Source organism: Cupressus sempervirens, chromosome 4 (assembly GCF_028749045.1).
Source record: "Cupressus sempervirens isolate cs-2001-9-10 chromosome 4, ASM2874904v1, whole genome shotgun sequence".
Lineage (NCBI taxonomy): Eukaryota > Viridiplantae > Streptophyta > Pinopsida > Cupressales > Cupressaceae > Cupressus > Cupressus sempervirens.
Window position 1 is genome coordinate 903,691,280 of NC_143121.1, and position 144,179 is coordinate 903,835,458.

Below are 144,179 nucleotides of genomic sequence, written 5' to 3' on the forward strand. Positions count from 1 at the left end.
GATAGGTTGGGTGACTTTCTCTTTGGATGGCTTCTATGTATGTTTGGTGGCTATGGCATAATAGGAGGTGAGATAAATCATGTTTGAGATGCTGGATACTTTGATTTTGTTGTGGGTACCAGGATGGATCACTTCGTGTACTTTGATTCAGGATGGTGGATGTGCTAGGAAGGATTGTTCCCTTGTTCATTTATGTGGCTGCAAATTGACCCTATGTAATGCATACAACAAGTGAGAGATTGTTGAGATAATGGGCATTGCACACATTGCATAATATTGTTATATTATATTATCATATCATATTATGTAATATTTTATCTAAGAACACCTAGATGGACGTGCAACATGTAAAGATTCCCATGGAATATATTTGATGAGTTGTATTGTAACATTGTGATAATATTTCATGTAATTATTTAATATTGGAGAAAAGAATTAAAATTTCAATATTAAATGTGGGGGGGTAAAAGCACAAACCTGTGTCACCCTTTGTGATATCCTTAGGCATTTCGGCTGGAAGGCTTTCAGTCATAACAGTTTCGGTCAGAACGGTTATGATCAAACATACATGGCAGTTTTGCGTGCCTACGTGGCTCGTACAGTTCCGGTCGAAACCCTTTCGGCTAAAAAAGTTACGGCCAAAACCCTTTCGACTGAAACTGTTACGGCCGAAACCCCAAGCCGCAATAAAACTATCGTAAACCTCTTGTGACTATCATTTTCACTGTTGTGGTTCCTGAATTTCTGGAGAGCGGGTCAAGTGTTTCAGCTGTAACTGGTTAGTGGCTTTTTCCTCCCCACTTTTTAATAGTTTTTAAACATTTTTTTTATTAATAGATGTTAATTGTACTTAAAGTAGTTGTTTTGTACCTATTTTGTGAGTGAAATACTTAAAATTGTTTATTTTTTAATATGTTTAAATTATTTTAATTATTTTAGATTGTTGTAGAATGGTATTTAAATTAATTTGTTAGCAAAAATATAGTTAAACATGAGATAAAAACGTAGAAAAACATTAGTTAAAAGTGTAGAAAAATATTAGGTTAAAATATAGAAAACATTAGGTTAAAATATAGAAAAACATTAAGTTAAAATGTCAAAAAAATTAGTTAAAAAATATAGAAAAACATGAGGTAAAAATGTAGAAAAACATTAGTAAAAAATGTAGCAAACCTTTAGGGGACATTGTTCAATTTCTAACATAACCTAATGGATCTAGAGGTGAAACAATAATATCTTATGGTGAAATTAATTTTGACATTAAATACACCTTCTAACATAACCCTATATTAACTACAATCATAACCCATACCACATTCTAACCATAACATAGGCCCTCTACTAACCGAATGAACCACACTTAGATATTGATGATGTTCATTTTCAACTAGTTATTGTTAGGTAATAATGAGTCTTACATTACCAAACAACACATTAAGATCAATTAAATGATATGTTTTTAGGTAAGTTATCCATGCATCTATGTCTTAAGGGGACAGAGGAGTCGTAATAGGTCATACTATTTTTTATAGGTTCTAATAAGTCTTAATATGTATTATTAGGATATAATAGGTCTTATTAGGTAATGATGATTCTTGCATTACCAAATGACACATAACGACCTCATGATACATTTCTAGGTATTTTTATCCATATATATGTTAAGGGGACCTAGGGACTCCTACTAGGTCATTACATCTGTTATAGGTTCTAATAGGTATTCATATGTTTACCAGCACATAATATGTATTGTTAGATAATAATGAGTCTTACATTACCAAACAACACATTAAGATCACTTATACATTAAATTTTTCGGTATATTATCCATACATGTGTGTCTTAAGGGGACATAGGAGTCGTAATAGGTCATACTATTTTTTATAGGTTCTAATAAGTCTTAATTTGTATTATTAGGATATAATAGGTTTTATTAGGTAATGATGATTCTTACATTACCAAATGACACATAACGACCTCTTATGATACATATCTAGGTATTTTTATCCATATATATGTTAAGGGGACCTAGGGACTCCTACTAGGTCATTACGTCTGTTATAGGTTCTAATAGGTATTCATATGTTTACTAGCACATAATAGGTATTGTCAGGTAATAATGAGTCTTACATTACCAAACAACACATTAAGATCACTTATGTCAACTATGTTTTTCAGTACGTTATCCATACATGTGTGTCTTAAGGGGACATAGGAGTTGTAATAGGTCATACTATTTTTTATAGGTTCTAATAAGTCTTAATATGTATTATTAGGATATAATAGGTCTTATTAGGTAATGATGATTCTTACATTACCAAATGACACATAATGACCTCTTATGATACATTTCTAGGTATTTTTATCCATATTTATGTTAAGGGGACCTAGGGACTCCTACTAGGTCATTATGTCTGTTATAGGTTCTAATAGGTATTCATATGTTTACTAGCACATAATAGGTATTGTCAAGTAATAATGAGGCTTACATTACCAAACAACACATTAAGATCACTTATGTCAACTGTGTTTTTCAGTACATTATCCATACATGTGTGTCTTAAAGGGACATAGGAGTCGTAATAGGTCATACTATTTTTTATAGGTTCTAATAAGTCTTAATATGTATTATTAAGATATAATAGGTCTTATTAGGTAATGATGATTCTTACATTACCAAATGACACATAACGACCTCTTATGATACATTTCTAGGTATTTTTATCCATATATATGTTAAAGGGACCTAGGGACTCATACTAGGTCATTACATCTGTTATAGGTTGTAATAGGTATTCATATGTTTACTAGCACATAATAGACTGACCTTACTATCAACCTTAATAAAACTATATCCCATTTACTTTATTAACATTCTTAACTCTAATTCAAACTACTAAATTAAGTCATGAGTTCTAAATTGTAAACTAACATTTGCTAACTAAACTCATTTACTTATCTAGTAACTAATTTTTCTATCCCTATGTCCTAACTCTCATCTACACTCCCCATAATCATCAAAGCATTTACATCAAAATCTAGAATTTAGTCAAGAATTATATTTTTTTATTGCATGTATACATGTGAACACTTATTTATCATTTAATCAAGAAATTTTATTTTATTTTTATTGCATATACACGTACATGTACGAATATTTATTTTTCACATTTGCACGAGCACGTTACAATGTACATTAGATATGGTCTCTAAGATAATTTGTTTTAAAATACATATGTATGTTACATGATTGAATTTAGGACCATACTTTTAATGTTGTGTATTTATATGTACATGTGTTTCAAATTAAATTTAACTTTTAATTATTTTAATTTAAATACACTTGTATGTTTATATTTGTATGTATATGCATGTGCAGATCTCTAGATATTTATCACTCTTGTAGCTTCACATTCATATCCTCATAATTATTTTCATATATACATTATGGCATCTGGTTCTGGGGATCGTGCTCCTGCATCCTCAGGGGATGCCAGTGTTCACGGTGGGGGTCAGAGTGCTGAGTCTGGTACAGCATGTAGATTGACCTCCTCCACTCATGATAGACAGTAGTTATTTAGAGATACAATTGCGAGATTATCTCATGCTATGCAGGTTTTGGATACCTCACTTTCCTCTACCACCCTCCCTAATAGGGAGAATTTCACAACGATGCGAGAGGAGTTATTTCATATGATTCAGACAGTTGAATCATACAACCCTTTTGATGATATGAGCATTGAGACATTTTATTCTTCTTTATCTCACAGTGTCATTGGCACTGTGAAGTACACACAGATTGACACTGAGGTTTCCACCGGCATGGTGAAATCCATGTTTCCATCTTATATAGATCATCGTAGAGTCAGAGGCTACTCTACGATGAAGTGTACTAATCCACTCATCGCACCATTGATTTATCCTTGTTGTTTGGCTACTCATCATAGATGGCCACAGAAGGATGAGTTCCCTCTATATTTTTGCAAACAATTGTTTGCAGAATTTCATTTACACTACGATGTTGACTATACAGATTATCTAGGGCATGATGGGCAGGGTCAGGGGAGACTTTTGATAGATTTAGAACTGCGGACACTCCTACGCCCATTAACAAACGGGTAATGGTGGGTCCAAACCTTTTGGTTATGCCGAGAGGTCCACAGATGGCTGTTGCAGGTGAGAGTGTTCTTGATGACACAATTAGGACACAAATTTTTTTGAGCATCGCCACCGTCGCCACACAGTTACATGAGATTTCTTTTGATTGATGTGGTAGATATATGCTACGGTCTCAAGGTACCACTCCCATAGCTGCATCATCTAGCACACCTATTGATGATGATTATGGAGTTGCAAACATACCTTCTCCTGTAGACATTTCTGCAGTCTTAGAAGTGGATGCATTGCATCGTTTGGCATCATATTTAGCATCTGATCTTTTAGATGCATATCGAGCATTATCTACACTCTTAGGGATTCCACTTCATGACATGACCTCTCAGATTAGTCATATTTTTTCACGTACAGCAGTCCCAGAGGATTCACAGAGGTAGGAGGACATTCCTGCACCTTCTACTGCTCCTAGTGCTACACAGGCCCAAGCTACAGCACCAGCCCCAGCTACTCAGGACCCTACAACACCCCCCCCCCCCCACTCAGGATCTCAGTGCCAGACAACCTGGTCTATTTACTTCCATGCTTTCAGATCAAGGCCGCACTATTGACTTGGATGTTGATACTATTTTTTCATTACATGATTCAGATATCAGTCAGATTGGCAGAGCATTACATAATGCTATGGTAAATATCTCTATACGTTTAGATTTATTTTTATAATTATAGTAAATAATATGTCTATATGTTTAAATTTATGTATATGTGTGTGTTTGTGTATGTTTTATAGGGTTTGAGTGATAGTATGTTACGTTTTGCTGATCTGCAGACACCAACAGATCCTACACGTCGTGAGTCCTAGGTATGTTACAATTTAAATATATATATTTGATTTATATACATGTAGATCTTGATATAATTTGTTTGTACACATAATTAAATGGTTCAAGTTATCATTTGACACAGGGTTCAGATGCAGCTGATAGACCCTTTTGGGGACAAGGCCCATGATCAGGAGGGGGGATGTAGCTGATTAGATCATAAGTGGCCTTTTATTTTATTACACACATGTTATTTCTAGATACATATTTATATGGACAATTTGATGTTTTATATGTTATTTCCATATGCATACATTTTATATCCAGACACTTTGATGTCTTAAATGTTATTTTCAGATACATGGTTTATATGGACACTTTGATTTTTTGTATGTTATTTCTAGATACGTGTTTATATCATGGACATTAAATGATGTTTTATATGTTATTTCCAGATACATGTTTATATGGAGATTTTGATGTTTTATATATTTTATTTCTAAACATTTGATACATGAGTTATTTTTATACATTTGATATGGGTACATTATATTCTCCAGATATATGCACATGTATGTTATTGATCTTTTAATGTACACATCTATTTTATTGATCTTTTGATGTCTTCATCTTTTATGTAACTTATGTATGTGTTATGCACATGTTTCTATATGTTATTCATCTTAATGCCTTATATTCATGTTTTCAATATTCAAGTTTACATGTATATGTATAGTTATTCATCTTAATGCCTTAATCTAAGTGTAATGGTCAATGTACATAAGAATATAACATATACATGTACATAAGAACATATAAAGACTATGATCACCTAGAAAGAATGCATGAACTATAACATTTAATTAATAAAAGTTAATATACATATGTATATGTTTTCAATATTCATGTTTATACATACATGTTACTATTTTTAATGCCTTAATTTAAGTTTAATTAACTATACTTAATGACATGTCTTAATATAAGTATAATTAAGTTCTATATATTTAATCTAAGTATAATTAACTATATTTAATGGCATGTCTTAATTAACTGTATAATTAACTATATTTAGTCTAATTATATTTAATGTAGATCATGTATTAACTATATTTAATGACATGCCTTAATTAACTATAATTAACTATATTTAATCTAATTATATTTAATGTCTTAATAATTAACTCTATTTAATGACTTAATTAACTCTATTTAATGACGTGTCTTAATTAACTCTATTTAATCTAACTATAATTAACTATATTTAATGACATACATTCTTAATTAACTATAATTAACAACATTTAATTAATAAAATATAATGTATGTAATATGTAACATAGTTCATATAACATATACATGTAAGAACATATAAAGAGTATGACCTAAAGAATGCATGTTACAACATTTAATTAGTAAAAGTTATATACAAACGATTATAAACAAACATAAAGAATGTATCATATAAGAACATATAAAGATTATATGTACATAAATACATAACAACATTAACAATTATATGTAAGAAAACATAAACAATGTACATATAAATACATACAAATACTAAAGGGGTTGTCTTAAGGGGAGGTCCTAAGAGACCTGGTCTTAAATGAGATATCCATGTCGAATTTAAATAAAAATAACAATACATGTCTAATTTTGCATATCCAAGATAAATGATCCAATGTACAAAAATTTATAAAACAAATATCCTGTCAATATTAAATATGAAAGTATAAGAGCTATACAGGCATAACTCAACTAGAGCTCCATAATAAGTACATAGGTAAACTAGAGCTCCACAAACAATGTATTGTTAGGATCCTCTCTACTTTTTATTATCTCTAGAAGTTTTTCATGTTCTTCAATAGGCAATTTTCACTTTTGATTTCCACGACGTCCTTTTCTTTGTACTGCTTCAAATTGTAATTTGGTTGCTATAACATGGTCACTGTAGTGTAAAACCTTTTCTCCAGGCTTGTATTCAATAAATTTAATACCACTATCAATTACCCTTGTTTGTTGATAATATGTTCCTTCAATAACAACTGATCCAATTGGATATGATTGTTGATCAGCATCTATAGTTCCTTCTAGCAACTTGTGTTTTGCCTTTGTGCATCTTAAAAGATAATAGTCCACATTTTTTGCATTATCTGGTAAGGCTTGAACTGCAAAAATATCTCCTGCATGTATATAAAAATATAGATAAATATAAATTAATTTTAAAACAAATAGACATGTATATTAATTTATATATATGTATATATGCACACAAACCTGCCATAACTAAATCAAAAATGCGCTCATGATCAGCTGAATATACAGGATCATGAATGTCAATGTCAATGTCAACATCTTCAAAAGGAGGCTTTCTAACTGTCTCCTTCAAATCCCAATGTGAAACATATCCATTCCCAATATTTTCACATGCACTCACTAGATTGTCCTTAATGCAATCATCACAAAAACATGTTTTCTCTCTTACTTTAATTACTGGAGGTTTATGGTTTCCTGTAGTCATCACTTGATGTAAACTTCTAATTCCAAGAATCATTTGACAATTGTAAGGATTAGATCGATCTATATCTGTTACAAATACAAAAAATAATTGTCATATTTCAAAATAAATATTTAATTAAAAACTCAACTTGATTTGAAAAATACATTAAAAATAAATATAACTTAGTTCACCTTTCACCTCCCAAAAGTAACACTTATTGTATTCAGTATCTCGGGTAGCAAAATGAACTTTGCACCATTCAACAATTTTATTTGCGCTCTCTATCCTATTCCCTGTATGTACATACAATATGCATGTATATATAAAATTTAAAATATATGCTACTAGAGTATTAAACATGCACTTTTTAAAAATGCATATATTTACCTGCAAGTTCATGTTGTCGAAGCGCACGTTTTATACATGCTCCTGCTCCATCATGCTCCCCTTTTCCATGTCCACTTTCAAAGAAATTCCATAAAAACCTAACATTGGTTCTAGCATGTTGTATTGCTAACCAATTAAATGCTTTTGTAGATTTGAATTGTCCTGTGAACATGAAACATGATAAGTATCTAAAATTATCCATGTACATATATCAAATAGAAATAGACATGTCCAAATAAATATAAGTTAAAATAAAGTTAAATAAATGTGTAACTATTTCGTGTATACTAACCTGCACATCGATCAGACCAAATCCAGTGCTCTGAAACATTTATTCCACGATTTCTGAGATCTTCAGAGAACATTGCAAAACAATGAGCCACATAACTCCTATCATGAACTCTATCATCACTAATATAGAAATGAACCTATTTGATGATGATGCGTTCATTTTCATCCAATCTTTCTATCTGATCCACCTCAAATTGTGCATGTTTATAGGTCACTTGCACAAATATTGCAACTTGTTCATAATGATAATATTGGCTTTGGAGCTCTATATGAGGTGAAAATGTATAATTCTCAGAAAAATCTACAACTGAAAGTATACAACCAGGTGGAAAACAATTTTTGGAATCACGAAACTGTTTAGCTTGCCATTGTGCACCATGACAATGTTGGATACATGGATATATCAATGGACGAAACTTGGCCATGAACTCATCATAATGCAATTCACTCTCCTTCAATACAATTTTTCTGGATTCATCTCCTCTATTATTTTGGTATGTCTCATATTCATATCTCATCCATGAAACTAGTGTGGATTCATTAATATTCTCAATTTGCATAATTTCAGAAAATTTGTGTAAATCTGCACAATCTTCACATTAATTTTTGATGCATTGCACTTTGAATTCATCTGAATCTTCTAATTTATCACATAATATGGACCTCAAAAATTGTGTTGTACTGCTAGGGATGACCAAATGCCATAACTTTTTTAAATGATTGCAAGTGTAGACCAAATTCAACATGATTTCTACAACAACAAGTTTCACGTAACTTATTTATGCGTACAAAGGAGGGACGTAAACTCTCAAACATTCTCTGACATATTTGGACATTTGAAAATTCTTGTTTGAATGCTTCAAATAATTCACTTTGAGTTATATCTATGAAATGTTTTGGATGTTCAATTTTGGCCCCTGTTTCTTGATCTTTTATTTGTATAGTATCACGCCTGTTGGAAGAAACATGAGAATGTGTGGTCCAAAATTCAATAACTTGTCTTTTTACTTCTTCAAAAATCCTATCTTTTCGAGGAACTCTACAAATATTCACCCAGTTATTCTCAATGTTATCATCTAGCATATTTCTCCTCTTGATGTATCTCTGGACAATTCTTCTAGATATATGTAGTACATCAAAAATTGCACGTACCTATTTTCTATGTGTCAATTTTCTACTAGATATAGTAGTCATCAATGCTCTGCGTGCATTACTCAAATCACCTCCTTCAGTTGTGTTGTCAATTTTGTTATAAGCATTTTGCAAGTTTTCAACTATTGTTTTATTAATATTACGGGCATGGCTTTTCCTGTTATCAACACCCAACAACTCTAAAACAAGTCTCATATCTTTTCTCCTAAATAACTTGACAAATAATTGTGCCTGTCCAAATATACTTTTATCCTTGAAATATTCATCCCACATGTTCTGACAATGCTTTTTGATAGTGTTATCATTTATCATATCTTTAGATGGAATTTGGTTAAAAAGTAGTTCTTCATCCAAATCCATCAAATTTTTAATGCTTTCTAATTTGTCTCTATCAATAGAACTGCCAATTTCTTCCTCTTCATTACTTTCAATTTCTTCATGAATCTCATCCTGTTCAAGAATTTCAGTAGGTTGATTTTTATTATGTTTTGCATGGCCTTTCATTTTGTCATCTCTTTTTCTATCATATTTCCTTGATCTTTTCCTTTTACTACCCATTGAATATTTCAATCTATAGAAACAAAAATAAATAAATTTAGATTTCACTAAATATCAGCTAATGTTCAATATATAATACATAAAAATAAAAATAATTAGACGAGAAAAAAAACACCTTCAAAATATTTGATCCTTTGCAATATTGATTAAATCCGCAGAACAGTTGTTGAAAATTGCTTCAAAATTAATTGTCTTTTGAAAACCCTCTTCCAATTTTCGATGTCCCTGTATATTTAATTTTTTTTTAAAGAAAAAATAATTTTTTTTTATATCAAACAGTGACATTAACCGCTGGCGGTTTATTCTGCCGACAGGGGTTTCGGCCGGAACTCTTTCGGCCGTAACTGTTCTGGCCGAAATAGTCTATGTGGCATCCTATGTGGCAGCCAAACAAGCAAAAATCAGAACTTCTGTAAACATCTCACTTTGAAGGCCAATTTGACCTATTAAATTAAAGTTTTTTTAAAACTAAAAATATACTTTTGTAGTTCTCAGAGTCACGATTATGATCATATAAATATTTTTAAATTTTGATTATGAATAATATGTTATAATTTGAAAATATTACAATTAGGTATCTTAAGATTTAGGAAGATGTCTATTCAAAAATAAGAAAAAAATAGTAAATCATGTTAAAAAATTAAAAAAAATTTACGTTGCACTAGAGGAGAGAGTCTTCTTCAAGAATATGTCATTTGTTTTAAACAATATGTAGATTTAATGGAAAAAGTTTGACGGGAGAAAAAAATTGTCAATTTCTGATAACTTTGACTTTGACCAGTTATAACTTCAAAAATATTAGCCGAATTTCAATTTTTCTTTTTCGGTGCACTAGGTATACATGTTAACTCTAACATATTCCAAAATCAAACCAAAATATGAATATTTGTTTGACGGAAAATAAAACTCTATATTTTTAGTATTTTTAAAAAATAAAAAATACACTTTAAAAATTCAAAAATAAATAATTTTTTCACTCAATTTTTTTCAAAAAAATTATAGACATAAACTTTATCCAATTTTACACATTTCATTAGTTTACATCATCTTCAAATTCTAAGCACAAATGCCACTTTTATTTCGTTAAAGTTGAAGACTTTAAAATCTGATATCAATTCTCCTTTATAAAAGGTGACACAGGTTTGTGCTTTTACCCGATCAATGGGTTAGGTAGCACATGGTTTATGTAATACCACTTAGTGGTTTTGTGGGACTTGCTACTATATAAGTAGCCACAAGGGTAGTTGTTGGTGTGAGAAGATAGAAGAGAAAGAGGGAAAGAGTCGAGTGGGACAAGGCTTGACAGGTTAGCCAAGGGAGCATTTGTGAAGGTTGGAAGCATGGCATGGGATGTGTGGATTCATGCTTATTCACATGGATTTCTTGGTTGTGGCTATGGCTTTGAAGGCTTCTATGGTAGCATTGCATTGCTTTTTTGCTAAATAATACATGGTGATATATATTTTTGGAGGCTAGGTTTTTCCCTCGATGAGGGTTTCCCAGGGTATATCTTGTGTCACAATTTTTGTGGGTATGTTGTCTATTCTCTTGGGTGTGGATTTTAATTGCTTATTTATTTTAGATATATTATGGGTTATGTGGAAATGGTTATATTCTTTGTTGTAAATTTCCTTACAATATTAGAAAAATAAAATTGTGTGTATGCATGTGTACGCATATGTGAGTGTGTGAAAGAGAGAGAGAGATTGCAAGTTATATATAGAGAGAGCTTAGGAGTTAGTAAGATAATGAGAGGTTAGGAGTTATTAAGATAGAGATTATGAGTTAGTAAGAGAGATATTTTAAGAGTTTGTGTGTGTGTTTGTGTGTGCGTGCGTGCGTGCATGTGTGTGTGTGTGTGTGTGTGTGTGTGTGTGTGTGTGTGTGTGTGTGTGTGAGAGAGAGAGAGAGAGAGAGAGAGAGAGAGAGAGAGAGAGAGAGAGAGTTGTTTGAGGATTACGAGTTAGATAGAGGTTAGGAGTTACTAGTAGAATCAGAGAGGTTAGGAGTTGGTAAGAGAGAGGGAGAGGGGGTAGGTGTTAGAGAGAGAGATTTAGGATTATGAATTAATAGAGAGGTTACGAGTTAGTGTGAGAATGAGAGAGGTTAAGAGTTAGTAAGAGAGAGATATTAGGAACTCGTGAGTGAATGAGAGTGATTTTGTGTGTATGAAAGAGAGAAAGAGGGGTGAGAGATAGAGAAAAATTATAATAACAGTCTTACCTACCTATTCGCTCCATGTTTGGAAAATAATGACAACCTATTTTAGACCATGATTGATTCAAATGGATGGAAAATAAAATATTGATTTCCTAGTATTATTTGAGTTGAATTATGTTGTATATCTTTCCAATTCATTTTAATTGAGTCAATTGGACTCTAGATGTGAAAGTTATGGCTTCCAAAGTAGAGCCTAATTTTATTTCTTCAAAACTCGATCAAGTTTTGAACAGATTTTTTGTCTTTGAAACCTAATCAGGTTTCAAAACCCAGTTGGGTTTTGTTTTTTTTATGTATTTTTTCCAAAATTGGTAAACAAGCCTAGCCACATTTTGAAATTTCAAAGAACCCGATCAGGTTATTGACATTTTTTTTTGTGGTGTCCACTAAATTGTACACCATCTTGGTGCACACACCCTCATAGTCCTACATTTTAAATCTTTGCAAAATGGTGTCAATAGACGTAATATAAGTTAATCAAATTTTTATGTGAACTAGATCATTATTGAGATTTTTCCTAAGAATATATTTAGAAACCCCAATGTACTTATATCACATGTGTAAGACATTTGAGTTTTGAGATTTGTGATTATAGCCTTGCTTTTAACAATAAACAACATCTCATCAACATCCAAGACAAATTTTTTTAACTAGTCATAAATAAACTTAATGTAAAAAAATGATCCTTTTACTTTTCACACAACCCAACATTATTGTAAATGCATTAAAGAATTGGTACCAATTCCTTGGTGATTATTTCAAACCATACAATAATGGATTTAACCTTCTAACTAATTTTTATCTTCCTTTTTATTGTAACATATAAATCTATTCTTCAAGATCCTCCTGCATGGAAGTGGTTTTAGTACACAAAGATGGGGGACCAAAATATTTACATTCAATTTTTTATGTCCCCAATAATGATGTGGTTTCTCATATGCTATAAAGTACATGCCTTACAATTTGGAGTGCTTGAGTCTAAGGATAGGGTACATTGAGCCAATACAATTAATGCCCTATAGGGTGTACACCATATGTTGTACATACGACATACGCAATACATAAGACATTACATATTTTGAATTTGTGTCTTCAACATATCTAGTGTACTAGCATGGTGTATTCCCTATAGGGTGTATGCCATGTGTTTTACATATGACACACACCCTATGTAAAACATTGCATATTCATATGTCTAATGCACTAGAATGTTGTGCACCCTATGAATAATGTACCATATGTTATGGATGTAAGAAACATATATTTTGTTGGAATTTCAAGTGGGAAAGGTAAACTTTTGAGAGGATGGGGGGAATCAAGAGTTTAAACTTCATTCAATATATAAAGTGAAATAACATGTAAAGTAAATGTATCTAAAACATGTAAGTAATCAAACACATAATACTAGATATGATTACCCAGAAACCCTCCAAGTGAGAAGGTAAAATTGGGGTGGGGATGACACCCACAAATCTTTAATCCTATAGCAATAAAGTGTAGCCAATTAAGGCTACAATGGTTTGACCATTAATCACAGTCTGCCCTGTGAAAGGCCTACCCTGTTAAAGACATAAAAAGATTGTCAAGTCCAACCTTGTTAGAGGATTTCAACATCCTATTAGAAGTGTGCATGGTTAAAGGACTTTAGGTCATTCACTTGGAATTCCATCCTATTAAAGGATTTGGTATAGCTTGTTAGGACTACTCCGCCTAGGAGATTTAACTGAAATCACCTGTTAAAATGTCTCAACATAGATCTTGTGATTGGCACTTGCTTGCTTGATAACAGATCAAATTTTCACAATGTCCTTCTTGATCCTTCATGATCATATATAATAATGTTGTATCCTTCTCCATCCATTATTTTTTTCTAATTGAATCTACAATGCACTCTTACTACTAAGTCACCTTGAAAACTCTGCAAACTACCTTTGTTCGCTTCTTCAATTCTTTCATTCACCCCTTGTACACTTACTTCCTTAAAAAAATTTAGGCTTCTTCTTAAAAATACTTTGGTGGCTTAGGGTTAGGTATGAATCTACGACTTTGATTCATCCATTTTGTCGCTTAAACCTTCCTATTTTCTGATTGGTTGCATGCAATTGCATAGGGAATCTGCATATAGATTCATCCTTATCTTCAAAAGATCGTAATCTATCCTCAGGTTGGCTGAAAAATGTTTTACATAGTTGGTTGTGCCATTACAAACAAATATGTCCAATCTGTGTTACTCAACATGTGAGGTTACTGATGCTCCGCATACACTGTAATTCTACTTTTGAATCGACACCTGAATTACTCGGCATCTATTGTTCACTTGACACTTGAATCACTCGGCATGGTCTATCTACTCAACACTTGAGTGACTCGGCACATGGGTGACTTAGAACTTATTGCAACTTGACATGGTCTAATATTTACATGTTGTACTCAACATGCATTACTAGTTCGACATAAACTAAGTAAATGACTTAAGTATATTGATACTCAATTATCAAAACCAATCTAAGATCAACAATCTCCCCCTTTGACATGAATGTCAAAAACACTTGAATGTACATAATTAATCTAATCTTCTCAAGTATAACATATCCATGACTCGACTTATATACAAAACTTCAAAATTTTCAAAATTTTGTAACAATCTATATACCTTAAAATGTATAACTCCCCCTGAGTTAATATGTCTATTCTGTATCCAAAATCTATTCTCCATTCTAAGTAGGTTTGTCTTTGTTGATACTCTTTGACTTGAATGCACTTATACTCTTTATGCTACTCTACTTCTATTCCTTCATTTTGTTGCTCTCACTTTTTCTTTTTCTTTTTTGTCTCCCTTTTTCTGTATCTTTGCATTTTCTTGCTGTCCCTTTTTCTATCTCCCCCATAGGATATTCTCCCCCTTATATTCCATCTCCCCCTTTTGACACTTATGTCAAATGGGCTATACATGGATAGTGTGTTTGTCCAAAAATGATTTGTGGACCTGCATTATGATTTTTAGAGCTGCATCCCAATTGTCACGTCCAACATCCAGTGACTTGATTTGGATAGCAAGCTCGAAAGCAAGGTGTACTAGGCCATCTAGAGTTGAAATATTGGGGTATTTCTTCAGTAGAGTTTATGCATAGCCTAATTCCTTTTGCAGTATTTCCATGTGAGGGGTGAGAGATGCCTGCATATTTGTTAATTTGGCTCTTATGTTAGCCTTTTCTTTCGCTAACACAGCTAATTGAATTTGTGTTTGAAGCAATGTATGAAATTGCTTTTCACTCTGAGCTGGGTTTAGAGGTAGCCTGGTACCTGATATGTTGAGATTTCTCTCCAGGCTTAGAATATGATGTCTGGTCTCTTGGGTGAAGACTATAGGATCACATAATTTGGTGTACAATAAGAATATATTCTCAAATACCTTCTTCACATCCTCAACCTTTGTTGCCAGTGCAACTTGAGTCAATGCTATCTCACTAGATATCTTCTCATTGACCTTACTCTACAATTTCTTTTCTGACCACTCTAAAAGTTTTGCACTTGTATCAATGTCTTCATTTTTGACCTTTTCCACTATGTCTGACATTTTTTGTAATAATGGCTTTATTTCTTCAGGAGTAGGCAAGCTAAATGCATCAAAAAAGATGTCTTTGATTTCTTACAGTGCTTGCTTTTGCCTACATTCTTTCCTAAGCATTTCTTGATGCTTCTTCTTCTCTAAAGCTTGTTGTAAAATGCTTATTTGATCTATTATCATTGTATCATAGTCAAATTTAGGAATTATTATCTCTTCATCTAAAGTGATATCACCATAGTGAGTTACCTTATCAACTTTTAAAGAGCTTGAGCATGGCATTGAGATCTGCAATGTTATAGCTTTCATGCTCGGCTTTTGAAGAATTTTTCTAGGAGAAGTGCCAGATGTTGGTAGTATTACCAGCGCCTAAATGGCTTCTTTCTCCTTTACCTTAGGTGTTTTTTCACCTTCTTTAGATTGGCTCTTGTCTAATTCAATGACTTCAATAGCATTTTTTCCTTGTGCTTCAAGTAAAAATGAATCTATCCTATTTGCTCTGTTGTTGTCCCTTTTTCTTCTTCTACAATCTATTTATGTTCACCTATATCAACTTTAATATTGGTATCAACCTTAGTAGAAGTGTCTAATGTTGTTTGAGTTAAAGGTTGTACTTGAGTAACTGAAGGGATGGCAGAAGGCGGTTCTTGTGGATTCACCTTATCCCTTGTGACCTCAGTTATTGCCTTTTGAAGTTCTTCTACACTAACCAAAATTGGATTATCACATAATTGTGCTTGTAGTGTAGATTGGTCTGGAACCTTCGGTCTGGAACCTTCTTGAAATCATTTCCAATTAATGGATTCATGTTCTGAGAGGATGCATCACAGACATCTTTGACAATAATGGTTTCTATAGTTACACTTGTGTTATGAGGGGGACTGGCACTCGACATTTATGTGTCTTGCACACTCTGTTCCTCTTGCTATTGTTCAATTGTGGTCATGTTAGTATCTATCTTTTCAGTATCCTCCTCAACTGTATTTCTCTCTTCCTTACTATCTTCTTTGTCATCATTCTTACCCTCAAAGGGGTCCTCTTCTCCTTGTTTCACAGTAGTTAATCCATAGATCAATTTCCACATTTGTGTGGATTTCTTTACAACATCTTCAATGTTATTTTGAAGAATGATGAAGGCTCTATACTTTGGTGTAAACCTTCCTCCATATTTCTTGTTTGCCTTGGCAATCTTCCCTTTTGTTAATTTTGGCATTACCTAGGCCAATGTTGATTCTCTAATCTATTTTTCCAAATTTAAACAATAATGCCACTTTTGTTCAACAATGTCATATAGGCCCTTTGGTATAGTCTTATCAAATTCAAATGGAGTGTTCTTAAATTTAGACATTATTACATACACTGCCTCTTCTACTATATTCTTCTCCTGTCTTCCAAGTTTTTCAAAATCAATATTCTTTAATATAGATTAATATGCATTATTTCTCACATTTTCACACATATTTTAATATCAGAGAGTGGTTTGTGACTTACCACTTTGAATTGACTCAAATCATCTGATTTGGTCTTTTCTTTATCTAAGTCAAGTTGTGCAACATATTTTCTTCTCTATTTCTTTTGCACTTGGCTACCTTGTTTTGCATGTTTGGACTTCTCCTTTGCCTTCTGTGTTATGGCACATGTGTTGGCTTCAGTGATAGGTTCACTTGGCTTGGTTGGGCTTGGCTTTGCAATTTTCTTTACCTTAGCCATAGGTTGTGCCTTAGCCTTTCTCTTCTTTGGCTCGGCATGTGTCGGTGCTTCCTCGGCTTCTTCTTCCTTGACACCTTTTGTTTCTTCTTCTTCCTTGTCTTCTCCCATGCCTTAGGTTAATGTAAGAGTTCCTTGTGTTTGTTCTTGATATTCTTCTTCATCCTTTTCATCTTCTCCCTCTTCTTCCTCACTTGCACCTTCACCAAATTTGGCCTTTAGCTTCTTTACTAGTTTATCTTTCTTTTTAAGTGTGGAGGTAGTTTTCAACTCCATTTCAATCTTTGATTTCATCACATCATAATTTCCAAAAAAATTTGCAGTCTTGTCCACTTCCTCTGCTAGAAGTGCAGTTATTGATGTTGATGCTTCATCAACATTGATCTCATATCCAAGTGGTCTTAACCATCTAACCCTTGGTGTAGCAGCCTGTATAAAGGTATAATTAGCATCAACAAGAAAGCATATATCGTTGTAGTGTTGCTCAACTAGTGAAATAGGTGTCCTCATCCTTTGCTTCATTGACTTCTTAAAGTCCTCAAAGTAGCTAGTTATTAATGTCTCAAAATTTTCTCCCATCTGTTCAATATACTCATTTATCTGAACTGTAATTGACCTATTGGTCTTCCATCCAACTATGCCAAAGAGGGGAACATATTTTGTACATAGAAGAATATGCAGATAAGTATTGAACCAAATTTACATTATGCACTTTTGGTTTTCCTTAAGTTCTAAGGTTGTCCATCAGTTGTTGTAACTAAATTTCTGCCAGATCATATGTACGATCTTTCTTTACAAAATTTTAGCCAACATCCACTGCAATATAGGGTACACTATTCAATATGCTAGATTGATAGAATTTGTGTGAGATTAACCTAACAACAAAGTTTATTAGAGGATCAGTTATAGTGTCTATTGTCATTCCTCTTTTATTCCATTTTACTCTTATATTCTTCTCTACTACCTCTTTGGAGTCACTCTGCAGAGCCTTGGGCCAATCTAGGGTTGGAAAACCAATAACCCTATGGATTATTCGTTTGGTAATCTTTATTGGTCCTTCTTCTAGCCACAAGGATCCATTGTGTATTTGGCTCAATACAATCCTAATACATTCAATCTTGAAAATAGTAGGAAAGTCTAAGGCACAGGTCAAACCCTTCCTTTCAACAATTTTGAATTCTTCTTTCAGAGTACCATTTTCACATAGTTTGTCATAGGCTTCTCTAATTTCCATGTCTCCTATTCCTCCTATTTTGCAATTGTAACATTTCCTAATATCTTGTACCATAATAACTTTTTGCAGGATCATGGATAGTGCGCCAGAGGGATCTTGTTTATACGCTATGTCATGGATGACCTTGAATATTGGTTGTTTTACTTCATTACTAACTAGTTGGACATTCAAAACCTCCTTCCCTTCTACATTCTTTGAGCTAGATGCCATTCCATAAAACTAGGTTTTGTGTAAATGAAAACTGCGTAGCTCGCCTTGTGATAAATACCTTGAAAATCTTGTAGAACTGGTGTAAAATTGTCATTGAGATCTTTGCTAATGCTTTGAGTGAGTTTTTGAATCACCTTTCACTCTGCTTTCTTTTACTCAAATTCCAAATGACGAATAATGAGTGAAAAATGACCATATAGCCTTCAAAACCCTTGCATTTAATGTTTGGTGCTTGTACAACTATAAACTCAGCATCAACATGATTTAAGATTCACTCGGCATCTATTAATATTACCATCACTCAACAACTACTACAAACTCAACATCAACTAGATAGTCTGGCAGCTCGGCACTAACTAGCATTCCACTTAGCATATATAGAGAACATTTCATGCTCGACAACAACATGAAAAACTCAAGGTTTTGACTTACATCTTGCATCTTTATTCATGCTAATGTATTCTTTTCAATATTATTTCCTTTGGAACTAATGTGTGATATTACATTTGAGTATCAGTCCCACTTATTTGCTTAGTTTGATGAGGTGTGATCACTTGACCCATTGGGTGAAGTGATCCCTTCTCCATTTGATGTACTGTAACCATCTTTCTTCTTCCACGTCTTGTTCATCTCATTCCTGATGTGTTCAACATTTGCCTTGCCTTTGCCTTTATCAAATTTGCAACTTGGTGCCTTTGACCTAGTTGGACAATGCTTACTGATGTGGCCAGTCTTCAAATAGATAAAGCATGTGATTTGACTCAACCATCTTTTGTAGTTACCACTGAAGTGAGTCCTAATGTAGTTCTCAGGTATATGTCCATATTCTTGACAATAATGATAGCTATATCTTGTGTTGTAATCCCAATTATAAAAGTTTCTATTGTTTCTTACCTTTGCTGACCTGTTTGATGTCCACATGGATTTGGATTTGCACTCAAAAGCTCTATGTCCACACTTCTGACAATTATAGTAGTACCCTTCAAATATTGGTGCATGCATGGTTCTGGTTTTGCATTCATGTGCCTGATGACCTTGTTTGTTGCACTTATGACAATGAGTCATGTTCTTAGGCTTAGCATTCTAATTTGTATTCTTGCTCCTGCACACATTAGCAGCATGTCCTTTCTTACCACAAAAGTAACAAGTAGGTTTGGAGTTCTTGCCTTTAGTGTTCCTTTCTTTAGCAACTTTTGATGATTCTCCTTCTTCAGTGCTTGTGTAGCCTGATCCTATTGCATCATTGTTGGATCTTGGGGATTTTAGTAATTGTTCAAAGTGCTTGATGGCTTCATTTGGCTTGTTGAAACTTTTAGCAATTTCTTTTTCTCTTTTTAGATCATTCTACAGTTGTTCATTTAGCAACTTCAATGTGGTTATCTCAATGTCTTTGACATTCAATTCATGATGAGCGTTCATCATTTGGCTTAAGATATCCAATTGCATGTTTGAGATCCTAGTTAGCTCTGCTGACTTCTCTTCTAGTCTATTGTTCAAAATTCTTTTGTTCTCTTCAATCATGGCCTTATCTTCCATGGCTTTCTTCTTCTATTCTATTACCTCACATAGCATCATCGCTTGAGATTCTTGTTCCAGCTTAAGATTTTTGATTTCCTCAGCTTGTGCTCTATTAGTTTCCATTAGATCTACAATTGTTGCATCAAATTCGTTGGAGTTTCCATCTGCAAATAGCTTGGTGGTGTCTATGTCTTTGTATTGTGTGTCATTTTCTGCTATAGCAATCTCTTTCCTTCTCTTCAAAGAATCTCTAGCTTCATTTAGTTGATGTAGTATAAGATGTATTTAAATCTCATGGTTCTCAATAGTCTTTCCCAACTTGTAGACTTCAATTTCAAGATCTTTCCTCTAAGCTACAAAGCTTCTCCTTTTGAGAACTTAGCTCTGATACCAATTGTTGGAATTTTAAGTAGGAAATGTAAACTTCTAAGAGGGGGGTGAATCAAGAGTTTAAACTTTGATCCATAAAACTTTCACCATTTATTAGATGCATTCAATATATAAACTAAAATAACATGTAAAGTAAATATATCTAAAACATGTAAGTAATCAAGCACGCATAACACCAAATATGATTACCAAAAAACCCTCCAAGTGAGAAGGAAAAATTGGGGTGGGGATGACACCCACAAATCTTTACTCATGTAGAAATAAAGTGTAGCCAATTAAGGTTACAATGGTTTGACCATGAATCATGGTCTACCTTGTGAAAGGCCTGCCCTGTTAAAGGCTTACAAAGATTGTTAAGTCCCAATTTGTTAGAGGATTTCAACACCCTTTTAGAAGTGTGCCTGGTTAAAGGACTTTAGGTCATTCACTTGGAATACCACCCTGTTAAAGGATTTGGTATAGCCTATTAGGACTACTCCACCTAGGAGATTTAACTAAAATGACCTGTTAAAATGTCTCAGCATAGATCTTGTGATTGGCACTTACCTAATAATAGATCAACTCTGCACAATGTCCTTCTTGATCCTCCACGATCATATATAACAATGTTGTATCCTTCTCTATCCTCTATTCTTTTCTAACTAATTCTACAATGCACTCTTACTACTACGTCGCCTTGAAAACTCTGCAAACTGCCTTTGTTCACTTCTTCAATTCTTTCATTCACCCCTTCTACACTTACTTTAAAAAATTTTAGGGCTTCGTCTTTCTTAAAAAGAATTTGGTGGCTTAGGGTTAGGTATGAATCTATGGCTGTGATTCATCCATTTTGTTGCTTAAACCTTCTTATTTTATGATTGGTTGCATGCAATTGCATAGGGAATCCACATATAGATATGTCCTTATCTTCAAAAGATCATAATCTATCCTTAGGTCAGCTGAAAAATGTTTTACATAGTTGTTTGTGTCATTACAAACAAATATGTCCAATCTATGTTACTTGGCATATGAGGTTATTGATGCTCAACATACACTGTAATTCTACTTTTGACTTGACACCTAGACTGCTCAGTATCTACTGTTCACTCAGCACTTGAATCACTTGTCATGGTCTATTTGCTCGACACTTGAGTGATTCGGCACATGGTTGACTCGGCACTTATTGCAACTTGGGATGGTCTAATATTTACATGTTGTACTTGGCATGAATTACTAGTTCAACATGAACTAAGTAAATGACTTAAGTGTGTTGATATTCAATTGTCAAAACCAATCTGAGATCAACATATTTTTCTTCATCTCTCTCTCTACTTTGCCCCTAAACCTTCAATTTTATAATAATTTTCCCTAAATCCTCACCCCCATATATCTCTCTCTCAAGCCTTATTCTTCTCTCTTCTATCACTCAATCCATAACTAAGCTCAAATCTCTAAGACCTCAACCCTGAGCTCTAAATAGTAAAGTATCCCCTAAATTATAAGCTTTACACCCTTTCTCCATCTCTCTCTAAACCCTAAATTCCTAAGTCATAAACTCTCTCTCTCTCTCTCTCTCTCTCTCTCTCTCTCTCTCTCTCTCTCTCTCTAACACACACGTGCACTTACACTCTCTAAAATATAAACTCTAATCCCTAACCCTTATATTATAGTCCTTAAATCCTAAATTATAAGCCTTAAGACCTTAACCCTCTACCTCACCTCTGTCCCTCTCTATTATGAAAGACCTTAACCATCAACCCTAAAGCCTTGTATCATCTGAAATTTGAAGCACCCATTATTTAGGACCTTTTAGCTATAACCCTTTAGTGACCTTATGGACCATTGATGGATTTGTGCTCAATTAGTTCTTGCTCCTATTTCGTATCACTTGCATTTTAATTTGTCTAGTTTTTAAGATCTCAAGGTTAGTTTCTTTTGGGCCAACCCTAGAATAGGTTGACCCAAGACCACTAATCCCTAGGGACTTTAGGTCTTTGGGCTATTTTAGTCTTAGGGTTCAAATTTGGAAATCAGGTGACCTTGTCGACTTGTTTTGTTTTTGCACTTAAAAACTAGAATAAAAGGAAGCATAAGAATCTAAATTTTACATCCATTATACATCCAATAATATCGATGCATTCACAACATTTTAATCACTCAAGTAATTAGATTTCCAAAGGCATCTCAAGCATTCAATATTTCAAGGATCCTTTATGAGTATTTCCTCTTCAAGATATAACATTTCTTGTCATCAAAGGAGGAATTCTAAATTTTGGGATTCATCCTCTTATTTATTGATATAAATTTACTCCATTTCTCCATAATGTGCTTTTGGTAGATCCATTGCATTTGTAGAGATTTCATGCATCCTTCATTATGAATTCAACATCTACAACACACACGCATTGCAAAAATCCTTATTGACAATGGTTTCATCAAGCAAGCTATATATTTACATTTGTCTTGCATCCTTTCATGTTTTACATTAAATTTCAAGGTTGGTTCTTAAATCTAGGGCTTGACCAAGGCAAGCCCTCACCCAATAAACAAAACCATTTTTTCTTGTGTGCAAAAAATAGGATATTTGAATTGTGGTTATAGCTCTGAAAGATACTCATTGAGACCTTTCCAAAGAATTTTGTAAAAACTTTGTTATAGTTTCGTAGAAACATATCCATCTTCTTGTTAAGTGTTTGAATACGTAACCACTAAGTTGACCTATTTCTAGAAATTTGAGAAAAATAGGACTTTCTAGCTTTTATATTCTAATCATAGATTTGTACTAAAAAAAATTACTCATAATTTCATATCCATAATTTTTGGAGTGAAAATACATTGTCTCACACACATCTCAAGGTGATTCCTTCATCATTTATTTTAGCTTTTACCATAGACATATCTCCATTATCTAATTGGGTTGATTGCATATATTTAGCACCTAGATCTATCTTACACTTGTTTATAAATTATTCATATTTCGTATCTTAAATCAATTAACATTGCATGAAAGACAATTTGCATGCATACTTACTTGATATAATTTGGGTGTAGTATTATCATTATATTATCCCTTTTGGTTTTTCTACTCTAGCTTGGGTTATATTGAGAGTTATGTTTGGAAGCCTCTCTTTCTCTTGTATTTAATGTTTAATATATTGAAAGTAGTTTGCTAATGAGTTTACCTCACATAGCTTATATTGAAACCATATTAACATACATCCCTCCACTTCTCTCTCTCTCTCTCTCTCTCTCTCTCTCTCTCTCTCTCTCTCTCTCTCTCTATCTCTCTCTCTCTCTCTCTCTCTCTCTCTCTCTCTCTCTCAAACACACACACACACACACACACACCTTCTCCCTCCCTCTCTCCCTCTCATCCCACCTCTCTGTCCCTCACTCTCTCCCCCCCTCTCTCTCCTGCTCATCCTCCTTCACTCCTCCTTTTTCTTAACCCTAAACCCAATTTTCCCTCTCTTATCTTCTCACTCTATCACTCTTTATGCTTAAAGCTCTAATTCCTCAACCAAAACCCTAATCCATAAACCTTGCACTAGTATCTAAATAATTTATCATAAACATTGAGACCTTAATCCTTTCCCTAACTCTCTAAGAGGAAACACCTAATCCATAATCCCTAAACATCAAATCTCTCTCTCTCTCTCTCTCTCTCTCTCTCTCTCTCTCTCTCTCTCTCTCTCTCTCTCTCTCTCTCTCTCTCTCTCTCTCTCTCTCTCTTTAAAAAAACCCTTTCCCTCTCCCATCCTCTCACTTTATCCCTCTCTACGCTCAAATCCTTAAGCCTTTAACCCCAAACCCTAATCCCTAAATCCTATACTATTCTCCCCAATATCTCTCTCTCAAACCTACTCCCCATTTCATAATCTCATCCTCTCACACTACCCTTTTTATTATCTATTCCATGTAAGAGAGAATGAGAGTGATGTAGGATAAGTTTGGGGCTTATGGATTAGAATTTAGAGTCTAGGGACTTGTGTATAGAGAGTAGGAGAGAAAGGAGGTTTAGGGTTTGGGCTTGATAGTTAAGGTATTTGAGATTAGAGAGGAGTGATAGAGAGGCTTAAGGGAATAGGGCTTAATGACTAGTATATATAGTTTAGGTTTTAGGATTTGGAGAGACAAATAAGGGAGATGGTTAAGGAACTAGTACTTAGGAGAGATTAAATAGTGGTTACACTATGAACTATCAAAATCTAGGCTACTTTTAGAGCAAGGTTCAAGTCTTCTTAATATTTGCATGCCCATGTTGGCCTAAATCACCTAATTAATGTAGTAATATCATGTACTTATGCGTGAATCCATTACCCAATTCAACAAGTTGACATAAATAATTCAACTGCATCTAAAATTTCAACTATAAATTTACAATATTTCTTCAACAATGCTCAAATACCTATAATATGTTTTTGTTAAGAAGAGTATCCCCAAATACTCTAAGAGTTGCACAAACCATAATAGAGGATGATCTCAATAATGTTGGACAAAAAAATTTGACCCAAATGTGTCTAATGAAATCTCTTGTTTGGATCCATAGTCTATGCTCAAAAGGATAGATCTTATGGTGTGGAGCATGGAAAATGACTTGCTTGCCCCTAAAAATTAGATAGCTCAAGGTGTCTTCTTTTTTCCTCTCAAGGATGTACCAAGGAGGTCAATTTTAGATGTTACTTAGAATTTTTCCGTTGGAAATCATCATGAGTTATCATTTTCATCAAATGCTTGCTCTTGGGGCACCATCAAAAGAGGCATAGTTGAAAACTCTCAATTTTGGTTTGTGAAATCTTAGAAAGTTGTTAATAAGAATCAAAATGATGAAATTCATTCTATCAAAATTCAAGTCAATGAAGAAAATGATGTTATTAGACATAGGAAGAGAGACATGCATGAAAGTCACAACCAACTTAAAAATAATGCATTTACGCTTCAAGGTGATGAACTTGAATAATTTTTGCATGACATAAGTACCCAATGCTTAAAGGAAATATTCACATAAATAATTTACATGAAACTCATACAAATATATGTAATGTAGTTGTGTTTTCATCTTAGTCTCATGATGGAGCTCATTACAATCAACGTGAGGTTATTCCAGTTGAAGGTTGCAAGAAAATTTCAATATTTTTATGATCAAGGGGATATCCAATTAGATATCTTGATTAGTTGGAGTTCAATGTGAGGACAGAGGTTCCACTTGTACTAGAGAAAGAAGCCAAAGAAGCGTGTTCAACTCAACATGAGAAAAATGGTTTTTGAGATCCACTTTGGAGAAGTAGTGCATATGATTCATTTTAAGAGGAAGGTGAATTTTTTATCTCTTAAAAGGAGTGGTACAAGAAGTGTCTTAGAAGTGTTCAGCTTTGAAGACTTCAAAATTGTAATTACGAAGAAAAATATATTTTTTTCTAGGTGAAGTGGTTGGGTAACTTGCAATCTGTACTTTATAGCCTAAAAAGAAAGCTACAAATAACTTATATGTCCTTTATTAAAACTTATAATATGTCTTATGTAATCTAAAATACATTTTCAAGTTTCTTTTCAAGCTAATAACTTGTATTTTGGATGGTCATGCCATATGGCCTTAGCAAAAAACCTAGTGCCTTCATGTGCTTGATGAATGAGGTATTGGTTGCCTTTATTAAAAGATTTATGTTTGTTTACCTTGATAAAATGCTTGTTTTTATCAAGAAAAAGAGGATCACTTGAAGTATTTGGATTAGGTAGTGTAGAGACTCCATGAAGAAAGTTGATGATCAATCTACATAAATGTGAATTTGTGAATGAAGAATTTGTATATTGAGGTTTTGTCATCTCTAAGACAAACCTAAAGATGGATCCTTCAAAGATTGACGAAATTTTGGATTGGACAACACCAAGGAATTGAGTGACATCAGAAGCTTTCATGGTTTGGCAACCTTCTATAGGAAGTTCATCAAGAACTTTAGTCAGATATTTGCTCCTATTCTTGACACAATTAAGGGGAACAACAAAGGTAGGTTCTTGTGGATTGATAGTGACAATAAAGGTTTTGAATATTTGAAGGGTAGGGTGGCCCAATTTCCCATTTTGATGCTTCTAAATATTGATAAACCTTCTACTATGGAGTGTGATTTTAGTAATGTAGCAATAGGTGTAGTATTAAGTCAGTGTTGGTTTACAAATTTATCCTTGAACATTAATTTCTAACACTTGGACAAGATGATAAATGTAACCAAGTTGAACTAATCAAGAAACAACTATTGTAAACTAGTTCTCTACTTATTTTAAAAGGTGGCAGCTACCTTCTTATGATGAATGCTAAAAGAAGCAACTTTAGGGGTTTCTTTTAATCTAAAAGAAATAAGGTGGAATTTTAACTTGAAATCTTACAAAGGTATTTAATGCATTCAAAGAAAAGAGTAAAAAATAAAGATTGCAGAATATCTAATCAATCTAACAGGAATTCATTCACAAATGAGTCTCCCACATTTCACATATAAAGATTAGGATGACTTAAATGCATTCATCTACTGCTATCTTTTCACATGAAAATAATTCTCACAATTTGATTCACAGATCAAACATATAGAATTTCAATATGATTGCTCTACTCAATTTTTCCATTCACCATCAAAACATGAAAGAAAGATATAATTTTGAATAGTTCTAATGAGTGAGTCAATCACAGTCCACCAGAAGGTCCTAAAAAATTCAACAATCCAATATTTAAACAGTACCAGGTAAAAGTTCCAAGAACCGTTATGAATAACTAGTCCCTTTAATTGAAAAGAAAATAAAGTATTTTCAAATAAAAATCATGAAACTCCCGCAGAGTTTTCAGCTCCTGCATCCTCTAAGCTTTGGGCATTTGTCACGTTGACCGTTGCAGCCCCTTCATCACTTCAACTTCCCTAACTTTCTGACAATACTCCATGTATCTTTTGACATAGAATATGATTGTCTTGTAGTCGGGGATGATAGTAACTTGTAATTTGGTTCTCCACCTATCCAATTCTTTCTCTACATCCCAAAATTCTTCATGAACAACTTCTGCAGACTTGAGGACTCTAAGGATGGAATATAAGTTGTCAAGCCTGTCTAGCACCTCTATGTCAACTTCCTATACTATTTCAATCTTTTCAGACAAAATTGTATTGTTTCTTCACCTCTTCCATATCAATGACCTTTTGTTTCAAACTCATCGGTTAAATCTACGTCCAAAGAATTGAAGTCAATCTTAATGTAAATGAGACGATGAGAATATTTATCAAGGGTCTGACTGAGTCAATCTATAAAATCATTGTAAAGAGAAAGGTTCCACTCAGTAGAGTATAGACATGAGGACTTGATTTCAGCGGGGTTATCTGTTATTTTCTTAGTTGCTAACACTCAAGGATTCAATTCTAATATGCTCTTAAGATTCGCAGCCAGAACGTACCAACTGCTATGGTCGTCTCTTATTTTTTGCAATTCCAGGATTAGAGCTTACCTCTTACTTATACTGCTTATGTATAGATTCATGAGAAAAGTTAGGCATCTCCTGCATCTGTTCTATCCACTGTGATAAGGATTGTATTTTACAAACAAGGAGTTTATTTGTCATGGATAACTTGAAAGGAGGTGAAGGTTTCTCCTTTGAGAGAGTTTATGACAAAAGCTGCCAATTTTTTATAAGGTTGGGCCTTTTCTAGACACTTCTACAACTCACTAATCTTCTTCTTCGATTCCTGAGGTTTCTCGGTTAGAAATTTAACATAAAAATTAGCATGATATGTCTCACTATCTAGGTTTACAGATCCCATATCAACACGTAAAACATTATAGTCGGCCACTGTAAAAACATCCATATTTGCACCTCCAATGGGGTTAGTTATTTCTAGGACATGGTGTCCTATGTTAGCATATGCAACAATCCTAGACATACTTTTAGGCTTCTTTGAAATATAGAAGAGTAGGGTGATGGTGTCTACTTTGCGAGTACTTGGGGTGACCTTCTTCCTTTTCTTCTCTAGCTCTTGAATTAACTAGACAAGAAAGGTGAGATAGGTCCTGGCACTACCTTCTCCTAATGATGATGGAAGGGTCATGAGAGTAATAGGTGTAGGAGAAGGTAAGATGTTATGGTGATATCTTGCATAATCTGTCAATATATTGTGTTGGGGTCTTCATCACTTTCCTTCTATTTTGCAGGAGTGCTACCTTCATCTAGTTCACAAGTACTCTTAATCCCAACATTTTTTTCATATGTCTATTCTTCATCTTCTCCAATTTGTGTGTGGTTCAATGGTTGTATTCTCATCAACCACCATAGGATGAGTAGAAGTCTTGCCTTGGGTTGAAGGACTAGCAGGCGCCTCAACAGCATGTGCAACATTTTTTCTCTATTTTCCCTCTAGCCAATCAATTGTTCTTTTGAGTAAAACATTTGTTTGTGCTTCTAAATAGAAAGCCTCTAGTTTAGTCTAGTTTGTCTTGGGAATACCTTTATCCTTCAACTCTTGGAATTCAGGATTAATGACAATATCCTCCACTTGTGCTCTGATTGGGATGTTCAGATTAACCTAGCAAGATTGAATTTGATGCAGAGCAGGCCTAGCAAAATTCCACATAAACATTTCCACTTCATCAACACAATCCGCCCAAAAGTCCTCCAATATGGGCCTGTGGATATAAGTTCTAGAACTATACAAGTTCATTTTGGCAAAACCCTTACTATCAAGTTGAATTCTTTGAGGTAGAGTCGAAAAATTATAGCTTTCCAAGATTTTCTCAATACTTTTAGCACCTACATCAGTTTTACATGAATAAAAGGACATAGAAACATGGAAAGTATAACCCTTTGTCATACTAGAATATTTTATGTTCACTACAACCATTTGGTGGAAGACTTCCATAAACACAAGAAGATTGGACGGATACCTAGGTAGTAGCAAAGGCTCTTTCTCGAAGCTCCCTATTTTCAAGTAGTTAAATATCTTGAATTGAGTGAAGACACTGCCAAACCCTAAGACAAAATCTATGGCTTCCTAAAATAATCTCATGTAGGGTTTCCCCTCTGATTCTCTGACCAACTTTATAAGAAATACATCATTCACCAAGACAAAGTTTGAGTTACCTTTGCATATAGTGAGTTGGGGGAACAATTTATAAATGGGGGCTTGAATGGACAATATAGGACTTGGAGCCCAACCTTCCCAAACACTTCTATTATTGGTGATCAATATAGTTCTTCTTCCCACAAATCCATAGGATGTACTTACACATCCAAAGCTCAAAACTCTTAAAATTAGGGCTATTGACTACTCAGTGTAACAATGTAATCACATCAACAATAATGTCCTTAATTAAAAAAAATCTTCATTTCTCTAGGCGGATAGGATTTACTTGGCCTTTCTATCTTAAGCCAATTCATAGCAATGTTGTTGAGACTGAAATCCTTGTGATCTTTCATATATTCATGTCCAACTTCGACGCTAAGTCTCTCCATTAGATGATCACAAGGAATTTCCAAAGCCTATACAATGCTCTCCGAATTGATTTTTACCAACACCTTTATGTCGAACATTCAAATTTCCTGTTCAACTGGGTGATAATGTTTCGTATGGATAGCTACCAGTTTGGGACATTGCATGGTTGAAGGAAAATCTCATGTGCGTACTAGGAAACTCTAGAAAAGAAATTATTCCCAAGAGCTCTTGTCTTTATTGCCTTGGATAGCTTGCTCTAAATCGTAGACTAGATGTTGAGAACAAAGCTAGAGCAAATAGCATACAAAAGGTGCTAAAGATTGATTCTTGAAAATCTACCACCCGAGCCAATGTCTATGCCAGCATCAAAACGACAATTTGTTGTTTTTAATAATTAAATTAAAAATTAATTTAGAACTGTATGTTAAATTTAAGTTAATTTTAAAATACCATTTTGATGTCGGCATAGACATCGCCCCACCTAGAACATATATTAACTTTGGATGAGATGTGCACTTAATGAACAATCATTCTAATTTGAAAAATATTCAACTTTTTGTGCCAAGTTGCAAATACAAGGCGAGGGGACTGGCGTGGCAATAGGAAAAACACCAATAATAGAGTTACAACCACGGCTTGGACCCAGCCATCGCTTTGGTCGCCTAATATCCTGAGGTGATAACTAGCAATCTGGGCTTTTAAGTGTGCAGGAACCTCTGACTGAGCAACTGGTAACATGTTCCGTCAGACTGAACAACCGGTAACATGTTTCATCAAGGTATCGATAGCTTAAAGAAGGTTGTGACTCTGTAACTTCTTCTAAAAGACTTCAGCAAACCGAGAGTTAGAAACTAAGGTGAGGTCGCAATGGATTGGGTAGGCTTTCCTCATGAACAAACATGCCCAAGGGGAGGTGAACAAGAACACTACTAACATTCAAGAAGGAGTGGTAGTAGCCTTCTCCTAAAAAAGGTTGAATGATGCAAAGTGAAAGTACTCAACCTATGATTTGATACTATTTGTAGTGGTTTGGTCCCTTAAGAAAAGGAGACAATACATTTTTCCAAAGGAAGTTATTGTTTTCATTGATTCCCCTTGTTTTCTCAATAGATAGAAGAAATTGAATTATAAACACATGAAGTGGGTGGACCAATTTTAAGCTTATACCTTTACAATCAAGCATAAGATGTGGCAAGATAATAAAGTAGCAGATGCACTAAGTAGAAGGGTGCTCACTATTCAAGAGGTTCGATTGCAATGTTCAAGGGTGAAATCCCTCAAGGTGTTCTACAAAGGTGATCCTAATTTTTTAGGAGGCATATAAGGTTTGTTCTAATTTTGTGAACACTTGTCATTTGTATTTTTCAAGGTTTTTGTTGTAGGATGGGTTGTTATTAAAATGAAATCAACGTTTTGTCCTAAAATAGTCTATAATAGAGAATATCATTAAGGAGAAGCATAATGGAAGTCTAGGTGGACATTTTGGCTTGGACAAGACCTTGGAACATGTTAGAAGGTTTTGTTTGTGGCCCAAATTGCAAAAAAAAATTAGGAAGTTTCCAAAGGGCTAAAGGCACTTCATCTAATGTGATTCTATATCAACCTTTACCTATTCCTAACAAACCTTCGGAGAGCATAAATGTGGACTTTGTTTTAGGCCTCCCTAGGACCCCTAGAAAACATGACAACAAATTTGTGGTTTTGGACGAGTCTAGTAAGATGGTCCACTTTATCCCTTGCAAAGCCACTCATGATGCATCTCATATTGCAAGTCCCTTTTTTAAGTAAGTTGTTAGAATTCATGGCTTACCACTTAACATTGTCACTAATAGAGATTCAAGGATTTTAGGACATTATTGTTGTACCTTGTGGAAGAAGTTGGATACACAATTGTCTTTCACATCTGCATATTACCCTCAGATTAATGGCTAAACTGGGGTGGTGAATAGGGCAATGGGAAACTTGTTGAGATGTCTGAACTAAACAACATGGGTAGAGTTGGGGCATGGTCATATAGTCAAGCAAATTATTATTATAATGGGCTCCATGAATATTAGTAGTGTGAGAAGCCATTTTGAGGTTGTGTATGGCATTCATCTAAGGGGCATGTTGGATTTGAGGGAACTAAATGGTATGGAAAAGAGAAGTGCACATGGAGAAGACTTTGTAGTTGTAGTAAAGGACATTCATGACAGGGTCAAGGATGTATTTGCAAAGAGTATTGACAAGTATAAGTCAAGGGTTGATGAGAGGAAGAGAGATGTCTAGTATAAGGTGAGAGTGATGACTTACTTGAAAGAGATACTCCCTAAAGGCCAACCTACCAAGATTTTTTATGAAGCAGATCAGTCCTTGCAAAATCTTGTATAAATTTCGTTCAAATGTATATGAAATTGATTGTTCCCCAGGCTTAGCCATCTCACCTATGTTCAATGTATGTGATTTGTCTCCCTATAAAGGATATCTGGATGCAAGTACTAATGAAGAAGATGAAGTTAAATGGATCAAGGATCTTCCACCCATTGAACCATTGAAACTTGAGAAGATTTTGAATTCCAAGGTGATTAAGAGGACTAGGAACATGAACTACAAGGAGTTTCTTGTGAAGTGTGTAATATCCCTTGCCCAAACTGACTGATTTTAGCTCAAGAAATATTGTCAAACACTTTTATGTTGCCTTTTAATGCTAAGAAATTTGTAAATGATATTACAATGCCTCTTACAATGAACTAATATGCAAGTGCAATTCTTTTGGTACTTTCAATGCATATACATGGAAACTAGATATGGAATGCATACCTACACCCAACTGACATTTTGACAAACAATTGACAGAAAACTATTATGCTAATCATATATGCTATTAGATGGACATTTTGTCAAACAAATGGTATGCAACATGTATCTCCTTTATTGAATTCATTCTCATGTACAATGTTGCTATGAGTTTGCCAAGACAAATGGGCTTACAATAATGACTACAGTAATGCCAAAATCTTATTTTGAATTATCACAACAAAATCATATGCCTAAAAATTACAATGCTAACTACTAATAGTTGCAAGAGGGACCTGATAATAGTGATGCCCAAGGATGGAGATGAATCAAGTATAAGTACTATAGTGCAGCATCATTCTTGCGTACTGTAGCAGCCAATAATAAATGTATGCTCCAATTTAAGCACAAATAGAACCCCTGAATTGAAGCTCTTCTGAATACCAAATTCAATGGATATTTCACCACCTCAAATGGTTGCAACACTGAAGAGTTGACATTCTCCAATGGCTAACTGAAATTGAAAACCTTAGTTTCTTCTCCCAACTTTATATCAAATGCAATTCACAATAATCTAATGATTAACAATGAAACTCTCACTTCTATTTATTCTTTTCCTTCACACTTCTAGAAAGAAATAAAATATTATTTAATTGCATTCTCTAGAAGCTTCCTCCTTTCCAATACAATAATTAATTGTATTTCTAGAAAATGCACTCTCTAGAAGCTTCTCCCTTGCAATACAATAATTAATTGTGCTTCTAAAAAATTAAATTAATTAAATATAAAGTCACCTTTTAATTTTAATTTTTTTTAATGACTTTATAAGAAATTATTTTAATCAATTTCTCTTTATTTCTTCACTTAGCCTTCGAAGAATGTAAAGGCTAAGAACTCCACTGAGATGCTAAAAAGATGGGGACATTATAGTCCGCCCTTTCTGAAATTGCTTGTCCTCAAGTAACTTCAAGTTTGAATGCTGCAAAATCTCCTCATTCTCCCATGTCGCATCCTCTACTAGCAAGTCCTTCCATTTCACTGAATACTCCCTTATAGTATGTCACCTCAAGTTTCTTTCCCTCAAATCAATGATAGCCTTTGGCACCAATACCAATTTTCCCTCATCATCCAAGGGTGAAAGCACTGTAAAAGGAACAATATGATGTCCTAGCACCTTCTTGAGGTGTAACACATGAAAAACATTGTGCACCTTGCTCTTCGCTGATAAATCTAACTCATAAGCAACCTCTCCCACTTTCCTGATAATCTTGAATGGATCATAGTAACGTGGCTTAAGTTTCTTGGCACCACTCTTCTTGAGAGTGGATCGATGGTAAGGCTACAACATAAGATACACCATATCTCCAACCTCAAAAATCTGCTCAGTCCTCTTCTGGTCTACATACTACTTCTATTGATTTTGTGCCTTGGTTATATTATCCTTGAGAGTCTTAACAATGTCTTGACTCTCCTGTAACAAATCACCTACACTGGGCACTCTACTGTCACTCAAAAGCAGATCCATAAAACTGGGTGCCTCATACCCATACTGGGCCATAAAGGGTGACATCTGAATAGACATGTGATAAGTGGTATTGTAGCAATACTCACAGAGATAAATCCACATTACCCATGCCTTCTTTTTCCCTACTATATAATTTTTGAGATATCCCTGCCCCAAAAAGTGTTTTAGACTATTATGGTCGGTTTTGATACAAAATTTGCTACCTACCAAATATTGCCTGAATTTAGCCAAAGCATGCATAATGGCTAACATCTCCTTATCCTATATGTTGAAGCTCCGCTCTAGCCCTCTTAATTTCCTACTCTCATAAGCAATAGGGTGCTTCTCCAGCATAAGCATTGCTCCAATGCCCTCTCCTAAAGCATCACAGTGTAGCTGAAAAGGTTTTCTAAAATCTGGTAATGCTAAAACTAGACAGGAAGTCATCAACTCCTTAAATTTCTCAAGACACTCTTGTGTCTCAGGAATCCACAAGAAAACTCCCTTTCTCATCAAATGTGTCAAGGGTGTTGCATACCTGGAATATCCATCCACAAACCTCCTGTAGAAACCACATAATCCCAGAAAGCCCCTCAACTGTGTAAGGTTCACCAGTGAAGGTCTGTCATGTCCCCTTTTCAAATAATTAAAAATAATAATCTTTGCTAAGGCAGGCAGGCCCAAAAAGGCGAAGTTTCAACAAAAGGGGATAATCTTTGGAAGCTAATGGACTAATAAATGAAGATTATTATTAAAATATGTTTTATTAACCCCTCTTGGACGTGAGTTAGGGTTATGCCCTCTTTTAAGGGGTTTGGAGGCATTCTGGGCTCATTCCAGAACTTGATTTTTGCTCATTCTTTGTTATTCTTCAGAGGCTGCCAAACCTGTAGAGAAGGAGACCCAAGAACGGGAGTTTGCAGGTTTCCAGGGAGACCCAAGAACGGGAGTTTGCAGATTTCCAAGAAGGCTAAGGATGGGAGTTTGAAGCCATTCCATGTGCATGCTCATACAGAGTTTGCCTTTGTGCTAAACAATGCAGATTTGTGGGTTTTTGGGTGTGTTTTTTGTATGAGTTTAGTGTTTTCAGTTGAGTATTTCATATCAGTTTGGGTTGCTGCTATATTTTAGACTTTAAGGTGTTAAAATAGAGCTGAATATATGTATTGGGACATGATTAAACTTTTGAGATAGATTATTAGTGTTTTTGTGGTGTTTCTGGGCATTTTTGTGTTAATTTCGGGAGCTCGATGAGCATAGTTTTTGTCCTACATTTGTGAACTGTTGTGTAAAGGCTATACGAATCTGAAAATGTCATTTTGTACACTTTTATGCTGCTGAAATTTCTGTAAAAATGTCCATTTTCAGATTTATTAATAATTTGTGAAGTTGTGAAGCTTTTGGCACTATTTTCGATCATACCCGATTTGGGTTTTATTGAGAAATTTGGTGGATCTTTGTGATATTTTTTGTTTGATCTTGAAAATCTGATTAGAGGTTGGAAATATCATACAAAATCAGAAAAGGGACATTTCAATGGTATCAGAGCCATGATCTTGCCAGCCTGAGGGTTTGTAGAAGTTTTCATGTCAGTTTTGACAACTACCCAAATCTTGCATGTCAGTTTTGACAACTACCCAGATCTTGCATGTCATAATTTATGATTGCATGTTGATTCTAATCAGCTGCATGTCAAAATTTATGGTTGCATGATACTTCTAAACATTTTCATGTTAGTTCTTAGTGAATTTGGTGGTTGTAGAAGTTTGCATGTCAGTTTTGACAACTACGCAGATCTTGCATGTCAGTTTTGACAACTACCCAGATCTTGCATGTCATAATTTATGATTGCATGTTGCTTCTAATCAACTGCATGTCAAAATTTATGGTTGCATGCTACTTCTAATCATTTTCATGTTAGTTCTTGGTGAATTTGGTGGTTGTAGAAGTTTGCATGTCAGTTTTGACAACTACCCAGATCATGCATGTCAGTTTTGACAACTACCCAGATCTTGCATGTCATAATTTATGATTGCATGTTGCTTCTAATCAGCTGCATGTCAAAATTTAAGGTTGCATGTTAGTTCTTGGTGTTTGAAGAAGTTATATCCTATTGGGGTTACACTCTACTTTATCCATAATGGACAGGTATAGTACAGAGTCTCAGAGGAAACGATCTTGGACAATTGATATCCAGAGTCAAAATAGTAGAAAGGATGGTTATTTAGACATTCGAGATAAACTTATAAAAATAAGCCATGACATGTTTGAACAGTTGGTTGAGCACCACCGTATAATGAATGACATGTTGTCCGACCCAGCTAAGGTGGATAAGTTGATTGGATTTCTATTTGGCAGATTTTCTCACAGGGCAAATGACACAATTACCAAGAACTTGCACGAGGAGTTTGAGAAACTAGCTTATAGCCAGGCAGAGGTCTCAGATTCTACTCTGCCACAGGAGGTGGTGGGAAAGGATATTACACAGATTGATAGTAACGGTCAACTTGATACTCAAATTGAGACAATTGTTTATAGGTCATCAAAGGGTGATGCCACAGGTATTCAGGATGGTATAGTTACAATAGGAAGTGACTACAATGTAGTGGGTTCAGATGATGATTATGAGGATGTTGTTGTGCAGGATGGTGAGATACCTGGTAGAGATGAGCAAACATTGAGCATTCATGACTTTGCTGAGAAAGAGTACCAAGCACAGTTAGATGCTTCATCACATGAGGTTGAGGCTGGTAGTACTTCACATGATTTGTCCAGCCAGCTGAAGGTGAACAAAGATAGTATTGTGACTTCATTATCTCATCATGACAGGTATGTGGAGTTAGTTGGTATTGGTCATATTACTCAGGTGAGGAGTTTTCTTGAGTTACCATTTGATTCTAGTTTACGGATATGGACTCGAGATTGTTATATTGGTGTTCGGGATTCAGTTGACTGGAGATCTTTAACACTTTTTGGTAGCAGTGTTTGTTTGGGTGCTATCATGGATTTGATTAGCAGATTACACGTTGTTGTCTTTTCTTGTGCCAATATCTTGTCCGATGTTGGTATTAGTTTTTATACACCGATGTTGGGCTTTGTTCATATATCAAGTCGACCATACTTGCTGGAATGTGTTGATGATATTTCATATTTAGCAGTGTGTATAGATGAGTCCCAGGATCATATTGGTATTGATGACATCCAGGAGGATGCAGTGGGCAGTTTTGAAGACTTGGTTTCCTTGGGTATAGAGGAGTTGGACAGCAATGCTAATGTTTTTGATACTCTGTATGTTGATATGAGCTTTAGATTTGATTCACAGGATATGGATGGTAATACTCTAGAGACTAGTAACTTTGAGGATACTCCTTTAGACAGTGCATCAGAGGAGGTTTGTAGGAGACAGTCAAGCCAGTGCCATCATGTGTCTAATCAGTTGAGAGTTAGTGACTGAGACATTGCTATCGCTTGCCAGCATTTCGATGCTGCTCGTCAGTTGTTAGCAGTTTATGGATGGGGTTCTCCTACTAGTGATGAGCAGGAAGGCAGTTATCTTTCCTTGACAGAGATCCACTCTTTATGGGAGGCTATTCAGATTTTGAGACAGAATTATATGTAGTTGGTAGCTGACAGAGATTATCTTATGGAGTGGGGCAGTACAGCATATGATGCATTGTTGGCCAAGGAAGATGAGGTGAGTGAGCTTACTGAGCAGCTTGAGGTGACTTCTGAGATTCTTGAGAGTACACAGTTGGCTTTCAAGGAGTCACAGTTTCATTTGGCTAAGGTGACCATGGAGTTAGAGTGACTACAGTCTTTACCTAATTCTATACAGTTACAAGATGTGGTGTTTGGTGATCAGAGGGTGACCATGGCCGAGATTGTCAGAGACAGTGGAGATGGGGATGCATCCATCCTTGATACTAACATTGGCATATCAGGTTCATTCCCACTAGAGTCAGGTTCAGTTGAGTTGGGTGTTGTAGCAAATTTTTGTGGTATGCCTAACATGGTGGTGACCTCTAGCACTAATGGCACGAAGACTAGAGATGCTGTATCAAAGACCATGTGTGATGTTGGTGAGCCGATAGTTGGCATGGTTCCTACTAGTAATACTACTCCCTTGGTGATGACTTCAGAGGTAGTAGTCAGTTCCAACTTGGTTAGTGATCGATTGCAGTTAGTTACATCTGGATTGCAGTCTGAGCCACTGACTGAGATTGGCGCATTCTATCAGCATTACATTGTGAGGTATGCTCATCAATTTACCTTTGATGACCATGTTGATGAGATGATGATACAAAGATGTACTTTGGTTCCAGGTGCTTATCATCAATTATGGGATAGTTTGACACCTCGGGATGAGAGTCATGATGGGCACGACATGGTGATAGGTTCTACAGTTTACAGCTTGATAATACATGACTTAGAGCAAGAGTTTTGGAGTGATGCTTCAGCGGGTGTTGTTATTGATTCTACTCCTCTGACTATGACATCTCTTGACTTAGCTGGTGATCAGTCAGAGTGGGTTGTATCACTTGTTCATGGCGATCTGTTGACTGAGGTTGATTTTCTTTATCAACATTATATTGCAGGGTATGTACATCAGTTAGCATTTGATCATTGTGTTGAGAAGTTGATGGCAGGCAAATTTGGTTTGGGTTCCAATTCTTTTTTTTTATCTTGTGATGGCTTTTCACCATTAGGGGTGCATGGTAGTTATGGTCATGAGACAGTGGTCGGTGATCTACAGAGTTGTGTTGACTGCAGGCATTGTATAGTGTGTGGATTCTCCATACTTGGTACAGTTTCATTCGGGAGCATTCACCATTGTTGCAGAGTTGGATTGTACATTCTATGTAGGCCAGTGGAATGCATTGATGGTATTTACTATGTTGGTAGTCCACTTTACTTGGGTTTTGATGTTCTAAGAGTTTGTGTCTCATGGGTTTCTAACTGTGGAAGTTGTGATTTTGGAGTTTGGTTGAGCTGTAATTGTCAGTTTGATTATGGATTCCTCTTGGTCATATTGCAGAGGATATTGCAGGAGCCTGTGTTAATTGGTAGTAGTATAGTTCATGACTACATTTGGGATCCAGGTGGATTGATTGGCTTATTGTTCAGCCATTGCTTGAGGACAAGAAATGTTTGGGAGGGGAGGACTTGTCATGTCCCCTTTTCAAATAATTAAAAATAATAATCTTTGCTAAGGCAGGCAGGCTCAAAAAGGCGAAGTTTCAACAAAAGGGGATAATCTTTGGAAGCTAATGGACTAATAAATGAAGATTATTATTAAAATATGTTTTATTAACCCCTCTTGGACGTGAGTTAGGATTATGCCCTCTTTTAAGGGGTTTGGAGGCATTCTGGGCTCATTCCAGAACTTGATTTTTGCTCATTCTTTGTTATTCTTCAGAGGCTGCCAAACCTGTGGAGGAGACCCAAGAACGGGAGTTTGCAAGTTTCTAGGGAGACCCAAGAACGGGAGTTTGCAGGTTTCCAAGAAGGCTAAGGACGGAAGTTTGAAGCCATTCCATGTGCATGCTCATACAGAGTTTTCCTTTGTGTTGAACAGTGCAGATTTGTGGGTTTTCGGGTGTGTTTTTTGTATGAGTTTGGTGTTTTCAGTTGAGTATTTCATATCAGTTTGGGTTGCTACTGTATTTCAAACTTTAAGGTGTTAAAATAGAGCTGAATATATGTATTGGGACGTGATTAAACTTCTGAGATAGATTATTAGTGTTTTTGTGGTGTTTTCGGGCATTTTTGTGTTAATTTCGGGAGCTCGATGAGCATAGTTTTTGTCTTACATTTGTGAACTGTTGTGTAAAGGCTATACAGATCTGGAAATGTCATTTTGTACATTATTATGCTGCTGAAATTTCTGTAAAAATGTCCATTTTCAGATTTATTAATAATTTGTGAAGTTGTGAAGCTTTTGGCACTATTTTCGGTCATACCCGATTTGGGTTTTATTGAGAAATTTGGTGGATCTTTGTGATATTTGTTGTTTGATCTTGAAAATCTGATTAGAGGTTGGAAATATCATACAAAATCAGAAAAGGGACATTTCAAGGTCACTCCGCAATGGCACAAATCTTTTTAGGATCCATGCGTACACCTTCTTCACTGATGATGTGACCCAAATACAACAACTTTGTCATACCCAAATCACATTTCAACTCCTTTGCATACAAGGACTCTCTGCCCAATATATCCAACATTGTGTCAAGGTGAACCAAGTGCTCCTCCCAAGATCTATTGTACACCAAGATATCATCGAAGAAGACAGGTACAAATTTCCTCTACTGAGGATGGAAAACCCTATTTATTGTTGCTTGAATAACTACAAACTCAAAATGTCCACAATGACATCTAAAAGTTGTCTTCTCAATGTCATGCTCTCTAACTCTGATCTGAGGATATCCTGATCTCAAATCTATCTTTGAGAAGAAGCATGCTCCATGAAGCTCATCTATCAACTCATCGATCCTGGGAATGGGATACCTATTTTTAATTGTCTTCCTATTAAGCACTATGTAATCAATGCACATCCTCAATTTCCCATCCTTCTTTTTCACCAACACCACTGAAGAAGCAAAAGGAGACTTTCTTGGTCTAATGTGGCCCATAGCAAGTAACTCCTTTATGGTTTTTTCAATTTCATCCTTCAACCTCTTCGGATGCCTGTAAGGTGTAATCATGATGGACTTAGCCCCCTCCTCTAACTCAATGATGTGCTCAATACCCCCGTCTGGTAGTTTGCCTGGTGGAATGTCACTGAACACCTTAGAGTGTTTAACTCTAAGCTCATGAATATCAAGAGGATATTCAATCTTCTGTTGTCCCTCCTGTGATGTCATTAACATGCACTTTGTTGCCCACTCTACCTGATCATGTTGAATCAATCTAGCCATCCTCCGAAAAGAGACCATTCTGAAATCATTGTCCCCGATTGCCTTAAGAATCTGTGTCTTCCCATTCACTTTAAACCTCATCTCCATCTCCTTGAGATTAAGAGTGAACTCACCAATATCGTGCAACCAACTCATCCCAAAGACTATATCTCTCATAGGCACAACATAGAAATCTACCTTAAAGGCATAATTATTAACTTCCAATGGGAGTCTAGTGATCTTACAATCACAATTGAGGACATAGTCATTAGCTACCCTCACTCTAATTCCCCAAAACTCCTCTCTTTGTATGCCACGGTTCTCCACCAACCTAGCATCAATGAAATTATGAGTGGCATTGGTATCAACCAAAGTTATAACTCTCAATCCAACAAGTACCCCTCTCATTCGAAATGATCCTTCCTGCTTAATACTAATGAGACGAGTTTCCCTAAGTTGCCTATCTCCTTCCCCACCCGTGGACTCCATTTAAGACAAGTTTTCAGCCTTCTCTTCCTTTTTTTCACCATCTATTTCCTCTATATCAGACTGTTGGCTTGAATTATCTGATTCTGATTCCTCATAGTATGCCCACATAATTCTGTTAGCTTTGCCCTTTGGTCTAAGAGGACAGTCATGGTTTACATCATAGAGTCCCGTATAGTAGAAACATTAAAAAATTTCTTCAAATCATTTAATGTTTCCCTGTCAAAAGGTGCTAGAGTTTTATCTTTAGAATCATTGTTTAAAATCAATCCTCTCTAATTTTTTATAAAATGGTTTGTTATCCTTACTAGAAGATGCTCATTTGGACTAAAATTTGTTTGTTGGGACTACATGTTCCATACTTCTTGCCTTTTTCATAGCTTCCTGTAAAGAAATGGGATCAAATGCCTTTATCCAACCTCTTACTGGTTCGGATAGGCCCTCAATGAAAAGAACTATCAATCTATGCTCTGAAATGTTTAGCACCATGACTGCCAACCGCTGAAATTCACCAATGAAATACTCCAAGTTGCCTGTTTGTTCTAGTTGCACTAATTCTCGAAAGTAAATCTCTGGATCTTTCTTGTCAAATATTTCAACCAACCTATCCACAAAGTCATGGTACTTTGTAACCTAATTATGTTGAAGTGTTACCATACCATGGTACCACCAATCATGTGCTACTCCCTCCAAATGCAAAGTGGCATATTTGATAGCTTCAATCTCTGTCATTGGCCTCAATGCCAAGAATGTATCAAGCTTATGAATCCAAGCTTGAGCTGTCATCTGACCACTCCCATCAAATGTAGGCATAGTAAGCTTGTCTGTAGCCCTCTTCAGCTCACTATTTTGACCCCTAGGCCTTCTCTCATGTCTGAGTGACATATAATGTTCTCTCCTCCGCTTTACAAAGCATTCAAAGGTCATCCTCTCCCGAATTGAGGAACTAATAATTCCCATTCATCATTTGCAGCCATAAGGATATATGCAAATGTCTCATCCTCAACTTCCTCTATTGGTCCATGTATTGGTTCCTCTCTAACAAAGGTATGACGTGTGGACCTGTTTGCTATTCTAGAAAGAGTTCTACGAGCTCTAGGCGATTCCACTGCACTCTTGTTATCCCCTTGTTCCAAATTTTGTCTATCTTGTGGGTTCATGCACTCAGCTATGGTGGTGAATGCCTGCAAAGCTTAAGCCATTCTCTCTTGTCCTGTAACCATTGCTTTAAAAAATTCCCTTATTTCCTGATCCTCATTCCTATTGTCTCTTGGTGGCTACGCTCTTGCCTGTCACCCATGGTGTCTGGTTGTTTGATAAAATCTTCTTCCCTATCAAACAAAGCTCGCCTAATAGTGAAAAATATGTGAGAGCCAACCCCAAGTGGTTTGTGATTGCTAAACCCTCAGGATGGTAGGATTTAGCTCTAATACCAATGTACTATCCCTTGCCCAAACTGATTGATTTTAGCTCAAGTAATATTGGCAAACACTTGTATGATGTCTTTTAATGCTAAAATTTTTACAAATGATATTACAATGCCTATTACAATGAACTAATATGCAAGTGCAATTCTTTTGGTACTTTCAATGCGTATACATGGAAACTAAATATGGAATGCAAACCTACAGCCAACTAACATTTTGACAAACAATTGACATACAACTATTATATTGATTATATATGTTATTAGATGGACATTTCATCAAAAAAATGGTATGCAACATGTATCTCCTTTATTGAATTCATTCTCATGTACAATGTTGCTATGAGTTTACCAAGACAAATGAGCTTACAGTAATGCCAAAATTTGATTATGAATTATCACAACAAAATCATATGCCTAAAAATTACAATGCTAACTACTAATAGTTGTAAGAGGAACCTGATAATAGTGATGCCCAAGGATGGAGATGAATCAAGCATAAGTATTGTAGCATGGCATCGTTCTTGCGTACTGTAGCATCCAATAATAAATGTATTCTCCAATTTAAGCACAAGTAGAACTCCTGAATTGAAGCTCTCCTGAATACCAAATTTAATGGATATTTCACCACCTCAAATGGTTGCAACACTGAAGAGTTGACATTCTTGAATGGCTGATTGAAATCAAAAACCTTAGTTTCTTCTCCCAACTTTATATCAAATGCAATTCACAATAATCAAATAATTAGCAATGAAGCTCTCACCTATATTTATTCTTTTCTTTCACCCTTCTAGAAAGAAATAAAATATTATTTAATTGCATTCTCTAGAAGCTACCCCCTTTCCACTACAATAATTGTATTTCTAGAAAAGGCATTCTCTAGAAACTTCTCCCTTGCAATACAATAATTAATTGTGCTTCTAGAAAATTAAATTAATTAAATATAAAGTCACGTTTTAATGAATTTATAAGAAATTAATTTAATCAATTTCTCCTTATTTCTTCACTTAGCCTTCAAAGAATGTAAAGGCTAAGAAATCCACTGAGATGCTAAAAAGATGGGGACATTGCAAAGTGGAGTGGGTTACGGATTGAAGATGCCACATGGATGACAGAGGAAGACATCATCAGATATGAACAAGTATTGCAACTTTTCTTCCTCAAGGGACTTGATTTCTTTTCTACCGAGGGAATGTGGTGTGGATCACCCAAGGCTTTGATTGATTCTTGAAGGAAATTTGAGCATTGTGTGATGTCCTATGATGTCATAAGGTCTCGTATGGACCATTTCAGATATTGATGTAATGTAATAAGGCTATTAAAGCTAATAAGTTGTTTGTAACGTATTTGGGGCATGTTGGTCAAACGTTGTTAGTGGCACCATATGTTGGTAGGAAGGAGCTTAATTTTGTTCTATGGTCATTTGGGTCATTTGTGACCTATTTTTCATGTTCCTAACCTCATTGTAATGGGAGAAGCATGTTTGAAGTAAAAAAATAATGTTTTTAAGTTGACAATGTTGTCAACATTGATAAATTGTTGTCATTGGGTATTCCAACAACCAAGTAATTTGAGAACTAGTTGAAAACAATTGGTATAGGTGTAATATGCAAGTATGAGGCCTATGTGGTTAACATAAGTAACTTGGAGTTTTGATGAATTGGGAGGATTTTTGGATTATTTCAAACAAGTTTCTTTGATTGTAAACTTTATATGGACAAATCTTGACTGGCCAACTCGATCAATTATCATGGATGTGTGGAATTTTCAATAACCTTTCTATTTCAAGTGATTTTTTGTGATTGGTGCACATTCAAGGAAGATTCATCTCATTCAGTGAAGGTGTGTCATTAAACCTTACAAACCCTGGGTTTTTGGATTCAAATGGCCATAGCCTAACATTTCACAATTGGATCTGACTAATTCTTTGGGGAGTATTAGGTCTTTGTGTATATTACAAGATGCAATTGGTTTTGGGCCATTCCAAACAAACTCTATTTTTTGATGTGATGCCCTAGGCTTGGTATTTGGATGCGATGAGCCAAGAAGAGCAATTGGAGTTGCAAATATAGAAAATGGTGGTGTTGTTGTGAAATGAAATTTGTTCTAGTTTTCTTGAGCATCAATCAAGATGCATCGATTGGTGAAGAGTTCCAATAGACCCTATGCAAACTAGTCATATAGGCCTAATTTTGGCACTTTCTAGTTGACTAGGTCAATGATAGAGCCTAGTTCCAATTTAAGGATATTGTATAAAGGACCCAAATGGGTATTCCTTAAATGCATTTAGTTTGGGCTCTTGTTAAGATAGTTTGGGAGTTCAGGGTTGAAAATTGAGTTTGAATGGCTAATTGCTACTAGGTCATCCAATAGGCCTAATTGTGCAAGTTGGTGTTCTAGGTAGTCCGTGTTGGATCAATAACTCTATAGCAGGTACCCGAGAACCTGCTTTGTCTGAAACATTTTCTACTAACCCCCAAATATTTTCAGCTTTTATTTTCCAATACAATATATATTTATGTATTTTCAAAGCCTTGGTATCGTTGTTTGGTTACTATTCTCACAATATAATTGTTGTTTAACCATGATTTGTTAGTTTTACAAACCAACATTTTTGAAAGAGGGCAATTAAGATTAGAAGAGAGGACAAATTTGTGGCAAAATTGTGGGTCAAAACACTCTTCCTAGTGAATTGAATAGGGCTCACGAAGCTGAAAAAATAAATTATTTATTTGCTCTCACTCATAACCCCTAGCACATGGACCCAAATGGAGCATGTCTGGCATAACTCTTGGGCCCTCATATGCCCCAGCACAACTCCTTAGTCGAGTATCAAACACCGAACACACAATTCATCCTCACAAAGAGCTTTACCAACTGTTGTTTAGAGTGCTTCATCGATTATAAATATCCAATCATGTTGCGGCTTGTCAAATTCATGCAAGTGAACAGACCCTCCACTACAACTAATTACAAGCGACTCTTAGAATTTTTTTGCCAACTTAGCACTATATATTCCCAATGGAATAGCTCATCTTTGGGTGTTAAAGATTTTTCTACTTGACCATTTAAAGAAAATATTAATGTCCATGAGACTAAACGTAGTCTATGGGACAGTCAATCACTTTCAACAGATCAAGCCTTTTCTTGTGCAAAATGGTAACTAAAGCCCAAAATTTCTAAATGTTATCCTCATTGAATACATTATGCCAAGTGTGAGCTCTTAGAAACTTCGTGAATCTGCCCATACTATCCTTAAAGGCAACACAGTCAATAACAAAATGGCATCCAGTTCCATGTTTCTAGAGTTGCAAAAGGTACAAACTCTCTCTTCTTGTGTCTCTTTAGGCCTTTTCCAATGCCCAATCTCATTGCAAAGTTGATGCGAGTTAGTCCTTAACAAAGCAATAAGAAGTTTAGCTTTCCAAGTAACATTGGCCGCAATGTAAGACTTTTGAAGTTTTTCATCTATGGGAGTAAACTCGCTTATATAGTATTGTGTATCTCTTTAACCTACATCCTCTTCAAAAAATTGTCCAAAAAAAATGCCTTAATTTCCTTGCTACTAGCATAACAATTGTTGAAATGGATGTTCCAGCTAATCAACCACTTGATGTTTTGCAGCATCATGTCTTCTTTCTCTTCCACACAACGTCATTAAAGCTAATGGTGCAAAAAAGTATAAATGATGGTCCGAAGATTGCAACAAATAGAGATTGTAGTAAGTTTGGCACCTTCAACCCATTGGAAAGAAACGTTGAATCTGATGGAAGACTTCGAAATTTGGTTCTTTAGAGCTTATCGTAACAATGTATGTAGACTTGTAAGGGTTGCACGTACACTACAAAGTATGCTTGGAGGTTGTCGGCGACTAAATGTTAAAGTAACTAAGATCGTTTCTGCAAATGTACTTTCATTGCCATTGTAATTGATGATTTTCAAATGCAGATTTGGATCTCATATATGTATAATATGAGAGGAGGAGACATGTCTCTTCAAGAGACATGAAGAGACATGTCTCTATAGTTAATCATCATATTATAAATAACTATATGTATAACTCATCTTTAACATATATATAATATATTAACCATATATGTAATATTATATTATTATATTATATTACATATATAATATATATTATATATAAGAATCACCAATAACAATTTATCTGATAAACACAAATTAGTATATCAAATAAACAATGTTTTACTTCTACTGATGCTAAAACATTAACACTCCCTCTTTAGCAAGGGAGAAGTAAAACATTAATTAAGTCAGAATCATCATATAATCAACATAGCAAATGATCTCTACTTGCACTTAAGCAATGTCTAGAGATATCCATAGTGATAAAGTTTCCATGATCTCTACTTGCACTTAAGCAATGTCTAGAGAAGTCCATGATACATTCATAATCTCTACTTGCACTTAAGCAATGTCTAGAGGTGCACATATAATCTCTACTTGCACTTAAGCAATGTCTAGAGATGCCCATATAATCTCTACTTGCACTTAAGCAATGTCTAGAGATGCTCACATAATAATAGGCCTATCATTTGTAAGATCGTCACCTTTCATTACATATCTGAAACAACAATTATATAACCAGATATAAATTGAAATCAACATATCAAGTTTTACCTTTAAACTATTTTGATTTAACATTCCCTTTATAACTTCTTCTCATAGAAAAGATATCGTCCATAAGGGATTGTACCTCAAAATTTCTCCCTCTAAATATTGATCCTGGGATGTCAGGTCTTCTTGTTACTTTCTCATAAACTCTCTTTTCCCAAGGATGCTTGACAAACTCATCATTCCCTCATGATATATGTAGGAGTAGGCCCATCAACATCATTTAGTCACCCACATGGATTTCTAGACTCCCTCTAAGTATCAATCTTCTAAGCTCCAGCATTGCCTTTGGAGAAGTGTCATACTCCCTCTTAATGTAGAAGGATCTCATAATCTCAATCATCAAAGATACTTGCATCAAGATCCATCTTGATCATTAGGGTCTTGGAACTACTATCATTAGATTTAGTCTGCACAATATTTGGTAGCATATTTGAAGTACCAACCTTCTTTTCCTGTAAGAATATCCTCAAGCATAAAGTAAAAGATCAAAGCAAATGACCCTTATAGTATGTATAGAATTACAAATGAATAGATAAATGTAAAAGATATAAGTACTTATCTGCCCATGAGGGTCATGGAATATCTCCTTTTCTAAGGTTGGTTCAAGTGGGAATGAAACATTGTCTATTATTCCCCCCACAATGTAAAATTTTCACTCTTATATCATTGAACACTTTTGTATCACATCAAATTTGACGACTTCTTTCTAAGTTCCAACATGCTCTTTTCATCCCTGAAGGTCCAACCATTCATTAATAGTAGAAGCTAACATAAGCTCGCCCACAATACACCAATATCTTGGTTGAGTATGATTGTGTCACTTGAATGACTGTACAATTCATACGTCAAGTATCATTTATCATTTATTGTAGATGATTAAGATCACATAGTTGCATGAATTAAAGTCCTCTTGACTATTACAATAATTAAAGTCATCTTGATTGTTACAATTGTTAAAGTCTTCTTGACTGTTACAATTTATCGATCATTGAAGATTCTATCACAACATGGTTTACTCCCTCTGAATCAATATGATCGAGATCACCGAAGATTAACTGAGTCATATTATCTATTTGCTCCCTCTCTTTCAAAGTTGCCTGAAATGAAATGTTAGGCTCCTTCTAAATCTCAATCTCCATCTTCCTGCAGCAACATTCTCAAAGGAAAAGATCAAGGCACATAGCTTGTATAGAAATAGGAGATAATACTCAAGGATAATAAATAATTCTACAAAATTATATAAGATCATCCCAATATAATATAGATAAATGTGTATACTTTGAACATAAAGTATATCTTCCATTTTCTATATATATATATATCATGATGATGATCTATGTTTTAACATATAGAAAAACCAAAAAATATTGATTAGGATGTAAGTACATTTATCTCATATCTATTACTAACAACACAACTCTTTATTTTATATTTTTAATAATAAAATCAAGATAACAAAATACTTAATTTTTTATTCATAACATAATACTCAATAATAATTAATTCATAACATCTATGAGATATTTACATAATATGAATTAATTGATTTATAACATTGGAATAAAACACAAAATGTATCATACCTTAACTTTACCATTAAATTCCATGATGGATCACCTCAGATTTAGGCTTGCTACACTTAATCACTTGACTTTATGCTCTTTACCCTACTAACAATTTTTTTACTTATTTTGTCATTGATCCTTAAGACAAGTTTACCTTTGCCCAATGGTTACATGGACCCTGTCTGATTGCAAGTGATACCTTTTTTAAATTTGCTCTATTTGTATTTTGGCCTCATGTGGATGCTATGTTTCTGTAAGTGCTTCTATACTCAGTGATTTGAGAGATTGAAGTTGGCACAAGCTCTTAGATATAACACCATGAAAGAAACTTTTCTGGTCATATAGTTCCATAGAAACAACATGATTAGTGTGATTGTCGTAGGATATGCCCTCCCACGTGCAACAATTTGCTCCATTTACCCATGAACTGAGTGAGCCGTGAGAGTAATTGAAACCTTCTTTGAAGCGAAGAAGAGCATCAGAATCATGAGAAAGACATCGATGGAAAAGAGAAAGAGGGAGGCATAATTCTCTTGGATCTCCATTACTTCAATCATTGACAATTTGGCTATTGCTTTAAGAATGTAATTAATGCACAGTTCGGTCGCTACGTCAGGTGTACAGTCTTGGAAGTCGGATGCAAAAATAATGTGGGAGGGAGATGATAAGTGTTTGCACTGGCTCCAAAAACAACACTCCCGCTCCATGGAACTAAATATTTAAACTCCATCAAGAATGTGATTTCGTAGCCTATAATTATTCAGTTTCTCACAATAGGGGTTCCGACTTAATATTTGATATGTGCTCAAGACAATATATTTATCTACCTTCTGATGTTGCTCATGTGAGCCTTTTACCCTCATTGATCTTATCTTTCCTTAGATAGTCGCACATGGACATCTGTAGGCTGAGCCATGTTCCACGGAAAACAAAATTCCTTCCAAAAGGTGATCGACGATTCCATAGTTTCATAGCGCATTTAAAGAATAGGGGGGTCTCTCAGCAGTTTTTGTGAATCGAAAATGGTATCTGGCCGTAACTTCTGCGCTACTGTACTTTCTTTGATGAATTGTAGTTTATTATTTGAAAACTCGCTTTTCCATCGCTTTATTACCTAGATCCAATTCATCGATGTGCAGCTGAACAAATGACAATTTTACAACATGCGACAGCTTACGGTATTTTGTCCTAGTTTGTATTGTTTTTATAGACCCAGGCTGTGGCAATCACGAGATAGGTGCTTTTCTTTCATGTCCATTGGGTGAATTTTAGAAATCAGTATTAACTCTTGCTGGGTTTTGGACATCTTCAAACAGGTTATGCGTGCTCCACTAACAATCAGGTAGCGCTTGTTGCTCCCTGATCCCTATCAAATATAAGTTTAGATTCATACTAAACTATTTGCCCTTGGCATTGATTTTAAGCAATGGATGATGAGTAGGTTCTTCATTGTATTTTCTGGGACTTCTCAGAGCTTGCATGGTGTCTTCTCAAATCACTCACTATTTTTTCTTTTAAAATTAATGCGGTGCAATGATAAATCCTAATGCTTTACTCTGTAGCGCTTTGTGGCTTCCATTGCAAAATGAAATCCTAATGATATGAATGAATGATAAGAATATCATGATTTAAAAGTTTTGTCTATGTTTTTGCATCAAATTACGATTCCACTTGTTGTAGCCATGGTTTTCATAGGCCTTGCCCATAATTTATTTGATCAGAATATCCTCTGTCAGGTATACAGTCTTTAAGAAGCTTAATAATGGAATATGATAGTGGATCAAATTCTCTCGACTTATGGTCAAGATCTTCGAGCCCCTGGACACAATTTTCACTAGATTTTCCACTCTGCGCAGAAATCTTCCATTACTTGAATCTTGGGTTCTAGCATAGTTTCCACAAATGTCAATAAAAGCAAAAACTGAATTTTGATCATCTATGTAGCCATGTCTGGTTAGCATGTAATTGAGATATTCTATTATTTATTTATACATGTGCAACCTGGTTCTGATACCTTGTTAAAGTAACTGAAATTGTTTCTGCAAATGTACTTTCATTGCCATTGTAATTGATAATTCTCAAATGCAGATTTGGATTTCATATATGTATAATATGAAAAGAGGAGACATGTCTATAATTAATCATCATATTATAAATAACTATGTATAATTCATCTTTAACATGCATAATATATATATATAAAAGATATATAAAGCATAATATATAATATATATTATATATAAGAATCACTCATAGTCATTGTAATTGATAATTCTCAAATGCAGATTTGGATCTCATATATGTATAATATGAAAAGAGGAGACATGTCTATAATTAATCATCATATTATAAATAACTATGTATAATTCATCTTTAACATACATAATATATATAGATATAAAAGATATATAAAGCATAATATATAATATATATTATATATAAGAATCACCCATAACAATTTATCTGATAAACACAAATTAGTATATCAAATAAACAATGTTTCTGATAAACACAAATTAGTATATCAAATAAACAATGTTTTACTTCTACTGATGCTAAAACATTAACACTAAATCTAATTTTCCTGTAGCATCCTTTATTCATTGCTCATTTGTTATCGAATTTGGTTTCCGATGCCCACTAAAATGAAAGTGGGGCAGTCTACCATGCTACGTGGGTGCAGTCGCGTGGGCTCAAAATAAGTACTTTGCATCTATGCATTTTGCTTGCCTTTTCTAAGGTAGTGGGATGGTGCTTTAGGTCGCTGGTTGCACATGGCCAATACAGTATATTCTTCGAGTTTTCTTTAGCGTATGTTACGTAGCATTAGCTGGATACATTTTTTCGTTTTTTTTTTTTCAAGTTTTAATATGATGTATCAGTCCATAATACCAAACAAACCATCCAGGCTCGAACCATAACAGGCCAAGAGCTGCTAACCTAGTAGAGTAAAAAGCTCAAACTACTTTAAAAGCATCAAACTAAACACATACAGAGAATAATAGGATCCTCTACTAGGTATTTTTTCAGCCAATTAAACTAGATGATCGATCGTTACTCAACACTGCACATTTACGCAATCACAATACAAATAAAACGAAAGAAGCTGATTCAGAATTTATAAACCTCCGAATAAATAAAACTTACTCTTGGCTTAAAATTATCATAAACAGAGATTCTTCCAGAGCATTGTGACCCATATTGAACTACTAGCGAATAAGAAATCCATAGTTTATACATGAAATTTTTCTACCAAAATATCCTAGATGTCACTGAAGGTCATTACTGCTTCTGATCCATGGCTATAATTTGATGCACTTTCACGTGTTTGAATATGCTATTTCTTCGATTCATTCTTTTAGCATTTCTTGTAAGCAAGCATAAACGCCTCTGCTAATAATCCTCATTATCACTAATAACTCACTGCAATTTGATGTACCTTCTAGTGCAGAAATATATTTATCCTTGTATCATATTGAAGTATTTCCCATCTTTTAAATGGATTCTGGAAATATTTTAAGTTGCCAATGCTTGTTATCTAAAGCATCTTTGTGATAATACAGTATATATTATTTTCCTAATTTCGGCCTTAAGTCGCATTCAATCAACAAGTCGTTGCATCTACAAAAGCTTAACAACTGTGGCATCTTCAGGGTCAACAAACTGTGAATTTTCACAGTAAAAATTTAAAGAAACTATGTCTCAAGGATGTGCTCTTTTCTATGAAACAAATAGTAGTGTTTTAAACACCCAAAGCCAAATGAGAAAATTAATGATTTAAAACAGGTATATGTCAAAACAGTTATGTAATGTATATATCAGCACTGGGAGGAATTTATTAATTTGTACAGCCCCTTGAGAAGTGGATGCACTGTATGATGAGTTGTAAAAAATTATATGATTTTCATATACAAGATTATTGTACAAAGTGAATGAGTTTTCCCGAGCTTTTGCCCAAGCTTTTGGGAAAACTGACAATCTAAAACAGAGTTTAAAAGCAAAACAATTACAGCATATATCAGCACTGACAGCAATTTCCACGTGGACAGCTTTAATTCTATTGGATGCATCATAAACTGAGGTGCATCTTTGGGGGCAACTGCCTGTCAATTGTCCATAGCAAAAATTATTCAAAATTTATACACAAGCACACAAGAGGTGTGCTTATTGTACATAGAGAATGGTAGGGTTTTCCCAAATGCCAGATGGGAAACTGATAATCTAAAACAGATTGAAAACTAACTGTTATGGAATGTATATATCAGCACCGGAAGCAATTTCCCAAATTGTATAGCTCTTCCACCATTGGATGCACTGTATAATCAGCTGCAGAATGCATCTACAGCCTCAAAACGAGTTCACCAAAACTCTAAAGCTTTTGCGGCACTAGATCAAATAGACAAAGGCATTTAGAAAGTAATACTACATGCGCAGGTTCCATGATATCCAACCAAAATGGCTAAACAAAGTCATCCAGAAAATGTTAAACATAAATAACACACAGAAAAATTAATTCAAATCTTGCCACGAGAACATGTTTTTTTATACTTTTTAGTACACTGCATGTGTTACAACTCTAGCTCAAAACTGGGTTGGCCTCTAGAATAATTGTGCATTTCCAAAACACAAACCTCGGCATCTTTGCACAAACTCTTCAACCATGATAACCGTATGCAGCAGAAAATATTTTTTCTAGTCGAGAAACTGAAGTGTATCATTTTCTTATTAACATGGGACTCTTGCCACATTATGCTGTAACATGTCTTGATAAAGTCTTCACGATATGCAATTTGAAAAGAGCAGTAATATCTAACATCTCTTCTCATTCACTGGTGTAAAGAATTTAATTCCAACAATAGCCATTACTACTAAGCCTGACCAGCATTCTCAATTGATGGTTTTGTAGCATTGCGAACATACGTAAGAGGCCTCGGCAACTGTGCATAGCTTGGACCAGATGGAATTCCACCACTCACAGGTACAGAGCTTGATACTGCTGGAGACTCACTGGCAGAACCTCCTAGAATTTCAGAGGTACCACTTGCTTTATCTCTCCTCCATTGGAAACTACGTGTACTTCCAAAAGGCCTCGCCATAAAGCCTGCTCTTCTGTATGTACCCAGAAAGCCCCTTCCATACACAGCTCTAGCCGAAGGCCTGCTGAGAAATGGAAAAGAACGACGTAATGGAGGCCTAGCAATAATAGGAGGTTCAACATTTGAATTTGAAGCAGATTTTCGCATAACCTGTGCATAAACAGCAAATGAGCATATAGATTATAAAGTATTATAAACAGCAAATGAGCATATAGATTATAAAGTTGGCCATATAAATCTACAAGAAGAAGCACAACAACAATCGAACCCTGAATACCCTACCTTCAGCATTCGAGACATGAATGAAGTTTCATTCAGGGTCAAAGCCATTTCAGCCATTTCTTTGCTAGCAAATTCAATATAAGCTGACCTGTTATTTATAGACAATATATATATTACAGTTAAATTAGCTTTTCAATTCTTTCAAATGGCAAATGAAGACAATTAAGAAAAAATAATATACACAGCCTTAAAGTTAATAATTTGATAGAATCTGCATCTACCCTTTGGGTTGATTGGTTGCTGCATCCATTTGTATTATAACCTTGACAACTTCTCCATATCGGCCAAAATGTTTGGATAATGACTCTTTAGTTGCAGCAAAGTGAACCTGAAATGTCAACAAAAAATGAGGGAACAATGACCAATAGATAAATTCTTCAGAGACAGAATTCCTAAAATGGTTCACCCCATTAATCCATAGTTCTAAGCACCTAAATGTTTTAAGGAAAAAGGAATGTAGAGGGCACCATTACATCCAATAGAAGTTACCACTTGCAAGATAAATAACTCAATGCAATTCAATAAGCAACAAAGCAATGGAGCGTGTAATGATCAGAAGAACAATATATACTCCCACCCAAAACAATTATAACACTTATATTTATAAGATATTCTATTAATATAACAAAATTATACTCATGATGTAAAACAGTTTGGTTGGTGTAGTGTTACACCCCATGCAAACAAAGGATGACAACAAAAGTAAAGCAATGAGCAGTGAAGCTTTGTGTTTACGTTAGAGACAAACACAGTCCTTGAATCAGCATCATCAGGAAATCGGCCTGAAGTACCCACTCCTGCAATCAATCAAAAAATAAATAAGGAATATAGTTGTAAACAACTTTCAGAAAAACTCAAAATGAAAAACTATTAACTGATATTAATTAGGGAATGTGAAGACTGGCAGACATTAAGTATATTTACAGACAACTAACACAGCAGCTACTCACTTTGAGGCCTCCTTTTCTTGATTAAGTGAAAACTAAATTATTAGTCCATTAGGCAAAGAAGGATCACAAAATAATCAAATTATCTAAACTACTACTTGATGATATGAACCTACATGAAAGCCTTCATTTATCATATTGAGAAAATTTTGTGCCCATTCACCAATTAAAACTTACCCAAAGTTGAATTTCCCTTACTGATATCAGTGGAATAATCTGCACTTGATGCACCCTGTGAAATGAAGCTATATGAGAAACATGTTTGCAACTAGCAATACACACAATCATAAAATAGTACACATGTATATCTAGTATTAACACACATTAGGATATCAGGAATTTTAATTTACTCACATTTGCCTCAGTATTGGGAACAATTTGCCCGGCCTCATTCTTAACCCCCATTTCATCATCTTCTAGCAAAGTACCATCAATATCCATTTTAGTTCGATCTTGCAGTAAATTAGAATTCATATTAGACGTCTTTGTTTTCGTCCCAACAGCATCCCTTGCTGGCTGGAAATGAGTTGGCTTCCATGTATTAACATTCACAGATATGTTTACGATTTTCCTGGAAGCACTTGGTATTTCAGATGCAGTCCTCTGTTGTCTAATTTCCCTGGCCTTATCCTGAGAATTTTTTCCAACTCTATACTGTACAGTCACTGATTCCTCTGGGTGTTTGTTTGGTTCTTGATAACGCAGTGGCTGCCTTTCCTTAAAGTTTGAGACCCTTGAGACTACATCACTCTCTCTGTTTTCTAATTGCTTTCTTCTGGTTGAAGCACCTGTATAGTGCTGCATTTGCCTTCCGTCTCCTACCTCATCATATCCCTCAGAAATGGGTTCTGAAGGCATAACACTTTCCCTATCCATCATTGCTACATCATCATCTATCAATCCCCTATTTAATCTATTATGAATTTCAGGTCTGTGTTGAAATTTGTGACCTCGATAGACTGCTTCTACCATTGCATTTTCAATATCATTTCCTTCATCATCCAGCGAAGGTTTCTCAATGGCTTCATGTAATCCATTTACATCACTGTGAAGCTTTTTGCCCAGTCTATCAAAGACACTTCCTGTCGATTTTAATTTTGTGACATCCTCTGCTGCTGCTGCTGCTGCTTTCACAGCTACAGCCATAGCTGGTAGAGAATTTGCAAGTGCCCTTGGCCTATTTGTGTCCTCAACAGCATCTGATAGTTCATTCAAATCCTCTACAAAAATAAATTAGAAAGTGAACATAATTCAACATCTGAAACCTCAAAAATAAAAAACAATAGAATATTATCTTACAAAACAAAGCAAATATTAGACAGCTGACATACCAAGATGTGTAGCAACAACTGAACGCAGACGCTTCCTTGAGGATTCTAATCGTTTGGAATGATTTGACCCAATAGGGCCAACAGCTTCACGTACAGCAGATTGCAGAAGCCGACAGGTTGCATGTAAACCTGCAGATGAGCCTTTTCTCTGTTCAACCAAATGAACCATCCATTGTAAATCATTACTACAAGACTCTAGCAAAAATTACACATTCTCATTTAAATTTTTAAATTAAAACCTAGAAGTAGTAAACCATGTGGCTAATAAACAAACAGTATGATAACAATGAGGTCTTTAACCTTGTCTTCCAGTAAAGAAACATATGATAACAATCAAATCTCTAACCTTGTCTTTGTGACATTCATCATGCCGCAACTGCTCTCTCTGTGTCCATATATCTGGAGAGTGTCGTCTCTTGGAGCCCGATTTGCCTCTGGAATGAGAATTTCGACTTGCTCTAGAATAGCTTCGTTCTTCATATTCAGTTTGTTGTCTTGGTGTTTCCTCTCTTGGCATTTCCTTTACTTCTCTGGATGACTTGTAAGCAGAAGCCCATTCCCTTTGTCGCCGAGTTCCCGGAACCTTAGTAGGTTTTTCCATCAGCTCTTTGTGAGTGACAACTGAAACTGGTTCCATAATGTCACCTTTAGACTGCATAAATTGGTTTTATGATTAAATTTCATTCTGAAAAGCATTCAGTTAGGAAGTTCCTAACAAACATCTTTTCACATTGACTCAAATATATACAACAGTTGACAGACAATGTACCATCGTTTTCATATCAATACTCCTGCTCTGTTTCTCAGAGCAGCTTTTCAGATCCTCTTCAAATTGATTTTTTGCTTGCTCTTTTATATCAACAGGTTGTACTGTCTGTGATGATGGCAAATAATCACGTATGTTGGATGCCACATGTTCCCAAAGCCTGCATAAATGATAATTTGCAGAAAACATAATTTTTAATTCAAAACAGAACGATGTATATCTCCAGAAATAGTCATATTAATTTGTTGTAGTTCCCTCCAAGAAAACATCAGTTGCTTTCAAAACTCACAAGCATACAATTGATATAACTAAAAATTAAAAATTTGGCATGATCATTATCACATTTTTGGACTTACTACTTATGCTTTAAGGGCTGATACTTGGTTTAAACTTCTTGTAGCAATAATCTCTTTAATATATTCCTTTTGAATATAATATCCAGAATATTATGGTTGCTGCCTTTTCTGTTGCGACGAATACAACATCAAAATTTTATATTAAGAGATCTTTACATTTATATGTTTTCTCTGCTATATTTCAATTAATATTTTCCCAAAATATGGCTGTGGACAAAAATAAAACCCCTCCTAGAGACTTCTTTGGCATACATCAAGATTCCAGCATCCTTATCCCCAAACTTTTTCACAAAAAAGCAATACTTATGATGTATTACAAAATAAAAACCATCATGTGAAAAGGTGACCTACAATGCGAATTTACTTTATATTTGTGCACTGTTAAATTTTTAAATAGGAAAAAAATAGTTGCAAACTGAATGGTGGTTGCCTATTCTTAAGGAAATGGTGACATATTTATTTGATGGTAACTTACAAATCTTTAAGCCTAATGATTATCTGTTTCTCTTTAATATTGAAAAATAATTTTACTTGAAGTTATATGTGTGAGCGTTTTGTGAACCTGCCAGCAGAGAGCCTACACCATAATCGCCATAAATTTAAATAAAGCATATGTTCAAAATCTCCATATGTATGCCACAATTGAGTATACAAATAGGAACCCAGATATATACAGAAATCTTTCACCTTCTCAACAGACTCGTTAATGCAGCCAATATACACAAACTATAGATAAATGATTTGTAGCAAAGAATAGACTAAAATATAAGCCAAGTTGTAGGGTCATAAAATGTATCCTCATAAATTTACATGCTCTCCTAGCTCTCACTTTAGTGCTCCTGATTCGGCACCCCCTAATTGGACAAATCTTGCTCATCCCAAGGCCTGATTTGTGTGCATGATATTCTTCAAGCTCCACCGGCTTCTAATCCAGACCTCCAAGACTGTACTAGGGCGACTAGAACCCTAGTTTAGTCCCCCTGGACCATGGTGCTCAGTAGTGTCGAGCAAAAAGGGGCCCAATTTTGGATTTTGTTGAGCGGGAAATTTTTATCCATGTCGGCTTGCTCCCAAGTTTTCACACATTTCCCTGAGTTTTACTATAAAAGGAGGCCACTCCCTCCTCATTTGATATCGCACATTCACAATCATCCTCTCTTGAGAAAGAGTTAGTTCAACTCAAAGCTTATGGCAGCAAAGGATTCAAGCATTGAAGGTGGCACCCAGGATCAAGTTCTTATTTTAATTCCATGACTGAAGACATACAAGAGCTCGTTTCCTAGCATCAATTAGCTTTCAAACAAGAGCTCTATTCGAGCTTGAGTCCCTGCCTTTTGAAGAGCCTAAGGAAGATTTTGAAAGAAATTTGAAATAAGTAACATGTTTCTTTGGTCAACTATTTTAAGTGGGATGATAAAAAAAAATGGCTAAATGTTAGAGAAACAAAGATCATCACACGAAGCTCTTAATAAGTGATTTATTGTGTGATGGGAGTTGTTTTCTTAACCCCGATTTAATAGAATTTTGACATAATATTCGAGAAAGTGTACCACTTTTCATCTACATGGCTTGTGCCCATAAGCAATTCCATAAAATTAATCTTTACTCCCAAAACACAAACAATTAAGTTATTAAGTTAGTTACAAACAATTGAATTATATATAAAGACAATCAAAAGAAATGTCAAAATACAATGCATTATATAAGACCTTAGGAAAGTGTCCATCCCGATTGCTATGAAGTTAGAATTACACTAATAAAAATAAATTAAAAACAAACAAAAAAAATCATGGACCCAAAATATTTTGTAAACATTAATATAATAACAATCTCTTATTTTATTTAAACTAAATTCTCATTGTTATTTTAAAAAACAATGAAGTTAGGACTACCAAAGTCGTCGTCTACACAAATTCCTCTACAAAAGAAGAGTCTGTGTGGCAGCAGAAAGGCCATCGATTGTGCAAGATCAAGGTCAGAGGATATACTAATTGAATATATGAGAGTGATGAAATGGGCGTGTTGTACATATGACTGGAGGTTGTGTTTGCACTGTAACTTAGTGCTATTACAAAGTTATCTAGAAAAGATTGGCGACACAGATTCTACTGCTCAAATGCCACGAGAGTTGCAATGTTTTAGGCCTAATTGATGGTGTTTTTACACAAATTTTTTGTGGGTTATTTCTGCACAGATTTTCTTTCAAGCCTGATTAAGGATGGGGTGATTGTGTTAGAGGAAAGAATATTTTGAGCATAGAACACACGACTGATTGCTTCTGAGTTTTGTAAGCAGTAATTTTGGCTATTGATTATTATTAAGAGTGGGGGAAGCCATGATCCCTTTGTTCAGAGGCAACGATTTTGAGCAACATTCCAGAGACTTGGAAGAAGTTTCTGGAATTTAATTTCTAAAATTTTTGAATCAATAAAACTTTTTTACCCCTGGAAAAGTGGGGATCAACCAATCAGAATTAAGAAATTAATGTATAAAAATTAATTTTAAAATAAATCATTTATAAACTTTAGAATATGGTGACTTCAGATATAAAAATTAATATGTGGACCACAGCTAGGAATATTAGTTCCCTGCCTTATAGATAAGGCAGGAACTAACAAGGAATATTTATTGGAGAAGGTATATCTGTAATGGGCACCCTAGAAATGCCCAAGAACTGAACCAACTGCTGATAGAGATTTTAATGTTTTTGCATAGATTTTGAAACCAATTAACATGAACAAGAAGGAATTTATGCAAACTGAAGATTGAAGTACTGCTGAAATAATATTAGTTCTCGAACTAATAAAATTAAATACATAGCAAACTCACTAATTACTCCAGCATCATAAAATCATATACATGACAACTCTTCAACTCACTAATTACACCCAATCTACCTATAGCTGGAAATGCGTTCAAGCTGCCTATTAATGAGTTGATAGCAATGGATTCCAAAGGCCAAACCCCAAGGGAATAACGTCTAGAATGTCACAATAATTGGATGCTAAACAATGAAGCTCCCACCTCTATTTATACTTTTCCTTCACCCTTCTAGAAGGAAATCAAATATTAATTATTTGCATTTACTAGAAGCTTCCCCCTTCCAATAATTAATGCACTCTCTAGAAACTTCTCCCTTGCAATAATTAATTGTGCTTCTAGAAAATTAAATTAATTAAAAATAAAATCACCTTTTAATTTTAATTTATTTAATGACTTTATAAGAAATTAATTTAATCAATTTCTTATTTCTCCACTTAGCCTTTGGAGAACGTAAAGGCTAAGAACTCCACTGAGTTGCTAAAAAGATGGGGACATTACAGTCCGCCCTCCTTGAAATTGCTTGTCCTCAAGCAATCTCAGTCCTGTTTGCTGTAGCACCTGCTCACTTTCCCAAGTAGCATCTTCCTCTAGCAGGTCTCTCCATTTGACTAAAAATTCTTTAATCAACCTGTTTCGCAGAGTCCTTTCCTTGGTATCCAGAATAGCCTCAGGAATCAATACGAGCTTCCCCTCTTCATCTAATGGCAACAATTCTGCAAAAGGCACAACTCTCTAACCGATGGCTTTCTTAAGCCTTGTCACATAAAACACATTATCCCCCGACTGCCCTCTGGAAGCTCAATCTCGTAGGCAACCTCGCCCACTTTGCGAATCACTCTGTAGGGACCATAAAACCTAAGCTTCAACTTCTATGCCCCACTTTTCTTGAGTGATGACTGTCTATATGGTTGTAGCCTCAAGTAAACCATATCCCCAACCTCAAAGTTGCGCTCTATCTAGTGTTGGTTAACATACAATTTCTGCTGATTTTGGGCTTGTTGTATATTCTCCTTGAGCACCCTCAAAATATCCTGACTATCTTGCAAGAATTTTTTTGCTTCGAGCACTCTACTATCCCCCAAAACTAAATCCATGAAACTAGATGCTTCATAACCGTACAGTACCATGAATGGAGTCATCTTGATGGACATATGATAAGTGGTGTTATAACAGTACTCTCCCATATCCATTTGACCCAAACCCTCTATTATGTAGTCACATAGTTCTTTAGATATCCTTCCACCCATTTATTCACAATCTTTGTCTGCCCATCTGTCTACGGATGATAACTAGTGCTAGGTGTAAGATCTGTACCACACAACCCAAACAATTACTGCCAAAAAGTACTCATAAATTTACTATCTCGATCACTAACAATAAAACTAGGTAGCCCATGTAACCTGAATATCTCTCTGAAGAAAAGATCGGCCCCCTATGCTGTTGTGTAAGTGGATGGAATAGCAAAAGTGAGCAAACTTCGTCAGCCGATACCACATAGATGCAGTCTCTCCCCTATACTCGTGGTAACCCGATGATGAAGTCCGTAGATATACTTTCCCATTTCCTATACGAAATGGGTAAAGGTTCTAACAACCCTGCAGGATATGTGTGCTCTCCCTTATTCTGCTGACAAACTGCACACTCCTTGACATGCTTCTGAACATCATCCTTGAGCCCTTTCCATGTGAACTACTCACGGATCTGCCTGTAGGTCTTAAAGACCCCTAGATGTCCAGCTGTAGGTGCATCATGAAATGCCTTCAATATTACCTCCCTAAACTAAGATGAAGGAATCAAATATATCCTACCCTCAAATTTGATCAATCCGTCCATCACCACATAACAATCATCCTATATAGTGCCTGGAATCACTCTAGAAGCCCAAGTGTCCCTCACATACTCTATCGTAATCTTATTTCTCCAATCTCCTGAAATCTCAGCTAGAGCACAAATATGAGGTCTCCTAGATAAACCATCTGCCACCACATTCTTCTTACCTTTGACAAACTCAATGTCAAAGTCGTAAGTCTGCAACTTTGTAATCCACTTCTGTTGTATATCATTCAAATCACGCTGACTCATGAAGTATTTGATGTTGTTGTGATCAATCTTGATAACAAACTTCCCCCCAACTAGGTAGGACCAAAACTTGGCCAATGCATGTATAATAGCCAACATCTCCCGATCATAGATGGAATAGCTCCTCTCCTCTCCACAAAGCTTCCTACTCTCAAAAGCAATGGGATGCTTCTCCTGCATCAAGACTACCCCAATCCCATCACCTGATGCATCACAATGAAGCTTAAATGGCTTCGTGAAGTCCGATAGAGCTAGTACTAGATATGATGACATCACTTTTTTGAAATGGTCGAAGCATCTCTGAGCTTCCCCTGTCCATACGAAGGCTCCTTTCTTGCTAAGGTCTGTCAAGGGTGCAGTGCTCTATGAAAATCCCTTAACAAATCTCCTATAAAACCCACAGAGACCAAAGAACCCCTTAAGTTGTATGAGGTTCATAGGAGTAGGCCAATCAACAATAGCTCTAATCTTTTCGGGATCTACTTGAACTCCATCTATATTGATGATATGCGCAAGGTATAGTAGCTCAGTTAACCCAAACTCACACTTAGATTCCTTGGCATATAGTGACTCTTTCTCCAAAATGGACAACACCATCTCAAGATGTTGTAAATGCTCCTCCCAAGTCTTACTGAAGACCAAAATGCATGGTTGCGGGGAGACCCATCTCCCCCCTAAAAGTCGCGTCTCGAAGACCGAGACGTGTCTCGGAGACTTTTCGTGTCTCCAGAGACCTCAAAAAAGGTCGAAGACTTCATGACGACGTCTCCTCAATGTCCTCCTTCCTCATCCTAATCTTATGATACCCTGACCATAAATCAATCTTCGTGAAAAAGCATGCACCATGCAATTCATCAAGCAGCTCATCTATCCGTGGGATGGGATATCTATTCTTGATGTTCTTCTTATTTAATGCCCTGTAATCGATGCACATGCACATCATCCCATCCTTCTTCTTTACCAACACTACTGCTGAAGCAAAGGGGCTCTTACTAGACCTGATAAGCCCCATCTTCAACAACTCCTTAATTGCCTTCTCTATCTCATCCTTGTGTTTCTTAGGATGACGATAAGGAGTAATCATAACTGGCTTGGCTCCCTCCTCGAGCTCAATAACATGCTCTATCCCCTTGTTAGGAGGAACCCCATGCAGAATCTTGCCAAATACCTTAGTGTGCTTGTTAAGTATCCCCTGGATATCTGGTGGATGACTATTCACCTACGGCTCCCATGAAGCTGGCATAGTGAAACATTCTGCTGCCCACTCTATGTCACCGATCACATTAAAAGGCTTACGAAGCAATTATTTAAAATATATGTGTGTGTGTGTGTGTGTGTGTGTGTGTGTGTGTGTGTGTGATATTCGCCAACAATGGCATAATGTGATGGATAAGTTGTGGTGTCGTTCATTTCATCAAGGATCAAACCCCATTGGGGTGGTATTGTTGAATGCTTAAATGGGGATGAGATCCCATGATTGTGACATTGTTCATTCATAGCTCACGTCAAAAGCATTTACCCCTTCTTTAAAAAGATATAATACAACTAAATATAATAGTTATCGTTGCAGTATTATTGAAATAACATTTGATTGTTCTCATAAGCAAAATAGAGGAATACTTCTTATATAGAAGATCTTGTCATAACAGAAAAGGCCGAGAACTAAAGATGTAAGTGAAATAAAAATCAGCCAAACAAAAATCCTCATTTCTTGTTGATTATAGAAAGCCACATTTTTGAGAGAGAAATTGGATTAAAAAACAGCAATCCTTCGTCACAAGGAGAGAGAATCCTTGCAAATATAAAAGGAAATTTGCAGAAACCACAATTTTTGTTCTTAAATTGCCAAAAAGAAAAAGTTTGACACAAAATCTTCCACGAATTGTACACATTTTATTTAAAACCCACCATAAACAGAAATACACAAAAAAAAAAAATTTAAAATTGGGAAAAAAAATCCTCAAAATCTCTAAGGTATACCCCACAATTTTTTGTTTTATAAAAACTGATCATAAAAAACTATAAATTTCCTTGAAATTTCTAGGTAAACAGGCAGCAAATTTTATTGGAAAATTTTGCCAAAAACTAACCTATGCTCTAATGCCATGACATGATAACTGAACATAGGAAAGGTGTACTTAAATACTAAGTTACAGATTCGTCCTGGCCAAGGGTGGATGCAGAAGCTGGTGCGTGTGGATGCCTGGTGCGTCCGGAAGCCATGTGGATGCCGGCAGGATGTGTGCAAGGTGGAATGACTGTTTAACTACTCTGTTTTATGTTCTGCTCAACAGAATGGAGGCGATAAGACATTCTGTGCAGTATGGTTGGTTGTCTAAATCCCAATGCATGTAATCAACCAATGGACTACATCACTCGTCTCCCGCTGAAATCAACTGTGATTGTGACGCATCTCCAATCAACATTACCCAACTAGGATAGATTTAATGCATTATTCCAATGGTAGAGATATATTTACAATTGTTTTAGTTTTTTAATAAAATTTTATTTAAAATATTATATTATATATGTAGTGCCTACCCCTAGTTCGTATTTTTGTTATCATTGCCGAACTCTTTTAGAGCTGGTTTTATGTTGATGATTATTAGCAGCATTGTTTTGAGACTATTGGATATTGTGCTATGGATTCAATTGATATGTGATGAGATTACTTAGACTCTACATTTCATGTATGCATGATGATTATTACAGTTATTGATGATGATTAGTTAGATGGTTATTAGCACATGTGTTTTATTATGGATACTTACCCCATACTTGCATGTGTATGGTGTGTGTGTTTGTTTTCTTTCTGGATGGCGTTTCTGATGTGGTTAAGGAAGGGAGTCGTAGTCACCTACTAGTCGGAATCTACACGATGCACCACTTCTTGCCATTGTCTGTTTAGTTTAGTATATATTGTGCTTGTACATGCATAGCTTTTATGCAGATTGCAGCTAGCGGGTATCGACTTCCCTAAATTGCCGAGATGAGTGTACCCTATCACATTATCTCAATAGTAAGAGAGGGGAGATAAATTCTCAAGTCCAAATCCCAACCCTTTAAGCCATTTGTCCTAATTGGAAATTAGGACGAGTATCTGAGTTGAGTACCCTCCGAATACGTCAAATGACGTAATTCGCGATATTAACCCTTTTGGTTTGATTTTGTATGTGTTTTGCTATGATGGGTTTTCGTATTTTATTTTATGAGTCTTTGATGTATTTTCTATTAATTAAGCCTAATTAAAAGATTTAATTAATAATTTAATTTAATAAAAAATTAATATGATATTTTAATATTTATTTTATTTAATTAATTAGGAAATTAATTAAATAAAATAATTAAATTTGAAGATAAAAGTTATAATTTTAAAAAGTTGGAATGTGATAATATTTATTTAAATTAATAAATATTTTAGCAATTAAGTTTCGAAAATAAATGTAAAAGTGGAAAAGATATTAAAATTATTAAAAGATTTTAGATTTCATGTGATTTAAATATAAATATATTAAGATAAAACAAGTGGATTTATTAAAGTGAGTGCATGAGATTTAAAAATAACAAAATAAATTAAATTAAAAAGAGTAAAGTAAATATTATATTAATTATTGTGCATTATTTTAATGTTTGCTCACATAGGAGTTTGCGAATTCTCGAGAGTTGTCATGTAGACAACACAGGAGTTTGCATTCTAAGAATGCACAAGTTGTCTACACTTAGGAGTTAGCATATTATTTGAGCACATGGTGTCTACAACCTTATGACTCATCTAGAAAGTTGGAGAAAACTCATGCTTAGTTGTCATGCTTATCTTCTAGTTCTTTCTAGACACATTCTAGATGCATCTTAGAGGCCTTTAAATAGAGGCTCTCCTAGTGTGTTTGGACAAGCTTCAAAGCTTACATGCATTTGAGAAGCTCATACGCTTCTACATGCTCATATGCTTCTACAAACACTTCTAGTCACTTGTAGGTTTCGGTTGGCTTGGATCTTGGAGGAATTGTGAATGTTGGAAAAGGAAGGGATTTTTTTTTATAGACTTCTGAGGCATAGAAAATTAGCATCAGTGTCCAGGTGCACTCGTAATTTTCACATATTCTATTTGCACTCTTTCTCTTCCTGTCTTCATCATGTCTGTTATGTGTGTTTGAATATACTCCATGAACGAATCTTCAATTTTGAAATTGGAATCTAGATATGTATGTTAATTTTATTTGATTGAGAAGGAAACAATAGAAAACTCTAATTCCAATTGAGAAAGAAATTAGTTTTAAATCAAGATTGGGTTCGAATTGTAATAGAGTCGAGGATTTGATTAGACAAGGGTTTTTAGATGCGTATGGACAAATCTATTAGATGGATTAATGGACATATTTAGAGAACAATTATTTTTATAAAAAAATTCTTAATTTATAGCATTGAGAAGCCCTTTTTGTTTAAGGGCTATATGTCCTCTTTTTAAATATATGAATCTGCATATATATATATATGTTTATTATTAAAAAAAAAAAATATCATAGTGCTTAATAAATCTCTGCGTATATATATACACACACACACACACACACACACACATATATATATATATATATATATATATATATATATATTGAAACACTTATTTTTTAAATCGCAGTGGAAATTATATATATAAAATCCAAATTGGATTATTTGAAAATGCAAAATCGCTTTTGAATTGCGTTTATTAAAAAACGTTTGTATATATATTACGTTGGGTGGGCGAGATGTGTACCCTTCACACCCCATCCTTTTATTTCCGGCGGCATTGATGGCACAGGTCTGCGTGATCGCAGAGTACATGGTACCTGCGATCAAGCAAACCCCGTACTAGTGAAGGCCTGCAGCGATATTTAAATCGCATTTTGAGTTTGTTTTAAAGTTTGTTTTAACATTGATAAGTTTTATTAAACGTTTATGATACATATTATTTTTGAAATCGACTTTTCAATATATGTTTGTTTTATGTATATTGTTAAATATTAATTCGTTTTTATTTAATCATTACAATATATATATGTGTTATATGTTATTAATATGATATGTTTTAATTATTAATTGATATTTTATTTATTAAATAGTTTTATTAACACTATTAAGATTGATAATATTATTGTTAAGTTTTGTGATATGACATTGATAATAGTTATTATTCAATGAAATATATTGTTAATATGTTAAGGTTAATGTATTATAAAAGTCATTATTATGTTATAACATTGCTATGTTTATGTATTGATTAGTGGTAATGGGAATTTGAATTACTATGGTATTATTAATACGTTATGTATTATTAAATATATTATTGATATACCTTGATCATGGTAAGAGTTAGTTAAATATTAACCAATGAAGTTTGTAAGGTTTCTCTAAATCAATTAATAATAGTTTTGATGAGTTTATTATTTATTAATGTTTGTTGGATCTAGCAAATTATTAATAAATAATAGTATAATGGTTTAAATGATTATCGTTAAATGTTAGTATTCATTGAAGAATGACGAAGGTGGTCATTATAGATTTATTAATAAGATTTCCAATATAACTTGTTATTAAATATTAACAAGTCATTATTAATATTAGAGAATTGGAATTATGGTTGGCTTTTAACTGACAAATTATGGCTAGTTATTAATTGGATCGTGATATGGATATGTAGTTATTAATTTAATTAATTAATTAAAGTTAATTCAATTTAATTAATAATTAAGTTATGTAACAAAGTTTTAATTGATATGATAATATCGATTCTTTTAGTGAAGTTGTTAAGTATCTACATCGTAGATGATAAGTCTTATTCTAATGTCTTGAATAATGACTTTAAATATTTTAATGGTTATTAGTGATGATTTAATTATTGTAACGATTAAATTAAGAGACTTAAGATTTAGTAATATTTAATTGACTGATATAGGGTCATGGATTGTGTACCTATGTGCATTATTACTTAATTTAAGCATGGCATTTTAAGTAAGGCTAGTTAGTCTTGTTGTTATCTTCTTATTCCAAGATTGATAACTGGCTCTCTTATAATATAACGAATAATGATCCTTGATTTATGTTGAAAACTGAACTAACATTAAAGAAGAGTTAATCAATTAGAATATGGATCTTCGTTAAATAAAGAGAAAATTTTAATTAAGGGTCAACGATGATCAGTTTAATGAGTAAAGTATTTACCCTTAAGTTATTCTTAGAATATTATTTTAAATAATAGAAAGAATAATGCTATCGGGGAAACAAATGGGTTGACATGTAGGTCAAATGGTAAATCTTATATACTCGAAGTATACTTGCAAACAGAAACTGAAAACCTCTACACTTAATTCAACTATGTGATTTTAGTAAACCAAAACATGTGTTTGCATTGTGTATTCTCTATGCTTCTTGTATTGGGTTTTTGGGTTGACTAGATTGTTGACCAGTCTTAGGTTGTTATCAGAGGCTCGGGGGTTATGAGATGTGATGGCATGTTGATCTTATTTGGTCTTGATCTTTCTAAACCCAACCATGGTTATGTGATGGTATGCTCTATGAGATGTTTTATTTACTGATTGTTATTGCTTTTCAATCTTCTTGAGTGAAGCTGAGTTATGTGTATCTGAGACACTTGACTTAACCATTTTTAAGTCATCGATCAATTATCCTTGGATTACTTTCCAGTCGCCATGATGGGACTGAAATGTTGATTTATTTCTTGATGATGTCATTTTGTGACATGTTTTGACTCAACCATTTTGGAGTCTTCGATCAATATGATTTTGAGATATATTTTGGTTATTGAGAACCAATGGATACTTTTGATTATCGGTGATACCTTCAGTTGCCAATAGAGAACTGTTGTGGTCATGATTTTCTATGGATGCTTTTTAGATGCTCATGGAGATTTGATGCTTTTATTGTGGATATTTGATGATTCTTATTGTGGATTATCTTTTGGTATTTCTTTCTAGCCGCTCGTATAGGACTGGGGTGATTTTATGATTCCATGAGCTTAGGGTAGGTTATCTACTTGTAGTGTCAAAAAGTGGCTTGCAATGAGGGCCAGGGCCCTAAGTGGCTGCCAGGGTAACTCATTGTAAGTTTTGTTAATAAGTGATAATATTTACACTAAATGGGAATTAAATGAACCTAAAAAGATAATTGTTTTGGTTCTCGCCCATGCCTCAAGTGCTTGTACAGACTAGGATGGGAGTAGAGAGAACGCTTGGTTGCGACCTTGCATTCCATAGTATGCCTTGTCAGTATGAGAGAATACTAGTGGCCGCATGAAGATCAGTAGGGACCCATGGAGTTTAGCTAATTGCCAAGGTAACTTCTACATGATATATGCAATGACACTTTCCCGCTTGCATAGTAGGTTTCCTAAATGTCATTGTGTGCCTCTGGGATTAGATGTCGGTTTTGTGATTAGAACCTTTGAGTTAGTATACTTTTAGGATTCCTGAACTTATAGAGTATCTTTGCTATGTGATTTTTGATAACCTATATGGGACTTGAGATTATCTCCTCAGCACGGTGGGAGTGGACCACTTAGGTTCCATGCGGTCAGGTGGTAGCGTATTTCCACTCTTATCATTTGAGATCTGTCTGAGACACCGTGGCTGATGCATTCTTTGTTGGCTTCTATCTTCATGGATTATGATGGTGAACATGTATCCTTACATTGATGATTTGCATATGTTAGATGATGCTTTACTTTGCATGTTAGATTTCTTTCTGCATATGATGTAGTATGATTTAGGAGTGACATTCCTACTATCATAATACCAATGATCTCTTCGGTGACTTGGGATGTTACGCACAGAGGGATGGCTAAGATCCATGATGGTCTAATGATGCTATTTACGGTTGGGAGGAACCGTGCACTTAGTTAATTATGTTTGTGAAAAATGGTTATCTAATATGATGTTTATACCTTTATGATGATGGTGTATCATGTATGGTTTGTGGTTTCATTTATGTTACTGCATCATGGATTAGAGTTAGTATAATGATGTACTTTATTTATACAGATGTATATTCTTTGAAGCTTTTCATACCTTGTAACATGTACAATGGATGATTGAGCTAAACTAAAATGTAATTACAAAAAGGACACTTGTATATTGTTTAGAAACATTGGATGTATCATTGCTAAGGATGTGATGTTAGATGAATAGTTACTTTAGATGTGATACAACGTTAAGGGATTCATAAAGAATGAAACCTGATATGTATGTTATGTTTACTTTTATTGAATTGTTGCTATTGCTTCCGTTACTAAGTATAAGTTGTAAATGGTTTATCTTTCATGTTTTAAAATAAATAAATAAAAGGCTACCAAACTTAGTGATATTTTAGATTTATTCTTTGGATCCCTTGGCGGGGCATTACAATATAGATAATATTTATATATATGTAATATTTAGTATTATATACATAGTAATATTTAGCAATCTTATATTATATTTATATATAGACGCATTCGCATCCTCGCCCAAATAAAAATCACGATTCCCATCTACACTTCTGAATCCGCATACAAATTGTCAACTTAACTTAAATAGAAATGGAAACAATTGAGAACTAAAGAAATAAATAAAGGTTATTAAAATTGACTGACTTGCAGAATGGAAAGTTACTAACTAAACTAAAATGATTTGAAAGACCATTATAAGCTAAATACTACAATATTAATGTAATAATTATAAATTTATAGTTATATATTAAAGTGTTATTTTTATTTTTATATAATATAATTATATTATTATATTATAATATAACTTGAATATAAATTAACTAAAGAATGAAAATATAACTAAAACGAATAGTGTATCAAAAGCAACATCAAGCAAGTCGAGTCCTCTTCTAGGTAGGTAGGGAATATGAGATGGAACCTTCCAATGATGGTACGGTGCTTGTTTCCATTACAATTCAAGTCACCAATGAATGATGATGTATTTGTTCCCATTGGGGGCTCTAGCATTGGTTTGGAATACTATTCTAATGGAGTTGATCCCAAAGCAATAAGGAGATATTGGTTCCTCTTCCCTCATTTTGGAGTGTAGGCATCAACAAATGCTAGGTACCTTAACCCCTTTTAACCTAACTACATTGTTTCTTTAAAACACGGATGTCATTTTCCTAGCAATTTTTATGCTGTTTTTTATCCATTTTTTCTGGCTTTAACACGTTTACATATCCAGAAAATTGTGGGCCAACGAATTTCCATGCCATAAAATTGCAGGTCAATAAATAACAGTTTTATTAGCAATAAAATCGATACAACTGTCAATTTTTTTCCTTTTTCCTAGGATTTTGACTTGTTAAAACCCCTCCAATAAAATTAAAACTATAATGGTACATACTACATAGTTCAGCATTTTAATCTATAAAAGGTGCATAGCAAAGTTTGATTTCAGGGTGTTCCATTTTGATATGTCAAATGTTATAATATCACATGTTCCTTTTGCTAAGAACAAAATTCACTGTGAGTATTCTTCTACGTAGAACCAATAAGCATGCAACAAATGCAAATGAAAACTGACATGAAAACCTCAAAAGCTCCAATTACCATGCAACAAATGCACTGCTGTGATCACCAAGAAATGCATCCAGATCTTTCTTTGCTTGATCCTGATGCTTCCCATGACAGACGAGAACAACAACGTATTCCTGCAATTGAAAAGACAGATCCAAAATCAAAATTAAGACTTCAACCTAGCTACACTACTGGAATAACATAGTAAACTGCAATTAAATTTAAAAATATAACATTCAATATACATACAACAAACACACACACAAATGCTATAATGATAAATATAAATAATAAAATCCTTATATCTCCAGTATTTGAGATAAATCTCATATATCCACTTCAATACTAAAACTAAAACCAAAACTTGATTAAAATTAAAACAGATAAATTTCATCTGGTAGAAGCTGCCTGTATACTTTGCAATGAATACTGGATTTTCCCATTTGCCAGTCTCATTCATGAGCATTTTTCTTGGCATGTTCCAGGCAGATAATGTTGAAATGCGAAGTAATCATGGGACACCACAGTGGCATGTTATTCCAGCAGTGACAGATTGTCATTGCGGATCTCATCTAGTATGTTATTCTAGCATTGACGGATAGTCATCATGGATCTCATCTAGTATGTTATTCTAGCATTGACGGAGAGTCATTATGAATATCATCTAGTATGCTGCTAGGCGTTTGCGGTTAGGCAACCATGCCATCAGGTGTCCTGCTGGATGTGCAAAATTTTATGACACATTATAAATAGATTGTTTTGTAAGTAAACTGACTATAAATAGTAATTTCTGAATGTGTTAAACATGTTGAGCAAGCCATACTATATTTAGTAAGTTGTCTTCAATTACGACCCTGCATCTCAGTTGTTACATGCTACTCAAACTCATGATTTCAAGTACATTTTGGAGATCGTTGAAACTGTGGAATTTCCAGAGAATAAATACAAAAGATATTTGCATTTGGTTTTTCCGGGTATAATTTTACCAGAGTTTTCTCCTGTAAATCTGTGTGTTATGTGTTATTTTTATTCTCTGTATTATTTCTGCACCAGTAATTTTCATAACAGATCAACAAGGATTCCTTTAGTGGCTAATATTCACCAATTGGCTAATTTCACTCATTAGGGACCCATAATTTGGCTAAAAATCTACACTTTCAGGGTGGCCATGTCACCCGCACTTTATAAAAATTGAGTCCCATCTATAGGCAAATCGCCAATACTGATACAAAATTATTTGTATTTTAGTGATGACTTCACCAATATAATCTAATCTTTCCACATGGTAAATGAAATATTTTCACCTATAATTTCCAAAGCTTGTCTTGATCAGCGTGTCCATATTCACCAATATGTGGTCAATATTTAAGGTTAGGGAACAAGTATATATATTTTACACATCCCTATTTTGGAGACTTTATATGGAACCTTTTAACCTTTTAAACCTTGGCCCAAAATACAAATACATTTAACAATGGAAACGTGCCTCTATTTTGGAGACTTTATGCAAAACCTTGTGCCCTTCTAATTTTGGTCCAAAATAGAATTTAATCCATTGATACAGTATTATCCAATGGTTACAAAAACTCAGGTTATAAGTCAGATGATATAAAACTAAGACAGCTTACTAAGATACTAAAAGAAGGGCCTCAATTTGGGATCGGAGAAGCTGATACAGGGTCCTCTATGAAAGATCCTTATGCAAATCTCAATTCTATCATTAGTGTTCTTCCCTTAATGCATATCTTCAAAGGCTTGGGCACACAGATGTTGGCATAATTTAGTAAACATTCTATTATGTCTTTAGTTCTCCATCATTTTTGTAATTCAAAGATCTTCTTGTATCAATCAACCAAAATAGAGTTTGGATTTTCACAAAAAAAATAGTACCTAAAAATCCTAAGGAAATTTCTATAAGCTTTTGATTTGATTTTTTGTAATAAAAAATCGTGAGATAGAATAGAATTTATTGTTCTTCTTGAACAATTCATGAGGAAATTTTTGAAACATTTTTTTCTTGATTATTTAATGAAAATGAAGTTTTCAGGCTTTAGCATTTTTTTTTTAAAACCATGAGTTCTTGCAGACTATTTTGGATTGTGTTGTGAGGTTTTCACACCATCGCCCCATTACAAATGCAGACCCCACCTTTTGCTTAGCAATTGGGAAATTGTCCCTACTAGGCTTATTTCAATGGCAATTTTCAAGTTTGAGTGTAAGAGATGAGTTTGAACAACTTTGGGTTGCTAGGAAGTCAAGTCAGTCATGGATGAGTAAGAGCTAGGCCAGAGCTAGTCAAGGATGTGGAATTGAAGTTATGAGATTTGTGATGAAATGAATTAGCCAAAGCATGATGTGAAGATGCAACGCAAGAATAGATGAAGTTTTAACTTGGAAACATGGAAAGTTGTGAAGATGCTTGATTCCGATCCAAGAAAAATTGTGAAAATTCTTGGAAAATCTTTGTTCAGGTATCAAATTCATCTTGTAAAGTCAAGAAAAGCTTTGGAAGAGAATGCTGATGGAAGTGTGTTAATTACTAAATTTTTAGCTGAGTTGAAAAAATTTGAGGATATTCTAAAATCTAGAATCTCCATTATGATTCCTATACACTTGTACAAATGCTTGCAAGAGTTTCAAGTGAAGATTCAAAAAAATGGCATCAAAGCGAGGGTAAAAGTTATATATTTGCAAGGTAATCAGTGGTTGAAGGAGATTTCAAACTCGAACGCCTTGTACTTGACAAGTGTGAAATCTGCACTCGTCGTGTACAAGGTTGTACCTAACTAGTGTGGATTTCACACTTGGCAAGTGCAAGCACACCTAGCCACCTGTCAATCTACCTAACTATTATGAGGCCATAATAATGTGATCAGCCCCATAAGTGCTACATAATTCAATCATAGAGAAACTTAAATTAGGATTTGATTTATAACCAAGCCTTTATCCCATAGAAAATCAGGTCCAAAGTGTCAAAATCAGAATGCAAAATCACATCTAAAGTGGTGAAATAGAATCCAAAGAAAAGAAAAGAAAATCAGAAATCATGTTTGAAATGGACAATTATGTTTGAATGTTGTTAAAGTGGTTTGTGAGTAGGATTTTTCTCATCCAGGCATTATGTTGAAATCATTTTGACAATGTTTTAAAACTTTTCTCATCTAGGCATTATGTTGGAATCATCACTTTACAAACTTAATACAATTCTGTCCTTTGTTCTGCAAGGTAACTATGAACGAAGGAGATGCTTGGAGATCAAAGGAGGGTGAGAATATCAAGCTCAAAGACTTCAAGTCAAGATCCACAAATGGCCAGCCTTCCATCAAAAGAAGATCAAGCCCAAAACTTAAAGGACATAAGAGAAGCAAGATGGTTCAAGGTTGAAAGCTAAAATGAGGATTCTGGTCCAAGATCAAGTTTAAGACTATTTAGATGATATTCAAGAACAAGTTATGTAAGAGAATAATCGTGGCTAGAAGTGATAGAAGTTATCACCAACATGGATTTCAAGCCACAGCATACTACAAGTTCAAAATCATGGCAATGAGAGGATTGATAATCCAAGAGAGGAGAATTTGTGAAGATGAAGCAATTTGGGAATATATGATCATAGTTGAAGGCTTGACATTATTGAGTATCAAGAGACATTTTCTCATTACTAAGGAAATGACTGAGTCATGAGATAAACATGCTTAGGTGACACCCACTCATCTTCAACCATTTTCAACCAATCAGAAGGCTCTAGTTGTAGTTGTCTAAGCACATTTCATCGGATCATGCCAAATGTACATGTAGAGTCCACATTGTGTCTCTACCTAGCCTAGTTTTTCATTGCCTCTCAAAAGCATTATTATTTTCTTACTGGCCCACAAGGTAGTGCTTCATTGTAATTAGATGAGTGTTTGATGCTTGCAGCAATTGATTGAATTAGGGCCTTGTTGGCATAATCTTGGCCCTTGATCTTGAAATAATGTTGACCGTTAATTGTAATTGAACAACTATAAAAGGCCAAGCTCTCTTATTTGTAAATCATGAGAGTAGTTTTAAGGTAGAGTGAAAAAGACTTGGAGAGATTGTTGCCATGATTCTGCCAAATTGTTCTTCATTCATTATTGGTCTTCATGGTGGATTATTTGTATCATTTTGGCGTATTGCATGGTTTCTACATTTCCTCGTTTAGATTACAATTTCATTTCATGTTGATTAGAAAAGGTGTTATATTTTGCACGCTTCCTTGGTGATCACTTAAGACCAAACCACTAGCTGCTTGTTGATTGTAAGTTTTCCTTGCATGGTTTAATGGCATATTTTATGAGTTTTTTTTAATTCAATTATTACTTACAAATTGATATGCATTGATGGATGGTGTCAAGGTAATGGTAATATTTTGAACATCTTACATCTACCTTAGAAGATCATCCTAGCTTGGTTATGTTGATGGCTAAACTAAGTCTAATAGAGTTGCAACAACATTCACTGTCTCTTACATTCTTAGGAGTAGAATAGCTTTCTAAACCCTTGTTCTTTGCAGTTTGTTTAGTCGGAAGAAGTTGAAGTAGTTGATATCCATTAAATGAACAGTGTACGTCCCTTTCTCATAGTACCATATCACATCACTACAATTGAGTAAAAGTCAGCAATCTAGATACATTGTTTTGAGCTTCCATATTCAAGTGTGAGTGGGAGATTCAGTGTTTCATTTGGAATATTGAACATTTAATTCTGCATGTTATGGTGTCATAAAACACACATCAACAGTTTGCACCTAGTGTTTTTAGGGCAAATGATATTCCTAAAAATGTGTGAAAGTTTTTGACGATTTCTTCAAAAAATGGTGTGTAGTCTCAGAGCATTGTTTCACAAGTTTAAGGTGTTGTTTCACAGCAGCTTATTTTAACAATTTTGCGAAGAATCATAGATTTCATAGGTTTTTGAAGACTTTTTGTCAATAAAAATCAAAGGTATTTGAGAAGCTGATTTTTATCTTATTTTTCGTGTCTTTAGACAACAGGAAGGTTAGCTTCATTACACAACATCATAAGGCAAACAATGCATGTTTGTCATTTTCAAGTCTCAGTATCTTGCACTGGCAGCAAAGAATTCATCAAAATACTTTTTGGCAAAAGTTTGTAAATTTTGAGACAAACTTGGTATAGTTAATAAAATGACCATTTAGGAAGGCTATTTTGATATTCACTGTAATGGTCATGTAAGTAACTTTCCATTAAGCCAATCAATCAGAATTTAATGATTTTTTGTTCTTTAAATTGATTAGTTAGTTTAATAACTTTATGTTCTATCTTTAATTCTTTATTGCTTCCATTGCTTAAAGATCTTGCAATTGCTTATTCAAGAAGTATTCCTCTTTGTTTAATATTGTTATGATCCTGGTGGGCGGCCTTCACTAGCACCTCGGGGTTTTGGTGCAATGGCTCGTACCATGTGGTATCAAAGCCTCCACCCAAGTTCGAGTCCCAGAGTGGGTGGTAACACCAACATTGCAATGTTCGTCCAGGGCTCATACAACCAAGGGAGGGCCCACCGTATGGGCGCACATCCAGCCCAGAGTATGGACTATGGAGCGTGGTGGGATGTTATGATCCTGGTGGGCGGCCTTCACTAGCACCTCAGGGTTTTGGTGCAATGGTTCGTACCATATTGAATATCAATCAACTATCATTTCATCTTGAAGGTATAAAGGTAACAAGTAGTACCCCTTCAATCTCACGTCAACAATTTACTAATGACACCCTCCTCGAGGAGGTTATATAGAGAAGTGAAGCAAATATATTGAAGAGCATTCTCAATCACAACACAACTGACTCAAGAGAAGAGATAGGGACCAAAAAGTCAAAGATTTTGGTCTTTGTCACTGCCCCCAGCAAAGAGCAGAAGATGATTTAATTTTTGGGTTTTCAAGAAAAAAGGTTTCTCATGCACATACTATAAGAATAAATAGAACTTTAGGACAGCATTTGTGAAAGGATATCAAATAGAACTTCCACTTTAAAGGGTAGAAGGTTGTCTTGGACAGGCCGTATCATAATGACTGAGTTCCTCCTTTCCACAACTCCTAAATATCTTATGTCTTGTTTATCTCTCTCTAAAAGGCTAGCCACAAATTAAATCAATCATACATGGAATTTTTTTTTGCAATGGTTCAAAGTGTTGGAAATAGGAGAGATTGTTAGCACTTGGAGTGTTACAAAGATGTATTAATGACAGGTTTTTTCATTGATGTCAACATATGTTCTTTGGTTTATGATAGACTCAAATTTTGTATATCACAAATCATTGATTAGTTTAGTGTAAACAATGGTTCACAGATTTGGATATACAAGCTTACATTTGTGTAAAAGAATTGAGTGTAGAAATCATATCTTGTTGGAAATGTAATGCAAACTAGGTGACTAAGAAGGGGGGCGTGAATCAAGAACCACTTAAACTACTTCTTTTAAACCACTTTGTTAAGTTGTCTAATCTACTTGCATGTAAGAAACATAAAGTAGTAAAGTAACAACACCATAACACAATATTTGGTAACCAAGAAACCCTCCAAGTAGAAGGTAAAACTGAGGTGGAGATGACACCCACAATGCTTCACTACTGCAATAATAAAGTTGGCCTATTAGAGCTTACAATTGATCACTTCTGGTGATCTTACTCGGTTAAGAGTAATAAGGACTATTAGGTCCACCTTGTGAAAGGATTTATACAATACAATTAAGTATGCACTCTGTTAGGAGTTTTTGCAAAGGACTGTTAGGTCCACCCTGTTAGGGGATTTGGGACTGATACACCTATTAGGATGAATCAGTGGATTGATCTCTAAAATGCAACTCTAATTGCTAATGAAGATCCTCTGAAGTAAAATGATCACCTGACTATGATAGATGAGTCTCTTCCTTACTTGGTGTTGCTTGTAGCCTTCTAAACAACTACTCTTTCATATTCGCTTTATGTAATGTTCTACAACTCATACTTCATCATTTGGATAACCAAAATACTTTATACTTACATCCATCCAAATAATTCCATCATAGGTCGGCTACAACATAAATAGTTCCAAAAACAATCATCAAGTCGGCTCAGTATTGTAACTTGGGTCCAATGACTTACTCGGGCGATACTGAAGACACTCGGTCACCACTGTCACCTTGGCTAGCTTTGGCACTCAATTGATACCGGATGCTCGGTTCATACTGATCACTCAGTAGACACTTCTAACCCGGTTCACACTATTCTACCAACTTGAGTATCAACTTGGAACAAAACTACTCTGCTGACTCAGTTCACACTGGAACTCGATTGACACAACTTGGTTGACACTGCAACTTTTTGCAAGGTTAACTTTGTTTGCTTGGTTCCTTTGTGAGCTCGGTTATCACTGTAGACTAGTAACTCGGTTACTATTGTCTTTACTTTATGACTAAGCGTTTTGACACTAATTGACAATATATCTTGCAATGAGATTAACATATCTATGTTTAATGTACTTTATTTGATATTCTAAATGAGTTACAGTTTGTTTTGTGAAGACTAGTAGCAGACCAGTGAGCAGGAAAATATGCAAAGGGCAACTATAGTGCTCTTGACATATCTTGATGTCAAACAAGAATTAATGTTGGCAAACAAGGAAGATGATGGAAGACTTGTTTGTGAGCATATGTTTGGATTTGAGAGTCATTTAGCTTACTCTGGAAAGGTCGTTGATGTATAATGTGTGATGTGTTTTATTGGTAGCTGACTCGATCATTGTGACATGTGAAATGTTATTGGTAAGTGTTAAATTCTCATTTTAGCATGTGCAAAACTTCATGCAATATTTGTATAGTTGCTTGAGAAGGCATGTATACCTTAGCATGGTCCTATGTAATCAATTGTACATCAAGGGAGCCCTAATAGGCCAAACTAACTAATTATTTGTAATGGGTATGAAGGAAAGTTATTTTTCTCATTGTACGGCATGGAATGATATGCATAGATGTGAGCCTGGATGCTAGACCATCATAACAAAGTTGAGAAGTTGTTGGATACTTTGAGAAGAGGTATGTGTGGAATCTATCATTCCTAGCAAACTTCAAAGGAATTGTTTTGGCATGTAAATTGCAAATCAATCAATTCACATTGTTTGATTTGTTATCCTTTTGTAAAGGTGCTTTAACCTTTCATCCTTTGAGCAATGAGCTCAAGCAGTGTGCCTTTTATTCTCGTCAACCCCTAGCATGATTAGAACCTTCTAACAAAGGGTTTAGGGTGTCCTAACAAGGATTTGTAGTTTAACAAGGACTTTTATACTAAATGCGCTATATTTGACACCTAATAGGGTCACAACCTTTCACAAGTAACTTACATATAGTACACTATTGTTAGTTTTGTAGGATCATTTTCCGCAAATGTAATTCAAATATAAATAAATATGTGTAGAGGAGACATGTCTTATGAAGAGACATGTCTCTATGGTCTATTAGTTAATAACTATTCAGACAATATATACATACATACATACATACACACACACACACACACACACACATATATATATATAAGATTTTGTCTAATTAATGATTAACCAATAACCATAGAATGATTAATCCTAGGTCAACTCAATCCAACTGAAGCTACAACATTGACACTCCCTCTTAACTAGGGAGGATTGTTATAGAACACATTATTCTTTCAAGCATATAGAGAGGTATAATCTCAATATGATATTCTTGGAATGACATATTTTAAAGATATCAACATATATCCAACACAATAGATGTTATCTTTTGATAGCATCAAAAGTATGATTCAACAAGGCATATGATATTCATCATACAAATATTCTCTTGGCATGTGCACTAGCGTCAAGATCTTGATGCCTACCAAGAGAATATTATATCCTAGAAGGATAGGTGTTATCGGATCTCAGGCACAATCTGGGACAGCAACTGAATGTAGTCTATTAGAGAAAAATCATGATCTCAAGGACAGCAACTTAATGTAGTCCACCATGAAAAATGATCAAGATGTCATGATCTCCATCATGACAAGTGTCATCATCTCTTACACATTTTGGGACAACTTAATGTAGTCCATCATGATTATAGGTCAAGTCATTGTTACAATCATCACCTTATAATAGGACCTCACAACATAAACATCGATGAAAGATCATCACCTCTCATGATGTTTTCCAATAAAATAATGTAGTAACTCACATGATATCTACCATCAACCAAGTCAGAGGGTGGATCCACCATAGTTGCTCCTAGAGGGTGGAACAAGGCTTTTTACCTCGAACTTCTTTTTCACAGAGAAGAATGTATTAAAAGGAATTTCACCTCGCACTTCTCCCTCACAATCTATAGAACTTTTCAATCCAAGGTTGCTTCTGATATAATGTCCAACTCCCTCTATCAACCTTTCTAACATCTTAGTATAAAGTTGCCTCTAATGAAGTGTGAAACTCCCTCTAATCTGATATCATCCTTCTAACTTCCTAACAACAAGTCATGTCATGCTTCCTTAGTTCAACAAGTATCTTGATAGCATAAAGCCTTCCAACCTACATACATGATCTACAAGGAAAGGATAAACCATCTCGACATGGTCTACTCTATCTAAATCAATACGATCAAGATCATCAAAAAAGTTTAACTGAAGCATATCTTCTATCTGCTCCCTCTCAATCATCAAGGATATTCACTTCAAGAGCCTTACTTTATCTAGCTTGATCATTAGATAACTAATTAATTCTAGATAAAAGCTTCTTTGAGTCTACACAATATTGAGTAGCATGTGTAAAGTAGCAACCTTCTTTTCCTACAAGAGCATCCCACACATAAAGGAAAAGATCAAGGCAAATAGCTCTTAATAGTATGCATAGAAACACAAATAGATAAATGTAATACTCAAAGATATGAAATACTCATCTATACATAGATGGAACATCTCCCCTCTAAAGATGGTTCAAGTGGGAATGAAACATTGTTTATCATTTTCCCTCCCCACAATGTGAAGTTGCCACTCTAGATTTCCATGTGGCTATAAGAATATTTTGGATCGTGTCTTGAATAATTTTTCTTTTCACAAGTCCTTGTAATAGCTGCATCAATTTGTCAACAAAAAGGACATGACCAAGGTACATATATAAAATATATTGCCCAACTTCAGGTATACCCATTGTTGATTTCAAATTTGTGGCACAAAGCATCGAAGGATCAATAGGGACCATTAAGTATGGATTGGAATCAAGTCCTCTCGAGCATATGAAATATATCATGCCATCTTATTCTAACAATGGATGGAGAACATAACTAAAAAAAATCCAATAAGATTCATTATGCCACTAGATTGATTAAATCTCTTTGAACTTCTGCAATCATGGTGGTACTGGTGACAACTTCAGTCTTGCCATCATTTGTGAAGTGTTTCTAGTATTGATCGTGAAGTCATGCATGCTATCTCTCTGGCAAATTCAAGATCAATCATCAAAGTAGGGAGTTATGAATTCTTATTATTTCCAATGCCTCTAGACTATATCTTCAAATGCCATTCTAAGCTCGTGTATGAATCGCTTCCCTATCCTTCAAATGAAGGGCAGTAAGTATGCAATTTAGCAATTAGTCTTCTGATAATTTCTTATTATCACCTTAGTGTTAGATAACAGTAGGAATTTTAGATGTTCACTTTCCAAGGGTAGGAATTACTAATATATGTAGACTTGTGAATTCCTTGCATTGGTGTAATAATAATCACAACTACTTGAAATATTTGATATCTTCTTTCAACACCCACAATTAATGGTGACCTACTCCACGCAATTCATCATGAGTTGCCTTTGCATAACTGGAGATGAGGATATCAATATGGATCACATTATATACCATGTTTAACCTAGTTTAATTCAACCTTCGTCTCTTGTGAGTATTCCGCGGGTATTCTGAAACAACTCTATTATAATCCTACGTACATATAGAATAATATACAAGGTCCATGATTGCATTGTTATGTGTGTCTAATGTTGTGGCAATTCAATCAACCCTGTACACTGGAATGCAAATGTTACTAAATGTGGGTTTGGATCATCGACGTCTCTTCAAATGAGAATGATACTAATCAACTACTCCATGGATCAGTCTTGATGTGAAGACATGGGCATAAAATTTCCTAGCGAGCACCACCATTTGTTCATAATGCTTGGTCAAAATGATTCTACTGGGAAGTTGTGTGGAGGGTAGGACACAACTTTCTAATGCCTTTAGAGAAGCTAGCAGCCCTGTCTTTATTTTCATTGACAATCATCTAAACAGACAATAATATAGATAGCCTTATACCTACACACTGAGAATGGCTTCCAATTCGTAGCAAAATCATTATAACTAGTAGTCACAGAACTCACTTCAGAAAATCTAAATATATTAAGCAGTCTCACTATCTAATTAAGGGTATTGATGGCGTGGAAGCAAAAATTTATTGTATAAAAAGGTCTCGAATGGTATCAAAGCAAGCTTCAATCCACAGGCAAATATCGATAGTTTGACAAGCATGTGTAATGGCAGCCCACTAGCTCTTAGAATGATTGCCACTTATTTGTGTAAAAGTGGTGAGCACGTCCCAACCTTCTTACACATTTCCATCTTCTTCAACAATTGCGAGCAGCACAAGGTTGGTTTATATTTTTCCAAAGATGTAACTCAAGGTGTTGGAAGATGCAGGACTAATAATGACCTCTTCTGAGGGCAAATTGCTCGTCCACAATGTGACTAGAGAACCTTAAATATCGTAATGATTCCTCCAATCTTCTATAGGAGTTTCGTACAAAACCAAAGTTCTTCATTTTTTCACCTAAAAAGGAGAATGAGGAGAAAGTTAAGCATCTTAGGGAAAAGGTCGAAAGGTTAAGATCATTTAGCCTTCCTGATTTGGTCTCGCACATCGAGGATGGTTTAAGTGGTATTCTTATTATCAATGTAAGTATCAAGTCATCTATCATTTTCCTTTCTAATTCTCTCTATAAACATAAACATATACTCAGCAAGGAAGAGTTTGGCAGCCTCAGCAAAACATATCTGGAAGAGTTGTTTATGGTTTTGATATTGTGGTATCTTAAAAGTTCATTTTGTGTTCGCAACCGCATGTACTTTTGCCAATACAAATAATGACAGTTTATCATATGTGCCAGACCTATCAATGCCAATCTTGACATGAATACGGGGGAGGACAATGCCAACACATGCCATCATTTGGTCTAAGTCTGCATACTGCTGAGGATATTCTGGGTTTATGGGCTGTGATCTCCTATCCACCAATAACAAGAGGCACGAATTGGGCAGTGAAACACTTTGGAATGAAGAGCTGGAAGCTAGCAATGAAATTGAGAAATACCCCACTAAATTTTAAATCGCAGAAATTTCTTTAATCAAAACTTTTCATAATGCTTCATTTGCAATTGTTGAAGGTACATTCTGATTGTGATGACTTCTTTCTTTATCTGCAAGTAGCTTACAATGATTTTTACAAACATTTGTATGTGTCTCAATTTTTACATCATCTTGCGCCCATCATCGAAGATCAAAGAGGAAGTGACATTGGCCCTTTAATTATGGATATGATTTTGGTTTTGTATTGCCGCTCATGGTGGTCTTTTCAGATTCAAATCTGTACTTGAATCTCTCTTGATGTTCATCAATGTTCCTTGCTGCCCTGGTTATCGTATTCTCTTTTCCTATTTTTCTATCATTTCATACATTTACAGCCTGGCTCTGATACCATGTTAGTTTTCTCAGATCCTTTTCTGCAAATGTAATAACACTGTCATTATTTCTGTCAGTTCCAAATGCAGATTCAAATGTATATAAATATGTGTAGAGGAGACATGTCTTATGAAGAGACATGTCTCTATGGTTTATTAGTTAATAACATTTAGACAATATTAATATATATATAATAGTACATATAATATATATATATATATATATATAAAAGTAGATATATTAGAGTTTGTCTAATTAATGATTAACCAATAACCATAGAATGATTATCTCTAGGTCAATTCAATCCGACTGAAGCTACAACATTAACAACTATTTCGTGGGTGCCATCCCCACTGGGGTTTATCCCTTTGATCAAGGGTTTTCCTCAAGAACAAAAATCAGTGTGCTATGGTGTATGGAATCTTATTGTTATGCATCATTGTTTTAATTGTTGGTGATTATAAGTTTAGAATTAATTATATTTGCTCACAATTGGTTTACTTCCCGCCCAATTGCAATGTGTGGAATTCACTTCTTAAAACAGATAAGAACAAAATGATGACACTATTATGTGATAAAATATGCAGACCTACAAAGAAGGGAGGAGTCGGTATAAGGCAGCGAATATTGCAGAATAAGGACTTTTAACCACAAAATCTTAGTTTAAAGCATCCCCACTGTTCCAAGGGACCAAAACTCGAAAGCAAGGGCTGGTCCATTTTCTCTTGAATAATTGTTTGGCAAGCGCAAAAGAAATGCATGAAAGTTTTGACAATGACTGACTTGAACAGCTGTTCTCTAGTTTAGAGACTCTGGTGATTTTTAAATTAGAGAAAAAGGAAATAAGTTGGTTTTACATATATAAATATATTCCTAAAGAGCAAAGACAAACACTTGAATTCTTTAATTTGTGACTGGGTTTGGTGGCCCATTGTTGTATCCATTTTGTTTTGTCATTTTTTTGTATTGCACAATGGCCGAAATCTTGCTAGCCCTATGTTTGGTATTAAATAAACCCTGGATTTTGCAATGTGGAAACCAATAGATGGTGCATTTAATTCAAAACAAATAACAGAAAGCTCAGCAGTAGAATCCATAAATCAAAAATACTATTGATTGTCCACAATACAGAAAAAATAAAATTCTTCAAAACGTGGTCCAATTTAATTAGTGGTACATAACAATTTATAAATTATAACAACTAAATAGTTGGCCATGGTGTTCCATAACCCAGTTTAATTAGTAAAACAAATATGGGTGCATATTCCAGCATTTAATGTGTTATTGATTAATCGGGTGGCCAAGTTTTGGAAATCTTTTGTGTTACCTTAAACCTTGGCTTGAACTAGCCAGATTTTTCGTAATAAGGATCTTGCAGCAAAAAGTCATTTGGCAATCTCTATAAGTGTATGGCTTTGTAAGCCCTCCCATACGCTTTTTGTATAGACTTTTCTAATTTTTCAATGTGCGCGAAAAAAAAAAAAACCCAGAATTATCAAATTATTTTTCAAAACAACCTAAATTAGTTCTATAATTCAAACCGCAGTTTAGGTTGCAGGAAATAATTTATTAATACCCCATACCCATGGTCATCAGAACAAGTTACAAAACTATTGCCAACTTTCTGTAAAACCCTATGCTTCACTCTAAAATATTTAAACAACTGTCAGAACAGGAAAAAGTATTGCAAATCACTCACAACCTTTACACTGAAGCCCGTCAAACAAATTAAATAGCAAGAAGAAAAAGACATTGAAAATGTCACATAACATTGCTAATTTTGCCTAATGGTTTGAAACTGGCACTAGAAACTTGTACAATGGTAAAAAACTTTGCTTATATTCCACATTGCCCTAAGCTTTTAAAGAATAGCAAGGCACAAACATCCTAATCTATAACTGAGCTAACCACAGCATGGGTATGGAGGCCAAAATTATGCATTGACATTGCACTGTTTCCTAAACTTCAATCCAAAAACATTAAAGGGGGAGAAGAACAGTGCTCATTTTCAGTAATGCCTTAAGATTTGGTCTAAATTATGTAAACCAATTTTAACAGTGGAACAGAAACGTTGCTAATTTTGCCATAGAAAACCCTAATTCATTGCCTACTTTTCAAACGGCTTGACACAAGCCTACAAATATTCCATTATGATCTAACATTTACACTAAAAATCCATAAGCCAATTTGAATTGTGGGACAAACATAAGGCGAATATTCTTCAAAACCCTAAACTCTGCACTAAAAACCATGAATGAAATGAAATAGCGCCTGACAAAAGCATTGCTAAAATTCCACAGTGCGCTAATTGCACTATATTCCACAGCCCAATTTCGAAACAATAGATAATATTCCATGAGACAATTTAAGTAAGTGGACCATATTACATCACCCAATTTAATTGAGGAAACAAAAACAGTATTCTCCAGCGCCCTCAAATTCATTATAAAATCCACGTCCCATTTTAAATAGCAATGTAAAATGTTGTTTTTTTCCATAAAGCCCTAGAATTTGTATTATAATCCACGACACAACCAAAGAACAGACGAAAAAGGTTTTAAAAACAAATAAAGCCCTAAAATTTCCGATATTACCCAAATGCAGGATCAGAACATTGCTGATTTCTGACACTTCGATTATTGCACAACGAACCATAGGCCGTATTAATTTAGCAGAACAAAAACATTAATACTTTCCCGTAACGCCTTAATATTTCTCCAAAAGCGATATCCCAATTCAAATAGCTGCTATTCAGAAAGTCCTCAAATTCTCACGGGTATCCACAAACCATATCAAATGAGAAAACAAAAACGTCGCCAACTCACCGCTAAAACATCGTCAGTGTAGCTGCCCATGAAATCCGATAGCTTCTGTTTAATGACCTCACGCAAGCGGCCTGCCCCATCGCTGGAAAGCTCTATGGAAAACGTCCTCCCTTTCAGCGTATCGCCTGCAGAGACTTCCATAATTTTTCCCCAAAAATTAAGTGCCCGAAATGCGGCCGCAACAAAATCTAAAAACCCTTGCTCTATAAAATGAATTGAATCCGCCAAATTTGGGCTTAAAAACTGAAATGGGAGAAATCCGAGCAGCAAAAATGGTCAGGGAGAACAATCATTATAAAGTATAGATGGAATGCATGCAGCATATTGGGGCTTTTGATGATTGGTTGGATTAATTATGTTTTAGGCGACCTTAAGACTCTGTTAATCTTGTGTTAATTTGTTGATTATGGGTTTTTATTTTGTCTTTATTTTACCAAGTGATTAAATGAATCGTATTCGCGCGTCGACTGAAGAATGGCTGTATGAAATTAAGTAGGGCTTTTGTTAAGGGTTTAGAAACTAGGGGAATACAGTTTTTAATAATACAATAAATAAATAAAAATAATAAAAACAAAAAAAAAATACTGTTTTTAATAATACAGTTTAGATAGATAGATAGATAAAATTTTAACGTCCACGAGGCTAAAAATAGCCTATAGGACAGCAAGACAACTCAAGTAGACTTAAGTAGCGTTGTTCGCCTCTTGTGTAGACTAATGATGAGCCCCCCCAATTGTTCAATGTACTCTTCGTTGAACAGGTTATGCCAAGAACTGTCACATATAGTATCCGCAAACTTATCCCCGCTATCCTTGTAGGCCTCACATTCTAGAATAAAGTGCTGTTCAGTTTCCACTTTCCCAGAATTGCAAAATCTGCAAATTCTCTCTTCCCAAGCCTCCTTTGGCCTCTTCCAACGCCCGGTCTCACAACGAAGTTGGTGAGAGTTGGTTCTCAGCTAAGCAATAAGAATTTTAGCTCTTCAAGAAATGTTGGCTCCTATGTACGGTTTTTCGAGTTGATCACAAGTGGGGTTGAACTCATTTATATAATATAGTTTCTTCCTCCCAATCTCGCTTCCCCAATTTCTCTTGTAGAATTTCTCCATAACAAAGACCTTTATTTCTTTATTATTTGTGGGGCACATATTGAAATGAATATTCCATTTACTCATCCACTTGATGTTTTGTTGCATCCATGTCCTTTTTCTCTTACATAGTGTGTCCCTAAAGACAACTTTCGGCCATCTATCCTCTTCCATTTTTTCGATTCTTTTTAGATAGCTTAAAAGGCGAACCATAGCAAGTGCCTCGATAGGCGCAGCCCCCATTTCACTTAGCATGATGTCATATGGAACAGTGCTTTTAATTTTAAACTTGCTTGTAATCAAGCGCTTTTGGATTCCTTCGATTTGTTTTCATTGTGCTATATTAGTGTTGTTGGCCCATAATTCACACCCATAAAGAACAACTGGCAGCACAAGAAGACCGAACAAGGTTTGAATAGTTTTCCAATCCCACAACTCCGCTTCACGACACCTATTCTGAAGAGCGTAGAAAGCCTTCCATCCACCTAATGTCCTTTTATACCTGCAGCTAGACCAGTTTAGTTTTTTGTTGAAATCAATGCCAAGGTATTTATATTCCGCAACTTCTTCGAGAACACTTCCATTGTAATAAAATTCATGTTGATGTTGTTTTTTATTATTAGAGAAAATCATAACCTTGGTTTTGTTGATATTGACCTGCATCCCCACCATTCTACAAAAGCGCTCAAGAGAAGATAGATGGTCTTGCAAACCACAAGCAGATTTGGCAATTAAAATGAGGTCGTCCGCATATAGGAGTAGCTTTATAACAAATTCCCCTAGCTGAATGCCTTCACGCTCTTGTGTGTTTAACCACTCTTCCAGTTTGTCAATATATAAACCAAATAAGGTAGGGGATAAAGGGAAGCCCTGTTTGACCTCGATATCGCTCCTAAAACATTTTGAAATGCCATCTGAAGTTCTGATTTTGACTTTCAACTCTTCGTACATCCTATGAGCAGCAGCTCTGAGATGCCTAGGAATCCCCAATTCTTCCATCCTCAACCAAAGCTTGTCTCTCGGAACGGTATCAAAAGCCTTTTTGAAGTCAACAAAGCAACAAAAAACCTCTTCCTTTTTCTCCCACTCTTTTTCAATAATGTGTCTCAGAGTGACACAGTGATCCACTGTCGAGTGCTTTGGCCTAAAACCAGCTTGCTCTTTAGCACGTTTATGATTTTCTTCTGCCCATTTGCTAATCCTAGTTTCTATCATACTACCAAAAAGTTTAGCAAAGAGGGGATTGATCATTATAGTCCTGTAGTTGGAGGGATTGTTAACATCACCACTCTTAAAAAGTGGTATTGCAAGGCTGATTGTCCAATCTTTCGGAAACCCTTCCTGGCAGATTTTGTTGAAGATTTCAGTGATGTGCGGTGCAAGAGTTTTCATACCCCACTTCAAATATTCAGCTTGAAGCGCAACAAGGTCTTTTGCTTTGCCTCCACCCAACTTCTTAATCCCTGTCTCTATCTCTTGCACAGTAAAAATATTTGTGGTATCATTGACCAAAGGTGGCTATCCCACTCCACCCTCTTGTTCATAAAGTTTCTTAGCATAATCAAACCATTGGGTGGCAGTAATATTATTTTCAGTTTGCTTCCTCCTTGGTTGGAGTTCTTTCCAAAAACGTTTGGAGTTATTTCTGCCCAAGAAAATTAGCTCCTCTCTCCTTGTGGACATAAAATCGATTTTTTTCTTCTTTAGGACCTGTTTGTAGGTCTTAATGTCAAGGTTAGTTTTATTTGACTCCCTTAGATTTCTCCTAGCCCTCTTGCATTCCTTATCAAACCATGCATTGGCTGGAAAACAATTAGTTTTAGATTTTCTATTTTTTGCTCTCTTGCATTTTGAAAGAGCCTCGTGAATCAGATTTGATAAATCATGACTGTTAACACCATGCTTATACATAGGGTGTCCCATACAAAGTTCCTCAAGAGTAGCCCTAAAAGTGTTACTATTTTCTGAAGTTAACAAAATTCTGCCCTGAGAAGGTGGGTGTTGAGGGCCTTGGATTTTTGCCCCAATCCGCCTATCCTTTGCCCAATACAAATTTACGTACAGCGGTCTATGATCTGATTTGAGATCCCAAATGTGCTCTCCAATTTCAACTTCTTCAATATTGTTATACAAATGCTACGAACAAATTACATAATCTACCACACTTGCCCCGTTGTATGTGTTGCAAGTGAAATTGCCCGACTTAGCCCATCTAGCCAAACCATTACATATTATTAGATCAAATGTGCCACGCAAAGTGATCAATTCTTCCCCAAAATGATTGCAGCCTTTAGCATCTTCGGATATTCTATCCCATTGATGATTTCTCTCTTCTGTGAGCCAAATAGGTTTATCATTTACTTTGGAGCTGAAAATACTTGCTTGCCAATTTGTTGTCCTAGCATTGAAATCTCCAACAAGAAGGACATCCCCACGTTGTGAAAAAATAGCAACATCTTTCTTTAACATAGCATAAGGGTCATTGTGATCTAAACCACACTTTTTATAAATTTTAGATACTTGTGGAGCAAAGTAACAAGTTGCAATCCTGAGAAGAGTGTTATTTTCCACGATTTTGAGCCATATAAATTGTTTATTAGAATCAGTCTTTTCTAGCTGAATGACACGACCTTCTCTTTCTTTTACTAGAACCATTATACCTCCATGACCTTTACCATTTCCCGCTGCCTCATTCCACACTGCCATCTTCCAGTAGCCTTCAAACAATGGGATCTTACATCCCTCGTGCTCATGTGTCTCTATGAGACAAATAATGTCTTTGCCTTCTGCAATAGGCCCTAACCCAGGCCCACGTCTCCACGGATAACCTCTGCAATTCCAACAAACTAAACTTAAGGACGCCTGGGTTAAGCTTGATTGCTATTTATTTTGATGTGAAAGACTCGAAGTTGAGTTATTATCGCTAGGTGTGATTATGGATCTTGTTGTATCGCTGCCTGTTAAGGTGTTTGTTGTTGCACCTTTGTTGCCTTCTTGCTGCTCTTCATTGTAGCGGTGGCCAAAATGAGCAATAACTGCTTTTCCCTTGAACATCCAAGCTCTTTTGCCTTCATTTCTAGCTGTTCTGATTTTTTCCATTTTCATCCTTCTTTCTACTTGTTGTCTCATAGTTAAATCCTCCTCTAAAACGAAGCGAGAACCCCTCAAGAGCTGTTTTTTGTTAAGTAGATTTTGTTTGTCGCTAATGCTGAGCATGACTACCTTGATTGGCCTATTTCTCTCAGCGTGTGGTTTGCCAACCCTCCAAGCTTGGCAGATTTGTCCTTGCCACAACAGCACATCTTGTAGGAAATCCCTCGTTAGGTCAAGGGTATGTTCGCCTTCCCCATAGTCTTTTATCCCCTTGATAATTATATTGGATGCCCTAAGCTGCCTTTCCTTGACCTCTTTGTCTTGTGTGTTCACACGAATCTTTGCCTCTTCTCTTGCCATATTAGGGTGTTTGTTGTTTTTGTCCCAAGTTTTGGTGACTTCTGCAAAACTTCTTCTCTTCTCTTCACCATCTGCCTTTCCTGGCAAACTAGTGTGAAGAATTGTTTTCTCCTTATTATGAGATGACTCGGTATTTGTTGTGACCTTGTTTGTTTCCAATGTCACATTCAGGTTTTTCCATTCATCCTTCATATTCTGCCATTCAAGCTTCCTGGCTAAAAGTGTTTCTTGCAATGTTGAGATTTGAGCTTTTAAAGTGTTGTTATTGTCTACAAGAGTTTTATTTGCTACAATTAGCACCTGTATATTGCGGTAACTTTCTTGCTCCTTAGCCTCTAGGAGCTCCAACCTCCTCTTGGCCCTCAAAAGTTCTTGCACATAAAGATCTGGGCACCAAGCGAGAGGTGTGGAGGTAGGACTGTAACTGACAGACTCACCGAAGTTATTGCTACCATACAGATGACTGTCGCCACTTAAGTGTGGAGGAGGGCACATTTTGACTTGTTTATGCAATCTCTGCCCATGTTTCTGCTTTTGATGTGACCCTTTCATACGGGCAAGTCTATGTTTTAAAATGCCCTTGAACTGTTTAACATTGACCCAGATATATTTTCCTATCTTGCCAAGTGATGCCATTTTGACTTGCCCTAAATGGTTAGTTTCAAATTGTACCATAATTTCTTGACCATTTTTTACCAATGAGATGGTTTGTTTTTCCATGGTTTGCATATCCACTGTTTGTTTTCTCATTTGTGTATCCTCAATTTGTTTTTCCATTGATCAAAAGAAAGAAGGGTGAAACAAAAGCTAACAAGAGCAAATATATAAAACAAAACCGGAAAGTGCACCTTGAAACCCCTGGCTTAAGGCCTACCACTATCTTGTTGTGGGCTGGGCCCCAGTCTTCGTTTTACCCTTGGAAACGGGCCTACCTAGGATTTGAACCCTGTCTGGTATTGTGTCTGCTGCCCTGGTCCCACTGTGATGCTTCGGTGTGATGCTCTGGTCCCACTATGTCTGTTGTCTGTGTGAAGTAAAACCTACTCCGGAATAATCCGGACGAACTACCTGGTAAAAAAATGTTAGATGCCCAATAAACATATGGATACCCAATGGTCTGTTATCTTTATTGCTGCACATAGAAGGAAATAACAAATTTGCAAGAGAAATAGATTTTCAAATTTATCTAAATTTATACTTGTACATGCATTTCATATGTTTTAAAATATTGTTAATATATGTTGTTATATATTGTTACTGTTATTATATTATTATTATTTCAAAAAAAATGTTAGATCTATAATTTTATTGATATATCAAGATTTACATATTTAAATATGGTATGTCAATATTTGTAAAAAATGGCTTTAAACTAAGGTGAACTAAAAAAATTGTATTTGGATTGTGCTAACACGTACTACTTCGAATCCACTGGCAACTGAATTTGTAATATGATAATGCTCTAAAAAAAAATGGACTTAAAGTTGCTATTTCTATGATGACTATCCATAATTGAATGAAAGTTGTCTCTGAAAAACCAACTAATAATGTGATGTCACATCAACTTGACAGGTATGGGTGTCCCTTTTGCAGGACCATGGTCTCACTTTTCTTTGGGTTGTTTTGAACACTTTGGCAGAAAACATGTTCATGTTACATCATATTTGATGATGTGGCCCTAAAAATTAGTTATAAGTAAGGAGTCATTTCAAATTTCCTTATCGCTAGTAGAATTTTAATGCCTCCTCGCTCACGCCAATAATAGTTTTGTGGACCAAAAAGGGAAAATTACAGGATCTAAAATACAACACTCGATGTTTGAATGTCCACATTACAGTCAACACACATCTAGAATACACATCTACCTAAACATAAGTCTAATCAGTATCTTATTGCTATAATATTTTAGAGTGTCTCCTGTGATTTGAGGATGTACAACCCTCATCCACCAACTCTGCATAACAATGTTCTCTCATAACACCAACAAAAACTCATGTTGCTTGGATGTGTTTCAAAGTGAACTATTAATTTCAAAAGTCTGAGACACTCCTTCCCAAAATTGATTTGTAAATTATCACAATCATTTCAAGTTTGTTTATTTGGGACAACATACAACATAAGGGTTTGATCAAACATTTTAGGCAGGACATGATTGTTCTAATAAAGGTGCATGGATTCTCTTTCATTTTGCAATAGTGTAAAGAGAAGGCATGTTTTATACGAAGGCCTGGTAGGGATTTGACTTTGTGGATTATTGTAAAGATGAGGCTTTGCAGCCTCTTAGTTCTACCTATAGCAGTTGTGGCTCTATCTAGTGTTAGACATTGTAATTTGTGTATAGTGATATTCTATGTGGAGGTTAGTAGTATTATGTATGTATGCCTTGGGTTATGAGTTGCATTGGAATAGTTTTTGGGTTTTTCTAATCCTGAGGTGGATCGTTATAACTATCAAATTCAACTATAACATATGTTGGCAATCCTAGAGGCTTAAAGTATAAGGGATACACAATATATTTGAGCTCTCCAAGAGATCTATTGACAAGTTCAACTTTAATTCATAGGTTTTTATAAGTGTGACATGTCAAAATCTATTAGAGCTACAATTGTTGAGAGATTAATTGGAACAATTGTTATTTTGTCATTGATTTCAAACCTATTGGTGAGACAAGTGTCAAACCTATTGGACAGACATTTACTAACAATGTAGACTCTAGAGTGTCATATCTATTGATTGATGAAGAGGGTTTGAAAAGAAGAGATCATGCTGACTTGGTGAAAGGTTCATTTGAGATGTGTAAGTGAGATGGAATTACAATGGGCACTTGATAAGTTAATACTTGACAAGATAATGCGTTGCTCAATCAATAAATGAAGAGTAGAAGACATTTGGATGAAGCTAAGAGTTGAAACAAGTCAAAAGGACAAGCTTGATCGAGTATCAATGTTGCATGGTCAATGAAGGAGTTGAAGCAAAAGATTAAGGAATTTGAGCATTGTTGAGCAAAACAATGTTGGTTGAGCATCTATGTTAATTGAGTGACAAAGATTACATAGTGATAGTATCAACTGAGTTGAATAGTGATGACTAAGCAAGACATTGTAGTAATGACCGAGTGATCTAGTAAAAACCAAGTAAAAAGACATGGTGATGACTAAGTGACAGCAAAAGAATAGTTAATGAAAGAATCAAGATTTGTGACTGACATAGTTGAAATTTTGGAATAAAAATGTGTTGACGATAAGGATTGATGAGTTATATTATTTAATAAAATGAAAGGATTAGTTGAGCGATCAAAGGCTAAGATTTGAGGAGATGTTTCTAAACATGTTGAGAAGAGAAGAAGAACAAGAATGTGGACCAAGTCATTGAATGTTTTGGATCTGATTATAAACCCTAAGATCTACGATTGTGATTAAGAAGCAAAAGATCAAAGATACCTATTTAAGGAGGTATTTGGTGTGTTTTATGAGGTTTTTGCACTGGAAATTTGCAAAGACAAGTGGTCAACAGACTTGCAAGGAGAAGTGTGAAGTTTATGAGGTGAAGGATTGCTTGAAGAGTTGCCAAGTAGATATGAGATGATGAGAACAATGAACTCCATTCAATGAACCAGAGTTGAGTCGAACAAAGATATGAATTTTCAAAGTGAGTTGTGTGTTATTAGATCAAAGTTTCACTATTACTTTCTATTAGAGTAATTATATATTTTCTAATTTGCTCTATTTTACTTAAGCTAAACTTTAGGCATCTAATAATTAATTCTTTTATTAATTATTATCATGTAACCTAGGTTTTACTTTTTAGGGTTTTTGATCTCCTTTTTAAGGATTGATCTCTCATTGTATTTTCATTCTCTTTTGATAATAGCAATCTCCTTTTTGCTCATCAAGAAAGTCTCATCCATGGATCTGGGAATTCCAACCTCCATAGCTTTTTCTTCTCTCTTTCTGTGATAGGTGTTTATGTGCAGGTGATTCGTGGGAGTTGTGGTGTTAAGCTTTCATCAAGTACAACATGGTATCAGAGCTCCATATCTTCATGCCCCTATTGTATTTGTGAGAGGTTTAGCTTGCTTTTCAAATCTATGTTTTCTCTTTTAGAGGGTTTCAATTTTTTCAGAAGTATTTTGTATTGAATCTAGGGGTACATATTTTTCAAAGCACATTGAGCCTAAACAAACATCGTCATTGAGCTCAGAGCATTCGAAAACCCCTATTTCCATATAAAATACATCTAGTTTGGACATTGTTAAAATCTAAGGCAAAAAAATTTAGCCCAAGGTCGTATGGTCTTGGGCTCAAAAATTGAGACAGTGACATTTTTTTCCCACAAAAAAAATATTTTAAAAATTGGGCTCAAATTTATTTTCAGTGCCCATTTTCCAAAATTTTGGTCCTTTCTTAGCGCATATTTCTATTTTGGCATGCAAATATTTTTGGGGGACGCATTTTTGCAACACACCCTACACGACACATTTTATGAGAAGCACATTTTTGGAGATTGCACTTAGAGTTTGGGAAAAGCAGCTTTTTTTGGACATCGACTTCATGTGCTTGTTCCAATGCCTTGTACGGCCACGCAGGGAAGTCCCACATTTTGGAGCACATTTTTGTAAAGAGGATGGAACGCTCTCTAACCCATTTTCACCTTGGGGTTGCACTCTTGCTTCAAACATGTACCAAATCAATGTTTTTCATTGGCTCATGTGCTTCAATCTTTGGAGAAAGCGTATTTATTCTTGAGTGTTTTTGGCCCCACATGCATGTTGTTGCTCTTCATTGGAGCAATTGAAAGCCCGATGCATCCCATTCAATATCAGAGTGATTTGTATGTGGGAGTCTCAAGTTGGTTGGAACTCAATTTTTCATGGAGCCGCCTATCCTTCGTGGGCTCACCTCCAATTTTTCCTCTTGAAAAATGCCATGTCAGCACCTTTGTTAGCACATTGATTTGTGGGAGCCAATGTGATTTCCATTGCAATTTTTGGGACTACGCACATGTTTTGGGTCTCTATGCTAGACACCTTATCCTTCATGCATGCAAGCTACACCCTTTACACTTCTGATTTTGTGGGCCATTGTTTCAAATGGCTTCAATGGATTATCGACATTCATTGGCAGTTTGGTGTTTTTTTTAAAGCACATGGGATATTTTTTGGTCACCAGATTTTACTTTTGGCACCAACCCTTTGATTTGACGATAATGACCTTTTTTGACATTTTCTTTTGTTTTTGGTGACTCAATTTTTTTTGATAGGGGTCATTTTTTTGCCCTAACACCCATTTGACTGCCAAATTTATGCTCATTACTTGTCGATGTCAGCACTACATCAATACTCCTATCATGTAGTGCCTCTCGTGTTTGCAGTTTGAACCTTGTTATATGTTGATCCGAGAGATACTTGATACTCATGTTATTTTTACATTTGAGATGACCTGATTGTCAGATATTATACTTTGATTTCCAATATCATAGATGTTAGATTACTATGTTGTTCAATTGATCATATCTTCTTGATGATGCCTTTTTGAGATGACAACAAGTTTTGTGATGATATCTGGTTATCTGGTATTTGGATATGCCCTCTAATTATGTTTATATGTTGGATTTAATGCTATGGTTATTTACTTCATTCTTGCTTTGTGATGCTTTATGTGAACGTGAGTGATGTAAATGGATGAATTCAATATAATTAAATAAATGGTTAAATTAGGATATTTAATGCATTTATTGCTTCGACTATGTATTATATGTAGTTTCACTTGATCATGTGTTTTAGTGTGCAAGATTTATATCCCTGACAATGGCACATGGAATTAGTGATTCAGTTGTTCATATTTTACCAATGTTGTTCATGTATGGTCAATGTATCTTATTTAATTGTTTAAATTGAACCTTCCTGCGATTCATTAAATCCAGACTCATCTGCATTATGTGATTAGACCTATGAGTGTGTTTGTGCATTTAGAGGGTTGCATTTGTTGAGAAAGTTATTAAGAAATTCTATGACTTTGGTTTAAGAAGTTTTGGGGCTTTATTTTACCTCCCGACAGTTTTTTTGTAGTTGAATTCCAATTACTTGGAATATCCTATTTTTGTTTGGGTTGAAATAGGGTTTAACTGGGTAACCTAGTTATTTAACCTAATTAATTATTCACTCGAACAGTGAATAAGTATCCAAAAAGGAATTTTATTTCTCACTTCTTAGTTTTGGAATAAAGAAAATTGAGAGCTTTTTCCAAATCCTCTTATGTAGGATTGTGTTTTTGTTCATTGTTGGAGCTATGGGCATGGGATCATCACGATCACTCTTGTTGGATCCATCTTGGGCAGAGCTTAGATTGTTGTGATTTTCGGCAGCTTCTGTAGGATATTAATTTTATTTGATTGTTTCCTATTTTTGCCCTTTTGGTTGTCAGGTAGGGCTCTCCCATTTTTATGTTTCAGCTTCCATTTCTAGTAGTTGTATGTTCGGAGGTTGAGAACTAGTGTTCCCCTCCATTTCTAATTATTGGTTTTGCCCAGTTGGTCGGGTATGAACGTTTTCTTGATTTTTGGGTGGGGGTTTGGGGTTTCACACTGTTATGCTGGTTATTTGAGGTTGAGAACTAGTGTTCCCCTCCATTTCTAATTATTGGTTTTGCCCGGTTGGTCGGGTATGAACGTTTTCTTGATTTTTGGTGGGGGTTTGGGGTTTCACACTGTTATGCTGGTTATTTTTGCACATAGTGTCCAAACCCAATTTTTATTGGGATTTTTTGGCGTATTCATCCTTGGGGTGAATGGGTGTTATTTTCGTTGATTTTTGTCAATGTTGGGTTTTTGAGGTTTTTGCCTCGATTTGCGTGTCACCCAACTTTATCTAGTTTTCTTGGCATGATGTTGGTCGTGGACTTGGATTATTTGTAGGATGTCAGTCAAACCATTGTTGTACTTTTATGTTGCATTGGGATACATGATGCATCTGAACACCCGAGCTTGTAGTCGGTTGAGTGTTATTTTGCTTGTGTTCTCATCCAACCCTTGTTTTATGATCTTTGTGATGGTGGTGCACCCATACACAAGCCTGTGTGCATGCATTTGTCGGGTGACTTGCAAGGCCCAAACTCTCGATTGTATTTCAGTGGAGTTATGTCCATTGGGGTTTGGTTGGGAATATGCATGACTACAGGAACTCATCATGTGATGAGCATGGGTAGGGTAGGGTAGCACTGTGGAGGGGCTTCTATCGCAACCTTGGTGACTATTTCCCAGGTTGGCGTGAAGAAGGCTTAATTAAGTGATAACTAAATAAATTATTAGGTAATAAATTTAAGATAATAAAAAGACATGTGAGCACTCGGTTAAGTCTGAAGACACAGGATGGCACCTCCCTGGGGAAGTTGATGCTGCCAATAGTAGCTTGGGCTACCCAATGCCAAGCGATTTACCCTCCAATGAGTCCCTACATAGTTGACCCATTGAGTGTCTGACCAAGACCTGATCCACTTGCATTGTCTCATGATCTTGGTTGCAGTCCTCTTTATTTATGGTGTGAGTGTTAGCCATGGATGTATGCTTCATGTGTGTTTGAGGTTGGATCATTATCTCTATCAACACAACAGGAGTGGACCTATGGATTTCACATGGTTGGGAGATGTAGCTACCAATACCACTACTGGGGACTGGTGTACAGAGACAGTCTAGTTCCAGTTGTGACCGATGCAAGATGTTCACTTGGTATATCTGGGATTCTGAAGTATGCTTCCTTGTGATTTATGCTTGGATATCATGTTTAAATGGTGATAGTGTATTTCACTCCTTATTTATGATGTTAGCATATGGTTAGACGATGTGATTCACTTAGTTGGAGTATCTATTGCTTTATTGGTTTATCATGTTAGATATACTTGTTCTTATGATGTTATTACATTTTAGTAGTGACACCCTCATAAGACAACTCTAACTATCTAGTTGGCAGTTTGGGATGTTACGCATGGGGGATGGCTAGGGCCTTTGAGGTCTCATGATGTTATTATGGTTGGGAGGAACTGTGTAAGAGTTTAGTTGTTTTTGTACACTGTGATGTTGCTTTCTACATGTTTTCATTTACTATTGTGGTTTAGATGGTTAGTTTCTTTTTCATCTTGCTACCCTTTTGTTCGAGTGTCCAAGCATCAATTTGTGGATCTGTTGTTTTTCCTACTTTTTCATCTTTCATTTTCCCTATTTTTTGTTATACTTCCTTGCATTAGAGAAGTATTTCCTCGTGTGAGAATATGTTCTCTCATGCGAGAAAGCATTCTCTCACATGAGATTGTACTCTTGCACGAGACATGACACTTCCTCACGCAGATTTGGGCATTCTCTCACGCAAGCCTCGACAACAAACTGAAGAGAATTATTGGCTAAACTAAGCATTTCCTTGCACAAGAGGGTAGTTCCTCGCGTGGAGCAGCATACTTTCTCGCACGAAGAGGTACTTCCTCATGCAAGACTGTAGGTTGTGTTTCCTAGCGCAAAAAACAAGGGTATCTCCGTTGTTTTTCGGGCAACACATATTGATGATTTGAGTACCCTTTAGGCTTTCTAGTATTTCTAGGCTCCAACAAATCAAAGATTCTAGGTTCTATTGTTGTGTCTTTTCTCATTTTCAATTTGAGCATGTCAATTAGTAGTGACGCTTGGAGATTTGTTTATTGCATGGATTGATTGGTTTAGTCTTTCGTTGCGATATTTGATCGATTGCATGATGTTGTCACTTAATTCCATGCTTCTTGTAAAAAAAAATAAAAAATCTTGGCTTTTATTTATCCTTGTTCCAAGGATCTCCGAGTAGGGCATTACATCTAGTATCAGAGCCCATGTTGCAACATTGGGATCTTTGTGTTATCCTCCCACTATGATATTGTTTTTAGAGCATGCATTGTTATCTTATGTTTGTTTACTTTGATATCTTATCGTGGTTCATGTTTGTGACTCTTATGATTGCTACATATGATTCTAGCCTTGTCTCGTTGCTTCCATAGTGATGCCTCCTACACGTAGACCTGGTGATCGAGGTAGTAACCGATGAAATAACCATGAAGAATAACATTGAGAGGAGGGATGTTAGATTGGTGGGGAAGAATAGGGTAACAATGATCAAGGTGGCATTGGGGCATTGATTCCTTTGCTACAAGAGAGGAAGAGGAGTGTGAGTGTGAGTGTTCTCACACATCACCTGGAGGTATAAGGCACCATTGGGGAGGTCAAGACTATTGGAAATATAAGGTAGGCAAGGTTATTGAGAGGGGAGGGGTGAATCAGGAACCAATAAAACTATTATCTTGCTTCACCAATTAATCCTTCATATATTATTCTGATCTAATTGCATGCATGAAAGAATGAAAGCATTAAAACATTCATAACACTTTGACACAAGATATGGTGACCCAGAAACCTTCCAATTAGAAAGTAAAACTAGGGTGGGGATGATACCCACAAGCTTTAGTACTGCAGTATAAAGTTAACCTGTTAAGGCTTACAATTGACCACTTCTGGTGATTTTCCCTATTAGGAGCAATGAGGATTTTGAGGTCCACCTTGCTAAAGGATTTACAAACATATAATGAAGGATACACTCGGTTAAGAGATTTAGAAAAAGACTGTCAGGTCTACCTTGTTAAAGAATTTGACTGATGCACCTGTTAGGATGAACCAATGGTTGATCTCTAGTTTGCAATTCTAAATTGTTGGTTGAGATTCCTTGTATTGCAATGATCAATTGACTGTGATAGATAAATCTATGTTGTCCCTTATATTACTTGTAGCCTTATTTAATTTGCACTCCTACTCATCATATTATTCTTCTCATGATATTTTTGGATATGATACAATGCATTACATATATACCAATCCAAATAACAACTTACTGGAGTAGGCTACAATGCCAGTCTCATCATAATTCACGAAGTTGGCTCAACTATTGTAGCTCAGGTTCTAAAGACAAACTCGGTGATGTTCTGATACACGAAAAAATATTGTCAATGCTCAGCAAACTTTGGCACTTGGTTGAACTTGAAGCTTGGTCCATACTAATCACTTCCAAGTAGCTCGAACTCAATCAACACTGTGTGACTCGATGAATATTAAGAAACTCGGTAGTTGTTGAATCACTTGGTTGACACTGCATAGCTCGATCAACACTAGATTCACATTGTAACGTTGTGAGCTTGATAAATACAATAGAACTTAGTTAACATACCAGAGCTCAGTTAACATTGCGATCTTCTTCACTTCCGCTGAATAGCTCGGTAGCCTCTACTACGCTCAATTTGTATTGTACATTGTATCTAAAGCTTGATAAACACTGTGTAGCTTGGCAAACATTGTAAACTAACTACTTGGCTTGGGAGCATCTGAAACACTTGGTTAACATTGTAGAGTGAATAATAAGCTCAGTAGAAATTGTAGAGCTCAGTAGCAATGTAACCAATTGACTAAGTGTCGAGTCATTGATAGAAAAATTGACCTTAATGTCAACAATCCCCCCCTTTGGCATTAGTGACAAAAATACTTATCACACCAAAAATTTGAACTTCAAAACTATAAGTCAAAAACTTAATTTATCATCATTCTTAGTCTTCAACTCAGTTTGACTTCCTGAAGTTATAGCACGTTAACATACTCTATTTTTTTTATTTTTCAAAATTATTTTTGTAAAGATATTTTTTGCTTATCTGTACAAGTATCTACATAATACCATGCTACTCCCCTATACATTTATCTCTCCTATATACATACATCTAGAGTATAGTGTACTTCTCTTGCTTTTATTAATATCTTATATCTTCTCCCCTTTTATTAAACATATTTACCTCTCCCCCTTTTTGACATAAATTCCAAAGGTGTATAATATCTATATGTTAATGCCAAAATGTGACAAGGAATTAGAGTGTACCTTTAAAATTAGTACCATAGTCTTGTCCCAATTCTCCTATAGTACCTTACTTGCATGCAAGGCAATCTAAACTTTTGCTGATAATTCCATCATGTGATCAACTATGGAGAAGTTGTTGTCATAGATGACTATGGAGAAGTTGTTGTCATAGATGACTATATTTGCATGGGCAATGTGTTTTTGCATTGCATCCATGTTTGGAAGAATCATGCCCTGAATTCTGCAAGTGTGGCCCTGATCCTGGCTTCTTCCTTCAATAGTTCTGCCTACAGATTTGTCAGATATGTAATCTCTGTGTAATGTGCAGAACTATGACTTGGTCAAGTGACAACTGTTGTGCACTAGCCTTCGTATCTTCATCTATCTTGGATAGTTTATCCTTGATCTCCTTTGTGAAGATAGATGTGTCACTTAATTTGACAAATAATGAAATAACATTATTAACATACGTTTCTAGTGAAACAAGAATAGTAGATAACTTGACTTGATCTATGGTAATTCTCTGTGCAACTTGTTCCAACACTCTATTCTCAAATTTTCTTTTAGCTCTTTGAAGCAATTCATCCAGTCCATTCAAGTCTTGATTATATTTGTGGACAATTTTTGCTAACTGGTCTAGAATGGGTTGTTTGCCATCAACCTCAATACTTAGAGCATCAATAAATATGCTCTTTATGTCTTCAAGAACTTGATTTTCTTTCTGCTTTTCTTCTCTAAGCTTTTGTTTCTTAGCTCTCTTCTTCAATAGTTCACCCATGGTATCCATTTGATTAGGGGTGAGGGTAGAGATATCCCAATTTGGAATAACTATGTCCTCATCTAGATCAATTTCTTATGCTTCTTTATCTTTTTCTTTTAGAATAGTATAAATAATTTGTTTACCCTTATCTAAGATTTTAGTACTCGATTGAGACTGGTTCTCAACTGTCATTGTACTAGCTATGTATACACTTGGAATAGAAATAATTATAAAAATTGATGGACTAGAAACAAATGTAGAACTAACACTAACAATAGAAATACCTTGTTGTTGCTTGGTCAAGCCTGATAATGGAGGAACTTACTACTCGACAGATGAAGTGCCGGGCACTTCAGTCAATGTAATACTTAGCTAAATAGATTCAAAGCTTTTTTGGGTGCTTGGTGTAGCAGTGGTATCCACAACCAACTTGGTAGAAGCTTTCATTGACCCTAATTGCATTAGGGTGTTGCTCAGAAAGTGAGGAAATGAGGCCATGACTATTGCTGCAATTTTCTCTGTATCAGTTTCCTCAATGCTTTGTATCTGGAAGGCTTCCTCTAATAGCTTCTTGTTCTTCCTCCTCATCATCTTTTATTTCTACTTCTTCTTCCTCATCTTCATTAACATGTTAAACACATTCACTAGGTTGATGCAACTGATAGATGTTCTTCCATGTAGTTGTAGCTGCCTTCACCACACGTTCAATGTCCTTAAGCAATATCATACAAGTGTTTAACTTGAGAGTGGACTTCTTCTCATTTTGCTTCAAGGATTCCTTTACTTCCTTCTTACTTAGACTCAGCATAAGTTGCTTCAAAGTATATTCAAAGATGTCCTTTGCATTTTACCATCTAGACTTTATTTCCATCATAAGTTCATCAAGAATTTTCTATGCAAGCTCATCTGGTGAGTACTTTCATTTACCCAATTTGGTCACAAGAGTATCCTCAATCTTCCTTTTCTCTTCTTCATTCCTTATCTCATATTTGAGAAACCTGAAACATGCCATGCTAGTTCCTTCTTCCATTTTCTTCAATCTTTCTTGAAGTGTAGGTGCAGATCTTTTGAAGATAATCTGCTCAGCTTCATCTTCACCTAACTTCAACTTCTTCTTAAATTTGGCTGCCTTTCTTGTAAATACAACAAGGGATGATTTGGAAGGTCTGGTTATGATGACCTTCCCTTTCATCTTGGGAGGCTCTTCCTTTTCAGAATTTCGATTCCTCTGCCTCATCCTCTTCATTACCATCTTCTACATCATCTCTTTTTCCTTCTGATAGCATGAGAATAGAACTTGCTTGTTTTGTGCTTTTCATTATCTTTTCTATTCTCTTCCTTCCTTTGTTTATTGCTTGAGGTAGCTTGATCTCAGGCTCAATTCTTGCCTTTGCTTCATCATATGTTCCAAAATAGGTGGCTTTAAGATCCATAGGCTCATTCAACAAAGCTTCTACAATATCTTTGGTGTCATCAATGTCAATCTCATAGTCTAGAGGCTTAACCCATGTCACTCTAGGTCTGACTGCCTAAATATACACTTTGTCATAGTCCACCATGAAAAAAATATCTTGCTAATAGTCTTCCACAAGACTCATGGGTATCCTAAACATATTTTTCATCTTTTCTTTGAATGTTTCAAAATAATTATCTATGATGTTGTCAAAATTCTCACCCATTTATGTTATATATTCATTTATTTGATATAGAATTGACACATCCTTTCTCCATACTACTAAACCTTTGGAAGGGAAAAACTTCTAAACAAAGAAGAATAAACATGTCAAAAGGGAACTGAACTTACATGGGTTACTTTTTGACACTCTGATACTCTCCATGTTCTTGTTGAATTGGTTCAACAACAACTTAGCAAGGTCAAAGGATAGATTATTCTTCACAACCTTGTATACAAGATCAACAGCTTCACATGATATGTTGTTCAACCAACTAGAACTGTATATTTTGTGTGCAATCACATGTATGTCAAACTTTAGCTCTATATTTGTTACGTCATTTAGCTTCATACCTCTTTTGTCCCACTCGACAAGAGTTCACTTAGCCAATTCAACCCGACCTAGGGTTTTGGTCATCTTAACTTTGTCTAGCCTTGGCAGTCTAGTGATTCTATGAATCATTTTCTTTATAATCCGAATTGGTTGATCCAACCATAATTGCCCATTATGAACATGGCTTATGATAAGTCTGATCCATTTGACTTGAAAGTCCCTTGGCATATGTGGAATATGCATTAAACCCTTAGTTTCCAAATGTTGATGCTTGAGTTTTAATGCACCATGCACACACAATTCATTAAATGCCTCATTTATTTCTAGGCTTCTGAGTTCCTGAATAGAACAGTGGTCAAATGAACAGATGTTATGCATGAGTAATACCTTGGGCAAATTTGGAGAATGTGCACGAGATGGGTCGAGAGCCTCTGCAATTTTTGGATTCAACTTGAATTTAGGTGCCTTGTAGTTGACTCTACAGACTAACATTTCACAACCTTTCTTTGATTTGTTTCTTGAAGATACCATGCTCAGTAGGGTTTCTGAAAACTCAAGAATTCTTCAACAACAAATACTCAAATCTCTCGGGGGCTCTAAATTCTCTCTTCACAAATAGCTCTAGAGATCCACGGTGACATAATGCATTCAATTTCTTCCTTTTAATGAATTTCCTCTTTTCAATCACCATTAATGCTTCATACTTCATGCTCACTCGGTAACATTATGTCCTCCACTCGGTTTAGTCTTTAATGCTTGAAAGACATCTATAGTTTGGTAGAGTCATCATTACTTGGTAGAAATTGCCAACTTTGTGTCTGCAACCATAAACAATATGCAACCTAACCTTGCTCAGTAAGGTCTTGTGACTCGACCTAGCACAGTAAAGTCTCCTTCTTTCCATCACACTCTGTGATCCTTATACATCTTGAATGTTGATTGGATCATTCTTCTTGCTAGCTAGAACTAATGTCAGATGACTCCTTTTGAATCACAGTTCCAATGATCTCCATAGGGAACTAAATTGAAATGATTAAACCACCCAACTCATTGACTTGGGTGTCAATTACTTCAAGATTTTGGCTTGCACTTTCTGAAGATTTTGGTACCCATTGTTGTCTCATTTGCTTTCTGATATTGTCAACTTTGGCTTTCTTTTCATCTTCAATTCTACCTATATTCATACAATTCTTGGCAAGATGTCCAAGTTCTGTACAAATAAAACATCTCTTTGTAGTATCTCTTTTCCTCATATTATGTTTCACACAGTTTGCTCCAATGTACCCAAACTCACCACAGTAGTGACATCTACACCATGTGTTGCAATCCCATCCAAATATTGCTTTCACAATTTGTTCTATTGGGTTCTAGTTCATGGTTTTGCACTCTAAAGATTTGTGTCCTTGTTTCTTGCAATTGTGACACTTTCATTCAAACTTAGGTTTCTATGTGCATTCACTTGCTCTATGACCATGCTTGTTGCAATTGTAACACTTTCCATTGAATTTTTCTTTTCCATTACTCCAACATTTATTTGATGTATGACCTATCTTACCACAATGATTGTAAGTAGGCCTTTTGTTCTTTTGAGCTCCTTGTTGAGATGATTCACCTTCTTTTGTCTATCCTAATCTAGGTTTTCCTTTGTGTCTATACTGACTTTTCTCATTCAATAGATTCATGCTTTCTTGAGATTTCATCATTCTTTCATTAGTTTTCTTTTCAATGCTGAGATCATTCTGCAATCTTTCATTCTCTGATCTTGGATTAATAAGCTCTTCATTTTCATTAGTGAGTTGATCAATAAAGTTTTCTTTCCGAAGGGATAGTTGTTGAATTTCATTGTTATTTTATTCTATGTCTTCTTTGGCTTTGTCTTTTTCTTCCATGACTTCACATAATCTGACTGATTGGATTTATTTCTCTCTTTTCAGTTTTCTGACTTCTTCTTGAATATTGGAATTCTTTTCTAATAGGTCTTTGATTGCTACATCAACTTCATCTAAATTTCTTTATGGACATATGTCTTTAATTCTTTCTTCAGTATAGAGATTGTCATTCATTTGTACTGCAATATCTTTCCTTAGTTTCAATGATTGAGAGAGTTGTTCCTTTGTTTTCTTGAGTTGTCCAATAACCAATTCTAGATCCAACTTTTCATTATTAATAGCCTTATCTAGTGTGTGTATCTCCATTACCTCTGATCTTATCTCAATCTGTTAAACCTCTGATGTGAGAACCAAAGAGCTCTGATACCAATTGTTAAGAATATAAGGTAGGCAAGATTACAGAGAGGGGAGGGGTGAATTAGGAACCAATAAGATTATTATATTACTTCACTGATTAATCGTTTGTATATTATTCTGATATAATTGCATTCATGAAAGAGTGAAAGTATTAAAACATTCATAACACTTTGACACAAGATATGGTGACCTAGAAACCTACCAATTAGAAAGTAAAACTGGTGTAGGGATGATACCCACAAGCTTTAGTATTGTAGTATAAAGTTAACTTGTTAAGGCTTACAATTGACCACTTCTAGTGATTTTCCCTATTAGGAGCAATAAGGACTGTGAGGTCCACCTTGTTAAAGGATTTAAAAACATACAATGAAGTATGCACTCGGCTAAGAGATTTATCAAAAGATTGTTAGTTCTACCCTGTTGAAAGATTTGACTGATGCACTTGTTAGGATGAACCAATGGTTGATCTCTGATTTGCAACTCTGATTTGTTGGTTGAGATTCCTTGTATTGTAATGATCACCTAACTATGATAAATAAATCTTTGTGGTCCCTTATACTGCTTGTAGCCTTCTTTATTTTGTACTCCTACTCATCATATTATTCTTCTCATGACATTTTTGGATATGATACAATGCATTACATATATACCAATCCAAATAACAACTTACTAGAGTTAGCTACAATACCAATTTCATCATAATTCACAAAGTCGGCTCAAATGTTGTAACTCAGGTTCTAAAGACAAACTTGGTGATGTTTTGATACATGGAAAACATTGTCAACACTCGACAAACTTTAGCACTTGGTTGAAGTTGAAGCTTGATCCATACTAATCACTTCCAAGTAGCTCGAACTCGATCAACACTATGTGACCTGGTGAATACTAAGAAACTTGGTAGTTGCTGAATCACTCGATTGACACTATATAGCTTGGTCAACACTAGATTCACATTGTAACACTGTGAGCTTGGTAGATATAGTAGAACTTGGTTAAAATACCATAACTCAGTTAACACTATGATCTTCTTCACTTCCTCTGAATAGCTCGCTAGCCTCTACTACAGTCGATTTGCACTATACATTGTCTCTAAAGCTCGGTAAACATTGTGTAGCTTGACAAACACTGTAAATTTACTACTTGGCTTAGGAGCATCTGAAACACTTGGTTAACATTGTAGAATGAAAGATAAGCTCGGTAGCAATGTAACAAATTAACTAAGTGTTGAGTCATTGATAGTCAAATTAACCTTAATGTCAATAAAGACCGTAAAGGTGAGGATTCCTTCTGTTTGGACATTATGAAATCCCTTCAACAGTCTAAAGTACCATTCTATGATGGTAAGGGAGGTGGCATCATGGTTGAGACTTGGTTATTGGATATGGAACATTGCTTTTCCATGTATTTATATGCAACCAATTTGAGCGCTCGATGTGTAGTCATACAGCTGAGAGACCATGCATCCATTTGGTGGAACATCAAGGGTTAGAAGCTCCATATCAACATTGTAGATCTCACCTAGGAGATTTTTGAGGAGAGATTCAAAGAGATATTTTATCCCCTTAGTTTAGGGAGGCTCATGCTGATGAGTTCCATGAGATTAGACAAGGGAACATGTCAGTGGATCAATACGAGATTAGATTCTTTGAACTCAGGTAATACTCATGCTATAATCATGATGAGATACTCCTTACTCAACATATTGTTCATGGTCTTAAGGACTCCATCATTGGAGAGGTTTGGATGCATCAACATAGGACACTTATCCTTGTTGTGGAAAAGGCATGGATTGCAGGGAGTAATTTGGCTAAGGAGTTCAATGGTAAATCAGGTTATTAGAACCATAGTGCACAAACTTCAGGGCGAGACAAATAAACTGATATATTTCTGGATTCGATTGTGTAAAGATTTTTTACCATCAACATTTCGAATCACACCAAGTGATCCATCATCATTTTTTTGTTTGACATCTCTTGCTCTCTTCATCCTGATGATGGATCACTTGGTGTGATTCGAAACGTTGATGGTAAAAAATCTTTACACAATCGAATCCAGAAATATATCAGTTTATTTGCTATGGATTGTGGAAATTTAATCTCTTTAGCAAGACAAATAGTTCACTCAGCCCTTAGGAAAGGGCCAAACCCAGTCAACACCCTCTCGTGGTGGTAATTGTTGTAGAAATCAACAACGAGGAAATTGGTCAAAAGGTGGACAAAATTTAGGTGCCTCAGTAAAGAAAGGGGATGACTCAAGTCATGACCAAAAGTCTCGGCAGAATTACCCATCTCAAAGTAATCAACATAACTCTAGCAAGAGAAGTGCACCATTTTCTAGTGCTACCGAGGGTGGACATGGACCTAGTTCCAACTTTTTAGGAGAATGTTATTCTTGTGGCCATCTTGACCATAAATCAATGAGATGTCCTTCAAAGCCTTCCTGAGGACCTAGTAGAGGTGAAACCAGGTCGAAGCTTGTTGTGGGAGATGCAGGTAGAAACCATCAAGTATTTGTGGCAATTGACAACCACCAAGTTGAGCACTAGGGTATTGTAGTTGAAGCTACATTTACGTTGCATGGTGTTTCATCTTCAGTATTATTTGACTTAGGTGCTTCAGATCTTTTATTTCACCATCTCTTGTTCGACGATGTGGGTTAGTGGCAACATGTTAGGTTGATAGGTGGTGAGTGGAGTTAGCTATAGGATCAAAGTGATTGTGGACTCCTTGGTTACTGGTTGTAGATTGAACCTTGGTACCTTCACCACCATAGTGGCTCTTTTCATCCTAACTCTACGATTGTATGACATTGTGTTGGACATGGACTAGTTAGCTACCCATCAAGCGAATATAGATTGTTGGTGTAAGTCGGTGCTTTGTGTTGATGACATAGTTGGGTAGGTGGAGCTTTTAGGGGTCTAGAGACTAGTCTCACTTCGGATGATCTTAGCTAACTAGCTGAAGCAAAGTGTGTAGAAGGGATGTTAGATGTTTGTTGTCTCTATTAGTGATCTTGAGGAGGCTGAGAACCATATAGTGTGACACTTGATGATCACCCACTCCTTTGTGAGTACGTAGACATGTTTCCTAATGAGATACTAGGCATGCCACCACAATGTGACATTGATTTTTGGATTGATCTCATACTAGAAGCAGAGCCAATTTCATGAGCTCCTTACCACATGACTACTCAGGAGTTGGGTGAGCTTAGATTGTAGTTGGAGGAATTGTTGGCCAAGGGCCATATTCATCCTAGTGTATCCCCATGGGGTGCACTAGTCATCTTTGTGAAGAGGAAAGATGGATCATTGTGTTTATGCATTGACTATTGGTAGTTGCATAAGGTGACGGTGAAGAACCAATATCCTTTGTCGAGGAAAGATGACTTGTTCGATCAGATGAAGGGAGCATGAGTGTTCTTGAAGATTGATCTTAAGTTAGGATACCACTAGCTTCGTATTCATGAGGCCAACATTCATTAGACAACTTTTCGTACATGGTATGGGCATTATGAGTTCATAGTTGTACCCTTTCAATTAACCAATGCACCATCAATGTTCATGAGCCTCATGAATGGAGCATTTCACATGTACCTCAATCGGTGTGTCATTGTATTCTTGGATGACATATTGGTCTACTCTAAGACTGTAGAGGAACATGAGGTCCATTTACGCCAATTGTTATAGTACTTGTGAGATCATTAGTTATATGAGAACTTAGGCAAATGTGGATTCTTCCAGTTAGAGGTGAAATATTTGGGGCATATCATCACTGGTGATGGTATTGTGGTGGATTTGGAAAAAATTTGAGCTATCATGGATTGGTCGGTACCCACTAATGTTATGAGATTTGGAGTTTCACAGGATTGGCAAGTTACTACCATCGCTTCATGAAGGATTTTTCACGTGTGGCTCATCCCATCACTTCTCTTCAGCAGAAAGGGAAGAAGTATGTTTGGTAAAACTAGTGTGAGGCAAAATTTAATGCTCTGAAGGAGTGTTTGACCAGTGCACCAGTCCTTGCAGTGCCTAATCTTGTAGGCAATTTTATGGTTTGTACATTAGAAGGTGTGGGTACATTGTTGATGCAGGATGGTTGTGTGATTGAATACAAGTCTAGAAAGCTCAGGGACCATGAGCTTAACCACCCCACTCATGATTTGGAACTTGCAGCCGCAGTGCATGCTCTTATTCATTGGAGGCATTTCCTTTTGGGATACAAGTTTGAGTTGCATAGTGATCATAGGAGCTTGCAGTATATCTTTACCCAACCAAATATGAATTCATGACAACATTGTTGGATGAAGTTCTTGTGCGAGTATAACTTTGATGTTCACTGCATTAAAGGGAAAGAAATATTCTTCGTGAATGCCTTGAGTAGGAGGTGACATGAGATACCATTTTTGTCATTGGGAGTGGATTTGCGAGGCTATATCCTAGAGGCTTTGCCCAATGAAACATAGTATTAGGAGGTGATGTCAGAGATCGAGTCTAGACATACCCTTGAGGGGAGGTTTTCAGGTTATTTACTTAAGTCTGATGGATTACTGCAACACTTGGGGCATATCTATGTACTAGTGTTAGGTGATCTTCATACCTTGATTTTGTCAAAGGCACATCGTGCACCATATTCCACACATCTTGACATCAAGAAGATGCACGCCGATCTTAAACAATTTTACTTTTGGGCAGGGATGAGGCATGATGTTGCTAATTTTTTGGCTCAATGTCTCGAGTGCCAAAGAGTGAATATAAAGAATCAACATCTGATGGGTCTTTTGTATTCGTATACCATTCTAGAGTGGAAGTGGGATACTATATCTATCGATTTCATCACAAGGTTGCTTATGTCATCATGATGACATGATTGTATCATGGTGGTAGTGGACAAGTTGTCCAAGCCAGCACATTTTTCACCTGTGATGACATCATACATAGCTTCTTTTGCAGCACATGTTTTCTTGGAAGATATCATTTGACTACATGGGATCTCTCTTCATATTATTTTGAATAGAGATCCAGTGTTTACTTCAACACTATGGATGTCTCTCCAGCATGCTTTGGGCGTGCAACTCAATTTTAGTTCAGCTTATCACATAGAGACCGATGGCCAGACAGAGATAGTGAATAAGATTTTGGAAGACATGCTTCACATGTATGTGATGGATAGGTAGGTGAAGTGGGAGGATAATTTATACCTTGTTGAATTTTCTTATAATAATGGGTATCATAGTTCTCTTGGCATGTCACCTTTTCAGGCCTTGTACGGTAGACCATGTCGTACCCCTTTGAGTTGGGATTGTTTGGAGGACCGAGTACTTTTAGGTCTAGAGGTGCTTTAGGATACAGAGCATTAGGTTGTTCATATTAGAGAGCATTTGGTTACTACTTAGCACAATAGGTTAGATCATCACTTTTTAGTTGGTGACATGGTGTTTTTGAGAGTGCATTTGAGGAAGAGCCTCATTTGTTATGGGAATGGCTCTAAGTTGGTGTCAGTTTTGTCAGACCGTTTGAGATCCTTGAGAGGATCAATCCTCTTTCTATTTTGGGGCAGTATATTCTCAATGTGACCCATGTTCTTAGTTGGGATGCTTTGCAAGTGGAGGTCGAACAACTTTCTTTAGAGCTGATTTGTATCCTTCAGCATTAGCGACTGACTTTGAGAGATCAGGACATAGAGTAGGTATAGGTCTAGTGGGACCCAAATAATGAGACTTTTGTTACTTGGGAAGATGCTAACGTTTGAGAGATTTATACCCCTGTTCTTTTTTGTAGGCTTCCAGGGGTAAGCTTATGCCTAGTGGGGAAGGATGTAGTGCCTCTTGTTTTTGTAGTCTGAACCTTGTTATATTTTGATCTGGGAGATACTTGATACTCATGTTATTTTTACATTTGAGATGACCTGATGGTTAGATGTTATACTTTGATTTTCAGTATCATAGATGTTAGATTACTATGTTGTTCAATTTATTATATCTACATGATGATGCCTTTTTGAGATGACAACAGGTTTTGTGATGATATCTAGTTATCTGGTATTTGGACATACCCTTTTTTATGTTTATATGTTGGATTTAATGATATGATTATTTGCTTCATTCTTTCTTTGTGATGCTTTATGCGAACATGAGTGATGCAAATGGATTAATTCAATATAATTAAATAAATAGTTAAATTAGGATATTTAATGCATTTATTGCTTTGGCTATGTATTACATGCATTTGCACTTGATCATGTGTTTTAGTGTGCAAGATTTAAATCCCTGGTAGTGGCACATGGAGTTAGTGATTCAGTTGTTCATATTTTACCAATGTCATCCCTGTATGGTTGACGTATCTTATTTAATTGTTTAAATTAAACCTTTTAGTAATTTATTAAATTCAGACTCATTTGCATTATGTGATTAGACCCGTGAGTGTGTCTATGCATTTAGAGGTCCGCATTTGTCACGAAACTTATTAGGATGTTCTATGATTTTGGTTTAAGGGGTTTTCGATCTTTATTTTAATTAATTTTGATTCCTGACAGCTTTGTTGTAGTTGAATTCCAATTACTTGGAATAACATATTTTTTTTTGGGTTGAAATAGGGTTTAACTATGTAACCTAGTTATTTGTCCTAATTGATTATTCACTCAAAAAGTGAATAAGTATCCAAAAAGGAATTTTATTCCTCACTTCTCACTTTTGGAAATAAGAAAATTGAGAGCTTTTTCCAAATCCTCTTCTGTAGGATTGTGTTTCTATTCACTGTAGAAGCTATGAGTGTGGGATCATCGCAAGATCGGTCTCATTAGATCCAGCTCAAGGAGACCTTGGATTGTTGTGACTTTCGGCAGCTTCCACAGGATATTTATTTTGTTTGGCTATTCCCCATTTTTGCCCTTTTGGTTGTCAAGTAGTGCTCTCCCATTTTTATGATTTATCTCCATTTCTACTTCCGTTTCTAGTAGTTGTATGTTAGGAGGTTGAGAACTAGTGTTCCCCTTCATTTATGATTGTTGGTTCTGCCTGGTTGGTCGGGTATGAACATTTTCCTGATTTTTGGGATGGGGTTTGGGGTTTCACACCATTATGCTAGTCATTTTTGTACATGGTGTTCAAACCCAATTTTTATTGGATTTTTGTGGATTATTCATCCTTGGGGTGAATGGGTTTTATTTTTGTTGATTTTTGTCAATGTTGGGTTTTTGAGGTTTTCACCTCGATTTTCATGTCACCCAACTTTCTTGGGTTTTCTTGGCATGATGTTGTTTGTGGACTTGGATTATTTGTAAGATGTCAATTAGACCATTGTTGCACTTTTATGTTGCATTGGAATGCGTGTTATATTCGAACTCTTGAGCTTGTAATCAATTGAGTGTTATTTTTCTTGTATTCTCATCCAACTTTTGTTATATGATCTTCATGATGGTGGTGCACCCACACATGAGCGCATGTGTGTTGCATTTGTTGGGTGACTTGCAAGAACATAACTCTTAGTTGCATTTCAGTGGAGTTATGTTCATTGGGGTTGGGTTGGGAATATGCATGGCTACATGCACTCATCATGTGATGAGCATTGGTAGGGTAGGGTAGCACCATGGAGGGGCTTCTATTGCAACCTTAGTGACTATTTCCCAGTTTGGCATGGAGAAGGCTTAATTAAGTGATAGCTAAATAAATTACTATGTAATAAATTTAAGATAATAAAAAGATATGTGAGAACTTGATTATGTCCAAAGACATACGATGTGCACCTCCCTGGGAGAGTTTATGCTACTAATACTAGCCTTTTTCTTAACAAAGGTAAGAAAAACAAAAAGAAGAAATGATTTTTAAAAAATGCTCTTTGATAAACCTTGTTTAATAAAATTTATTGGATAATGAAAGAACTTTGTTTTAAGTAATTATCTATGAACGTTTCTTATTAATATTAATTTTTATTTCATGTTAATGAATATTGTTATGTGTTAATGAAGTCTTGATTAGTATTGTGTACCTGATGCCAAGCGATTTACCCTCTAGTGAGTCCCTACATAGTTGATCCATTGAGTGTCTAACCAAGACCCGATCCACTTGCATTTTCTCATGATCGTGGTTGTAGTCCTCTTTACTATTTGGCGCGAGTGTTAGCCATGAACGTTTGCTTTATGTGTGTTTGTAGTTAGATCATTAACTCCATCAGCACAATGGTAGTGGACCTATGGGTTTTACGTAGTTGGGAGGTGTAGCTACCTATACCACTGCTAGGGACCAATGTACATGATGGTCTAGTTCTAGTTGCGACTGATGTTGGATGTTCACCTGGTATATTTGGTATTCTAAAGTATGTTTCCTTGTGATTTATGCTTTAATTGGAATGCTTAGATATCATGTTTAGATGGTGATAGTTTATTTGATGCATTCCTTATTTATGATGTTAGCATATGGTTAGATGATGTGATTCACTTAGTTGGAGTATCTATTGCTTTATTGGTCTAACACGTTAGATATACTTGTTCTTATGATGTTATTATGTTGTAGTAGTAACACCCTCATAAGACAGCTCCAACTATCTAGTTGGTAGTTTGGGATGTTACGCACGCGAGATGGCTAGGGCCTTTGAGGTCTCATGATGCTATTACGGTTAGGAGGAACCATACAAGAGTTTAGTTGTTTTTGTACACTATGATGCTATTTTCTTCATGTTTTCATTTACTACTATGGTTTAGATGGTTAGTTGCTTTTTTGCCTTGCTACCTTGTGTTTGAGCGTCCAAGTCTTGATTTGTGGATTTGGTACTCCTTGATGTGGAGGAATTGTTTTTCCTACTTTTTTGTCTTTCATTTTCCTTGTTTGTTGTTATACTTCCTCACGTGAAAGAAGTGTTTCCTCACGCGAGAATGCGTTCTCTCATGCAAGAATGTGTTCTCTTGTGTGAGAAAGCATTCTCTTGCATGAAGCACGATGGAACCTCACACGAGATTGTACTCTCTCATGTGAGACATGACACTTCCTCACATGGATTTGGGCATTCTCTCACGTGAGCCTTAGTAGAAGAGTAGAGAGAATTGTTGGCTGAACCAAGAGTTTCCTCGCATGAGAGGATAGTTCCTCATGCAATGTGACACACTTTCTTGCATGAGACTGTAGGTTGTGTTTACACATGCCAAAAATAAGGGGTATCTCCGTTGTTTTTCGAGGAATGCATATTGGTGATCTGAGTACCATTTAGGTTTGCTTGTATATCTAGGCTTCGACATATAAGAGATTTTAGGTTCTGCTATTGTCTCTTCTCTCATTTTTAGTTTGAGCACGTCAGCTGGTAATGATGCTTGGAGATTTGTTGGTTGCCTGGATTGATTGGTTTAGTCTTCCGTTGTGATCTTTGATCGATTGCATGATATTGTCGCTTAATTCCATACTTATTGTTTCAAAAAAAAAACATTGTGGCTTTTATTTATCCTTGTTCCAAGGATCTCTGGGTGGGGCATTACATGTCACCCCTTCTAGCTTTGTTTGGACCTGTAGACACCTAAAATCCCTTAGAAAATAAAGTATTTTTATTTTTTGAAAAGTCCCTGATGACATCATCATTAATTAATTATTTAATTAATTTATTTATTTTAATGCCATTAAATCCCCTTGTCTTAATTAAAAATATTTAATTAAGGAATCCCTCTCAAAAATGTTTAAATCTTATTCAAACATTATTTCCTTATTTATTAATTATTTAATTAATAAATTGACCAAAAATCTCAAAATAAATATTTGATTTATTTTTCGCCCAAAACTTGGCCAATTTCCTTAAGACCACTAACCTCTTCCAAAATTTTCTAATCCTTCTTTAAATTCGATTAAAGACTAATCCCATCATTTTCTACCCTTAATCCCAACTCAAAATATTTAACTAAGGTTAAATATTAATTCTTAAATTTATTAAAAATGTTTTAATAAATATCTCTTCAAATCAAACCTATGAGATGAATAAACTTTATTTATCCTAACCCTAAGCCTATCCCTAAAACCCCCTTTTTAGCCTAATCCACCCCATCCACCCATACTAACCAAGCTTGGCCACTAACTCACCCTCATTAAATGCCATCCACTTGCATATCTCTAACAAGCTTAATCTAATCCTAAATCAAACCTAATCCCCCCCCTAACCTTGTCACATTCCCTAAGTGAGCTTAAGACTTTCCTAAACCAAACAAAGTCAACAATCTCAACTCCCTCCAAAATAGCCCAACCATAAGCCTTCAATGCTCTTACAAAGCCATAAATAGCTCTTACATCCTCACTCATGACTCTTACATCCTCAACCACCCTCATCAAGCCTTTGACCAACCCTTATCCCATCCTCTCACACTCATCTTCCTTGTGATAAGTGTCACCTTCCTATTGGTGCTAAACAAGCACAATCCATGTGCTCCCCTTTAGGTGCATCCTAGCCCTCCCTCACCATCTTGCCATCCTTGCATCTTAGCCCTCCATCCCTCAAGCCCTTGGCCTATAAATTGAACCCTCCTCCTTCACTAAAATCATCCACCTTCCATGCAAAGTTATAATGCTATTTTGAGAGCTCATAAACTACCAAAATACCATTATAATGACAAAATCACTTCATGACTCCATTGTTGAAACCTTGTTTCACTCACCTCACCCTTCCATTTGAAGTTTGAAGCTATCCATTTGAAGTTTGAAGCATAACTTGTGAGCATACATTCCTACAATCAAGGCCAAATCCATTGCATCATTATGTTATGCAAGTAGGAGCCTACCATTCTTGGTTTGCTTCCTTTTGTGGTGATAACCCTTGGTCCTATCTTAAGTGTTAGCTTGCTTAGTATTGTTGATGCTTCCATTTAATAGTTAGTATTCAATTTGCACTACTAATCTAGGTGATACATTTTGGCACGCCCGGTGGGACCCCGCATTTGGGTCAATCTAATCATTTTTTTGGTTTTGTTTGATAAACTAACAAAACTAACATTGTTTGCTTACAATTGTTTGTGTTAGGTTTGCTGATTTTATTGCAGGTATGCAGATCACTTTTGGAAAAATGCGCTGCCAGCCATCTCATCGCTTCCATTTTTGAGACCTCAAAAAATTAGCTTTTTCTGCGAACCCACGACCCCAGGAACGCGTTCTCGCGACGCGAAAACTAGGCCATTTGCCGGCGGGAACGCGAACCCGCGACAACGAGTTCGTAGTTTTTCAACAGACATCTGCCACGTGACTTTAAAACTTTCTCTTCATGCCTGCCAATGAATCCTCCAGTGGGAACACAGCTCAGAGAAATCGAGATCGTCATTCCTACTTGCGGGAATGCACCCTTATTTTTTTTTAACTCTATAAAGTTGTTATAAATTTATCTTTTGCGGGACTATCATTCTCGCGTCGCAGGAACATTGTAAAATCACAAACCAGCGGGATCGCTCTGTTCAAAATGAGCTCCCTAGTTTTTATTTTATCTTCTGCTAGTTTTTCCTCGCATTCCAGCGCCTTGGTAGGCCTACGGGAATGCATCCTCGCGCAGAAAAACTCCAGCGGGATCACAAACTCGCGTTGCAGGAACACTACCCTCGCGGGAACGCATTTTTTTTTATTTTCTCTGCGAGAACGCTGTCAATTTTTGTTGGTCAGGTCTAAGTCATTGTCATTTCTCTTTACAAATTGGAAAAATGAACTTGTATGTCTAACAAACTCACAAATCAAACATTTTGTTTTGGAGCTTAAAAGGAACAACTACAAACTTTCAATTCCGCATGCAACTTCAGCTAATTTAATTTTGAACACTTAGGAAATTCGTTAAGTTAACATAAATTAACAAAAAATCAAATTAAGTGGTTTTCATTTGGACTCACCATTTTTCTAACCACCCATCATTCTAACCATTGGTTGCAATATCAACGCCGTATATGGGGATGGGTCCACTTGAAAAAGGTGTTAAGTGTTCCAATCTAATTCTACTTGATTAGCTTTTTTTTAAGGATTTAGCTTAACTTATAAGATTTCGTGAATGTCCACAAATCTAGATTAGATCGATCACACTTCAAGTTTGGACCTTAAAATTGAACAAAAATCAATTGACGTGGAGGGCCTCCGGGCGCGCGCTTGAAATCAAATTTCACACATCTTTGTTTTGGGCTTAAAACAAACTCACACTTAATCTTGAATGCCTTAAAGAAAAATCAATTGATACTTGACGTGGAGGGCCTCCAGGCATGCGAGTTTACTTTTGTTGACCCTAAATCTTCTTGATGTATTCATTCTTCGATCGATTTTACTTTTGTTAAATGCTTCAAGATTGGAATTGAACATTGTGTCTTAAACATGAGTGCTTGCAAAGTCTAGATCAACACACATAAGAGTCAGTTGGTAAAAGAACAAATGTGTTTTTTAGCCCAAGGTCATCCAAGTCCTCTCTCCCCTTCTCGTCTTTCGAGACCATCTTGGGTGCATAAGACTAGGATCCAAAACCTTGTTTCTCTTTTTAGGAGGCCTGCTTGGGGATTTCATCACCCCTTGGGACAACCTCAACTCTAGCGTTCTGGCGGAGTATAAAGATCGAGAGGTGAATCCAAAGACACCTCTCTTGGAATCAAGATTTTGTCACTCGGGCTAAGCCTCAAGGAACTTTATACCCTTGAGAAGTGAAAGAGGAGAAGTGGGTTACCGCTCCTCTCAGCTATGTGACATTTTTTTTGGTTTCATCTATGGATTTGGGCCTCACGTACCTTGGGTATATCGAGGACTCCCTAGCTAAATCAACTGTCAGCCTTGCAGACAACCATCTAGGGTGATAATGTGTTTGAAGTGACTGATTGAAACATTTGTAAAACATGCACACTCCTTGGCACAAGTATCACATTCTGGGAATCAAAACTTCTATCTAGATATTCTTATCTATTGCTTGATCTTTTATTTGTTGAATGAATGTTTGCCAAACTTGGTCAATCCTAGCTTAAGGCATACTTAGTGTAGTAACTGCCTGTTTCAAAAGTTGAACGAGTTGAAGCAAAACAACTGAGATCTCTCAAAGCCAAGCAGATTCAGAAATTTATGTCAGAACAACCCAAACCCAAACAGAAGTTAGATCCCAACCGACGAAGCCCTTCAAGAAGCCTGGTTAGATCGCACTATCCAACTTAACCAACATCCAGGAGTTAACCCTGCTTATGCATTACCAACTAGGCATGATTTCTATGATTAGACCCCCTTGTTTCTCCACATCTTCTTGCATAAGCTCCACTTTAGAGTCATCCTTGTAGGTAAGCCAACCATCTTTAGTCCTCCCTTCAGCATTTTAGCTCATCCATCTCATTTAGAACCAAACCATCTAGCCAGCAATCCAAAAACTTCACATCCAAGCCTTCAAAATTGTTGTCACCTTGCCAAAAGTTTGCCATTCCTAACATCTTCCAAATCCACCAATCTCACCAAGGTTATCCCTTTGACAAAGCTTTGTCTAGGGTAATTTAGCTTTGTCACTTGTTATCCCTCATCACCTTGAGCTAAAGGTTGGGATCCACAAGTGGTCAATCTTGTGTTCTTCCTAAAGGATCATCAGTCTATCCTTAAGTTGACACAATCACCACCAAGCTTACACATAGGAAAGCACACCTTTCATGCTTTGGCAACATATCTTTGAAGTTAGAATCCCCAACCCAATCCTCAGGTTTTTTCATAAAGCTTTGCCTCAACCTAGGAAATCATTTGCATAGAAAAGCCTTCCCCTTTTGCATCCATCAACATTGTTGCATCTCATCCCTAGGAAACATTCTGCATTTTCATGCCACCCATCACTCGCTTAGGCAAGAAGAAGAAGGAAACAATGGGGCCGTATCATTTGGATCAAATAGCTTCGCTCCCCTTGAGCAATCAACCATCCTTCAGCCCAGAGAACACTATACCATCACCTACTGACATTGAAGCTTTCATGAACCAACCAGGAAATGCAGTATTAGTGAATGCCATTATAGACAAGAACAAAGAAACAATCATGGCTAACTTTCGAAGGGACAACATCGGAGTCTTCGAGTTTGGAAGACCTCCTCCCTTATCAGAACCATCTCACCCATTGTTTGGGCAACTACCACTCCCGATAAGCTCTTATGATTCAAATTATCCTCAATATGAGCCAAAAGAAGAACCTCAAACTAGTCCTTATGATCCAATAGACCCAAACATACTAGCCTCCACTCAAGTTGAAATCTCCCTTCCGCAAGCCAATCCAGCCACCACCACTCCACCATTGGTCCATAGCACTCCATCCCAAACCCCCTTTGCACAAAACACCTCACCATTAAGTCCCTTCACTATTGCTGTTGCTGCTCTCCAACCTAGCCTTCCAAATCCACCCATCTCCCAAATCAATGCTAGTATCTTTGGCCAACCTCAGCAATATACAACCAAGATGCCACCCATGGGGTCAAGTAATCAACCTTTCATCACCCCCAGCTTGTTTACCTCAGCTCAGAACACAATTCCATCATTTCCACTAGGTCCTTGGAGCTCAGTGCCATCAGCCACAAATCCACAAGCTACTACCCTCCCTCCACAAAGCTATCAAACCCCACCAGCTACTACCAATGTTCTGCCAAGCTCTCAAATGACCCAAGCTCCTGCCACCACTCTACCAAGCTTTCAAATCCAGCCACCAAGCTACCAAACCCCATCAATTCCATTTCCAAGATTTCAATTCCCACCACCTCAACCACCAACTAATCCATTACCTCCTATTACCAACTATTTTTCTATGCCACTTCTAGGAGGAAATCCACCACCACCAACCACAAATTACTTGGCCTCTTTTTCCATGCAGATACGTTCCCAAATGGGGGCACAACCCACATATATTGGTCAAACTCCTCAAATCCAAAGTCAAGTTCCACAAGCTCCCCGATCCTTTCCCCAAGCTTCACAACCATCTTATACCTTACCTCCACAAAGCAATCCATTTATCCCACAACTAGCTTATGTTCCTCAATCCCAACCTTAAATCCAATATCAACATCAAGCCTCACAACACATGTAGCATATGTGCCACCTCCACCTCAGCAACCCATCATCCACCATTCAGTTGCCCAAGCCATGTACAATCCCTACCAGCCCATACCTCAAAGCCATCCATATTCCATTGCCCCATCTAGCACATACCTACCTCAGGGCACTCCTACATTGGGGGCACCCCAGCCATCACCCATTAATGCAGAATGGGAAGCCATGAAGACAACGTTGAAAAACATCCAGGAGGGAAATGATCCAAAAACCTTCAAGTTTGAGAATGTGTGTCCTTACCCATTTGACAGAGCCATTACCATGACACCATTTCCCAAGCATTTTGAGACACCCAAATTTGACAAATTTAGAGGAAAAGGAGACCCTGTCACACATATCAAAGAATTTTACATGCACTGCTAAGAAGTGGCATACGATGACATCTTTCTCTTGCATCTCTTTCCCAAAAGCTTGGTCGGACCAGCTCTTGAATGGTTTTATAGAATCCCCTATGGCACAATTAAAAATTTTGCTGAATTATCTGAGGCATTTGTAGCCCAATATGCCCATCTTGTTGAAACAGAGCTATCAGTAGTTGATCTTGTCCACACTAAGCAAAAAGGTGGAGAAAGCCTTCCCAAATATCTGCAAAGATGGCAAACACTTACCACCCACATATCTTGCACCTTGCCAGAGCGCCATTTGGTGAAAATGTTTATTGATAATGCCCATCCTAGCTTGGCTCACCACATGACCATGAACTGTTTGCAGACCTACAAAGATATCAAAGAGAAAGGAATGATCCTTGAGCAAGGACTCATTAAAGATGGTGTGGTCAAGATTTACAGGGAAGCCAACCAAAATCAAACACATTCAAATGACAAGTCTAGGTATTGGAACAAAAACAAGCACGTTGCAATAGATGGCGTCACTGACACCAGACATGTGAATATTGTTGGTCCTTCTCAAAACCAGTCCAACCCACCATATCAACCAAACAATCAACAAGCTATCAACTACCAACAACAGAATAACCAAAGTTGTCAAAACCACAATCCAAGACCTAACTTCCAAGGGTCTAGCAATCAAGCTAATGCCATCAATGTAGCTACAGGGCAAAAGCCCAGATTCCAACCTGCACCTAGAAATTATACACCCCTTGGTGAGCCATTAGATGTCATTTTTGAGAAATTGACTAAGGAAAACCTCATCAAATTTCCTCCTACCCAGCAAATTGACCCAAGCTAATCCAAAGCTGCATGGTACAAAGACAATGAGTACTGCAAATTTCATAGAGTAAAAGGTCACACCACCCTCAGATGCATGAAACTGAAAGATTATGTGCAGGACCTCATTGATCGGAAAGAAATCACCATTGGTGCCCAAACCTCTCCCGATGCAGGCTTACAGATCTATCAAAATGCTTTTCCTCCTCGCAACAACCAAAATCCTGGAAAAGCACCTATCCAAACCAACAACAACAACACCAATAACCGCTAACCAAACCAACAGCATGGGAAGAACAATGACCACACTTCATCCTACATAGACTATGGTAGCCTCATCAGTTGCATATCTGAGAAGGAGCCTTCTGTCAATGTTATCAATATCCAAGGACCAAACAATGAGTGTGCAGTCACCACTCGAAGAGTGTGATTTAACATCATAGGCCCACAAGTTTCACCAACACCATCAGCTCCATCAAAAAGCTAGTACAATATCTTGGAACACCTTGGGAACATGCCAGCCCAAATCTCCATTTTAGACCTCCTCTGCACTAGTCTTGTGTACAAGAACATCCTTGACAGTGCTCTTATAGAATCTCATGTCCCTTCAGATATCAACGCTACTAATTTTCGTAATCTTGTTGGACACCTTTCATCCTCATGTGCCCTATCATTCAAACCCACCAACATACCTGTGGTCGAGCCAGATCACACCCTTCCACTTCGCATAGCCATCGTGGTATCCAATTTTGCCGTAAAAAGAGTAATGATAGATAATGGATCAGCCTTGAATATTTGCACCCTAAAATTCATAAAACAAGCTGGGTATACTGAGGTAGATATCATCAGTGAATTTATCAACATCAAAGCTTATGACAACTTGGAAAGAACCACAGAAGGAACTATTTTGCTGCCAATCAAGGTTGGGCCAGTCATCCAAGAAACACTCTGCCATGTTATTGATCTAAACCTACCATTTAACATCCTCCTCAGTCGCCCATGGATTCATGCCATGAAAGCTGTTCCATCCACTTACCATCAGTGTGTCAAATTTCTGCATCAGGGCACTGAGGTAACCATCCATGCCGATCCAGAACCCTTTGCTTACTGCAATGCAGTTGAAGCTTCATATGCAAACCATTGCCCTGGAATTGATATCGGCACAGCCATCGCCAGTTCATCCCACACTTGTAATGACCCAAAAACCATCCTCGCCTCCACCCTGTCTACCATGAAGATCAATAACAAAGGCTGTGAAGAGTATAGTCTGTCAGATGCATTTGCTATCGAGGCACTCCCACTTGATCCACACGTCCATGGATGATCGACATATCACAAAGCTAAGGAGATTCCACCTCCTCGATACAAATAGTTTGGCCCAACAACCTTTGTATCCTCGAAAATCCCTCTTCATGAGGAGCTCACTCCAGATATCAACAATTGGTTACATAAGGATGCACCTCCAAGGCATCAAGCATGCCTTGATCACTTCAGCTAGAAGTATCCCCAAGAACATAAGCTCATCACTGACAAATGGAACTATCAAGGTGGTGGTCTAGGACTAGAAGAAAGAGGCATGCAGTGCCCCATCGACACACACAAGTGGGAATCAAAGTCAGGTCTTGGCTTTGGCATACCCACAACTGGGGGGCACCAATGAGAACAATCACGCTTTTTCGAACATTCACCACAACCTTTTTGAAATCGAAGACATTCTTGAGGAAGTTGAAAAGAGAGCTTATGATGATATCCCAGACCAAATCTTCCTGGGAGACTCTGTTCTCCAAGAACTATCCATCCATTTCATTGACCTACCACTCGCCCATCCATAACTCATAGATTGGGACCAACCAAGCATCATACACATTGATGAGTTCACATCAGAGGAAGTGCTTCTGAGATTCATAGGAGCTAAAACACCTCACAAGAAAACAAAGCCAGATTCTGCCTATATCTATAAGTTAGATCCCAAGGGGTATTTTGGAGAAAATCCCCAACCTAGTTCCGATACACCCAAAACTGGAACTAAGGTGAATCCAAGACTAGCTAAGACAGTGAAGAGAACCCCTCAGCAAGAAAATCCAGAGTCACAAGCAGAACATGAGGATTTAGCATTGCCTTCTCAAGATAATCGACCAGAATTGTCTTCTATTCTAATTGAGGATACTAGAGAAGTCAACATCGATTCTTCAAAGATCCCCAGACTTGTTCACACTGCTGCATCCCTATCACAAGACCAAGTTGACCTCCTCTTTGAGGTCTTAAGAGAGAACATTGGTCGATTTGCATGGTCATATCAGAACATGCTAGGACTTGATCCAAAGCTTGCAGTTCATCATCTTGCAGTCGATCCAAAGATCAAGCCCGTCAGACAAAAGCTTAGAAAAATGTAACCCAAGGTGGCATTACTGGTCAAAGCTGAATTAGAAAGAATGTTAGTTGCTAAGGTTATCCGGCCTATCGACTACTCAAAGTGGATCTCCAACATGGTCCCCGTCACTAAGCCTTTTGGTGACATCAAAATCTGCACTGATTTCAGAGATCTTAACAAAGCTCATCCAAAAGATGATTTTCCCTTGCCCAACATAGATATGATTGTAGATCTTACAGCTAGACATGAAATTTTGTCCCTCATGGATGGATTTTTTGGGTATAATCAAATCAAGATTGCAGAAGAGGATCAATATAAGACAACATTCACTACCCCTTGGGGAACCTTTTGCTACAACATGATGCCTTTTGGCCTAAAGAATGCAAGGGCTACCTATCAAAGAGCTATGACAACCATTTTTCATGATCTCATCCATAGCATTTTGGAGGATTATGTGGATGATATCTTGGTTAAATCTCACACCTTCATGGATCATCTTGCTGACCTGGAGAAAGTCTTTGATAGGTTAGCCAAATATCATCTCATGCTGAATCCCAAGAAATGTGTCTTTGGAGTCACATCTGGCAAGCTTCTAGGCTTTATAGTTTCTAAATGAGGTATAGAGATTGACCCCAAGAAGGTCAAGGCTATCTTAGACATGCCTCCTCCCCAGACACTTCGACAGCTTTGCTCTCTTCAGGGAAAGCTTCAATCCGTCTGACGTTTCATCTCCCAGCTTGCAGATAAGTGTACGCCATTTGCACATTTATTGAAGAAAGATGAAAACTTCAAGAGGGATCCTTTATGTCAACGCAACTTCGATCATCTCAAGAAATATCTCACCAATCCCCCTATCTTGGTTCCACCAGTTCCTAGTCATCCCTTGATCTTGTACATATCAGCAACGCCTACTGCTCTAGGGGCACTTCTAGCATAGCTTGATGACTATAGTAGAGAAAGATCCATCTACTACATTAGTAGAACCCTAGTTGGTTATGAACTCAATTATACTCCTATGGAAAAAGCTTGTTTGGCAGTTGTTTTCTCAACTCAAAAGCTTCGCCACTACATGCTAAGTCATACCATCCAACTAGTCTCCAAGATCGACCCTCTCAAGTATATGCTCTCAAGAATAGCACTTACAGGCCGTTTGGCCAAATGGGTTATGCTCCTTAGCGAATTTGACATCCAGTATGTGGACAGAAAGGCAATCAAATGGCAAGCTATAACAGATCACCTAGCTGATGCACCTCTAATAGATGCATATCCTTTGATCACAGAATTTCCAGATGAGCATATTTGTCTAATTGAAGAACAACCCCCATGGAAACTTTATTTTGATGGCTCATACACATCTCATGGATCAGGGGCAGGAATATTGCTGGTCACACCTCAAGGAGATTACATTCCAAAAGCCTTGAAGCTACAATTCCCTAGCACCAACAATATAGCTAAATATGAGGCTCTCATAGCAAGATTAAAGATAGCTATAGAATGGAACATCACTGAGTTACAAATCTTTCGCAATTCTCAGCTCATCATCAAGCAAGCCCTAAATGAATATCAAACCAAAGATGAAAAGCTATTACCCTACAAAGAGCTAGTTGATCAGCTAACCCATCATTTTACAAAGCTTCAGTTTACACAAGTGCCTCGAATGCAGAAAAAAGCAGCAGATGCTATGGCTACTATTGGCTCACTCTTGGAAATTCCCCAAGTAGCTACACAATATGAGTTTTTAGTTGAGTAGCTCCTCACACCCGCCTATGCGAATGAGGATTCAAACCGTGTTTGTATCTTGGTTGGTCCCCAATCCCCTTGGTACCATGAGATTCATGCTTACCTTAATGATGGTATCATATCCCCTCACCTCACACGTACCCAATGCCAAAACCTCATCCAAAAATCATCCCGCTATGTTATCATAGCCAATACCCTATATCGTCGAGGTTATCATGATACTCTCTCTCGATGTTTAGGCCAAAATGAGGCCGCGATGGTGTTAAAAGAAGTACACTCCAAAATTTGCGATGCCCACACGAGTGGTATTGTCCTAGCACGACAAATCCTTAGAGCAAGCTATTATTGGCCTACCATCGAAGAAGACTCCTGTGACTTTGTAAGAAAATGTCTCCCATGTCAACAACAAGCAAATCTTGTGCATGCTCCAACACAGGATCTACAGCCTATTGCACCACCTTGGCCTTTCGCTTGTTGGGGCCTTGATCTAGTTGGAACTATCACACCTCTCTCATCTGATGGACATAAATGGATAATAACAGCTACAAACTATTTCACTAAATGGGTGGAAGCAATCCCCCTAGTCTCAGCTACAGGAGTTCAGGTCTCTAAGTTCATCTTGTACCACATTGTTTGCCGCTTTGGCATCCCATCCACCATCTTCACCGACCACGGAGGTAACTTTGAAAATATCAACATGGAAGAATTATGCACTTCCCTCCACATCCATCATTGCTTTTCTAGCCCATATTTCCCACAAGGTAATGGCCAGGCAGAGGCAACTAACAAAACCCTCTTCAAAATCCTAAAGAAAGTTGTCAATGATTCCAGCCGCGATTGGCACCTACAAATAAATCTAGCCTTATGGGCCTATCGAACCTCCTTCTATACATCTACAGGAACAACTCCATACTCCTTAGTCTATGGTGCCAAAGCAGTACTACCCATAGAGGTTGAAATTCCCTCCTTGCGCATATCTTTGCAGGGGCAAATATCAGATGAAGAATACAGAGTAGCTCGACTCACCCAACTAGATCTCTTAGACGAGAAGTGACAACAAGCCTATGATCATCTCACAGTCTATCAAACTTGTCTCAAAAGGAATTTCAATAAGAAGGTGCTTGCACGACACTTTCAGCCGGGTGACATGGTCCTCAAAGAAAATATGAAAGTCCAAGCTAATCAAGAAAAGAAAGGCAAGTTTGAACCTACCTGGCTTGGTCCTTATGTTGTCATTGCCTCCTTTGGCTCCAGAGCCTATCAGCTATCTACACTGGAAGGAGAACTCTTGAATGATCCTACTAACATCATTCATCTCAAGAAGTTCTATGCTTGAAGATCCTTGGTATACCCAGCTTTTGAAAAATGCAAAAAAAATAGTAAAGAGAAATAAGCATCTAATGGTGAAAACTTGGCAATTCAAGCGCCTTGGATAGGTACCTTGGTGAAAACCTGGTAATTCAGGTGCCTTGTGTACTAAGACTAATCCATTATCTATCAGTATCCTATCCCTCATCCATTCACCCACCATCCCATAACACACCTGCTTGTTCCTTTGGTGTTCCAACCAAATATCCAAAATCTGATGAAGCTTGTAAATACCTCCTATACAGCTTGTAAATCTTGTACCTCAGCTTGTAAATCTTGTACCTCAGCTTGTAAATTTTGTACCAAAGCTTGTAAATCTTGTATCCCCCCTTGTAGCATAACTTGTATATCTGAATCTTGTCCAAAGCTTGTACCATATTCCAGCTTGTAAACAATCTTGTATCCTAGCTTGTATCCTATCACATGCACACAAAGAACCCCATTTTCACTTACACTTTTCGTAAACCATCTACCTATTTTCCTATCAACTATTATAGACATCCCACCCTTCACAAACATTTCCATCTCACAAAAACCAAAACATGAACAACCTTGTACATTTGTAACATATCTGAGTCTGTCAGCTTGTATATCCTCTTTAGCTTAGTACCATTGTATCTATCCAGCTTTCATGTCCTTGATCAGCATCTTGCACACATCGCACAACCCTTGGTTAGCTATTCCAATGCATCCTTTAGCTAGATCTCCTGTCACCAAAGTGTTATCCTCTTAGTTCAGCTTGCCAGATGCATCACTCATCCAGATCCACCAGCTTAGGTGCTCTCTGATAGATCCTTGTAGGATATAGCTTTCCTCATGTCTGATCTTGGTCCGTTAGTACCTCATCCTACCCATCTCGTTGGCAAACAATTCTCTTTTGGATTTTCGCTTTCTTTTGATTTGGAATCTTCCCTTTTGGGTCTTGAAGTATCTTTTCCAAACAATCTTTTTGTTCCCTCCTCAAGGTTGCCATGATCTTCCATATCATGGTATACTGCGAATGGGGCAATCTAAGCGTAAGGTCTTGATTAGGTCTTTTGTTTGTTTTTCTTTTCTGCTTCTGGGTTACCCAGTGTCGGTTCCACGCTGCTTCTTTTGGGAATCATGTGTGATGTTGGGGCAATCCTTGCGTGTTTGTTTTGAGTCAGTTCGTCAGTCCTTTGGATAGTTGGTGAAAAGGCCTTGATGTTCTTGGTAACTTTGGCAATTAACCAACAGTTCTATAGCAAATCTAGTGCTCAACTACATGGTGATACTTCTCTTTGAAGTATCCCCCCGCTCAAAAAGCTTCAATGGATTCCCTTCATCTCCATTATCCCCCATCCATATCCAGCATCTGTCTCTCCTACCCCATCTTATGCATCAGTATCTCTTTGAATCAATCTTCACTTTTAGCTTTAGGGATCCACAATCCTAGTCTTAGGGATCCACCAATCCAATCAATCCACCAAGCCTCATCTTTTGAGATCCACAATCCTAGTCCTAGGGATCTCCGAAACCCATCTTCCGCCAATCTGACTCTTTGAAATTATGTTGCATCAGCTTTATAATCCCCTCATCCATCTCCCTATCCTGGATTCCTTTTTATAGCACTCCGCTCCTTCATCCTCCACCTTCCCTAAAGTCTTAAGCTTGCTTCCTCTTGTGCCTCTAACCTCCCTTTATCATTCTCCCGTAGTGAGAGTTTGAGCTAATTCAGCCCCTTCTTGTTGCCAATCTGAGTCTCCTCGCTCATCCCATCCCAGATTCTTGTATTTTTTCAAGAAGCTGTCGAGCCTCGCTTTCTTTTCTCGCTACCTTCTTGAGGGGGCATCTCGCAATCCATTCTCTCCTCTTCTGCTCTAGCCTTGGGTATCTTATTTTCTTATCTTTGATGCCATGCCACTTGCGGCATCACATCAAAGAGGGGCAAAATGTAGACACCTAAAATTTCTTAGAAAATAAAGTATTTTTATTTTATGAAAAGTCCCTGATGACATCATCATTAATTAATTAATTAATTAATTTATTTTTATGCCATTTAATCCCCTTGTCTTAATTAAAAATATTTAATTAAGGAATCCCTCCCAAAAATGTTTAAATCTTATTTAATCATAATTTCCTTATTTATTAATTATTTAATTAATAAATTGACCAAAAATCCCAAAATAAATATTTAATTTATTTTTTGCCCAAAATTTGGTCAATTTCCTTAAGACCACTAACCTCTTGCAAAATCTTCTAATCCTTCTTTAAATTCGATTAAAGGCTAATCCCATCATTTTCTACCCTTCATCCCAACTCAAAATATTTAACTAAGGTTTAATATTAATTCTTATATTTATTAAAAATGTTTTAATAAATATCTCCTCAAACCAAACCTATGAAATGAATAAACTTTATTTATCCTAACCCTAAGCCTACCCTAAACCCCCTTTTTAGCCTAATCCACCCCATCTACCCATACTAACCAAGCTTAGCCACTAACTCACCCTCATTAAATGCCATCCACTTGCATATCTCTAACAAGCTTAATTTAATCCTAAACCAAACCTAATCCCCCCCCAACCTTGTCACATTCCCTAAGTGAGCTTAAGACTTTCCTAAACCAAGCAAAGTCAACAATCTCAACTCCCTCCAAAATATCCCAACCATAAGCCTTCAATGCTCTTACAAAGCTATAAATAGCTCTTACATCCTCACTCATGACTCTTACATCCTCAACCACCCTCATCAAGCCTTTGACCAACCCTTATCCCATCCTCTCACACTCATCCTCCTTGTGACAAGTGTCACCTCCCTATTGGTGCTAAACAAGCACAATCCATGTGCTCCCCTTTAGGTGCATCCTAGCCCTCCCTCACCATCTTTCCATCCTAGCATCTTAGCCCTCCATCCCTCAAGCCCTTGGCCTATAAATTGAACCCTCCTCCTTCACTAAAATCATCCACCTTCCATGCAAAGTTATAATGCTATTTTGAGAGCTCATAAACTACCAAAATACCATTATAATGACAAAATCACTTCATAACTCCATTGTTGAAACCTTGTTTCACTCAGCTCACCCTTCCATTTGAAGTTTGAAGCATAACTTGTGAGCATGCATTCCTACTATCAAGGACAAATCCATTGCATCATTGTGTTATGCCATTAGGAGCCTACCATTCTTGGTTTGCTTCCTTTTGTGGTGATAACCCTTGGTCTTATCTTAAGTGTTAGCTTGCTTAGTATTGTTGATGCTTCCATTTAATGGTTAGTATTCAATTTGCACTATTAATCTAGGTGATACAGGACCTACCTTCACTTTTTTGCTCATATCTTGGCGATACGCACTCCATTTTCCACAAACAAGATGTTGTCGAAAAGATTGTTCTGAGCTGGTCATAGTGGTACAAGTAAATTTTAGTTTTGATATTTTTTAATGACTTTGTTTCTTTCAAAGCTAGGGGTATAGTTTTGCACTACAGGAGACATATCTTGAGCATTTGATCTCGATTTGGGAATTTTTATATCGTTGGAAAGGTCTTTTAGATCTCTTTCCATTAATATTAGTTGTTTTTCTAGATTTTTTCCAGGCACATTCTATTTAGTTTTTTGCATTTTCAGTGGATATCTTGGTTGTTTTAGGTCCAGGGATTAATTTTGTTGCTTGAGATGATTTTTCATGGGTTGTACTATCTATTATATCAACCTTATGTCTCTTCTGGTCTTTGCAAACATCATTTGTATGCATTCTTGCAAATGCACTGAGGTAAAGTGTCATATTCCTTTCTTTTTTTTCTTCTTCCAGTTTTGCCTTCTAATTCTAGCAATATCATTTAAGGACAATCATACAGATTATTGTATTCTTTTGATTCACCATATATTGTGTCTTATTGTACATGGACTACTTTGATTTATGTACCACAGGGGGTTGATGTTTTTCCATCTTCCTTTGTCAGTTATTATTTTATCCATGACATTAGCCTCATGACGTGTCTGAGACTGATCACCTCAATACACAAATATATATTATTTTGTGCATCTTGATCATGGTTCCTTAACATGCAACTCTTTTGGTCCACTTTTTTAGATGTTTGTCACCTCACCCTTGTCTGTATTAGGGGGGTTCTTCTATTATTTATCATGCTTTCTTAGTTTGATGCAATGAACTATGTATTCAATATTTGTTCCTATGTACTAGGTGGATTTGATGGTTGAGTACCTATGCATTTTAGTGAGATGGGTCATTTATCATATAGACACTCTTCTCTTTGTTCCTACTTTGGTTGCAGTCTTCCATGTTCAATTAATTGTCTCTTTAAACTTTGGTGTTTTATGTCATCTATATCTTCAAGTTTAGTTGTTTGCCTTTGTGTGCATCTTGATTTGAGTAGTGTTTTCTGAGAGAACTCATGTAGATTATAGCCTTCTCTACCTGGTCAAGTTATATTTTAGTGGAGGTTATTCATATCAGTAGTTACTTTTGATAGAGCTTTACAACTTCTATATGCTTCAGTGGTGTTCTTCACATGATCATCTTTTATTCCTATTTTCTAGGACATTCCCTAGTTTGGAGGCTTCTTCAATTCTTCACTAGTTCTTTCAAAATTCTTTTCATCTCTTTTTGGAGTAGAGTTTTTCCCATGTGGTTTTCTCTATTTCTCCTCTTTTTAAAGATTTGGTTGTGCTTGGTTACCTCATCAAGCCTTGTTTTCAAGACCCAAATCTACTTTCAGTCGTAGTTTCTAGGTTTTTAGCTACTCCCTAAGTTTATCTTAAGGTGGTGTTAGAGTAATTATATATTTTTTAATTAACAATATTTTACTTAAGCTAAACTTTAGGCAACTAATAATTAATTAATTTATTAATTCTTATCATGCAACCTAGGTTTTAAATTTTAGTGTTTCTAATCTCTTTTTTAAGGATTGATCTCTCATTGTATTTTCATTCACTTTTGATAATAGCAATATCTTTTTTACTCATCAAGAATGTCTCGTCCGTAGATCTAGTAATTCTAGCCTCCATAGTTTTTTCTTCTCTCTTTCTTTGACGTGTTTGCATGCAAGTGATTCTTGAGAGCTATATGGTTGAGCTTTCATCAACTGCAACACTTTCTAACCATTGTGGCAGTTGTAAAAACCTTTTCAAAAGGTTGACCTAATAGTCATTTGTAAATCCTTTAATCAAGGTGATATTCTAAAGAAATGTTCTTAAGTCCTCTAACAAGACCACTCCTAATAGGGTGATAAAATCCTTTAAAAGGGTCACACCTAACAGTGTGTTTTGCAACCTTTAACAGGGTTGGCTTCTAATAGAGCTCACTTCAAAAGAGTGAAAAAGTAGAAGCATGTTACTCTTGGGTTTTTCCAAATTGGGTTTTCACGTTAAATTGGGTTTATGCTACTTATCATTTTTAAATTTTAAGTTAATTGTTAACTATGATAAATTTTTGCAAGTCGACATCTATAGAACACAGAGCTAAATGGAATGAATAAGTTGGATTATTATGAACAATTTTATTTAGTGAGTTTTTTTTTTTTGGATCAATAAATGGCCAGTGGCCATGATAATTTTATTAATAAAATAAATAATAAGTACAATAGCAATCCACCGTTCAAGCAAGCAATGGTAGGAAGGAACGGGGAAAGAAAACCTCCAGTCTGGCCCAAGACCATGGTCCTTTATTATTACATTGTAAAAGGGGCATACCCCAGTCAAATTATTGTTTCAGATATTACATCTTATTCAGTGAGTTATTGGGTTAAGTTTGCTAAAGTTTGAAGTGCTTGATTTGTAAATCTAGACCTGGGGATAGCTTATTCACCCCCCTCTCAGTGATTTCAAATATTCTAATAGAAATATACATAATAAAACCTCTTGGAAAAGTTGGTCATCATTATCAGGTTCCAAAAATTTACATTGTGTATTGAGTGCAACATAGAGTGCAATAGTTACATTTAATCATTTTACCATTTTGTTGTTGTGGAATGCTACTAGGTTTGTAGCAAAAACATATTTTTCTTGGTCAAACTTTTCTTGTTTAATTGACATTAGTTTCTTGTGTGTGTGTCATTAACAACTCCCAATGATGTGTTATTGGTTTTTCACTATGCATGTTTTGTAATGTTTGATGAAATTATATTTGAGTTGAATCATCTTCATCCTATATATGAAAAAAATTTAATGTTACAATTGTATTAAATTTATGTCTTATATTTCTTGTAATTGTTCATGATGATACATATACCTTTATCCATAATAGGTGGAAGTTGGGAAGGTCTCCCATTAGAATTATAGACACGTCACCAAAGGAAATGTGATGATATTGAGGTATTGTTTCACATAACTAGTATTAATTTTACATAGTATTTTTGGGGCTATAAAGCCTATCTCATTAATGAGAATGTATTGTATATTTTTAGTGTCTTATTGTAATGGTGTCAATATTTTTCCTTGTAGTGATTTCATTTGTCTAATTTTAATCTTGAGGTTTGCATACATGGTGATGCTTGTATATTAAGTGTTGTGATTCCTATTAGAGTGATAAAATGGAGTGAATTTATTCCTTTTAGTCTCTAATTGTGCAATGCATTTTTGTATGCAACTAATTAGATGTGATTTCTAGTTCTTATTGATCCTTGTACGATCATGTATAAATGTCGTGTTAAGTGATCAACTATAGAGTGGTCAGTAATGAGAGAAAGTGCTAGATGTTGTTGAGGAGATAACTCTTAGTTCTAATTGTACAAGTTTGTGGGGCATGGGGGGAAGGGGAGTGAATATCTTGTTGGGTCATCTTGTTTATATGTACTAATTGAGTGATTTTGAAGGAAAATTGTGTTCTATTTATCTATTATTGTTGTCAAAATCATACATTCCCAACATATGAAGCTCATTTAACCTGGTACTCTTAGCAAATCCCATTTGAGACAAAAACTCTCACCTACTCATTTATGAAGTGTCTTGTCTATCCATCTCCCCTAGGGAGAAAATTGTAGATATATTCATAAAACCTTTTCCTAAGGATGCTTTTGAGTATTTAAGAGGTAAGTTAGGGGTCCTTACCCTATCCAATATTCACTAAGAAAGTGTCCATGTTGTATCAATTCATGAATGATAAGATATATCTTTTTGGATTTGATGCGATAGTTCACTCTTTAGGGGTTGTTTCCCAAAGTTGTGAAAGTGACTATAATGAAACAAATATAATAAATACATGCAAGGTACAAGGTACTACTACAAGGTTTTATGAGTTTCTTATTGGAACTTATAGTTACCTTTAGCATTGTTGTCAAAGGGGGAGAGAAGCAATAAGGAGAAGAATGAATACAAGGGGAGAGAATATTTAGAAGAGAAGTGTGATAAGGAAGATGATATCCTAAGGGGGAGTTATACAAGATGATATGGAGAGATGCTACTGAAAAGTGAAGTACACCCTAAGTAGGAGAAATTGTCAAAGTGGAGAGGAGCTAAAGAACTTGATGTTGAACCTGTTGCAGAGAACTTGAATGAAGTTAGAGAGCTAAAGATGTATTGGCACTTGATTATTTCATGATGTCATATTATGTAATGTAATATTATATTTTTATGTGTTTCCATCAATGTCAAAGGTGAAGATTGGTATCCTCAACTGATAATGTTGTTAATGTATGTGAAAGATTCATATTAGTTGTTATGGTGTCATTGATGTCAGGCCTTGGTTAGACATTATGCTAATTCAGGAGAGTGATATGTCATTTTATTAATGAAGAAGATTTGAAAAAAATATGTTGATGTAAGTGTTGATAAGTATATGGTATTCAATGGGCACTTGAATGAGTTAGACTCTAACAGTATAATGTTGGTTTGATTATTTTACACGATCTCAACATATGAGAAAAGTTACATGAAATCATGTATAAGCATGATAGTTTGGTTGGTGAATGAAGGAACGTAGTATTAATTGAGCTATTGTAATTATCACTGAACACTTGCTAAAGAAGTGAGGAAGTTTAGTGTTAACTGAGCAATCACAGTGTTGATTGAGTCTAGTATTGATCAAGCAAGTTGTAATATTCACTAAGTACAAACAACAAGTTTAGAAAAATAATAATTTGAGGCTGACATTTGATGAAAATTAAGATTGTTGCATAAGTTTCAAGGATAAGGATGAATTTAGTTATGAGATCAATGGTTGGAGAAATTCAAAGAAAATTTGATGGAGAAGATTTATCAAATTGAAATATAACACGAAGTTCAAGGTGGAAGTATATTTCCTGAGCATCTAGATTCAATGAATCTGAACCTGATGAAGGTCTAACGATTATGATTAACTGGTATTTAACTTAGAAGATTATATAGAAATGGAAAACATACCTATTTAAGGGGCAAACAAGATGTTTATTGTGGCTAATGTCGTTGGTTAAAGTTGGTCGAGTTAAATAAGAAAGTGATTATCATAAGGTGAACTGAGTAGAATAGTATTGTGAAGATCAAACAAAGAAAGTGTTAAGTTGATGTGTGAAGTGTGTAAATCATTGAGAAATAGATCAAAAGAAAGAGATTGAGTAAAGTAGAGATCTAAATAAGTAAGATAGTGCTAAAACCTAACAATTCATATCATTATTACTTTCTTACCATTCTAGCAAAAAAATCTCTTAACTATATGGACTTAACAATATTTTGAAATCCTACATGGTGACATTATTTTGAATGTGTTGTAAGTCCTTTAGAGAAGACCACTCTTTAGAAATGTCAATGAGTGACAAGGTCTAGAGGATCTTTGGTTTAAATCCTCTAATAAGTGTACCATCTTAAAATGGACACACTTTCCTTTTAAGACCTTTTAGCTCCCTCCTCTTCATGATTTCCTCTTCGGACCATGGATATGCTCATGCTCACTCTTCTTTTCCTCCTTTTTTCTCTTCCCTCTTCCATCTTTCCACCTTACCTCTCTAGTATCTACCCTGGCTCTTTGTGGCACCCAAGAGATGCCCTCCTAGACCAAGTCGACTTAGGTTGACTTCATCCTCCTAGGTCAACCAAGTCCTCCCACGTCAACATAGTCTTGGACTAGGTTGACCCTATTCAACATAGTCCAGGCTAGGTTGACCCTATTCGACCTAGTCCCCTGCAACTCTAGATCTCAGGGCTTGAAAGTACTCAGAGGTTTAATTACTTTTTGACTGTTACCCAATAGACTTGTATTGTTTTCCCACTAAAAAAATATATACAAAGTGACTTAATGGATTCATTTTTATATCTCATCAAGAAATTCATACATGTACTCAAGCTCTTTATCTCTAGTGGATATTTCTTCTATTTCTTCCTTTTACATTCAAGGAGTTTAAGCATTCAAGCCTTTTTCAAGAATTCGAGCAAGGATAATTCTATCTAGCATTGTAGAATCCTTTGTGAGCATTTTCTCTTCAAGATCTAGTGTATTATTGGCCATCAAGGGAGGAGATCCACATTGAAGCATTCATCCTCCTCATTGACACATATCCATATCCATGGCACCATGATAGAGTTATGATAGACCCATTACAAACTGTGGAGATATCCTACATTTCTAATTCAAGATCAACATTACATACATATTGCATACACACGAGAAAGGTGACTCCTAGCATTTATCTTTTTCTTTGTAGTCCTTTATATTTACATTTCTCATTTACGATTAATTCCTTAAACTAAGGCTCAACCAAGGCAAGCCCTCATCAAACCCCAATCCTAGAAAAAAAAAAATTTATGTGTTGAGTTTCAGGTTAGGAATGAAAAGAATTGTAGATTTGGAACCTATAGGTTAGAAGTTTTTTGGAATCGTTAGTTTCAAAGTAATGGAATACGTTAACTTTGTTGTAGGATGTCCTTCCATGTTGACCTAGTCCTTTGGTCTTGAATTATGAGGAGATTTATGAGCTTTTTTCCTTTCATCATTTCATTCCAAGATCCACAGATGAAAGTTAAGAAAATATACAGGTCCAAAAGTTATTAAGCATAAACACATCTTCCTCTATGCATCTCAAGGTGAGTCTTTTACATTTCATTTTATTTCATATCTCTACCCTAGATTTACATCTTAATTGGCTTAATTGTATTCACATAGCATCTAGATTTATATTTCCTAAGAAATTAGTTCATTTCCACATTTACATTACCCTATCAAGGGCCTGAGAGAGTGTATTTCTTGGTATTGCATTCCTCTTACAACCTGGGTTTGGTATTAGCACCCTTCTTCCTTTGGGTCCTAGCTAATCTAATTCAAATCATAAGTGGAATCTTACTTGGAAATTCCCCTCTTTCCCTCACACACACACATATTTGAATGGCTCGGTGCCTTATAAAGTGGACGACTATGTCCTATTAAGGTGCTTCCATTTTACCACTAAACAACAAGGTCACATGAACAATGTGTATGTAACCTTTAACAAGGTTAGATCCAAATAAAGATCACTTCAGAAGAGTGAAAATATTTGGGTCGTCAGTTCTTAGGTGATTTTTTCCCTTTATAGGGTTTCCACATTAAATACTCATGTCAAAATGCATGAATGCTTATTGTGTTTCATGTTTATTTCATGTTAACTTTTTAATGTCACAACTCGGTATAAGTTGGATGTTTACTCTAATACTTAGTGTAGTAAGGCATATCAAGTTGATAGTTTGATGCAAAATTAACATTAGTTTGAATTATGATGTTAGATCTGGTTATTGAGTTAATGATTTAAAGGCTTAAGAAGTTTAAGTGGGTAAAACACATTTTTAAAGCATGTAGGATAATTGGTTATAACTGATTCACCCCCTTCTTAGTTATCTAATAGGTATAATTCCTATCAAGGTTAATAATGCATGAAAAAAGTTAGTTCATCGCGACACTAAGACAAGCTAGAATGACAGAGGTATGATGTTAAGTATGGTTAAGCAAATTGATGTAAGATTTATCAGAAAAATAATGGGATACAAGATGAATTATAGTTGAAGGGAAGATGAGGTATTAGCTGGACTCATTCATGCTACATACAAAATGTGTGTTGACAAGGTGAAAGTGAATCTATGTGAAATCTTGAAAAAAAAACTATTTGACAACATTGGAAGGATTAAGAGAGATAAATGTACAAGCTTTAGATTTGAATCTTTAATTTTATACACACACACACACACACACACACACATGTATGTATGTATATGTGTGTGCGCGTGCACATATATGTATATACATATTCTATATACATATAATTATCTATATATGTATATATATTTATATGCATATATACATATATATCTACATACATGTATGTATATATACATATGTATCTACATACATATATGTCTACATACACACACATATGTATATGTATATATGTATATGCGTATATGTATATGTATATATGTGTATATATGTATATATGTGTGTGTGTGTGTTTGTGTGTGTGTGTGTGTATATATATATATATATAAATTTTTATTTTTTATTTTTTATTTTATTTTTTCATGTGGTAAAAAGATTTCTAGAGGTGCCTTCTTATGAATGGAATTTAGGATAGTGTACAATGGATTTGATAACACACTAGTTTAGGAAGTATCCAAGGGAGAAGATTGGGAGGAGATAACTAAGTGTGTGTGTGTGTGTGTAATTATTATTTTTCATGTGGTAAAAAGATTTCCAAAGGTGCCTTCTTATGAATGTAATTTAGGATAGTGTATAATGGATTTGATAACACACTAGTTTAGGAATTATCCAAGAGAGAAGATAAATACCATCATTACTTTAATGCTTAAATAATTTCAAATAGAGATGAAGAAGAGAAAAATGATTCCAAAATCTATGGTAGAGAAATAAAAAGATGACATTTTCTTTATGGTTGAAATAAACATGACATGCATGGATACTGTAGAACCTAGAGTCATGTACATTGAACCACTTGGTTATGAAGTGACTAAAGAAATGACAAGTGGATATGTCAAATAAATTCTTGAATTAATGAGAGATTAGAAATTTTCTAGATGGGGTACATGTGAAGAGAAATTGAGTGAAGTTCAACAAGGAAAAAGGTAATGTGATAAGTAATATTTTGAAGGATTTCAAAATGAGCAAGAAAGAATGAGAAGATGTTAAGAAGACAACTTTGGATATGAAGGCTAGTGGACAATCAAACATCATGTTGGTTGAACCATTGGCTATAGATGCTACACCAAGCACCCCTGCAAATGCAAGCACATCACATGTTGCACCATCACCATCACCATCACCAACTACACCTTTAGCAAAAATAGTTTAGACACCATCAGAGGCTGATGCAAAGATTACTCATGTCCAATATTTACCTGCAACACCTACAAAAACATTTACTAGGACTTCACCATCAATTATTTAGACAACACTAACAAAGACTAAACCTGCAATAGTCTTACACATGAAAATCAAGTAGGAAAATGAAGAAGAAGTACCCAAAAAGTCTAAGAGAATAAAGGAAATGGAAGATGGGCCAAGACCTAAGAAGAAACCAAAGATGATAATTTCCTACAAAGGTAAGAGAAAGAATAAAGAAGAAGCACATATTTAGAAGATGAGAGGGAAATTATGATTACCTCAACAATATCCAAAGCAAGACTAGCGAAAGTAAGGTAGTGGCAACAAGAAGAAGAAATTGAAGCCATAAATTGAAAAGATTAATGAGATAATTATGAATGATGGTAACTTGGAAAAGTTGAATTTTAGATGAAAATCATGATCCTAATAAAAAGAGAAATCTAGACATACATTTAATTAAGGACATGATAAAGTTAAGAATAAATCTTATCAGTCTTCATGGGATTTTACCAGATGAATTATATGAAAGACTAAACAACTCAAGGCTTAGGATAGTGGAAGAAGAAAAGAGGATCATGGAGCTTTCTATTCATAAATGTTGTGTGATTGATAGTGATGAAAAATTGGAGAGAATAAAGCAAAAATTGAATCCACTTCTCAGAAACAATATGAAGCAATAAGGTTAATGGGAGGACTTTATGAGGAAGTCGGGGAAGAGACTAAGGAAAGAGTCTATCAAGTATTGAGTGAGTATGATATCTTGCAACCAACAACAACAATAGAAGAGAAACCATAGAAGGATAATACTATAATAGACACTAAAGATAATGTTGATGTAGATCAAATGAACAATGCTTTAATATTTGTAGGATTGTAGATAACTAATGATACTACAAAGGATCAATTCAAGGATAAACCTAATAAAATTATTGGAAATTTAGATAATAGTTATAGTGGTGAAGATGAAAAAAAAAACCACAAAAAAAACCTAAAGAAAAATTTATGCCTAGTAAGGAGTCACCCAATAACTTAAGGATAATTTGTTCACTCACAAGTTTTTCCACTTCAACATCTACTATTGTGAGTGCATATTCCAGTTAGCAAGGACAAAGTCATAATGAGGCACAACATACCACACCAGCTACTAATTCATCAGTGTAGCCTGAGGTACAAGTTAATCACAAGATAGAGGATAAGGAAGAGCATAGGGCAGAGGAAAAGATAGAGGACAAGGATAAAAATAATCAAAGGGTAGAGGAGGCTAGTCAAGACATACAAATTTAGTTAATGAAAACACCTACAAAGAAAATTGGTAGGAACATTCCTAGCACCTCTCAATCACCATTTCAGACATTATTGGATAGTATGGCTAGCCATGCACTTGTGTTTATGTTAGAGGATATGGAAATTTATAAGATATTTGAAGTTGCAACCTACTTCATAAAAAAAATTACAGAGAAGAGAAAATTAAGCAAGAGTGCACATAGCACATTAGAAAAAGTGTCTGATAGAATTCAAAATACTATAATAGTACAAGTCATTGAGCAAGATGTAGAGAAGAGAATTAAAAAGGTGATTGAGTGTTTTTATATTATTTTTTCTACTATTGTGGAA

The 144,179-nt window shown here is 35.8% G+C and overlaps 1 protein-coding gene across 2 annotated transcripts; it reads right to left on the reverse strand.

The window, feature by feature from the left end:
- Positions 1-53,882: 53,882 nt before the first annotated feature.
- Positions 53,883-88,563, reverse strand: LOC149564304 (uncharacterized). 2 transcript variants are annotated; one of them, XM_089827362.1, is made up of 11 exons: positions 88,192-88,563; positions 72,657-72,757; positions 57,825-57,981; positions 57,402-57,707; positions 57,056-57,203; positions 56,079-56,944; positions 55,902-55,956; positions 55,513-55,574; positions 54,999-55,105; positions 54,778-54,865; positions 53,883-54,645 (listed from the first exon to the last, which is right to left on the reverse strand). In XM_089827362.1, exons 1-11 carry the CDS (start codon positions 88,330-88,332, stop codon positions 54,268-54,270), a joined length of 2,409 nt encoding a protein of 802 aa, XP_089683488.1. In that variant the 5' UTR covers positions 88,333-88,563; the 3' UTR covers positions 53,883-54,267. The 2 variants fall into 2 exon arrangements, with proteins under 2 accessions (XP_089683488.1, XP_089683489.1); XM_089827363.1 differs by having other exon boundaries at positions 56,079-56,923; positions 88,192-88,477.
- Between the last annotated feature and the right edge of the window lie 55,616 nt (positions 88,564-144,179).

Bases quoted from the DNA above. Each gene is read 5' to 3' on its own strand.
- LOC149564304 (XM_089827362.1), bottom strand. From the start codon at position 88,332: ATGGAAGTCTCTGCAGGCGATACGCTGAAAGGGAGGACGTTTTCCATA. The intron at 55,957-56,078 runs GTGAGTAAATTA...TTCATTTCACAG, and splicing joins TTCCCAATACTGAGGCAAAT to GGTGCATCAAGTGCAGATTA. The intron at 55,575-55,901 runs GTAAGTTTTAAT...GATTGATTGCAG, and splicing joins TAAGGGAAATTCAACTTTGG to GAGTGGGTACTTCAGGCCGA.